Below are 143,033 nucleotides of genomic sequence, written 5' to 3'. Positions count from 1 at the left end.
TTATTCAGAATGAGGAAGCAGCTAATGGGAGTATTAGTTTTGAGTTGGTTACACAATCTGCTGAAGTTCATAAAGGCTCTTGCGATCCTAGCCCTACTGTCGAAGACGATAAAAATTTACGCAATAGTTCTATGACTCAGAAAAATGGTAAGACACCTAATGCAGAGCAGGCTGACCCGAAAGAAATGGAGGAAGGCGGACCGCGTAGAAAAAAGTAAGTTTAAAAAAACTCTAATTTATTTAAATCATTCATAAATGTTCTTACTAGGAAGACACGTACGTACTGAAAATAATGAAAACTACGAAAGCGCGACGGAAACTCTAAGAAAAATAGAAGATGAGAAATGCAGCATATTCAAAGGCATTCAGTCTGCGTTGGAGGAAAGAAATATAATTGAGCGGGGAAAAATTCAATTAAAAGGGAGAAGTTGCAGGCTCTAGAAAATTTAGCTGTTGCAATTTTGGAAATTAGCAAGAGTATTGGGAGTCACTCGAACAAATAATACTTGAAAGAAATGAGAATGCAAATATGCTGAAATATTTGTAACTTTTTTAATTAAAATTTGTTTTAACAATTATTATTGAATTCACACTATTTTAACATTGTTTAATTTTTTACCCACTTTAATGTTTCGTTTTTATACCCCCTTAAATTTCAACTTAATTATTCAAAACAACTAATTATGTGTTCCCGAACTCCCTGTCCTCCTCCAAGCCAATTTTCATTTGGCCCGGGTACATATTCTGGGGCATCAATTACTAACGCTCTTCGTTCGTGTCTCAATTTCCTTCGCCTATAGGCTCGTTTTCAATCAAGCAAATAGTTTACGCTTTTTGCTTACGATTGAGGTGGCAAAAAAGCGTTCTCAACCAGCGCGCTGCCGCGTGAGATAAAAGCAAACTGCAAAACTACTAACTGTTCTCAAACTGGTCGCGCAAAGCTTTTAATGCGTGTGATTACCGATATCACGTGATAGTGGGCGGGTACCAAAACATTTTCGCCTCTAAAACTATAAACAACAATGGCGGTCACCTCTAAAAGACTTCGTATGTTAAGCCTCGGTTCCATAACTTTGCTTTATGTCTCACCAATTTTTAACAGCGCCACCTTTTTTAGCTGCCTTTCTTTCTCTCCGTAGCATTTCTTTTATTATTATTATTATTATTTTTATTATTTTTTTTGCCATTTTCAATAATAGCATAATTGTTCCAAGTTATTCAATGTACAATATAACACTAAAAATCTCCGAGTCGAACGGTCAACACACACTCAGAGGCATGAAAAATGGAGAATTTCTATTGGACACAAAATTGTGACGTCAAGAGATTATATACCTCCATCGCGCTTGAAAGCAAAAGTTAACGCAAATATCTACGGAGGATAGATTTCTGCATGAAGAAACAATCAAGCAAAAGCGGCGCCTATGAAATCTTAAAGCTTTAGCCCAAGCGCGACTGAAAACGGCTAAATAGTTTGCTTTTGCGTTTTGCTGTGATTTTTCAAGCAAAAGCTTGCGTTTTTGATCAAAAAAGCTTGATTGAAAACGGGCCTTAACTTTCAGTCGTCTTCTCATTCTTCTCCTTGCATCTATATCTTCATCTTCTGTTTCACTTTCACTAGATGATTCTGTATCTGTGAAAACATCATCTTCCGGGCGATGCTCCGCATTTCTGCGTATGTTGTGCAATGTGCAACATGCATATACAATTCTGGCAGCTGCTGTTGGATGGTAATGGAGGGTACGATGCATAAGCAAGCAACGAAAAACTTGCTTTAAGGCGCGTTCACAAAGACGCGAGAAATAGCAGATCACGCTTAAAGATGACGCTGAAAGTCGAAACAATTTCTCGCGCGATGATTTTCAGCTTTCAGCTTCAGCTTCCTCTTCTCGCGCCACCGTTCACATAAAAGCGCGGAAATTTAAAAATCGCGGTTTCGCGGCGGAGGTGCGCATGCTCGTTGTTCATTAAAAATCAAAATGGCGTCGACTATTAAAACTCGTCGTGTCCATCTCTTGCTGTTATTGAAAATGAGATTACTTTTGCTGAAAAAGAAACGGGAAATCGAAAATAAAAGAATAAAACGTAAAAGACAAGCTCGCCGTTGGTGGGTTCATCCAATTTGGGAAGAGAGAAAACTTGAGGGATTCTTCTCTACTTTGGTAATCAAATTCAACTACTAATGTGTATCTAAAACCAGAGATAATGTAGCGTTTTTTAATTACAGCTTACAAAAATGAGAATGCATGACCATTCTTATTTTCATAATTTTTTGAGGATGACTCCGGAGGTTTTTGACAATTTAGTCGAATTACTGAGTCACTCCCTTCAAAAATGTCCACCTTCAAGGGAGCCACTTTCACCTGCCCATCGCTTGGCAATTACTTTAAGGTAATTAAAATCTAATTTAGATAGTTTTAGAAGATTAGTCCACACGTAATTAACATATTTACGTGTCTGACAGATTTTTAGCCACTGGAGACAGTTTAATGAGTATCGCGTATGGATTTCGCGTAGGAAAATCTACCGCGCATTCTGTAATTAAAGAGACATGTGAAGCATTATGGACTATTTTACAACCATTGTATCTTCCAGTAAGATTCTGGTAGTCTTTTAAATTTCTTAAAAATTAAGGTGATGAGCGTTTTTCTATTAAGACCCCAACTACGCTAATTTGGAAGGAAGCCTCGAAACAATTTGGTCGTCAATGGCAATATCCCAATTGTTGTGGGGCGGTTGACGGAAAACATGTTGTAATACAACAGCCTTCGAAATCTGGATCAATGTATTATAATTACAAAGTAGGTATAATGTAGAAACTGACAGAATATATGGTCGTTGAACTGAGATCATTTTTATTAATTAAAAACTGCTTATTCATGGAAGCAAATAAAGAAACAAGTGTCATCTCTTTAGGGTACAAATTCCATCATTCTTATGGCTGTTGTCGATGCAAACTACAAATTTTTAGCAGTAGATATTGGAGCTTATGGGTCAAACTCAGATGGAGGAGTCTTCAAATCGTCAGCTATTGGCCAAGCATTAGAAAAAAAAACTCTGGGATTGCCAGGCCCTTGTTTTTTGCCCAGAAGCAGCGTTCAAGCCCACCATGTATTATTGGGAGACGAAGCTTTCCAGCTCAGGCCGGACTTTCCTCGACCTTATCCAGGAAGGGATTTAAACCCAGAAAGAAGAGTTTTCAACTACAGGCTAAGCAGAGCTAGGTGTGATTTCTTTCAGGGATCTTTTTTCCCCAACTGAAACTCTGACAATTATTTCCAGGCGTTGTAGTGAAAATGCATTTGGACTACTAGGTGCCAGATGGAGGATTTATCAACGTACCATGACAATGGCACCAGATAATGTGGACCGGGTTGTCAAAGCCACAGTTGTCCTTCACAATTTCTTGATGACGATGGAAAAAGGACAGAAAAAAAACAAGCAGGTTTATTGCCCACCCGGATACGCTGACTTCATAGATTCAAATGTAGTGTACCATTATGGAACATGGAATGACGAGCCTGCAAACTGTTTTGGCAATATTTCGAACACACCCGCTCGTAACCCAACCTACGAAGCTACATTAACTCGTCAGAAATTTGCCAAATAATAAACAATAGAAACGACGGGTCTGAAAGCAGCTCGGATGAGGGGGAAAATAGAAAAGCATGCGGAAATAAAAGGCAACGTACGTTCAATATGGATGTGCTCCTGGAAACTCTAAATCAGTTTTACAACGCAGAAAGCTTAACCCGCGGCAAAGACTCTATTACAGACAAGATCTTAGACTCTGTTGTAGCCCTAACTGCCTCTCTCGCTGCCCTACAGTCAGAGGTTGTAGGCCTGCGGGAAGAAGTTAAACAGCTCAAAAATAAGAATCTTATCAAAGAGCCCGAACATTCTGGACAACTACCTCTGGCCATTAGCCAAGGCTCCTCCTTAACCTCCAAACTAGTGGAGAATATACCTCGGGGTTTCTTACCACCCCTAATCCCTAAGAACGATATCTTTCCGAGGATCAACACTCGTCCCCAGGGAAACCAGATAAATCGTAAAAGTGATAAAAAAATACTAACCGGAGGGAAAAAGTGTGATCTAATCAAGGCGATAGAAAGGCCCAAACGTAAACCAGCCATGTTTATTTCATGGCTCCCAACTAATACTACTAACGACGACCTAAAACGATACATTGAATCTGACACTAATCTAAAATCAATAATTTGCACTCGAATGAACACTAAGCGCAATTATGCCTGTTTCCATGTCTCCTCGGAAGAAGGCGAATTTGACATACTCAAAGACCCGTGTAACTTTCCAGCGGACTGTCTAGAAACAGAATTTAGAGGCAGACTCCACGATTCTCAAATATATAATATCTCCAACTCAACTTCAACCCAGGATGATTAACAAAGTCACTAATTTAGAAATATTTTATCAAAACACGAGAGGTCTACGAACAAAAGCTGAGCAATTTTATGCCAATATTATAAACCTAGATCTTCCCATAATATGCTTAACTGAAACCTGGCTCTCGCGTGAACAATTCACAGTAGCCCTAGTAGCACTGCCGACGTAGGGCCTACATGGTCGGCTTTGTGTGTTACCGTCGAGTTGGTAAAAAGTCACTAATAAGTCGGGAGAGTAATGGTTTGAAAGTAGAAATGTCCGCCTGGAGGGACGACGGCCCGTCGGTTTTCCTACTGTTTTGAGGCTACTATAAAACGACTGTTGGCCGACTATATGTCGGCGTCATTATGCCTACCTAAAGCCGCGCTCAATCCGACGATTTCGCGGCTTTTTAGTATAGGAACGGTAAATCGTCGGTAAAGGGCTGGTAGAGTAAGGGTTTGAGAGTCGAAATGTCCGCCCGGCGGGACGACGGCCCTCCGGTTTTCCGACTGTTATGAGGCGACTATAAAACGACTGTTGGCCGACTATATGTCGGCGTCATTATGCCTACCTAAAGCCGCGCTCAATCCGACGATTTCGCGGCTTTTTAGTATAGGAACGGTAAATCGTCGGAAAAGGGCAGGTTGAGTAAGTGTTTGAGAATCGAAATGTCCGCCCGGTGGGACGATGGCCCACTGGTTTACCGACTGTTACGACACGAATGAAATATGACCCTCATCCAACACGTTTGAGAGTCGACTTAACCGCCTGTCAGCAAGAGGTCCGACGCTTTTGCGACGATCAAACCTTAACTTGAGGCCCGACGGTTTTGCAACGATCAAGCCTTAAATCGAGGCTTCATTCGCTTATAGTAAAGGATACTGATACCCAGTATTGAAATTTCTTTAAAACATTTTCAACGAAAATCACTTTAGAATTTGTACTTTGAATATTTCAAGTAACATACAGGTTGAGCATCAATTATAACAATTTCAAATATTAAACAATGTATTCGATATTACACGACTAGTCTAATGGAAATATTAGCTGCCTAGCTAATTGGTTTCAACAAAAAGTAAAATTTTTCAGCGCGAGTATAATATTTACATCAATTAAAGCATTTATTATTATTCATTGTTAATATCTTCGATGTGGCCAGTTGCTATCTCTTAAATTACAAAAATCTTAATGAAAAATATTATACGCTTCCAGATTTTTTTAAGGAAAAAGAAAAACATACAATTCTAAAGGGTTTATTTCACACATTTTTCCTTTAAAATGTTTGAAACCGCATAAAAATTCTGTAACTAAAACAAATTGAGATCTATTTTGGAATTCAGTATTATTTTCACAACCAAAAATCTCTAAAATACTTAATATATAAGGTTTTTGAACTCCAAGCGCCCCAAAACACTTGCTTCTTTTATATTCAAACAAAGAAACTGAAGGTATACATAAACGTTTAAGTTTTGGTTCCCAGCAGATGAGAAGCTAGGTGAAAAGCAAAGGCTTATGCATAAAACTGGCTCTAAGAGGTAGATTAATTGATAATTCAATAACAAAATTCAAACCTACGGTGACAAACGAAGACGATTCTAGTTTATATAGTGTGACAAAGAACCTTAGCGATGAAATTGAAAGTTAGCAAGCCAAGAACTAATCATTTTCGACCACAAAAATCTCCTTTTAACATTCTAACGACTCAGCAGCGTCAGAGATACTGGAAAGGCTGACTTGCTTAAGCTTTCGCACTAGCAGCGCCCTCTTCGATGATGACGTGCAGGCCGTTACCTTAGTTACGCCAATAGAACAGAGGCGTGTCACCTGACCCGAGAAATTACAGGAGGGAAAATTCAAACTAGAAAATCAGATGTGTTTTCTTGCTTTGCAGTTTTTTGTAAGGTTAAGTTTCTAGTGTTGCCAAAAATATGGTATTATCAACTTCTGAATGTGGGTCGAAATATAGTATAAGTTAAATATATAACAAAAATATTTTGGTGGCATATGCGGAATAGTAAAACTCAAAAAAAACCGTCCCACGGAAAAAGAAGGCCTACCAACAACTTCATTTTTCATTTTACTCTTTTTAAACGTGACAATACCGACTAGTGGGAAGGAGTTGGTAATCAATTGGCAAAAATGGGTTACGGTAATCAATTGGCAAAAATGGGTTACGTGTTTAGGACGGTAGGCAAGCCTACTTCAAACCACCACAGTTCCAACTGTCGGATAAATGTCGGTTACTAAACGGCCTAAGCATAACTTTGCTTTTATTTTTACTCTTCTTAAACGTCACAATACCGACTAGCGCGAAAGAGTCGTTAATCAATTGGCAAAAAATAAGTTGGAATTTTCTAGACGGTAGGCAAGCCTACTTTAAACCATCTCAGTTCCAACTGTCAGATAGATGTCGGCATAGCCAACTAAAAGAAGTAGTCGGCTCCATGAGTCGGAAAAGTGTTGGAATAAGCACGGTACAGCCGACTGGACCGTAAACCGACTATTCGACCTTTAACCGACTATTATGCGGAAGGATTGTGCTACTGGGGAGACTATTTTCCCGATGATTATTTGGTCCATCGCACTGACAGAACACACACCCAGAGAGGTGGAGGTACACTTATAGCTGTTAAAAAATTTATTAAATGTATACGAAGACCCGATATAGAAGGGGACTTTGAAGCCACGTGGGTTGAATTATTTTTCACACAGAAGAAAAAGGTACTACTAGGAACCATTTACCTACCTCCAAACTCGGCAGTCAAAATGTACGAGGTTTTCACCAATCAACTAAACGATAAACTTAAAAACTACGACGCAGACATAATAATTCTTGGAGACTTTAACCTCCCAGGCGTAACATGGTCAAATTGGAACAACCTGAATTGCACTTACTACATTAAACACAAGGCGGAACACATTTTTGACATGTCCCACTTCTTGAACCTACAACAAATAAACAATATCAATAACAACTTCGGTACCATATTGGATCTATGCCTCGTAAACAATAACAGCTGCGCTACTGAGATCTCTCATTCTAGTCTAGTCAAGCTCGACAAATATCATCCAGCTCTCCTAATACATTACTCAGGAATCAGTACCCTTACTTCGGACACAAATACCCATTCTCGCTTTAGATACAAGGAAGGCAATTATCTCTCTATATACACTACCCTGCGGGACACAGATTGGAACCCCATTTTCTCCTCAAACAGTGTAAATAATTGCGTTAATTATTTGACCAAAACAATCTCAAATATCATTAACAGCAATATCCCTAAAAGCTCGGGGGATACAAAGCGGATCAAACCAAAACATCCAAAATGGTTCTCCCAAGAACTAACAAAAGCCCTTAAGAAAAAAGTATACCTCCACAAGAAATATAAAAGGACCAAAAATCCCGCGGACAATCTTGCCTATGCAAACCTTCGCAAAACCATAAAACAGTTATTAAAACGTGACAAGGCCAGTTATTGTGCCGAAATTAGAACTTCCGTAAAGAGTAATCCGAAAGCCTTCTGGAATTACGTAGGCCGAAATTTGAACGAGCCAAGACACAATATTGTTCTAAAGAAGAACCACGAAATCATTGTCTCAAACCAGGAAATAGCTAAAGAATTTAGCGTCGAATTTTCTCAAATAGCCGAAGATACATCCGATCCCAACTTTGAATTCAAACCAGAACTTAAATTTCCAATTGAATTGTCCAGTATCAACATATCAGAACAGGATGTCAAAGAAGCTATCAATAAAATGAAACCAAAATTATGTTCCGGTCAAGACGGAATACCAAACTTCATAATAAAAGGCTGCTCCGCGATCTTAACACCAATACTGAAGTATATCTTCAAGCTTTCTATAAAAAATGGGACGTACCCTGAAGCTTGGAAAACCGCACTGGTTACGCCGGTATTTAAAAAGGGAACCAAATCTAACCCTTAAAAACTACCGCCCAATATCGCTTCTCTGCTCTCTCAGCCTGGTACTTGATTACATAATCAACAAGAACCTATACTCCTGGTTTCAGCCTAATATACCCGAATGCCAGCACGGATTTGTTAAAGGCAGAACTGTCGAAACTAACCTCTTAGCCTTTCATAACTACATCAAGCCTGAGGTTGCAAAAGGCCAAGTTGATGTCACTTACGTAGACTTGTCGAAAGCCTTCGATCGCGTATCTCATCCAATTCTCCTGAAGAAACTCAAGTACTATGGCTTGTCTGGATCCTTTTATAAGTGGTTTCAAAATTATCTCCAAGGAAGGAAAAACATTATTAAATGTAACAACATCACCAACATTCAATATCCCGTAAACTGCGGGGTTCCACAGGGCTCCTCTATAGGACCTCTATTATTTAATATATACACCTCTGATCTACCTAACTGCATAAAACATTCTAAAATATTTCTCTTCGCCGATGATAATAAGTTAGCCAAAGTAATAAAAACCGTCCAGGATTGTGATCTATTACAAGCCGACATAGTCGCTTTGGATTCCTGGTGCAATAAGAATAACCTACAGATAAACAGATCAAAAACAGTGTTGGTGACATATACCAAAAAGAAAACCCCTATTGTCTACAACTACGAAATTGACAAAGAAACACTAGTACGCAATTCTGATATTAAGGATTTGGGCGTCATCTTTGACAAAGCCCTTCTTTTCAATAAACACGTCAGCAAGACTGTTCTAGACTGCAAAAGAACTTTATACTGCTCACTAAAAATTGCTACAACTCTCAATTCTCCCGCCTGTTTCTTGGCGTTATACAAATCTCTAGTAAAACCTAAACTTCTCTATGGATGTCTAAACTACAACGATGCATGTAAAACCACCCTTGCTACCCTTGAAAATGTACAAAAGAAATTTGCCCCCCTATATTTTAAGAACTTTAAACGCGAGGATAACTACGAATATCACTATGCCATTTCTAGCCTAAAATTAACACCAATCAATCAAGTATTACAGAGAAGCGACATAATATTTCCTAATAAAATTTTAATAGGCAAATTACTATGCCAAATACTTTTAGATAACATAAAATACTATCCAGTAAATGTTAACCCAAGAAAGACCCGTACGTTTTGTGTAACGAATATAAGTAATTCCCCGATAGATCGAATTCTAGACAATTTTAATAAAATAGATTTTAAAGTCACATTTCCTAACCTGGAGCTAAATCTTTAAACGTTTAGCTCCCAAACAATACCCTCCCCAATAATTTAATAACCCCCCATGACTGTGTTTGTCCATGTTGGACTCTCTTGTAAGATTCTGTTGACAAGCACAATAAATATTTTCTATTCTATTCTAAATTAATTTTCTGGAAAGATGAATCCTTTGGACAACGACACTTTGAACAGAAAAAGATGTTCACTTTTAGGCCTGAAACTTCTGATAATAGATGAAATATCTATGTGTGGAGCCAAAATCTTCAATTATATTAATATAAGAGCCCAACAAATCTTCGGATCTCCAAAGCATTTTGGTGGTATTTCAGTTGTTCTCGTGGGAGACTTCAACCAGTTACACCCTGGAGACACCTATTTCGTAGTAGTTGTTCATCTTAATCAAAAGCGAAAGATGTAAAGGCCTCAATTATACGTCGCTTGTAGTAGAGCCAAAACTTCAAACGGTTTGTTCATCGTGGGAAAGTTCACGGTGCCTAACCCAGTGGTTAAAAGTAAAGACTCTGTTGCCTTAGAGATGGAGCGACTTCGAAAAGATTGCCCGTTGATGCTACCTATTTTGGATCAAAAAATGCCTATTTATGTGCACAACGTACAGTCTTTAAATTGCCATTTACAAGATGTCACCTCGGATCTCAAGATAATGTAATCGGATATGATATTTCTTGTGGAAACCTTCGCCAAAGAAACTGACCATTTTAAAATTCCTGGATTTTCGGAGCTAAATGGTATATGCCTTCCTCGTCAGTCTCGACGAAAACCATATGGAGTATCAGCTTATATCAAAGAAACTGTAACTCACACCAGAATTCGTATGCACACTTCCGAACCAACAACAACCTCTCATATTGAATGCTTGTGGCTGGATGGATCGTTAAATGATTTACGCCTTTCTGTACTAGCAGTTTACTCTTCCCCAGCTTGCAACATTCGCGATATAATATATGGTATTGGGAAATGCGTGGCGGAATATTATGATGAAGATATTCCCAGCGTCACTTGAAGCAATCAACTGATGGTGGTACTCAACTGGATTTAGCATTTGGCGATGAGAAATTTTCCACCATTTTCAGCGCTGGTTATCGAGAATGTTACTATTCTTATCATAAAGGAATATGTTTACATTTTAAATAACCTAGAATCTAAGACATCATCTGACTTCTCAAACCAATTTTTCAAATTTTCAATGATCAGCATTGTTCCGGATGAAACTAGAAGATCAACCTTGATCTGGATGAAGCTACAAGATCAACAGTTGTCTGGATGAAACTACAGGTCAACAGTTGTCTGGATGAAACTACAGGTCAACAGTTGTCTGGATGAAACTACAGGTCAACAGTTGTCTGGATGAAACTACAGGTCAACAGTTGTCTGGATGAAACTATAGGTCAACAGTTGTCTGGATGAAACTATAGGTCAACAGTTGTCTGGATGAAACTACAGGTCAACAGTTGTCTGGATGAAACTACAGGTCAACCGTTGTCTGGATGAAACTACAGGTCAACAGTTGTCTGGATGAAACTACAGGTCAACAGTTGTCTGGATGAAACTACAGGTCAACAGTTGTCTGGATGAAACTACAGGTCAATGGTAGGCTTGGGAACCTAGTTAAAGAAACCCATATTAGGCTTGGCGCCCTAGAGAAAGATGCTCTCACTCGCAATAAAACATGATCTAATGTTATAATCATATTTTTTTAAGTAATTAACAGAATTCCAGATGAATCTACAAGTGCAACTTGAAACTTCAAGATCTGCAGTAACAAGATGAAACTTCAAGATCTACATTAACAAGATGAAACTTCAAGATCTACATTAACAAGATGAAACTTCAACTACAAGGTCAATGGTGGGCTTGGGAAACTAAAGTAAGAAACCCAAATAAGGCTTGGGATCCTCGAGAAAGACACCCATATTAGGTTTAGGATCCTAAAAAATTAAGCCCACATATATGCTACAAGATGAACGGTAGCCCAAATCGAAGTACTTGATCTACAATGTCCAGATTGAGCTACCAACAACTGTCAAGATCAACAGTGGGCTTGGGATCCCAGAAAAAGATACCCCTATTAGGCTTGGGAACCTAGAGTAAGAGACCCATATAAGGCTTGGGATCCTTGAGAAAGACACCCATATTAGGTTTAGGATCCTACAAAATGAAGTCCACATATATGCTACAAGTAGAACGGTACTATGGTAGCCCAAATAGAACTACTTGATCTACAATATCCAGATTGAGCTACCTACAACTGTCAAGATCAACAGTGGGCTTGAGAACCCAGAAAAAGAAACCCTATTAGGCTTAAGATCCTTGAGAGAGACACCCATATAAGGCTTGGGATCCTTGACAAAGACACCCATATAAGGCTTGAGACCCTTGGGAAAGACACCCATATAAGGCTTGGGACCCTTGAGAAAGACACCCATTTACGTTTCAGATAATAGGAAAAAGAGGCCCCCTATATAAGCTGCAACATCAACATTAATCCAGATAAAACTAAGAAATCAGCACTGTTCGAGATTGAAGTAAGTAAAACTACCAGGTCAAAAATACATTATACTTGTAATAGAGCCAACACTGCAAATTCATTTTTTTCAATAAGGGAATCAAGGCCCCCCAACGAGGGAAGCATTTCCAAACTGTACAACTACTAATTTTTCAATTTAATTTCAATTAGTAAGAAAGTAATCTAACAATTTTGATAAAGAAACCTATTAATGTATGATTCTTACTCATTAGACAGGCTATTAGTTTTCTCTGCTATCAAATTTCAGACAACATGACTGGGGGCTAATTCTAGGCAATGGTTGTATATTGGTATAATAGTACAAACATTGAATAATTTTAGCCATGAGTCATATATTATGCTACAAATGTTACTTTTGCATTAAGGAAAAAGTCAAGAATTTGTTTATTGGACAGAAATTTGTTACTAATTTCATTAAACTGTAAACCAAAATCATACTAGATTGATTTTCTCATAATCGGAATATTATTTTATATTCAAATTAACAAAACCGTTAAGTAAAAATAGCCGGCAAGAATAATTTTAGTACCCAAACACTACTATTATCCCACAAATATTAGGTTTGCAACAAAAATATCAACAAAATTGTTCCAATTCATAGGACAGAAGTTTGCTATTTACTTGTTTCATTAATCTATAACCCAAAATTATGCTAGATTATTTTTATTCATAATTGGAATGATATTTGATATTTAAAAGAAAAAAACCGGTTAAGTATATAGGCCGGGGTCTCCTTACAATAAATTTAGCTAGCCCAGGCAAACGTTAATATGGCCGGGGCCATCTTGTTTCCTCTTGAATTTTATCCTCCTCCTTTCTCTTGTTAGCCTTTAGCTTTGATTTTTCATTTTCATGGTCATTTGCAATTTCGTTTTTTATTTTTCTGGAGGTTTCAGTTGTAGGTGTTGCTTTTCTTCGTTCTATTGTGATCGAGCAACTGGGTTCTCCCAAACCTTCTTCTTTAAAAATATGTACTTGTTAGCGTTTCTCTAAATAATAGTAAGTAAATCACCAACCTTCGAAATTTCTTCCAGGAGTAGCTGGAATCGAAGAATCCTCACTTTCACTTTCTACAAGAATCAATATAATTAAAAGAATATAAAGATTAGAGACTATACAGGGTGTTTCTGATAAGTCTGCCAAAAATCAAGGGGCGTGTTCTTTGGGTCAAACTGAGTGGAAAGTGTCAAAGAACATGGGGTGTACAAGAATTTGCAACGAAGATATGGCCCCCCAAACATTGGCCCCTAAAACAAGAAAATATTCGAAAGTGTAGACTAAAACAAATTCAGCCATATCAACTTGTTTAGAAATATGAGACAATTTCAATAGTTTCCCTCTAACATCGTTATTGAACTTTCACCTGGCAGAAGTGTATTAAATGAGTAGAAGTATGCCTACTCTAGTAAAGTAAATTCAAAGTATCATGGTACCTTTCGGTTGGTATTACTTTTATTCTTAACAAGTTAACATGGACGTTACAGGTATTGTTCAAAATGTTCACCAACGGCGTTAAGACAAACATGAACCCGTCTTTCGAAAGATTCTTGGACATGTTGGAAGATTCCTGGCATGTTCCTGATTGTTTGACAACCTTCAATAATTCGTCTTCGCAAGTCTTCCTCATCACGGACTTCATTCTTGTACACGATGTCTTTGAGATGACCCCAAAGATAAAAATCGCACGGATTTAAATCCGGAGATCTGGCTGGCCACGCAACTGGTCCTCCACGCCCAATCCACCTCAAATTAAACGTAGCATTAAGATGTTCTCTAACTGCACGGCTGAAATGTGGGGGTGCCCCGTCGTGCATAAACCACATGTCACGAAGTAATGCTAACGGTATGTCCTCGAGTAGTTCAGGTAAAGTGTCTCTTAAGAACGTGAGATATGCTTCACCATTTAGTCTGGGTGGAAGACGGACTTCATTCTTGTACACGATGTCAAAAAAATCTTTGAGATGACCCCAAAGACTTTTAGCAAACCACCGTTTATTGTTTACGTTTGTGAATAAAAAACAATGCTGACAGTCATGACGCAAACGTAAAAACTAAACGGTGGTTTGCTATAAAGTAACGCGATGTTGTTGATAACGTCACAGTATCACTTCGAACGAACGTGTGGTAGTACAGTATGGCGTATACCAATGCAGAATATGCAGGCATGCATCTCATGTATGGACTGGCGCAGGGCAATTCAGTGGAAGCACAGCGGCGATACCAGGAACAATTTCCGCAACGACGCATACCAAATCGTCGTACGTTCGAGGCTGTTGACAGGCGCTTGAGGGACATCGGACAAGTACAACCCAACAACGTTCGAGAGCGAGACATTCCAGAAGACATGGAGGAAATCGAGGAAGATGTCCTTGCCATGTTCGATGAGGACCCCTCGACAAGTACCAGACAAGTTGGACGACAATTACATGTTAATCACGTTTTGGTCTGGCGAATTCTCCGCGGACATCAGTTTCACCCGTATCATATTCAAAAGGTGCAAGCTCTTAACCCGGCAGATTATCCAAGACGCATCGACTTTTGCGAGTGGTTTTTGGCCAGAGTAGAGGACAATCAATTTCCACGGGTCCTTTTAGTAACCGACGAGGCACATTTTTCCCGGGATGGAATTCTGAACTATCACAACCACCACGAATGGCGCCAATTAAACCCACACGCAACTAGTGTTAGAAGTCACCAACAGCAATTTTCTTTAAACGTATGGTGCGGCATTGTCGGTAATCATTTACTAGGTCCGCATTTTCTTCCACCCAGACTAAATGGTGAAGCATATCTCACGTTCTTAAGAGACACTTTACCTGAACTACTCGAGGACATACCGTTAGCATTACTTCGTGACATGTGGTTTATGCACGACGGGGCACCCCCACATTTCAGCCGTGCAGTTAGAGAACATCTTAATGCTACGTTTAATTTGAGGTGGATTGGGCGTGGAGGACCAGTTGCGTGGCCAGCCAGATCTCCGGATTTAAATCCGTGCGATTTCTATCTTTGGGGTCATCTCAAAGACATCGTGTACAAGAATGAAGTCCGTGATGAGGAAGACTTGCGAAGACGAATTATTGAAGGTTGTCAAACAATCAGGAACATGCCAGGAATCTTCCAACATGTCCAAGAATCTTTCGAAAGACGGGTTCATGTTTGTCTTAACGCCGTTGGTGGACATTTTGAACAATACCTGTAACGTCCATGTTAACTTGTTAAGAATAAAAGTAATACCAACCGAAAGGTACCATGATACTTTGAATTTACTTTACTAGAGTAGGCATACTTCTACTCATTTAATACACTTCTGCCAGGTGAAAGTTCAATAACGATGTTAGAGGGAAACTATTGAAATTGTCTCATTATTTCTAAACAAGTTGATAAGGCTGAATTTGTTTTAGTCTACATATTCGAATATTTTCTTGTTTTAGGGGCCAATGTTTGGGGGGCCATATCTTCGTTGCAAATTCTTGTACACCCCATGTTCTTTGACACTTTCCACTCAGTTTGACCCAAAGAACACGCCCCTTGATTTATGGCAGACTTATCAGAAACACCCTGTATGTATCCTCTAAACGCGTTCGTGTAGGTACATTCCACAGGGCATAAGACCAATGAACTGTCAAAGTTACACTTGCCATCACCTAAAGGCCTACATGTATCATTAAACATTGCATTGGTCCAATGCATTTTCGAATGTCTAACTAACCCGAATCAATTTACAGCAATTCTTTTTAAGGTTCGGCAAACATTTTCGTCGCCGAAATGAACTTTCATTCTGCCCAAAATGTCCAATACTTTCGGAAAATCAGAAGGAGTCATGGACTCTTTCACGAGAGCCCCCAACCTCTCGTTCTCTTTTTCTTGAGCAACTTTTTGCTTGAAACGTTTGATTTTATTTATATTTGATTCCATTTTTCCTCAATCATTTTAACTTCCATCAAATATTTCCTTTTATTTGCTTCTAAAAAAGCGTTTTCATTTTCCAATGCGTCTATTATGCTTGGAAGTTGGGAATAAGGGACGTCTAAATTTATCTCTGGCAATTTCGAGATTCCTCTTATTTGCATAAAATTATTTTTAACGAGATGAGATTTACCTGCTTTCGCAATGGCGCTGTGGCTGACAATTGAACCTGAAAGATCAGTCTCAAATGATGGTTTCTTCTCAGAGTTTCAACATTCGTAAAAAAACCTTATAGAATAAGGTCCATCTTTCAGCTTAAAATTCCACCGCCTTTGCGAACCCTGAAATTCATAAAGCATCTAACCTTGGACGCCAAAACGCGGTTCCAAATGAGTTGAATCTCCGCAATTTGGGAACATTTTTAAAAAATTTGAAGGCAGACACAAGGGCTTGGTCCATAATGGCTCTTTTTTGCAAGTGTTTTCGTAACACCGAACCACGCATTCGGGTAATTGGTCGTGAAGATTAAAACCAACTCCCTTGATCCCTTCTATAATTTTAGTGTAGTTAGCTATATACAGGGTGTTTCTGTAAAGTCTGGCACAAATTAACAGGCATGTTCCTTGGGTCAAAAGGAGTCCGAAAGGTCCTATGACGTTTTGGGGTAAAGCGCTCCGTTGCGACGTTATGGGCTCTCAAAAGTAGGCCGAAAAACAAGGAGATTTTGCAGAATTATAGCACTAATATTGTGGTTTTGACCCAATTGTTTTCGACTATTGAGCATAAGGCAATGATCGAAATAAGTTCAAACCTAGTGGAAGACCGTGAACGTGTTAAACGGCCAAAAGCGTTAATCCATTTGTTTTTATTAATGATCGAAATTAAAGGTAAGGAAAGTAGCTCAGATATCGGTTACTTGTTTGTTCAGATGTACTGGTAACTGACCAGTCTTTTATTCCAATTAGACACATTACTTTTACAATAATTCGAATGAACCCCTTAAATTTTACAATAAATCGAATCGATTCCTTTAATTTTACAATAATTTAAATCGAATCCATTACATTTACAATAATTCGAATCGAACCCCATTACTTTTACAATAATTCGAATCGAACCCCATTACTTTCACAATAATTCGAATCGAACCCCATTACTTTTACAATAATTCGAATGAAACCCAATTACATTGTTCTACAAAAGCTGTTCAAAATGGGCACCATCAACGTTTAAGCAAACTTGCGCGAGTCGTTTGAAAGATTCACGAACACGTTCGAAGATTCCTGGCGTGTTACGGATGCTATCACATCCATCAGTTATCCTTTGTCGTAAGTCTTCGACATCGCGAACTTCACTTCGGTATACCAAGTCCTTGAGATGGCCTCAAAGAAAAAAAATCGCATGGGTTGAGATGGGGAGATCTTGCTGGCCACGCAACAGTTCCGCCTCGACCTATCCACCTCCGGGGAAACGCGACATCAAGATATGCTCTAACTTGAAGACTAAAATGGGGCGGTGCGCCATCTTGCATGAACCACATTATTTGTCGCATAAATTGGCCTCGTTGGGAACTAGCAACGCGGAAAGTCTAAGCCATTTACCCGTGCCACAAACCACTGGCAGACATCGACCCGTCTCGGATAATCAGCTTCATTTAAAGCTTGTACCTTTGCAAATGGTATGGGTGGAACTGATGTCCTCGAAGGATTTTCCAGACGAGTACATGGTTAACGCGCAATTGCCGCCCGACGTTCCTGGTACTGGTTGTTGGATCATCTTCGAAAATTGTCAAAACGGTGTCCTCTACATCCTTGGGAACAATCCCCGCACGAGGTTCAGGTCCCGACGGTAGAAGTTTCCCGGTTTCTCTCAAGCGTCTGTCGACTGCCGTAAATGTTTGTCGATTGGGAACTTGTCGTTAAGGAAAGTGCTCCTGGTACAAGCGCCGAGCTTCCACAGCATTTCCCCGAGCCACTCCATACATAAGATGGATATCTGAGTACTTTTCATTTGTGAAGTAGACCATGATTAGTTCCTGATAAGCTTCCAAATGTGCACGCACGCCATGAAGCACGTTAAGGTACACACATTTAAGCCGTCTGTAAAAAAACCTACAACTTCTGACGTTGAAAACTACCCTAATGTTTAGACCAACACAGCATAATTTGTTTTTAACGGAGGTGGATACGTCGAGGCCAGCAAGATCTCCCGATCTCAACCCATGCGATTTTTATCTTTGGGGCCATCTCAAGGACTTGGTATACCGAAGTGAAGTTCGCGATGTCGAATACTTACGACAAAGGATAATTGATGGATGTGATAGCAACCGTAACACGCCACGAATCTTCGAACTTGTTCGTGAATCTTTCAAACGACGCACGAAAGTTTGCTTAAACGTTGATGATGCCCATTTTGAACACTTTTTGTAGAACAATGTAATTGGGTTTCAGTCGAATTATTGTAAAAGTAATGGAGTTCGATTCGAATTATTGTAAATGTAATGGGTTCGATTCAAATTATTGTAAAATTTGTGGAATCGATTCGATTTATTATAAAATTTAAAGGGTTCATTCGAATTATTGTAAAAGTAATGTGTCTAATTGAAATAAAGAATAAAATACTGGTCAGTTACTAGTACATCTGAACAAACAAGTAACCGATATCTGAGCTACTTTCCTTACCTTTAATTACAATCATTAAAAAAAAAACAAAGGGATTAACGCTTTTGGCCGTTTAACACGTTCACGGTCTTCCACTAGGTTTGAACTTATTTCGATTATTGCCTTATTTTCAATAATCGAAAACAATTGGGTCAAAACCACAATACTAGTGCTATAATTCTGCAAAATCTCCTTGTTTTTCGGCCTACTTTTGAGAGCCCATAACGTCGCAACGGCGCGCTTTACCCCAAAACGTCATAGGACCTTTCGGACTCCTTTTGACCCAAGGAACATGCCTGTTAATTTGTGCCAGACTTTCCAGAAACACCCTGTATATACTTGTTGCATTATTTTTTTAAAAAAACTTTAAATACTTACGAAGAAGCTTGACAATTAGGGCTACGATAGTGTAGACAAATGATTTCCGTTGTAGTTCTTGTTCTTCGTTTAAGTAAAATAGGATGGAAAAGTTCTTTGAGAAGTCGGAAATGGCTTTAAACCGCAACTTCCTTTGATAAAACATATATTAAATACTTTAAAATTTCATGAAAAAAGACAATAAATAGCACTAACTGATTTTCACTAAAAAAGTCCTTTTGTGGGGAAATGGTTCTCTGGAAAATATCTTTCCAAAAAATGCAATTTCTGTCTATTTTGCAATATTTCTTATCAACTTTATCTCTACTTAGAAATCACATTATGGAGCATTCGTTGCTTCCTTTAAACTTCTCCCCAAAAACATTGACTAAACCGTCAGTTATTTCTGAAGCTGTAAAATATTTCCTGACGGGTAAAGGCTTCTTATAGTTCTCAACCAAATTGCCCTTTACGGCCTCCATTGTTAAAAATGACATCTTGACCGACGTGTTGAGCCAAATTGTAAAATGAGCAGATAATGGAATTGGCAATCCTTTAGAAAAAAAAGTCACAATTCATCCGATACTGGGCGTGTCTACATCTAAAGCAATTGCTCAGCGCGTTACATTACCCGAAAAGTTTACTTAATTCCTTTATGTGGACTCTGCTTCCTACTGGATCAATCTCGCCATCAGTTTTGTCACTCTTTTGAAATCAGAGATCCGACTCTATTTTCCCCCACCCTATTTATTTAAAACTTATTTTCCTCGAAACATAGGTAATACTATTGCCAGCGTATTATCAAGACTCAAATGACATTAAGTTACTTCAAAGTCACTATGATACCTTTAACTTTCTTAAGACAACTAAAGAATTCTCTCGTTTTGGTGAAAAAGTAACTTGAAAGTAACTGGGTTACTATCCGCAAACAAGAGGCAAAATAGTTTCGATTTGTGTTTAAAGCTAGATAAAGGTAACATAGTTACTTAGATGATATTTTAGTTCGATAAGCGCTTCCTTAAAGAAATGCAAGACAAAAAGTAACGTCAATGTAACTATGAAACCTTCCACTGTATCTTAGGTTAGTTCTTAGATTGGTACCTAATTTGTTTGTTAGTACATATTAAAACAAGTTGGGAAACCAAAATAAACCTCTCCGAGCCGAGACGAATTTACTTTCCAAACACAGGTCCACCAGCCAATGAGACAAACCGGAAATACATAGTTCTAATCGGCGAGATATTGCCATGATCATTTGTAAAGTTTAAAGCGTTTAACAATTTCCTGCATATCCTCAATAATTCTAATGAGGACCTAATATCTATCACTTAATTGTGTATTTAACTTTCGGCTCACTCTGAACCGTTAAGACCTCCTTATAGGAGGACATGGACAAGGTCAATTCTGGTTAAAATCTAGGTTATCTTATCTCATAGACCCAGTCGATTCAACACGTATGGAGAGATGAAGTATTAACATCCTTATTATTTAATGAAGCTAAAAGTTACGTTTACACTATATATGAATGTAGCAAAGATGAATTAAAAAGTAAACACCGAATTTTAAATGTTAACATCAAAAGATGTTCTTGGAATATTGAGATGAAACAGAGCTTTATAGCTACACAACTACTAAAAGAATCGTAATGCCGAAAAATATTTAAGTATTTCCATTTAATATTCTGCAAAAAGAAAATGATATCGTTTTGTAAGAGATCTTATCATCCTACTCGCTTTATATTAACTTTGATATGCGTGTAGTGTTTCGATTCAGATGCAATCTTCATTACTCGTTCTATATTAATTCTCACTTGTGTCAGTACATAGAAATAAGTTTATCTTAAATAATTAATTAAATATAAATGATATTAATTATTTTAATCGCCAGTAAAAAATTTGAAAAATAGTTAAATCGTTTAAAATAAAGTTGTTCCTATTATCTTTTGAAACTTTGCTAATATTGACGTTTAAAGTGAAGGGTACCCCTCTTGCCCGCTTTCTTCAAATTTTGGGGTATATATACGATTCGTTTCCATTATAATAATAGATAAAAACGCATTCGCATGAACCGATGGTGGAAGCCCTGCCATTGGGAGGCTAGACGTTTCTCGTAACCCTAGCCGCTCGCCGCGTACATCTTAAGCCTAACGACGATGATGGAGTAGAAGCCAATATTACAGTTTGGTGTCTATGTGGTATAGACGAAAGACCAGTAAATGGTGGGGTTTGAAGCCAAATATTGCAGATTGGTGTCTATGTGGTATAGACGAAAGACCAGTAGATGGTGGTGTTAGAAGCCAATGTTGCAGATTGGTGTCTATGTGGTAAAGACGAAAGACCAGTAGATGGTGGTGTTAGAAGCCAATGTTGCAGATTGGTGTCTATGTGGTTTAGACGAAAGACGAAGAACAGAAGATGGTGGTGCTTGGAAGCCAGCAAGTACAAACTAGTGTCCATGTGGAGTGGACGAAATCAAAAACTGGTGGTGTGGGAACTCAAGTAGAATAGCCAGCGGAGACAATCACAATTTTCCAAATTTCCGTGAACTGTCAATGCAGTCCGGAAATTGGGAACACGTTTGCTCCGAAACGCAAACTGCGAACGCGGTCACGTGGGGTGTGACAGACCGACACAAACACAAACAGACAGACAACCCATACGTCCAGTGTAATACCTCTCCGTGACGTCATCGTCACTCGGAGAGGTAAAAATAGGTCGAGTATTGATGTTAATAGAGACGGAGCAGAGGAGTCGAATTATGATAAATAACAAATGCAGTTTGTTGTGTCACTGTCTCAGTTAGAGAGGTAACGGTTGGTTAGTGCGAAACTATCGTTTGTGTGATAGGTTGTGTTTCCCTTTTCTGGGCACATTCGCGTTGTTGGTACACAATAGAGTAATATCGGTTACGGGGAGGGTGACATTAAACTCCGCCCATTCGCCCTTTTGGCGGCAGAATTTAACATGAGCTCTGTAGCCACCAGAAGGTGACTCCATCTTGTGGCTTGTTAATTTCATTAGCAGAAAAACCAATGACGTCTCAACCCTCTCAGCAAATATAACACTATTAGAAAGATATTTTCAATCCGCGGCCATCTTTGAAATTTCCACACCTCTGTTCATACTCCTTGGGTGTTTTCAATTTCTTTTCTTAAAGAATTAAGAAGTTGAAACTATATATTTTATTGGCGGTGTATTTAAATATTTTTTACCGTCGCGAAACACCACAATGATAAGAAAAATATTTTTAAAACATAATCAGATGAATTTGAGTTATAAAGGACTAAAATCCTCTGCATAACTAGGAGTAATGGAGTGAATTTTTACCAATGTCCAGAAAAGATTAACTTAAGCGGGATTGTTTCATATTTGAATAAAAATACTGTTTCCACTAATGGGTTATACTCCTTGTTTGTGTAAGAGTAGTGTAGCTGTAGAGTATAATCATGATAAAAGCTTAAATTGAACTGACATTTTTCAATCCTCTTGATTTATTATTAATAAGAATATTACACATTTATTCTTTGTTAAAAATATTTTATGAGCTTTGATTCTAAAATTGCTTTAGAAAAATCCGAACTGTTGGGCAGGGTTAAAAATGACAATTTTAAGCAAATTGTAGAGATTAAAATTGATATTTATGTTTTGAATAAGACTAAAGCTTCCACTATTGTGTTTACACTCCTAGTTTGTTTGACTTAAAACCATCTAGCTTTTACAGTTCGAAAAAAAATCACAAAAATGATATTTTTTCAAATCTAATGAGATAACGCCCACCTAGTTGAAAATTGACCTTTTTAGTCCGCGGGAGCCATTCTTAATGCGAATTTCTATGCTAGTAGGTTGTCAATTAAACTACCGGTATATTATTGTTGTTGGAAGTTGGAGATTAAGTGAAATTAAGTGGTTGTAAAGAGCCAGCAGGTTTTTGCCGCTTCTTTTTGTGAGTATTAAACTTTTTGTATGCAAAATGGAGGAAGACAATGTTGAGAGTAAGGAGGAAATGCGAAAGCGTAAAGCTAGGGAAAGGATGAGGGCAAAAAGGTCGAATCCAGAGTTTAAAAAGAGAGAAAATGAAAGGAGACGAGTTTTAGCAGCTCAGAAAAAAAGCTAAGGGTGAAGGTAGCGGTGCTAGAACGTCCAGTCCTAATATGTTTGATAGTTACATGGCGTCGCCAGTTGGCCACGGTAGTTCAGGATCAGATCGCTCTTTTGTAAACCCAGAGCTGGTTACTGACGATGAACCTATGAATTTAGTTAGTAATAATGCTAATAGTTCGACAATGGTAGCGAACGATGAACAATTATCTTGTACGTCTCATGGTAATGTGTATACGTTAGAGAGAATGAGAATTTTGAGACAGAATGAAGAGTATAGAATGAAAGAGGCACGATCAAGGGCCAAAAAGCGGAAGAATGAGTCATATCGTGAAAGGGAACCCCAAGTTGGTATACTGACCAAGAGAGTTAATAGGCTGGATGAATGGTATAGAGCAAGCGAAAGAGTTAAGAACCAGTTAAGTATGGATAATAAACGGCAAGATTTAGAGTACGTTGAAACTGAACGTGTTAGAAATCAGTTTGCTATGGCTAATAAACGCCAAGATTTGGAGTACGTTGAAACTGAGCGTGTTAAAAATCAGTTGAGTAAGGCTGCCAGGCGTGAAAATTTAAATGTTAGAAACCCAGAGCGTTCTATAAATTGATTGTCTATGGCTGAAAGGAGGACAAATCCTTTGTTTATAGAGCAGATTTATTTTGGAAGTATTTAAGAAGGTCCAACGTGGCCATGTGAAGGGTGCTCAGGTCTTTTTTTAAAGCATTGGGTAGCTTTGTTAAGTCTACAGTGCTTTTGGCAGTTCCTGGGATTCACGGTCGTGAATTAAGTGACGAAGTATTTTTATGTAGTACTGGTAATAAAGCTTTGAAAAAGAACGAAATCCCCAAGTTTTCCAGAGAAAATCGATTTGAATTCCCTGAAATTCCGGCAGAACTAGTTAATTTATCTAATTTGGAGGAAAGAATGATTTCACCAAGAATACCTTTTATGCAAATAAGGTTAGGTTGTGATCAACAAAGAGGGATTAAGGGAAACGTGGTCAACGTTCCTATAAATGTAGAGTCTACAGTGTCAGTGTTACCACGGTTACCTCGTGAAACAGATACTATTCAAATTGTGTTTATGAGGAGAATGCAATATAATACATCCTATTTGTATGAAACTGTTAGGCCAAAAAAAATGCACGAAGCTCTTACGGTTTTGGTGGAAACACCGTTGTATATTAAGCATGGAATATCTGTAAGAGTCGATATATTGGATCCAATTCCAGAAGAACTTGAATTTATTGTTGACGAAAATGACCGTAAGTTAAACCAAGGTGATACATTAAGGGAAGACCCAGTAGGGCCAGTGAATTTAGAGAATGATAATGATAGCGATGATCTGTTGAATGAGCTTAACGAAGTTAATTCAGTCCCTGTTGGGAATCAAGACACGTTGTTAGTGTCACTGTCTGATTTTTTACCAACTAATACCATGCATGTTAAATTTGCATATTTTGACCACCGTTTTCGGGCCCTTCTTAAAGCTTTGCAAAAACTAGGTCCCCTTGGTGTTATTGAAGATTATTACTTTAGAGTTGATATACAGCAAAGGGGGTCTCCCCATCAACATGGGTTGATATGGATTAAAGATGCACCTAAGCTCAAAGATGATTTGTCGAACGTTAAAGAGGTAGAGGTCTTTATTGATAAAATTATTTCTGGGGATTTGTTGACGTCTTTGCAAATGCACAAGCACACGACAACGTGTAAGAAAAAGGTAAATAACAGTTCAGTTTGTCGTTTTGGAATTCCATTTCCTCCCATGCCTAGAACTATTGTTTATGATCCGAGTTTAAGAGAACCCTGTACTCTTGACGAAGAACTGAAATGTAAGAGGAATTCCAAAAAATTGAATGAACTTTTGCAATCGAAAGAAGAGGAATTTTGGGTAGATAGTTTCGAGGAGTTGTTGGCAAAGTTGCGAATGAGTGAAGAGGAATATATTAAGGCAGTTACGTATGACATAAAAAAGAAAGTTGTTTTATTGAAAAGACACCCTAAAGATACTAGGGTTAATCCGTACAACCCGTGCAATTTGCGCCTTTGGCAAGCGAATATGGACATTCAGTTTGTACTTGATCCTTACGCTCTGGTTATGTATATTGTGTCTTATAGGAAATCTCAGCGTGGCATGTCAATACTTTTGCGTGAAGCTGCTAAACGAGCACAGTCAGATAAATGTACGGTAAAGCAAAAGTTGAAAGTGATAGGAAATCAGTTTTTGAATGCGCACGAGGTAAGCGCGCAAGAAGCGGCATATAGTGTTTTACAAATTCCAGTCTCTAGATGTAGTCGGCCTATATTTACGTTAATACAAATTTGCCCGAAAATGGAGTCCATATTCTCAAAAGCAAAAGTGAGCTTGAATAGTTGTCAGAAGATAGTATGAACGTTTTCGCTTCTGGAATGTTCGATCATTATGTTCAAAGGCCAGATGATTTAGAGGCCTTAGCTCAATTTGCGACGTGGTACGAGTTTTCCAAAAGTCGTAGAGTTGCGAAAACCCAAAGTCATAATGACGACAGTGAAAATCTTGAAGTTGAATGTGATAAATGGTTGAAACTGAAAAATGATTCAGGTTTTATTAGAAAACTTGGTCATTCTAAAATTATGCGGTATCGGAGATTCAATTTAGTGAAAGAACCCGAATAGTATTATCGTGACCAAATAATGTTGTTCTTGCCTTGGCGCGATGAGAGTAGGGACATTTTGACAAAGGATCTGAAATCGGAGTATGAACTTAAACTTGAGATTATAAAGGAATGTAGAAAAGAATTTAATAACGAAATTGACGAAGCGGCCATTGAACAGGCTGTCCGAGATTTCGAAAGTGAAGCTATTGAAGCTGATCTTACTAATATTCAGGCTGAATTGGAACATCGAAATGAAATAGATAGATCTTTAATTGTTGAAGATTCTGAATTTCTAATTAATACAGTTCAGGAGTCTATAGGAAATATTACCCGTGATATTCTTGATGGTAATGCGAAAAGAAGTATTGCTCCGTCAGTGACGTTAGTCAATGATTCTGAGCACAATGTACTTGTTAGAATGCTGAATGTGAAACAAAAAGAAATATTTTATGAAGTTCTGCATCATTTAAAATGCAAGGAAACGCCTTTACGGCTATTTGTTACCGGTGGCGCTGGTGTTGGAAAAAGCGTTTTGATAAGTGCCATATTTGAATCTATTACTAGATTTTACAATAAGCAGCCAGGGTCTAATCCCTCGGAAGTTAAAGTTTTGCGATGCGCACCTACGGGCAAGGCTGCCTTTAATATAGGTGGCGCTACTTTGCATAGTACCTTTTGTCTACCCGTTAGTCAATTTGCCGGGAATATTTCCAGGCTAGAAAGTGAAACTCTTCACAATTGTAGATTGATGTATGGTCAAGTGAAATTGGTAATTATTGACGAAATATCAATGGTTGGAGCCAAGGCTTTTAATCGAGTTAACTCGAGATTGCAAGAGATAATGGGTTGTCCAGATTATTTCGGTGGTGTATCTGTACTGTTAGTTGGAGATTTTAACCAACTTAGACCAGTGCGCGATCATTTCGCTTTTAAAGGTCAAAGTGATACTGACAATCCCTATGCGGCTTTAATTGGTAACCCAATATGGGAAGAATTCCAGTTTGCAGAGCTTGAAGAAATTATGAGGCAAAAAGATGACAAAAGATTTGCGGAAGCTTTGAACAGAATGGCTGTGGGAAGTATGAATCAGGATGATATTGACTTTTTTGTAAGTTTAGAAATGAATAGAGAGCGTGTACCGCCAAAAGAAGCGATACAACTTTTCCCTACTAACGTTGAAGTGAACCAATTTAACGAAGACATGCTTTTAAACATGAATACGGAAAAGTCTATTTCCGTTTCAGTAGATGTTGAAAATGGTGATCTTACTAGCGAAGTTAGAAATAACATTCTTTCTCAAGTTCAAACGTTGGTAACGTCTGATACGTATGGTCTGCCTAAAGAATTAACGCTCGCTTGTGGCGCCAGATACATGATGACTAACAATTTTGATACGTCTGACGGACTTGCAAATGGGGCAACAGATTGGTTAAGAACAATAGGGTACTGCACAAATAGGCTCGGTGAACAAATTCCGTTTAGGATTTGGATTGAGTTTGCTGATGCTTATGTTGGAAAGTTGTTGAGACAAAAGAGTCATGGGTTATACGAGCAGAATAACTTTAACAGGATTTGGACTCCTGTCGAGAAAGTTACTAAGGCATTCAGTAGAAAATGGAGGCAAAATAATGTTTCGGTCTCTAGGAAACAGTTTCCTTTGGTCATTTCTGAGGCTATTACGATACACAAGAGACAAGGTGATACGTATTCGTCTGTAGTAGTGCATTGTAATCAAAGAAAGAAATAAGAGAGAGCTCATTTATACGTTGCTTGTAGTAGAGCGAGAAACGCCTCTGGTTTGTATATTGAGGGTAAATTTCAAGTATACAAATGGAACTTCAAAGATTACGAGCTACGAAGAGTATTGCGTTACCGTTCTTGAACGAACCGGTTTATATTTATGTTCACAATGTGCAGTCCTTAAACGCACATTTGGAAGATATTTTAGCCGACACCTTAATAAGAAATGCCCAGTTATTATGCTTTGTTGAAACGTGGAAGAAAGAAAATGATGAGTTTCATGTGCCATCCTTTATTGAAGTGGGTGGTATTTATCTGCCAAGAACGGCATGTAGAATTGCATTTGGTTCTTCCATTTATTTAAAAGATACACCAGAATAGGTAGTTAACGATTTGAATAATAGGGTTTTACGAACCGATAGACCTTTCAGAAATTCGCATGTGGAACGTTGCTGGTTGGATGTTTCCATTGAAAATGAACCGATGACTATTGTTTTGTTGTATAAAACGCCCGGAGCTAGTTTGAGATCAGTTTTTGAGGATTTTAATCCTTTATTCGATATTAGATATGATGCGTCTGTTCCAACAGTTGTAGTTGGAGCTTTTAATATAAATTTTTTAAAAAGTAAAACGGCACTGAAGATGTTCTTTGATTCCTTTAACATATCTCTTCTGCCGGGCCTTGAAGAGAAAGTTTCAACAGACTATCATTGCCAGTTAGATTTAGCGTTCGGAAACAAGCTTTTCCGAGACAGATATGAAGTCTGTTATATAGAAACGTACTATTCGTATCATAAAGGTATATGCTTTTTAAAAAATAATATTGGCTCGGCGACCACTTCCAGTAGTCATAATATTGGCTCGACGACCCCTTCCCGCAGTCATGACATTGGCTTGACGACCACTTCCCGCAGTCTTAATGATGGCTCGACGACCACTTCAGGTAGTCATAATATTGGCTCGACGACCACTTCCGGTAGTCATAATATTGGCTCGACGACCACTTCCGGTAGTCATAATATTAGCTCGACGACCCCTTCCCGCAGAGGACCACTTCCGGTGGTCATAATATTGGCTCGACGAACACTTCCGGTAGTCATAATATTGGCTCGACGACCCCTTCCCGCAGAGGACCACTTCCGGTGGTCATAATATTGGCTCGAGGACCACTTTCGGTAGTCATAATATTGGCTCGAGGACCACTTTCGGTAGTCATAATATTGGCTCGAGGACCACTTTCGGTAGTCATAATATTGGCTCGAGGACCACTTCCGGTAGTCATAATATTGGCTCGAGGACCACTGCCGGTAGTCATAATGTTGGCTCTAGGACCACTTCCCGTAGTCATAATGTTGGTTTTATGATAACTTCGATAATAACCCTGTACGGATGCAATTTTTAATGATGATATATTTACTATAGTCGTGGTCGTGAGAAGATTGCAAAACGATTCTCCCATGGGGGTTGAAAATCGGTTCTATTGACCTTTTGTAGGAAAAGCATTCTAATAGTAAATGAGATTTGCTTTAAATCATTATTCTGGAACTTTGCCTTCAATTTGTAACATGGTCATTCGACTTTCATTTGTTACGTCAATTTCAGAAGACCATACTCCGGCAAGGACTTGCCCGTACGAAATGTTTTATGGACTTGCATTTTCTTGAACATCTGAGATTAGCATTAGTAATCTGATGTAACTTATTATTGCAAAAAAACGTTCTACAAAAATGTCTTTAAAGAGTTTTATCGATTAATGTTTATCGTGGACGAAGGAATTCCACTGACAAGAACGTTTTTTATTAATATATAAAATATAATTATTATATTTAGACATGGTTGGGGTATATTTATATATCTATATATCCATATATAAACAGCTAGTTTAAAAGGGTCAAAAGGTAAAAGAATGAAAAATTAAAAAATAAACACTGCAGTTAAAAACCAAAAGATTTTCTAGTCCCGTAAGAATAGGAACGTCCATGACATAAAAATTTCATATAAAAGCGACGAAGATCAAAATAAAGTTTAGACAAAAAGTTGAAGTTCCGCAATTGCAGTCGCACGTATTTACGGCTCGGGATATAGTCATGTCGGAGTCAAAGAGTGTTTCGGATATAGAGAAGGAGTTACTTGCAAGTGAGAAGTTATAAAATATGTTTTTCGAGTGGCAGTGAACTTTCTTTTTAAATTAGCATTTGACTTAGCCCTTGTTACATTTATTTTTTTTTGCCAATATAGTAAAGTAAACTGCCCTTCGATATTTTCGGTATATTAAATAATTTAACATTGATTAAATTGTGTCCTAGTTGAAAAGATTTCTAGAGATACTGCAAGACTTATGTCTGATAACGTTGCCAACTCAAAAGACGATTTCGTCTTAGGGGTAAAAAACTACCTTTGAGCCTCTGAATAATTGCAATTTGTACATGTTGGAGCGAAGTGACTAGCTCATCGTCTTATTTGAATTTTTGTGTCTCTCATATAAGTTATTGTTTTGCAGAATTCAACAACGGTTGATCGTTCCGCCAGACACATTGCTCCTGTTATCAATGAAAGTATTATTGCTAGTGGAATAATGACCTCCTACACAATGCAAAGAGAAAAATATTTGTTTGAAATGGAAAAAAAGTTCAGTGCGGCCTTCACTTCGTCCATAAAGCGCAGACATGTCATAATGAGGTATTAAACGGTTATAGTGTACGTGGTAACCATGTTATAAGAGAGTTTTTCCTACTATGGCAGATTAAAATTTGATGGTTTTATGGGATTCTGGGGCCGTATTCTGCAGAAAAAGTATGCTCCTCCCCCGGACTTAAGCTCGCTGATTGGTCGGTCAGGATCGAACTTAGGGCTTTTCATTGGCGGTGGCGGTTTTGGGGCAAATCTCACTTAATACTTGTGATAGGTTGAAATTTTCGAGCAGACGACATCGACACGTGTTAAAATATACACCAAATTCAAAGTAGTAATTTTAGAACTCGGCAAACCGTTCAGCACCATGAATCGGTTAATTGACCGGTTTTTTTGCTTTCCTTTTTTTCACCGGAACTTAGCAGACTACACTTCGTCGTTGCTAATGGCGGTAATGGCAGGTAATGGATTATATTGTTCTTGGTGTTGTTGACTTTAGAAAGAAAGACGACTAAATTATTGTTTTAAATACTGTTAGTTTACAAAATATAAGGGTTTGCGTTGTTATAATTTAAAAAATATGCCTTTGTTTTGTGGGAAAATAAAGTCGAACTCTGCCCGAAGTCGAAAAGGATTTACACCGAGGCTTATGACGAAGAAAGTCCTCTGTAGACTGTAGTAAGTAGTAAAGAAAGATTTTATTGTTTCTGTTATTGACTTATTGTTTGGTTCTGTAAGATAAGTTTCAAGCAACAGAGGCACGCTAGTAAATTATTGGAACATGAAATGAGGCACCATCCCATAGCGAAGGTATTTCGTCATTCATTGGCCATGACCAAGATAATTGTGTTTTGATACAAATATGATTGCCTAATCCTTATGGGTCATGAAAGCCTGATTCGTTATACTTATAATATATATACCATGACTGTCACAGCCATCTTCCCTGGCACTTGGCACCATGAAGTGTACCTATTTTATAATCAAAGCACCAACAGCGAAAGAAATACTTCTACCTTTTATTTAGCAACTGTTGCATTAATGTTCAACTGGTAAATAATGTTGCACACATGTCTAACAAATAGAAATATTCATATGCTTTTCTTTTATTATAGATTTGTGGTAATGACATTTCTATCATTGACACTGGCAATGGCAATGGAGAATTATCTAGGGTGGGCACTTCCTCTAAGGATATCTGCCAACATTGAAGTGTTGTAATCAACTTGCATATTAAGGTATTAACACTTTTATTAGTTGAGCATGCTTTACTCTAAGGTTTCCCTTTAAAGAGAAGGCTGGCATAGTTGTTGCAAGTATAAACTACCAACGAATATGTGATTTGCGCCTATACAAATATGAGGTGAGCTCTTTAAAGGTTTGGATTAGATAAACAAATCAAACTTAACTAATTATTATTATGGTAATAAAGAATCAATTATAGGAAAATAAGTAATGGAGAGGAACCAATGTCGAGACTGAATGAGCTGTTACTAAAAACAGTTTAGCAACATTATTTAAATGAAACTTGAGTTTATTTTGACTTTATCACATAGGATTCTCGATGTAAATTAGTTTCGTATTTTCAATGTCTATAAGACCATTTTATTAGACGGCCACTAAATGCACATCTATGGTATTATTATCTGATGTAGGCAAATGTATGAGTCTGTTGGAATGGTATTTGGATGAAGGAACTGGCATTCATGTGCATATGTTCTTGAGCATTGTTGTTTATGAATTATCATTATAAGATTGTATTAATATAGGACCAATGGAAATCATGTATCAAACCTAAAATCCTATATATGGAAAAAAGGCTTTTATTGATCATCTTTGTAGTTTTCAATTGCACATTTCAACAAGTCACGAAGCATTACTGAAACAAAATATTTAAAATGACCTTCATTTTGCATATTCTATTCTTAAAACGTACGTGTCTCAATTTAAACTTTAGTTATTGATATATTCGCTACTACCCCTTTATTGTTAAATCACAATTAAAAAATGCGCCACTATAGGAACTAGTAAGCCTATTGGTGATTCTACGGTTATATTTTTATCTCAGTGATCCGTCTTTAATGTTTCGAGTACCCCTATGTATTTAAGGGAAGATGCCACGCAAAAATTAATTAAGACAATAAAACTGTAACATTTTAATGGGTAGGAAATAGGGGGTCAACATATTCTTGTGTTTCATTATTATTTCTCCAACAGTTCCATAATAGTTGGACATTTACCAACTACATATTTACATACATTGCTGGAGAATATCCGAATTCGAGTATAAGATAGCTAACAATTTACGGCATCCTGACAAATGTCAAGTTCAAAACTGGGAATAGAGGTACATTTTAGGAGTTCATGGACGTTTTACCGCTCTCCATTGTCGAAGCAGTCTTCTTTCATATATTGCCTTTCAAGATGCTCAACATCTTCTTGATCTCTTCCAACCAACAATCTTCCTCGTTGACATCATTTAACCTATCTGTGATCCCTGATGTTTTATCCAGCTGTGTGGTGTTTTGACAGTGAATGAAGTTATTAAAGTACATTGTCCCTGTATTTCTATCTTTAATTTGCTAAAATAAACCTGTTAGTAACAGAAGAAAATGAAGAGAAATTCCTACTATAGAGGTCAAAAGTAGTTCCCATTCGGGTTCATGTCAAACACGTCATTACCACAAATCTATAATAAAAGAAAAGCATATGAATATTTCTATTTGTTAGACATGTGTGCAACATTATTTACCAGTTGAACATTAATGCAATAGTTGCTTAATAAAAGGTAGAAGTATTTCTTTCGCTGTTGGTGCTTTGATTATAAAATAGGTATTATAAGTATAACGAATCAGGCTTTCATGACCCATAAGGATTAGGCAATCATATTTGTATCAAAACACAATTATCTTGGTCATGGCCAATGAATGACGAAATACCCTCGCTATGGTATGGTGCCTCATTTCATGTTCCAATCATTTACTAGCGTGCCTCTGTTGCTTGAAACTTATCTTACAGAACCAAACAATAAGTAAATAACAGAAACAATAAAATCTTTCTTTACTACTTACTACAGTCTACAGAGGACTTTCTTCGTTATAAGCCTCGGTGTAAATCCTTTTCGACTTCTAGCAGAGTTCGACTTTATTTTCCCACAAAACAAAGGCATATTTTTTAAATTATAACAACGCAAACCCTTATATTTTGTAAACTAACAGTATTTAAAACAATAATTTAGTCGTCTTTCTTTCTAAAGTCAACAACACCAAGAACAATATAATCCATTACCTGCCATTACCGCCATTAGCAACGACGAAGTGTAGTCTGCTAAGTTCCGGTGAAAAAAAGGAAAGCAAAAAAACCGGTCAATTAACCGATTCATGGTGCTGAACGGTTTGCCGAGTTCTAAAATTACTACTTTGAATTTGGTGTATATTTTAACACGTGTCGATGTCGTCTGCTCGAAAATTTCAACCTATCACAAGTATTAAGTGAGATTTGCCCCAAAACCGCCACCGCCAATGAAAAGCCCTAAGTTCGATCCTGACCGACCAATCAGCGAGCTTAAGTCCGGGGGAGGAGCATACTTTTTCTACAGAATACGGCCCCTGTTTCCTTAAGGTATGTTCGTAATCCGTAAGGTTGTCTTAAAGATTATATTACTTTCAAAATGGAAGGGCCTATCTTTAATTTAATTTTAAACTTAACTGGACATTTGCATCCTCTTTTTAGCCACAAGTCGTTGTAAAGCACTGGAAGATTGTAACAAGCATTTGCATGCATGCATGAAAGAACTTGAGGAGAAGAGGCGCGATAATATCGCTCGCGATTTTCCCGAAAATATCAGGAACGTCGTTGGTACGGTCCATTGGTACAAGGAACCTCGAAGTAGGAACCTTTTCTTGGACGAGAAGTTTGAAAACCTTCTTCAAATTAGTTCTTCCGCGTCAACAATTTTGGTAATTTTAGTATTATTTCATTTTATTACCCAAACATATTATGTTGGAACAGATAAATATTTTATGGTTTCAAGGTTTCCAAAAACAAAAGTATTTTAATATTAATTTAATAACGTTTTTTATTACACAGAAAATGGAAGGAGAACTAAAAAAAGGACAAAAACAACGTGGCCATCCATATAAACGCGCTTATTGATCTGACATTTAAAAAGTGAAATAATAAAAAAATATTCAAGCATATAGTGATTTTGACGTATCATTTTGCTCGGCATCTACTGGTAATCGTGGCGTTTTAATTTCTATTAGAAAATTGGTCTCCGTATTTAGCCTAGGTTGGTTATGTGCTATGAAGAGTTAAAAGTAGTCTATTTATTTACCTACTCGATGGCCTACCAACCATTGAGAGGGACTCTCCGACCCCCTCTTCTTTTTTACCCACTCTACAAAGACCAGGAGAATCTTCTTTTAAGTAGACTTACTCAAAAAGGGGTGAAAGCCGAAACCTATTTTCCTAGAAAATGGGTTTCAAAAGCTCAGTAGATCATTATCATAACCAAGTCAATAAAAAGATCTACAGAATTGTCACAGGGAGTAGAAGGTAGGGGCAGAAAATGTCGCTTTAAAAACCACGTGATCATCTCAGGGAGGAGGGGGCGGGTTTCCGGCTTAGCGTTACTGGAAGCTAGCTTTAGACCCAAAACGTGCCTGACCTGCTACGACCCCCTTAGCTTTAAGAGTAAATGCACCTCTTTTAAAACTGTTATAGGTTATAGCTTCCGCTCCGTTACTTAATTCTCTCTGGTGTTATCGCACCGAGCATATTTTTCACCGTGATCTATCGTTTAAAAAAAGCGTTCAAATAAATAATATTTTCTCTTGTTTAACCTTTAACCGCTTTGCCGTTCATTTTCGTAAAAAAACCAATATTTCGTCTAATTTCGTGAAAGATTGCCAGTGCGTGGTCGAATTTTATTGCTTCGAGACGCGTTAATGCCGAGTTTATTTGTGATTTGAATTAGTGTTGCGCCTTGACAACGACAGTATTTATAATACCTTGCTTCTTTCAGTCAAATTGTAAGTGCTTGATTATGTTTAATCACTTATTGGTATGGGAATCCCATACATTGATGTATTTATACCCGAGTCTGTCTTAAATGTTTTTAAGCTCTAGCTGGTGGAGAAGGGGGATGTTAAAAATAATTAATCAATGGTGACATGATCTAGGTATTTCGCTAATACAGCCCGAGATTTGTGATGCTCGCGCTCACCGTAGTATTAGGCTTATGCATGTAAAATAATTACGGGTCAGTGGGATACTTATTGTTTCTATTGTTGTCAGATCTTACCTTAACCGAATTTAATCTATTTAGAATATCTTAGTTTTCGTAACCATGTAAGATATTAGATAAATTCATTTCGTATAACGCTTTAGATGGCTCAAAGACCTTCAAAATTTTGTGCTAAATTTAATCCGTGGAATGTACTTCAACGAGTAGCTGGATCGCCTGCTTCATCATGGCCAAAACCAATTTCACGATTATTTTTTAAGACAAAAATAATACATCCAAATCAAATTTCAATGATCTCTGCTTTCGGTTATTTAAACGGCATTCCATCGAATGTGATTGTGGAATGTTTGGAGTACAATAAAGTTGCCGGCATCTACAATAACTTAGAAAAAACTATCAACCTTTTCTACGACTTATGGGAAGGGAGTCCGGATGCTTGTGGCGCATTTGGGAGCTACCCAACTCAAAAACAAAAATATTGCTTTCTTAACGGAAACAAGTACTTCTTTATGTCAATATTTCAATCATAAGTCTGTTCCTTACGATTAATGAATTAACTTAAAACATTTAGAATTTTCTCAACGTGATTTGATTGAGAAAGGAACCGTTTTTGGGATTGATTATGTTCCGACAGTTGGAGAGTAAGTGCATGTACATGCGGGAACACATGTCGTGGTTGTAACGAACTATTGCCATGTGTAACATATTTAGTGCACCAATGAATAAAACAACTGAAATAAGCCTAGTAAGTGATTCATCGGATGAAGTGGATGATGGTAATGATGAGGATCTCTCCCAATGTCTAATCTCTTATGAAATACACGAGTATTTTAAAGACCTCGTGGATGAAATAATTTAAGAACGTCTCCGTGTAATATCGTGTTACTACTAGATATTCAAAAATGGATTATATGTACTTTTAAACGTTCCAAGGCTTAGAAGAGTTCATATAAATACTTGTTTTAAATTTCAGGATTGCAGCTATTACAATGTGCGTCATGAATGAAGACATTTTTATGGAAAATTAATAAGAAATAAAGGAATTGCCCGGACTGAGAGTTATTATTTCGGTTATTCCAACTCCTTTGCGCAAATGTCAAGGGTTATTGATATTTTCCCTAACAAAAAGGGTTTACGTTATCTCAAATATATATATGTCTTCGAATATCCATACAATATAGTGAGCAATAATAAGAAAGCGTTGAAAATATCGCTAATATTTGCCAACAAGTCTAATTCTTCGATAATCGTTAATTTATTAATGGAGTTGAGAGTAGGCAAAAATGTATATTAAAGTTGAACCTATTGGGATCTAGATTAATGGCGGATGTTAGTCTCGACGTTTTCATTGGATACTTAAGGTTCTATAATTTTCTCGACTCGGAGAGGTAATATTTTGGTTTTCCCAACTTGTTATGTCTAATCACGGTGGTCAAAAGATGCATCTACCAGGGCTCGAACCTGGGACCTTCCGCGTGTAAAGCGGACTAGATAACCACTACACCATAGATGCTTGGTCATTCTAAGTTTTCCAAGAGATCTAGCTTATTATTATGTCCAATCACGATGGTCGAAACATGTATCTATCAGAACTCGAACCTAAGATCTTCCGCGTGTAAAGCAGACTAGATAACCACTACACCATAGATACTTGGTTATTCAGAGTTTTCCAAGAGATCTAGCTTATTATTATGTCCAATCACGATGGTCAAAACATGTATCTACCAGGGCTTGAACCTGGATCTTTCCGCGTGTGAAGCGGACGAGATAACCACTACACCATCTATACTTGGATATTCTGAGTTTTCGAAGAGATCTACCTTATTATTAAGTCTAATCACGATGGTCAAAACATGTATCAACCAGGGCGCGAACCTGGGACCGTTTGCGTGTTAGGCGGACGTGATAACCACTAAACCATAGATACGTTGTCAAACAGAGTTTTGCAAGAGATCTAGCTTATTATTATGTCCAATCACGATGGTCAAAACATGCATCTACCAGGGCTCGAACTTGGGACCTTCCGCGTGTAAAGCGGACTAGATAACCACTACACCATAGATGCTTGGTTATTCTGAGTTTTCCAAGAGATCTAGCTTATTATTATGTCCAATCACGATGGTCAAAACATGTATCTATCAGAACTCGAACCTGAGATCTTCCGCGTGTAAAGCGGACGTGATAACCACTACAACAAAGATACTTGGCTATTCTGAGTTTTCGAAGAGATCTATCCTATAATTATGTCTAATCACGGTGGTCAAAAGATGCATCTACCAGGGTTCGAACCTGGGACCTTCCGCGTGTTAGGCGGACGTGATAACCACTACACCATAGATACTTGGTTGTTCTAACTTTTCCAAGAGATCTAGCTTATTATTATATCAAATCACGATGGTCAAAACATGTATCTACCAGGGCGCGAACCTGGGACCGTTCGCGTGTTAGGCGGACGTGATAACCACTAAACCATAGATACGTTGTCAAACAGAGTTTTCCAAGAGATCTAGCTTATTATTAAGTCCAATCACGATGGTCAAAACATGTATCTATCAGAACTCGAACCTGAGATCTTCCGCGTGTTAGGCGGACGTGATACCCACTACACCATAGATACTTCGTTATTCTGAGTTTTCCAAGAGATCTAGCTTATTATTATATCAAATCACGATGGTCAAAACATGTATCTATCAGAACTCGAACCTGAGATCTTCCGCGTGTTAGGCGGACGTGATAAACACTACACCATAGATATTTGGTTATTCTTAGTTTTCCAAGAGATCTACTTTAATATTATGTCCAATCACGATGGTCAAAACATGTATCTACCAGGGCGTGAACCTGGGACCGTTTGCGTGTTAGGCGGACGTGATAACCACTAAACCATAGATACGTTGTCAAACAGAGTTTTCCAAGAGATCTAGCTTATTATTAAGTCCAATCACGATGGTCAAAACATGTATCTATCAGAACTCGAACCTGAGATCTTCCGCATGTTAGGCGGACGTGACAACCACTACAACAAAGATACTTGGCTATTCTGAGTTTTCGAAGAGATCTATCCTATTATTATGTCTAATCACGGTGGTCAAAAGATGCATCTACCAGGGCTCGAACCTGGGACCTTCCGCGTGTAAAGCGGACTAGATAACCACTACACCATAGATGCTTGGTCATTCTAAGTTTTCCAAGAGATCTAGCTTATTATTATGTCCAATCACGATGGTCGAAACATGTATCTATCAGAACTCGAACCTAAGATCTTCCGCGTGTAAAGCAGACTAGATAACCACTACACCATAGATACTTGGTTATTCAGAGTTTTCCAAGAGATCTAGCTTATTATTATGTCCAATCACGATGGTCAAAACATGTATCTACCAGGGCTTGAACCTGGATCTTTCCGCGTGTGAAGCGGACGAGATAACCACTACACCATCTATACTTGGATATTCTGAGTTTTCGAAGAGATCTACCTTATTATTAAGTCTAATCACGATGGTCAAAACATGTATCAACCAGGGCGCGAACCTGGGACCGTTTGCGTGTTAGGCGGACGTGATAACCACTAAACCATAGATACGTTGTCAAACAGAGTTTTGCAAGAGATCTAGCTTATTATTATGTCCAATCACGATGGTCAAAACATGCATCTACCAGGGCTCGAACCTGGGACCTTCCGCGTGTAAAGCGGACTAGATAACCACTACACCATAGATGCTTGGTTATTCTGAGTTTTCCAAGAGATCTAGCTTATTATTATGTCCAATCACGATGGTCAAAACATGTATCTATCAGAACTCGAACCTGAGATCTTCCGCGTGTAAAGCGGACGTGATAACCACTACAACAAAGATACTTGGCTATTCTGAGTTTTCGAAGAGATCTATCCTATAATTTTGTCTAATCACGGTGGTCAAAAGATGCATCTACCAGGGTTCGAACCTGGGACCTTCCGCGTGTTAGGCGGACGTGATAACCACTACACCATAGATACTTGGTTGTTCTAACTTTTCCAAGAGATCTAGCTTATTATTATATCAAATCACGATGGTCAAAACATGTATCTACCAGGGCGCGAACCTGGGACCGTTCGCGTGTTAGGCGGACGTGATAACCACTTAACCATAGATACGTTGTCAAACAGAGTTTTCCAAGAGATCTAGCTTATTATTAAGTCCAATCACGATGGTCAAAACATGTATCTATCAGAACTCGAACCTGAGATCTTCCGCGTGTTAGGCGGACGTGATACCCACTACACCATAGATACTTCGTTATTCTGAGTTTTCCAAGAGATCTAGCTTATTATTATGTCCAATCACGATGGTCAAAACATGTATTTACCAGCGCGCGAACCTGAGATCTTCCGCGTGTTAGGCGGACGTGATAAACACTACACCATAGATATTTGGTTATTCTTAGTTTTCCAAGAGATCTACTTTAATATTATGTCCAATCACGATGGTCAAAACATGTATCTACCAGGGCGTGAACCTGGGACCGTTTGCGTGTTAGGCGGACGTGATAACCACTAAACCATAGATACGTTGTCAAACAGAGTTTTCCAAGAGATCTAGCTTATTATTAAGTCCAATCACGATGGTCAAAACATGTATCTATCAGAACTCGAACCTGAGATCTTCCGCATGTTAGGCGGACGTGACAACCACTACAACAAAGATACTTGGCTATTCTGAGTTTTCGAAGAGATCTATCCTATTATTATGTCTAATCACGGTGGTCAAAATGCATCTACCAGGGCTCGAACCTGGGACCTTCCGCGTGTAAAGCGGACTAGATAACCACTACACCATAGATGCTTGGTTATTCTAAGTTTTCCAAGAGATCTATCTTATTATTTTGTCCAATCACGATGGTCGAAACACGTATCTATCAGAACTCGAACCTGATATCTTCCGCGTGTTAGGCGGACGTGATAACCACTACACCATAGATACTTCGTTATTCTGAGTTTTCCAAGAGATCTAGCTTATTATTATGTCCAATCACGATGGTCAAAACATGTATCTACCAGGGTGCGAACCTGGGACCGTTTGCGTGTTAGGCGGACGTGATAACCACTAAACCATAGATACGTTGTCAAACAGAGTTTTCCAAGAGATCTAGCTTATTATTAAGTCCAATCACGATGGTCAAAACATGTATCTATCAGAACTCGAACCTGAGATCTTCCGCGTGTTAGGCGGACGTGATAACCACTACACCATAGATACTTCGTTATTCTGAGTTTTCCAAGAGATCTAGCTTATTATTATGTCCAATCACGATGGTCAAAACATGTATTTACCAGCGCGCGAACCTGGGACCGTTTGCGTGTTAGGCGGACGTGACAACCACTAAACCATAGATACGTTGTCAAGCAGAGTTTTCCAAGAGATTAGCTTATTATTATGTCCAATCACGATGGTCAAAACATGTATCTATCAAGGCTCGAACCTGAGACCTTCCGCGTGTAACGCGGACTTGATAACCACTACACCATAGATACTAGGTTATTCTGAGTTCTCCAAGAGATCTCGCTTATTATTATTTCCAATCACGATGGTCAAAACATGTATCTACCAGGGCTCGAACCTGGGTCCTTCCGCGTGTGAAGCGGACGTGATAACCACTAAACCATAGATACTTTGTGCTACAGAGTTTTCGAAGAGACGTACCTTATTTTTATGTCTAATCACGATGGTCAAAACATGTATCTATCAGGGCTCGAACCTAGGACCTTCCGCGTGTTAGGCGGACGTGATAACCACTACACCATAGATACTTGGTTATTCTGAATTTTCCAAGAGATCTAGCTTATTATTATGTCCAATCACGATGGTCAAAACATGTATCTACCAGGGCTCGAACCTGGGTCCTTCCGCGTGTAAAGTGGACGTGATAACCACTACACAATAGCTATTTCGCTAATCTGAGTTTTCAAAGAGATCTAGCTTATTATTATGTCCAATCACGATGGTCAAAACATGTACCTACCAGGGCTCGAACCTGGGACCGTTTGCGTGTTAGGCGGACGTGATACACACTAAGCCATAGATACTTAGTTTCTGAGTTTTCAAAGAGATGTACCTTATTATTATGTCTAATCACGATGGTCAAAAGATGCATCTACCAGGGCGCGAACCTGGGACCGTTGCGTGTTAGGCGGACGTGATAACCACTAAACCATAGATACGTTGTCAAACAGAGTTTTCCAAGAGATCTAGCTTATTATTAAGTCCAATCACGATGGTCAAAACATGTATCTATCAGAACTCGAACCTGAGATCTTCCGCGCGTAAAGCGGACGTGATAACCACTACAACAAAGATACTTGGCTTTTTCTGAGTTTTCGAAGAGATCTAACCTTATTATTATACCTAATCACGATGGTCAAAACATGTATCTACCAGGGCGTGAACCTGGGACCGTTTGCGTGTTAGGCGGACGTGATAACCACTAAACCATAGATACGTTGTCAAACAGAGTTTTCCAAGAGATCTAGCTTATTATTAAGTCCAATCACGATGGTCAAAACATGTATCTATCAGAACTCGAACCTGAGATCTTCCGCATGTTAGGCGGACGTGACAACCACTACAACAATGATACTTGGCTATTCTGAGTTTTCGAAGAGATCTATCCTATTATTATGTCTAATCACGGTGGTCAAAAGATGCATCTACCAGGGCTCGAACCTGGGACCTTCCGCGTGTAAAGCGGACTAGATAACCACTACACCATAGATGCTTGGTTATTCTAAGTTTTCCAAGAGATCTAGCTTATTATTTTGTCCAATCACGATGGTTGAAACACGTATCTATCAGAACTCGAACCTGAGATCTTCCGCGTGTTAGGCGGACGTGATAACCACTACACCAAAGATACTTCGTTATTCTGAGTTTTCCAAGAGATCTAGCTTATTATTATGTCCAATCACGATGGTCAAAACATGTATCTACCAGGGTGCGAACCTGGGACCGTTTGCGTGTTAGGCGGACGTGATAACCACTAAACCATAGATACGTTGTCAAACAGAGTTTTCCAAGAGATCTAGCTTATTATTAAGTCCAATCACGATGGTCAAAACATGTATCTATCAGAACTCGAACCTGAGATCTTCCGCGTGTTAGGCGGACGTGATAACCACTACACCATAGATACTTTGTTATTCTGAGTTTTCCAAGAGATCTAGCTTATTATTATGTCCAATCACGATGGTCAAAACATGTATCTATCAGAACTCGAACCTGAGATCTTCCGCGTGTAAAGTGGACGTGATAACCACTACAACATAGATACTTCGTTATTCTGAGTTTTCCAAGAGATCTAGCTTATTATTATGTCCAATCACGATGGTCAAAACATGTATTTACCAGCGCGCGAACCTGGGACCGTTTGCGTGTTAGGCGGACGTGACAACCACTAAACCATAGATACGTTGTCAAGCAGAGTTTTCCAAGAGATCTAGCTTATTATTATGTCCAATCACGATGGTCAAAACATGTATCTATCAAGGCTCGAACCTGAGACCTTCCGCGTGTAAAGCGGACTAGATAACCACTACACCATAGATGCTTGGTTATTCTAAGTTTTCCAAGAGATCTAGCTTATTATTTTGTCCAATCACGATGGTTGAAACACGTATCTATCAGAACTCGAACCTGAGATCTTCCGCGTGTTAGGCGGACGTGATAACCACTACACCAATGATACTTGGCTATTCTGAGTTTTCGAAGAGATCTATCCTATTATTATGTCTAATCACGGTGGTCAAAAGATGCATCTACCAGGGCTCGAACCTGGGACCTTCCGCGTGTAAAGCGGACTAGATAACCACTACACCATAGATGCTTGGTTATTCTAAGTTTTCCAAGAGATCTAGCTTATTATTTTGTCCAATCACGATGGTTGAAACACGTATCTATCAGAACTCGAACCTGAGATCTTCCGCGTGTTAGGCGGACGTGATAACCACTACACCAAAGATACTTCGTTATTCTGAGTTTTCCAAGAGATCTAGCTTATTATTATGTCCAATCACGATGGTCAAAACATGTATCTACCAGGGTGCGAACCTGGGACCGTTTGCGTGTTAGGCGGACGTGATAACCACTAAACCATATATACGTTGTCAAACAGAGTTTTCCAAGAGATCTAGCTTATTATTAAGTCCAATCACGATGGTCAAAACATGTATCTATCAGAACTCGAACCTGAGATCTTCCGCGTGTTAGGCGGACGTGATAACCACTACACCATAGATACTTTGATATTCTGAGTTTTCCAAGAGATCTAGCTTATTATTATGTCCAATCACGATGGTCAAAACATGTATCTATCAGAACTCGAACCTGAGATCTTCCGCGTGTAAAGTGGACGTGATAACCACTACAACATAGATACTTCGTTATTCTGAGTTTTCCAAGAGATCTAGCTTATTATTATGTCCAATCACGATGGTCAAAACATGTATTTACCAGCGCGCGAACCTGGGACCGTTTGCGTGTTAGGCGGACGTGACAACCACTAAACCATAGATACGTTGTCAAGCAGAGTTTTCCAAGAGATCTAGCTTATTATTATGTCCAATCACGATGGTCAAAACATGTATCTATCAAGGCTCGAACCTGAGACCTTCCGCGTGTAACGCGGACTTGATAACCACTACACCATAGATACTAGGTTATTCTGAGTTCTCCAAGAGATCTCGCTTATTATTATTTCCAATCACGATGGTCAAAACATGTATCTACCAGGGCTCGAACCTGGGTCCTTCCGCGTGTGAAGCGGACGTGATAACCACTAAACCATAGATACTTTGTGCTACAGAGTTTTCGAAGAGACGTACCTTATTTTTATGTCTAATCACGATGGTCAAAACATGTATCTATCAGGGCTCGAACCTAGGACCTTCCGCGTGTTAGGCGGACGTGATAACCACTACACCATAGATACTTGGTTATTCTGAATTTTCCAAGAGATCTAGCTTATTATTATGTCCAATCACGATGGTCAAAACATGTATCTACCAGGGCTCGAACCTGGGTCCTTCCGCGTGTAAAGCGGACGTGATAACCACTAAGCCATAGATACTTAGTTTCTGAGTTTTCAAAGAGATGTACCTTATTATTATGTCTAATCACGATGGTCAAAAGATGCATCTACCAGGGCACGAACCTGGGACCGTTGCGTGTTAGGCGGACGTGATAACCACTAAACCATAGATACGTTGTCAGACAGAGTTTTCCAAGAGATCTAGCTTATTATTAAGTCCAATCACGATGGTCAAAACATGTATCTATCAGAACTCGAACCTGAGACCTTCCGCGTGTAACGCGGACTTGATAACCACTACACGATAGATACTAGGTTATTCTGAGTTCTCCAAGAGATCTCGCTTATTATTAGTTCCAATCACGATGGTCAAAACATGTATCTACCAGGGCTCGAACCTGGGTCCTTCCGCGTGTGAAGCGGACGTGATAACCACTAAACCATAGATACTTTGTGCTACAGAGTTTTCGAAGAGACGTACCTTATTTTTATGTCTAATCACGATGGTCAAAACATGTATCTATCAAGGCTCGAACCTGAGACCTTCCGCGTATAACGCGGACTTGATAACCACAACACCATAGATACTAGGTTGTTCTGAGTTCTCCAAGAGATCTAGCTTATTATTATGTCCAATCACGATGGTCGAAACATGTATCTATCAGAACTCGAACCTGAGATCTTCCGCGTGTTAGGCGGACGTGATAACCACTACACCATAGATACTTCGTTATTCTGAGTTTTCCAAGAGATCTAGCTTATTATTATGTCCAATCACGATGGTCAAAACATGTATCTACCAGGGCGCGAACCTGGGACCGTTGCGTGTTAGGCTCACGTGATAACCACTAAACCATAGATACGTTGTCAAACAGTGTTTTCCAAGAGATCTAGCTTATTATTAAGTCCAATCACGATGGTCAAAACATGTATCTATCAGAACTCGAACCTGAGATCTTCCGCGTGTTAGGCGGACGTGATAACCGCTACACCATAGATATTTGGTTATTTTTAGTTTTCCAAGAGATCTACTTTATTATTATGTCTAATCACGATGGTCAAAACATGTATGTATCAGGGCTCGAACCTGAGACCTTCCGCGTGTAAAGCGGAGGTGATAACCACTACACCATAGTTACTTCGCTAATCTGAGTTTTCCAAGAGATCTAGCTTATTATTATGTCCAATCACGATGGTCAAAACATGTATCTATCAAGGCTCGAACCTGAGACCTTCCGCGTGTAACGCGGACTTGATAACCACTACACCATAGATACTAGGTTGTTCTGAGTTCTCCAAGAGATCTAGCTTATTATTATGTCCAATCACGATGGTCGAAACATGTATCTGTCAGAACTCGAACCTGAGATCTTCCGCGTGTTACGCGGACGTGATACCCACTACACCATAGATACTTCGTTATTCTGAGTTTTCAAAGAGATCTAGCTTATTATTATGTCCAATCACGATGGTCAAAACATGTATGTACCAGGGCTCGAACCTGGGACCGTTTGCGTGTTAGGCGGACGTGATACCCACTAAACCATAGATACTTTGTTTCTGAGTTTTCGAAGAGATGTACCTTATTATTATGTCTAATCACGATGGTCAAAACATGTATCTCCCAGGGCTCGAACCTAGGACCGTTTGCGTGTCAGGCGGACGTGATAACCACTAAACCATAGATACTTAGTTTCTGAGTTTTCCAAGAGATCTAGCTTTTTATTATGTCCAATCACGATGGTCGAAACATGAATCTACCAGGGCGCGAACCTGGGACCGTTTGCGTGTTAGGCGGACGTGATAACCACTAAACCATAGATACGTTGTCAAACAGAGTTTTCCAAGAGATCTAGCTTATTATTAAGTCCAATCACGATGGTCAAAACATGTATCTATCAGAACTCGAACCTGAGATCTTCCGCGTGTTAGGCGGACGTGATAACCACTACACCATAGATACTTCGTTATTCTGAGTTTTCCAAGAGATCTAGCTTATTATTATGTTCAATCACGATGGTCAAAACATGTATTTATCAGAACTCGAACCTGGGACCGTTGCGTGTTAGGCGGACGTGATAACCACTAAACCATAGATACGTTGTCAAACAGAGTTTTCCAAGAGATCTAGCTTATTATTAAGTCCAATCACGATGGTCAAAACATGTATCTATCAGAACTCGAACCTGAGATCTTCCGCGCGTAAAGCGGACGTGATAACCACTACAACAATGATACTTGGCTTTTCTGAGTTTTCGAAGAGATCTAACCTTATTATTATGCCTAATCACGATGATCAAAACATGTATCTACCAGCGCGAACCTGGGACCGTTTGCGTGTTAGGCGGACGTGATAACCACTAAACCATTGATACGTTGTCAAACAGAGTTTTCCAAGAGATCTAGCTTATTATTAAGTCCAATTACGATGGTCCAAACATGTATCTATCAGAACTCGAACCTGAGATCTTCCGCGTGTTAGGCGGACGTGATAACCACTACACCATAGATATTTGGTTATTCTTAGTTTTCCAAGAGATCTACTTTATTATTATGTCTAATCACGATGGTCAAAACATGTATGTATCAGGGCTCGAACCTGAGACCTTCCGCGTGTAAAGCGGACGTGATAACCACTACACCATAGTTACTTCGCTAATCTGAGTTTTCAAAGAGATCTAGCTTATTATTATGTCCAATCACGATGGTCAAAACATGTATCTATCAAGGCTCGAACCTGAGCCCTTCCGCGTGTAACGCGGACTTGATAACCACTACACCATAGATACTAGCTTGTTCTGAGTTCTCCAAGAGATCTAGCTTATTATTATGTCCAATCACGATGGTCGAAACATGTATCTGTCAGAACTCGAACCTGAGATCTTCCGCGTGTTACGCGGACGTGATACCCACTACACCATAGATACTTCGTTATTCTGAGTTTTCCAAGAGATCTAGGTTATTATTTTGTCCAATCACGATGGTCAAAACATGTATCTATCAGAACTCGAACCTGAGATCTTCCGCGTGTAAAGCGGAGGTGATAACCACTACAACAAAGATACTTGGCTATTCTGAGTTTTCGAAGAGATCTAACCTTATTATTATGCCTAATCACGATGGTCAAAACATGTATCTAACAGGGCTCGAACCTGGGTGCTTCCGCGTGTAAAGCGGACGTGATAACCACTACACCATAGTTACTTCGCTAATCTGAGTTTTCAAAGAGATCTAGCTTATTATTATGTCCAATCACGATGGTAAAAACATGTATCTACCAGGGCTCGAACCTGGGACCGTTTGCGTGTTAGGCGGACGTGATACCCACTAAACCATAGATACTTTGCTTGTGAGTTTTCGAAGAGATGTACCTTATTATTATGTCTAATCACGATGGTCAAAACATGTATCTCCCAGGGCTCGAACCTGGGACCGTTTGCGTGTTAGGCGGACGTGATAACCACTAAACCATAGATACTTAGTTTCTGAGTTTTCCAAGAGATCTAGCTTTTTATTATGTCTAATCACGATGGTCAAAACATGTATCTCCCAGGGCTCGAACCTGGGACCGTTTGCGTGTTAGGCGGACGTGATAACCACTAAACCATAGATACTTAGTTTCTGAGTTTTCCAAGAGATCTAGCTTTTTATTAAGTCCAATCACGATGGTCAAAACATGTATCTATCAGAACTCGAACCTGAGATCTTCCGCGCGTAAAGCGGACGTGATAACCACTACAACAAAGATACTTGGCTTTTCTGAGTTTTCGAAGAGATCTAACCTTATTATTATGCCTAATCACGATGATCAAAACATGTATCTACCAGCGCGAACCTGGGACCGTTTGCGTGTTAGGCGGACGTGATAACCACTAAACCATTGATACGTTGTCAAACAGAGTTTTCCAAGAGATCTAGCTTATTATTAAGTCCAATCACGATGGTCCAAACATGTATCTATCAGAACTCGAACCTGAGATCTTCCGCGTGTTAGGCGGACGTGATAACCACTACACCATAGATATTTGGTTATTCTTAGTTTTCCAAGAGATCTACTTTATTATTATGTCTAATCACGATGGTCAAAACATGTATGTATCAGGGCTCGAACCTGAGACCTTCCGCGTGTAAAGCGGACGTGATAACCACTACATCATAGTTACTTCGCTAATCTGAGTTTTCAAAGAGATCTAGCTTATTATTATGTCCAATCACGATGGTCAAAACATGTATCTATCAAGGCTCGAACCTGAGACCTTCCGCGTGTAACGCGGACTTGATAACCACTACACCATAGATACTAGGTTGTTCTGAGTTCTCCAAGAGATCTAGCTTATTATTATGTCCAATCACGATGGTCGAAACATGTATCTGTCAGAACTCGAACCTGAGATCTTCCGCGTGTTACGCGGACGTGATACCCACTACACCATAGATACTTCGTTATTCTGAGTTTTCCAAGAGATCTAGGTTATTATTATGTCCAATCACGATGGTCAAAACATGTATCTATCAGAACTCGAACCTGAGATCTTCCGCGTGTAAAGCGGAGGTGATAACCACTACAACAAAGATACTTGGCTATTCTGAGTTTTCGAAGAGATCTAACCTTATTATTATGCCTAATCACGATGGTCAAAACATGTATCTACCAGGGCTCGAACCTGGGTGCTTCCGCGTGTAAAGCGGACGTGATAACCACTACACCATAGTTACTTCGCTAATCTGAGTTTTCAAAGAGATCTAGCTTATTATTATGTCCAATCACGATGGTAAAAACATGTATCTACCAGGGCTCGAACCTGGGACCGTTTGCGTGTTAGGCGGACGTGATACCCACTAAACCATAGATACTTTGCTTCTGAGTTTTCGAAGAGATGTACCTTATTATTATGTCTAATCACGATGGTCAAAACATGTATCTCCCAGGGCTCGAACCTGGGACCGTTTGCGTGTTAGGCGGACGTGATAACCACTACACCATAGATATTTCGTTATTCTGAGTTTTCCAAGAGGTCTAGCTTATTATTATGTCCAATCACGATGGTCAAAACATGTATTTATCAGAACTCGAACCTGAGATCTTCCGCATGTAAAGCGGACGTGATAACCACTACAACAAAGATACTTGGCTATTCTGAGTTTTCGAAGAGATCTATCCTATTATTATGTCTAATCACGGTGGTCAAAAGATGCATCTACCAGGGCTCGAACCTGGGACCTTCCGCGTGTAAAGCGGACTAGATAACCACTACACCATAGTTACTTGGTTATTCTAAGTTTTCCAAGAGATCTAGCTTATTATTATGTCCAATCACGATGGTCAAAACATGTATCTACCAGGGCTCGAACCTGGGACCGTTTGCGTGTTAGGCGGACGTGATAGCCACTAAACCATAGATACTTAGTTTCTGAGTTTTCGAAGAGATGTACCTTATTATTATGTCTAGTCACGATGGTCAAAACATGTATCTACCAGGGCTCAAACCTGGGACCGTTTGCGTCTTAGAAGGACGTGATAACCACTAAACCATAGATACTTAGTTTCTGAGTTTTCCAAGAGATCTATCTTATTATTATGCCCAATCACGATGGTCAAAACATGTATCTACCAGGGCTTGAACCTGGATCTTTCCGCGTGTGAAGCGGACGTGATAACCACTACACCATCGATACTTGGATTTTCTGAGTTTTCGAAGAGATCTACCTTATTATTATGTCAAATCACGTTGGTCAAACCATGTATCAACCAGGGCGCGAACCTGGGACCGTTTGCGTGTTAGGCGGACGTTTTTTTTTTTTTTTTTTTTTATTTTTTATTATAAAACAAAATTGATACAAACGTCAAAGATAATCAATGTTACTTTGTACACGTCAGGAAATATCGAACAATTACAACCAGTCTAAGAATTGTCTTATATGCTTTAAAAATTGTTCATCACGATTCAATAACAAAAAATGGGAGCTTAAGGTTAGACGTAGTTCGCGTTTTAAAATAGCGTAACAACGTTTTTCTAAAATAGCTAACGAGACTTTGCCAGTACTAATTAAAAACGAACGTGCATTTAAAACCAGCCATTTAAAGAGTGACGTTAAGAAATGAACGAATTTCACACGGGATTTCGGGCGAATGCCAGCCGAATAATGTTGAAAGATGATAAAAGAGTCCCTGCCGGGCGTACAACTGCCCAGCACACTGTCAAGGGCCAAGCCTAATTTAGTGACAAAGAGGGACTGCCAGAGCCGAATCGTAAAGGGGCAGCGCAAGAAAATGTGCTCTAAAGTTTCGACATTGTTGAAGCAAAACACGCACGTGGGGTTAGACGAAAGACCGATGGCGAAAAGACGCTCAGACGTAAAGATAGCCCCATGCACCACTTGAAGGTTGACGTCGCGATGAGAAGGACGAAGCAAAGACGAGTGTAACGTTGACCAGGCAGGGCGAGGCAGGGGACCCCCAAAGAACCGGCGCCAGGCATGCTCACCTGGGGACTCAGCAACGGTGGAGAGCGCAAAACGACCGTAGATGACCTTGCTGGTCAGGGCAGTCAAGTCGAAATCCGCACCCGTATTATCGACTAGTGTCACACTGACCGTACGGCAGAAGCGGCGCCGCGACCGAACGCGGGAAAGACAAGTCTCCGGGAGAACAGAATGTATATATTGAACCGCAGTTGTAAGCCACGGCGGGCAAGGGGCGTCCGAAGCTAGCCCACACAGGTCAGCAATCGCGGGACTGGGTAAAAAACCCGGAACCACTTCGTAAGTAAAATCCCGTAAGCGATACAGACCGTGAAAAAGAAAACACGCACGAGCACGCGGACTGAGACCGGACATGTCAATACGCGGGTTGAAAAATAAAACCGAATTTAATAAATCGGGCGGGTCTCTAAAATGCAGATTCTGAGTGGCACAGAATTCAGACCAAGCGAGCCAAAGCTCACGATACCGGGGTGAGAGCCTCGCGACATACGAGGCAGGGAGCGTGCACTGTAAAATGTCAAATCCCGGGTCCAAGGCATGCAAAGAAGGACACAACAAATACTGAGCCAGTTCGTACGTACGTTGCGCGTCGGCGCCCGTAATATACCGTAACAGTTCTTGCAAGCGAAAAGTAAGTTTCTTCGTGCGCAAGTCAACCAGACCGAAGCCGCCGACCTTCTTCGGACGCGTAAGCAAAGAATAAGCGACCGCATGGGCGCGTTCACCCCACAAAAACCCAGGGTTTCCCGGCGAAAGTCGTCCTCAAACCGATTAGGTAACGCGAGGGACCGCAGCGAATGCCCCAGTAATGACATGGCCAAAGTGTTGACCACCACGATCTTGCCCGACAAGGAAAGGCGCCGACCTTTCCAAATGCGAAGGACACGACGGAATTTAGCCAAACGCGGGGTCCAGTTAAGATCGTCCGATACCGCGCCATCCGTACTGAGAAAGATGCCCAAAATCTCGAGCGGGTCGGACGAGATAGTGAGGTCCGCAACGGTGGAAGGGGCTCGACCCCGGTCGCAATCCAACCACATACCTCGACACTTGGAGATGTTCAAGTCGGAACCCGACGCGAGGCCATACCGCTGATATTCCCGCACAACTTCCAAGACGGACGCTGTATCACGGACCACCAAGGCATTGTCATCGACATGAACCCGTAACAAGGGAGGAGGCTGAGAGGTCGGCCAAAAAATCCGGTCGATAGCGGGACGGCATTCCAAGGCGTAGCAAAGGGGTTCGGAAGAGAGAACGTAAAGCAAGGGACTAAGCGGACAGCCCTGGCGGACCGATCGACCGAGCTGAAAAAAGTCTGTTAAATATCCATTTATTTTCAGGCAAGACTTGCTGCCAACGAGAAATAATTGAATCCACTTGCGAAAAGGCTCGCCGAAGCCAAAAGCGCGAAGTACCGCAAAGAGGTAGTCCCACGAAACCTGATCAAACGCTTTCGCGAGATCTAATTTAACGAGGATACCCGGCCCGCGAGACCGCTGCAGATAGTCCATGATGTCGGAGAAAAGGGCGGGAGTACTGGTCGCGGAACGTGATCGAACGGCGCCCGTTTGCGAACCATGAATTAACGATGGAAAAATTGAAGATAGCCGTGAACCGAGTACTTTCGCGACGAGCTTATAGTCCGCGTTTAGCAACGTGATGGGGCGTCTGTTCTTGACGTCTCTTAAATCACCGGCTTTAGGCAGCAAGATAATGAGCCCTTCCTTCATAGAAGGAGGAAGGCGACCCTCCGAATGACAATGGGAAAAGAGTGCAACAAATTCTTCCTGAATATGTGGCAGCACGAATCGCCAGAACTCATTCGTGAAACCGTCAGTACCCGGGCTTTTGCCGGCGGGAGCGCAATTTAAGACCATTGAAATGTCCGCCCACCGTATCGGGGCATCACAAACCTGCGCGTCGGCCGCACAAAGTCTGTTAGTAACGAAAGACGCGTAAAAGTCAATTACAGCCCGGTCCGTAGGACGTCTACGAGACATCGCCGCGAAGTGTTCAAAATAGCGCTGCCGAACGGCCCCCGGTACCGTGAGGAGCTGCGCGTCAGGCGCGAAGACACATTTGATCGACTTAGAAGACTGCCGATGACGTTCCAGGCGGAGAAAAAAGGACGTAGGACGCTCACCGGCCGAGCGCCATTGCTGGTTAGCCCGAACTACTGCCCCCTGCAGCACCCCCCTGTCGAAGTCGTTTAAGGCCTCCTTCGCCACAAGAAAGTCCGCGAGACCAACCGAGGAATTAGATGCGGCCAGCTGAGTCTTGGACAAGGCTTCGCGTAAGCGAGTTCGTTCGGCGCGATCACGCGAGGCTTGAACCTTCCCGTACAACATGGCATGTTCGCGTAGGGACTGCTTTAAAGCTTCGTACCATGCAAATTTGTCCGGCGATTCGCGAAAGCGTTGGCGACTCCGGCGAAGAATGCGTAGGACCGCCTGGCGGTAGGCGTCGAACTGCAAGAGACGCGCATTAAAAGACCACGTACCTGGGCCCATCTTAACGCCGTCCAAGACGAGACGGAGTTCAAGGGCGCGATGGTCCGAAAGGGGACACGGTAAGATCTGACAGGTCGTAACATTCTGACGATCCTCCCCGGCAAGGAGAACATAGTCGATGCGCGATTGAAGATAAGAGCCATACACGGGACCGGACCAGGTCCAGTCAAAGTTGTCCGCATGTGTTGCGCGCCAAACGTCAATGAGGTGGGTATCACGTAGAAATCGGAATAAGGCAGTCGAGCCAAAACGCGAAGAGGAACCAGACAATGGTCGGCGATCCAGACCCGGCTGCGCTACGTCGTTAAAGTCCCCAACGACTAGGGGACGCGAACAGCGCGAGACCACCCCCCGCAAGCGGTCATAAAAGGGCAAACGATCGGGCGCGACATTCGGAAGATACACGTTCACGATATCCAGAGGTTCGCTGTCAATGGACAAAGACGCCAAAATAAACCGGCCCTCCCCACTACGTAGGACGCGGGAAGGCAAAACGTCAAGACCCGCCCGAATGCAAATGGCAACACCGCGAAAACCGGAAACAGGGTCATTATCAAAATAAATGGGACCGCGCCAAAGAGACCGAAAAACCGCGACATGGGAGCCCGACCAGTGAGTCTCTTGGAGACACAAAACGTCGAAACCCTTGCTCCATTCAACCAGTTCTTTCATCTTCGCCAGAGCCCGCAAACCGCGGACGTTAAGAGAAACGATTTTTATCATTGAAGGGCGAGAGCAGCGGAGGGGTTACCGGGTCAGCGATAAGACGTGGAGAAGGAGGCCGACCAAGCAAGGGGAGGTCTGACTTAGGTCGTTTCAGCCCCTGCTTACCACCGACAACACGCCAGTCGCCCTGGCCATCCTCGGGCGAAACAGAAGGTTCACTCTCACTACTAGAAACTGGACGTTTCTGAGCCGCAACCAGTACTTCAGAGTCTCCAGGCGCTGCAACTGGTGACCCGCCCTCCGGGATAACCTCGGCGGAAGAAACACCAACGGGCAAGTCGACAGAAGGTGCAGCAGGAGGCAAGCGACGAGGTATATCAACATTGGGGCAAACCCGCGCGATATGCCCCTGAGCGTCACACCGGCGGCAAACGAAGAGAGGACAGTCCTTGTAGAGGTGAGAGTTAGACAGACACTTATTACAAACTTTGCCCTGCCGATCATGCCGAACGCGGTAGGAGCTTTCGAGCCCCATGACGTCGACCAAACGCAAACTATAAGGTAAGCTAGAGACACCCTCGGGTAGCGAAACCTTTATCGATCGTTGCCCGTAATACTTGCCATGTGTACGCTCCCAAACCACCTCACTTTTTAACTCGCAATTATAACTCAGCAACTTTGCCTTTAAAACGTCATCCGATACAAACTCCGGGAGATCAAAAAAGGTAGCAATGATCTCGCGACTCCCGACTTTACGCACCACGCAGTCTTCCGCCTCGAGCCCAAGACCTAATTCTGCGCAATTATCCGCATCTTCCAACGACACAAATGTTATGAAAAATCCGCCTTTCGTACTCACCACCGACGAATAAGAATCCGCACCAAAAGTCAATGACAAAGCCTCTTCAATCTTCGAAACAACGCGCTCCTGACATTCTACAAAAACCGAACGTTTCAAAACTTCCATCGTGTAAGTAGATTAGTAATAATAATAGATTAGTTGAAAAAATAACGGGACTCTGCCCGAGGCAGAGCCCAAAACGCGAGAAACCCGACTCAAAATAGACAGCAAAAAAGAAACTCACGCAAGGAAACGAATAAAAAAGTCAAAAGGCCGAAAAAAAAACCCGCGAGCAAGAGGAGAAGCCGAGGACGGAGCGAGAGAAAAACGCGACCGCACTCGACGAAAACCAAAACGCGAATCCCCTTAGGCGGACGTGATAGCCACTAAACCATAGATACGTTGTCAAACAGAGTTTTCCAAGAGATCTAGCTTATTATTATGTCCAATCACGATGGTCAAAACATGTATCTACCAGGGCTTGAACCTGGATCTTTCCGCGTGTGAAGTGGACGTGATAACCACTACACCATAGATACTTCGTTATTCTGAGTTTTCCAAGAGATCTAGCTTATTATTATGTCCAATCACGATGGTCAAAACATGTATTTATCAGAACTCGAACCTGAGATCTTCCGCATGTAAAGCGGACGTGATAACCACTACAACAAAGAATCTTGGCTATTCTGAGTTTTCGAAGAGATCTATCCTATTATTATGTCTAATCACGGTGGTCAAAAGGTGCTTCTACCCGGGTTCGAACCTGGGACCTTCCGCGTGTAAAGCGGACTAGATAACCACTACACCATAGATACTTGGTTATCCTAAGTTTTCCAAGAGATCTAGCTTATTATTATGTCCAATCACGATGGTCAAAACATGGATCTACCAGGGCTCGAACCTGGGTCCTTCCGCGTGTGAAGCGGACGTGATAACCACTACACCATAGATACGTGTTAATATAAAGTTTTCCAAGAGATCTATCTTATTATTATATCTAATCACGATGGTCAAAACATGTATCTATCAGGGCTCGAACCTGGGACCTTCCGCGTGTTAGGCGGACGTGATAACCACTACACCATAGATACTTGGTTATTCTGAGTTTTCCAAGAGATCTAGCTTATTATTATGTCCAATCACGATGGTCGAAACATGTATCTATCAGAACTCGAACCTGAGATCTTCCGCGTGTTAGGCGGACGTGATAACCACTACACCATAGATACTTCGTTATTCTGAGTTTTCCAAGAGATCAAGCTTATTATTATGTCCAATCACGATGGTCAAAACATGTATCTACCAGGGCGCGAACCTGGGACCGTTTGCGTGTTAGGCGGACGTGATAACCACTACACCATAGATACTGGGTTATTCTGAGTTTTCCAAGAGATCTAGCTTATTATTATGTCCAATCACGATGGTCGAAACATGTATCTATCAGAACTCGAACCTGAGATCTTCCGCGTGTTAGGCGGACGTGATAACCACTACACCATAGATACTTGGTTATTCTGAGTTTTCCAAGAGATCTAGCTTATTATTATGTCCAATCACGATGGTCAAAACATGTATCTATCAAGGCTCGAACCTGAGACCTTCCGCGTGTAACGCGGACTTGATAACCACTACACCATAGATACTAGGTTGTTCTGAGTTCTCCAAGAGATATAGCTTATTATTATGTCCAATCACGATGGTCAAAACATGTATCTATCAGAACTCGAACCTGAGATCTTCCGCGTGTTAGACGGACGTGATAACCACTACACCATAGATACTTCGTTATTCTGAGTTTTCCAAGAGATCTAGGTTATTATTATGTCCAATCACGATGGTCAAAACATGTATCTATCAGAACTCGAACCTGAGATCTTCCGCGTGTAAAGCGGACGTGATAACCACTACAACAAAGATACTTGGCTATTCTGAGTTTTCGAAGAGATCTAACCTTATTATTATGCCTAATCACGATGGTCAAAACATGTATCTACCAGGGCTCGAACCTGGGTGCTTCCGCGTGTAAAGCGGACGTGATAACCACAACACAATAGTTACTTCGCTAATCTGAGTTTTCAAAGAGATCTAGCTTATTATTATGTCCAATCACGATGGTCAAAACATGTATCTACCAGGGCTCGAACCTGGGACCGTTTGCGTGTTAGGCGGACGTGATACCCACTAAACCATAGATACTTTGTTTCTGAGTTTTCGAAGGGATGTACCTTATTATTATGTCTAATCACGATGGTCAAAACATGTATCTCCCAGGGCTCGAACCTGGGACCGTTTGCGTGTTAGGCGGACGTGATAACCACTAAACCATAGATACTTAGTTTCTGAGTTTTCCAAGAGATCTAGCTTTTTATTATGTCCAATCACGATGGTCGAAACATGTATCTACGGGGGCGCGAACCTGGGACCGTTTGCGTGTTAGGCGGACGTGATAACCACTAAACCATAGATACGTTCTCAAACAGAGTTTTCCAAGAGATCTAGCTTATTATTAAGTCCAATCACGATGGTCAAAACATGTATCTATCAGAACTCGAACCTGAGATCTTCCGCGTGTTAGGCGGACGTGATAACCACTACACCATAGATACTTCGTTATTCTGAGTTTTCCAAGAGATCTAGCTTATTATTATGTCCAATCACGATGGTCAAAACATGTATTTATCAGAACTCGAACCTGAGATCTTCCGCATGTAAAGCGGACGTGATAACCACTACAACAAAGATACTTGGGTATTCTGAGTTTTCGAAGAGATCTATCCTATTATTATGTCTAATCACGGTGGTCAAAAGATGCATCTACCAGGGCTCGAACCTGGGACCTTCCGCGTGTAAAGCGGACTAGATAACCACTACACCATAGATGCTTGGTTATTCTAAGTTTTCCAAGAGATCTAGCTTATTATTTTGTCCAATCACGATGGTTGAAACACGTATCTATCAGAACTCGAACCTGAGATCTTCCGCGTGTTAGGCGGACGTGATAACCACTACACCAAAGATACTTCGTTATTCTGAGTTTTCCAAGAGATCTAGCTTATTATTATGTCCAATCACGATGGTCAAAACATGTATCTACCAGGGTGCGAACCTGGGACCGTTTGCGTGTTAGGCGGACGTGATAACCACTAAACCATAGATACGTTGTCAAACAGAGTTTTCCAAGAGATCTAGCTTATTATTAAGTCCAATCACGATGGTCAAAACATGTATCTATCAGAACTCGAACCTGAGATCTTCCGCGTGTTAGGCGGACGTGATAACCACTACACCATAGATACTTTGTTATTCTGAGTTTTCCAAGAGATCTAGCTTATTATTATGTCCAATCACGATGGTCAAAACATGTATTTATCAGAACTCGAACCTGAGATCTTCCGCATGTAAAGCGGACGTGATAACCACTACAACAAAGAATCTTGGCTATTCTGAGTTTTCGAAGAGATCTATCCTATTATTATGTCTAATCACGGTGGTCAAAAGGTGCTTCTACCCGGGTTCGAACCTGGGACCTTCCGCGTGTAAAGCGGACTAGATAACCACTACACCATAGATACTTGGTTATCCTAAGTTTTCCAAGAGATCTAGCTTATTATTATGTCCAATCACGATGGTCAAAACATGGATCTACCAGGGCTCGAACCTGGGTCCTTCCGCGTGTGAAGCGGACGTGATAACCACTACACCATAGATACGTGTTAATATAAAGTTTTCCAAGAGATCTATCTTATTATTATATCTAATCACGATGGTCAAAACATGTATCTATCAGGGCTCGAACCTGGGACCTTCCGCGTGTTAGGCGGACGTGATAACCACTACACCATAGATACTTGGTTATTCTGAGTTTTCCAAGAGATCTAGCTTATTATTATGTCCAATCACGATGGTCGAAACATGTATCTATCAGAACTCGAACCTGAGATCTTCCGCGTGTTAGGCGGACGTGATAACCACTACACCATAGATACTTCGTTATTCTGAGTTTTCCAAGAGATCAAGCTTATTATTATGTCCAATCACGATGGTCAAAACATGTATCTACCAGGGCGCGAACCTGGGACCGTTTGCGTGTTAGGCGGACGTGATAACCACTACACCATAGATACTGGGTTATTCTGAGTTTTCCAAGAGATCTAGCTTATTATTATGTCCAATCACGATGGTCGAAACATGTATCTATCAGAACTCGAACCTGAGATCTTCCGCGTGTTAGGCGGACGTGATAACCACTACACCATAGATACTTGGTTATTCTGAGTTTTCCAAGAGATCTAGCTTATTATTATGTCCAATCACGATGGTCAAAACATGTATCTATCAAGGCTCGAACCTGAGACCTTCCGCGTGTAACGCGGACTTGATAACCACTACACCATAGATACTAGGTTGTTCTGAGTTCTCCAAGAGATATAGCTTATTATTATGTCCAATCACGATGGTCAAAACATGTATCTATCAGAACTCGAACCTGAGATCTTCCGCGTGTTAGACGGACGTGATAACCACTACACCATAGATACTTCGTTATTCTGAGTTTTCCAAGAGATCTAGGTTATTATTATGTCCAATCACGATGGTCAAAACATGTATCTATCAGAACTCGAACCTGAGATCTTCCGCGTGTAAAGCGGACGTGATAACCACTACAACAAAGATACTTGGCTATTCTGAGTTTTCGAAGAGATCTAACCTTATTATTATGCCTAATCACGATGGTCAAAACATGTATCTACCAGGGCTCGAACCTGGGTGCTTCCGCGTGTAAAGCGGACGTGATAACCACAACACAATAGTTACTTCGCTAATCTGAGTTTTCAAAGAGATCTAGCTTATTATTATGTCCAATCACGATGGTCAAAACATGTATCTACCAGGGCTCGAACCTGGGACCGTTTGCGTGTTAGGCGGACGTGATACCCACTAAACCATAGATACTTTGTTTCTGAGTTTTCGAAGGGATGTACCTTATTATTATGTCTAATCACGATGGTCAAAACATGTATCTCCCAGGGCTCGAACCTGGGACCGTTTGCGTGTTAGGCGGACGTGATAACCACTAAACCATAGATACTTAGTTTCTGAGTTTTCCAAGAGATCTAGCTTTTTATTATGTCCAATCACGATGGTCGAAACATGTATCTACGGGGGCGCGAACCTGGGACCGTTTGCGTGTTAGGCGGACGTGATAACCACTAAACCATAGATACGTTCTCAAACAGAGTTTTCCAAGAGATCTAGCTTATTATTAAGTCCAATCACGATGGTCAAAACATGTATCTATCAGAACTCGAACCTGAGATCTTCCGCGTGTTAGGCGGACGTGATAACCACTACACCATAGATACTTCGTTATTCTGAGTTTTCCAAGAGATCTAGCTTATTATTATGTCCAATCACGATGGTCAAAACATGTATTTATCAGAACTCGAACCTGAGATCTTCCGCATGTAAAGCGGACGTGATAACCACTACAACAAAGATACTTGGGTATTCTGAGTTTTCGAAGAGATCTATCCTATTATTATGTCTAATCACGGTGGTCAAAAGATGCATCTACCAGGGCTCGAACCTGGGACCGTTTGCGTGTTAGGCGGACGTGATAACCACTAAACCATAGATACGTTGTTAAGTAGAGTTTTCCAAGAGATCTAGCTTATTATTATGTCCAATCACGATGGTCAAAACATGTATCTATCAAGGCTCGAACCTGAGACCTTCCGCGTGTAACGCGGACTTGATAACCACTACACCATAGATACTAGGTTGTTCTTAGTTCTCCAAGAGATATAGCTTATTATTATGTCCAATCACGATGGTCAAAACATGTATCTATCAGAACTCGAACCTGAGATCTTCCGCGTGTTAGACGGACGTGATAACCACTACACCATAGATACTTCGTTATTCTGAGTTTTCCAAGAGATCTAGGTTATTATTATGTCCAATCACGATGGTCAAAACATGTATCTATCAGAACTCGAACCTGAGATCTTCCGCGTGTAAAGCGGACGTGATAACCACTACAACAAAGATACTTGGCTATTCTGAGTTTTCGAAGAGATCTACCTTACTATTATGTCAAATCACGTTGGTCAAAACATGTATCAACCAGGGCGCGAACCTGGGACCGTTTGCGTGTTAGGCGGACGTGATAACCACTAAACCATAGATCCGTTGTCAAACAGAGTTTTCCAAGAGATCTAGCTTATTATTATGTCCAATCACGATGGTCAAAACATGTATCTACCAGGGCTTGAACCTGGATCTTTCCGCGTGTGAAGCGGACGTGATAAGCACTACACCATAGATACTTCGTTATTCTGAGTTTTCCAAGAGATCTAGCTTATTATTATGTCCAATTACGATGGTCAAAACATGTATTTATCAGAACTCGAACCTGAGATCTTCCGCATGTAAAGCGGACGTGACAACCACTACAACAAAGAATCTTGGCTATTCTGAGTTTTCGAAGAGATCTATCCTATTATTATGTCTAATCACGGTGGTCAAAAGGTGCTTCTACCCGGGCTCGAACCTGGGACCTTCTGCGTGTAAAGCGGACTAGATAACCACTACACCATAGATACTTGGTTATCCTAAGTTTTCCAAGAGATCTACCTTATTATTATGTCAAATCACGTTGGTCGAAACATGTATCAACCAGGGCGCGAACCTGGGACCGTTTGCGTGTTAGGCGGACGTGATAACCACTAAACCATAGATCCGTTGTCAAACAGAGTTTTCCAAGAGATCTAGCTTATTATTATGTCCAATCACGATGGTCAAAACATGTATCTACCAGGGCTTGAACCTGGATCTTTCCGCGTGTGAAGCGGACGTGATAAGCACTACACCATAGATACTTCGTTATTCTGAGTTTTCCAAGAGATCTAGCTTATTATTAAGTCCAATTACGATGGTCAAAACATGTATTTATCAGAACTCGAACCTGAGATCTTCCGCATGTAAAGCGGACGTGACAACCACTACAACAAAGAATCTTGGCTATTCTGAGTTTTCGAAGAGATCTATCCTATTATTATGTCTAATCACGGTGGTCAAAAGGTGCTTCTACCCAGGCTCGAACCTGGGACCTTCTGCGTGTAAAGCGGACTAGATAACCACTACACCATAGATACTTGGTTATCCTAAGTTTTCCAAGAGGCCTAGCTTATTATTATGTCCAATCACGATGGTCAAAACATGTATCTACCAGGGCTCGAACCTGGGACCGTTTGCGTGTTAGGCGGACGTGATAACCACTAAACCATAGATACGTTGTCAAGCAGACTTTTCCAAGAGATCTAGCTTATTATTATGTCCAATCACGATGGTCAAAACATGTATCTATCAAGGCTCGAACCTGAGACCTTCCGCGTGTAAGGCGGACTTGTTAACCACTACACCATAGATACAAGGTTATTCTGAGTTCTCCAAGAGATCTAGCTTATTATTATGTCCAATCACGATGGTCAAAACATGTATCTACCAGGGCTCGAACCTGGGTCCTTCCGCGTGTGAAGCGGACGTGATAACCACTACACCATAGATAAGTGTTAATATAAAGTTTTCCAAGAGATCTATCTTATTATTATATCTAATCACGATGGTCAAAATATGTATCTACCAGGGCTCGAACCTAGGACCTTCCTCGTGCGAGGCGGACGTGATAACCACTAAACCATAGATCCTTTGTCCTACAGAGTTTTCGAAGAGACGTACCTTATTTTTATGTCTAATCACGATGGTCAAAACATGTATCTATCAGGGCTCGAACCTGGGACCTTCCGCGTGTTAGGCGGACGTGATAACCACTACACCATAGATACTTGTTTATTCTGAGTTTTCCAAGAGATCTAGCTTATTATTATGTCCAATCACGATGGTCAAAACATGTATCTATCAAGGCTCGAACCTGAGACCTTCCGCGTGTAAGGCGGACTTGTTAACCACTACACCATAGATACAAGGTTATTCTGAGTTCTCCAAGAGATCTAGCTTATTATTATGTCCAATCACGATGGTCAAAACATGTATCTACCAGGGCTCGAACCTGGGTCCTTCCGCGTGTGAAGCGGACGTGATAACCACTACACCATAGATAAGTGTTAATATAAAGTTTTCCAAGATATCTATCTTATTATTATATCTAATCACGATGGTCAAAATATGCATCTTCCAGGGCTCGAACCTAGCACCTTCCGCGTATAAGCCGGACGTGATAACCACTAAACCATAGATACTTTAGCTTGCAGAGTTTTCGAAGAGAGGTACCTTTTTTATGTCTAATCACGATGGTCAAAACATGTATCTATCAGGGCTCGAACCTGGGACCTTCCGCGTGTTAGGCGGACGTGATAACCACTACACCATAGATACTTGGTTATTCTGAGTTTTCCAAGAGATCTAGCTTATTATTATGTCCAATCACGATGGTCAAAACATGTATCTACCAGGGCTCGAACCTGGGACCGTTTGCGTGTTAGGCGGACGTGATAACCACTAAACCATATATACTTTGTTTCTGAGTTTTCGAAGAGATGTACCTTATTATTATGTCTAATCACGATGGTCAAAACATGTATCTATCAGGGCTCGAACCTGGGACCTTCCGCGTGTTAGGCGGTCGTGATAACCACTACACCATAGATACTTGGTTATTCTGAGTTTTCCAAGAGATCTAGCTTATTATTATGTCCAATCACGATGGTCAAAACATGTATCTACCAGGGCTCGAACCTGGGACCGTTTGCGTGTTAGGCGGACGTGATAACCACTAAACCATATATACTTTGTTTCTGAGTTTTCGAAGAGATGTACCTTATTATTATGTCTAATCACGATGGTCAAAACATGTATCCATCAAGGCTCGAACTTGAGACCTTCCGCGTGTAACGCGGACTTGATAACCACTACACCATAGATACGAGATTATTCTGAATTCTCCAAGAGATCTAGCTTATTATTATGTCCAATCACGATGGTCAAAACATGTATCTACCAGGGCTCGAACCTGGGACCTTCCGCGTGTTAGGCGGACGTGATAACCACTACACCATAGATACTTGTTTATTCTGAGTTTTCCAAGAGATCTAGCTTATTATTATGTCCAATCACGATGGTCAAAACATGTATCTATCAAGGCTCGAACCTGAGACCTTCCGCGTGTAAGGCGGACTTGTTAACCACTACACCATAGATACAAGGTTATTCTGAGTTCTCCAAGAGATCTAGCTTATTATTATGTCCAATCACGATGGTCAAAACATGTATCTACCAGGGCTCGAACCTGGGTCCTTCCGCGTGTGAAGCGGACGTGATAACCACTACACCATAGATACGTGTTAATATAAAGTTTTCCAAGAGATCTATCTTATTATTATATCTAATCACGATGGTCAAAATATGTATCTTCCAGGGCTCGAACCTAGCACCTTCCGCGTATAAGGCGGACGTGATAACCACTAAACCATAGATACATTAGCTTACAGAGTTTTCGAAGAGAGGTACCTTTTTTATGTCTAATCACGATGGTCAAAACATGTATCTATCAGGGCTCGAACCTGGGACCTTCCGCGTGTTAGGCGGACGTGATAACCACTACACCATAGATACTTGGTTATTCTGAGTTTTCCAAGAGATCTAGCTTATTATTATGTCCAATCACGATGGTCAAAACATGTATCTACCAGGGCTCGAACCTGGGACCGTTTGCGTGTTAGGCGGACGTGATAACCACTAAACCATATATACTTTGTTTCTGAGTTTTCGAAGAGATGTACCTTATTATTATGTCTAATCACGATGGTCAGAACATGTATCTATCAAGGCTCGAACTTGAGACCTTCCGCGTGTAACGCGGACTTGATAACCACTACACCATAGATACAAGATTATTCTGAATTCTCCAAGAGATCTAGCTCATTATTATGTCCAATCACGATGGGCAAAACATGTATCTACCAGGGCTCGAACCTGGGTCCTTCCGCGTGTGAAGCGGACGTGATAACCACTACACCATAGATACGTGTTAATATAAAGTTTTCCAAGAGATCCATCTTATTATTATATCTAATCACGATGGTCAAAATATGTAGATACGTTGTCAAGCAGAGTTTTCCAAGAGATCTAACTTATTATTATGTCCAATCACGATGGCCAAAACATGTACCTATCAAGGCTCGAACCTGAGACCTTCCGCGTGTAACGCGGACTTGATAACCACTACACCATAGATACAAGGTTATTCAGAGTTCTCCAAGAGATCTAGCTTATTATTATGTCCAATCACGATGGTCAAAAATGTATCTACCAGGGCTCGAACGTGGGTCCTTCCGCGTGTGAAGCGGACGTGATAACCACTACACCATAGATAAGTGTTAATATAGAGTTTTCCAAGAGATCTATCTTATTATTATATCTAATCACGATGGTCAAAATATGTATCTACCAGGGCTCGAACCTAGGACCTTCCTCGTGTGAGGCGGACGTGATAACCACTAAACCATAGATCCTTTGTCCTACAGAGTTTTCGAAGAGACGTACCTTATTTTTATGTCTAATCACGATGGTCAAAACATGTATCTATCAGGGCTCGAACCTGGGACCTTCCGCCTGTTAGGCGGACGTGATAACCACTACACCATAGATACTTGGTTATTCTGAGTTTTCCAAGAGATCTAGCTTATTATTATGTCCAATCACGATGGTCAAAACATGTATCTACCAGGGCTCGAACCTGGGACCGTTTGCGTGTTAGGCGGACGTGATAACCACTAAACCATAGATACGTTGTCAAGCAGACTTTTCCAAGAGATCTAGCTTATTATTATGTCCAATCACGGTGGTCAAAACATGTATCTATCAAGGCTCGAACCTGAGACCTTCCGCGTGTAACGCGGACTTGATAACCACTACACCATAGATACAAGGTAATTCTGAGTTCTCCAAGAGATCTAGCTTATTATTATGTCCAATCACGATGGTCAAAACATGTATCTACCAGGGCTCGAACCTGGGTCCTTCCGCGTGTGAAGCGGACGTGATAACCACTACACCATAGATACGTGTTAATATAAAGTTTTCCAAGAGATCTATCTTATTATTATATCTAATCACGATGGTCAAAATATGTATCTTCCAGGGCTCGAACCTAGCACCTTCCGCGTATAAGGCGGACGTGATAACCACTAAACCATAGATACTTTAGCTTACAGAGTTTTCGAAGAGAGGTACCTTTTTTATGTCTAATCACGATGGTCAAAACATGTATCTATCAGGGCTCGAACCTGGGACCTTCCGCGTGTTAGGCGGACGTGATAACCACTACACCATAGATACTTGGTTATTCTGAGTTTTCCAAGAGATCTAGCTTATTATTATGTCCAATCACGATGGTCAAAACATGTATCTACCAGGGCTCGAACCTGGGACCTTCCGCCTGTTAGGCGGACGTGATAACCACTACACCATAGATACTTGGTTATTCTGAGTTTTCCAAGAGATCTAGCTTATTATTATGTCCAATCACGATGGTCAAAACATGTATCTACCAGGGCTCGAACCTGGGACCGTTTGCGTGTTAGGCGGACGTGATAACCACTAAACCATATATACTTAGTTTCTGAGTTTTCGAAGAGATGTACCTTATTATTATGTCTAATCACGATGGTCAAAACATGTATCTACCAGGGCTCGAACCTGGGACCGTTTGCGTGTTAGGCGGACGTGATAACCACTAAACCATAGATACTTAGTTTCTGAGTTTTCCAAGAGATCTAGCTTATTATTATGTAAAATCACGATGGTCAAAACATGTATCTATCAAGGCTCGAACTTGAGACCTTCCGCGTGTAACGCGGACTTGATAACCACTACACCATAGATACAAGGTTATTCTGAATTCTCCAAGAGATCTAGCTTATTATTATGTCCAATCACGATGGTCAAAACAAGTATCTACCAGGGCTCGAACCGGGGTCCTTCCGCGTGTGAAGCGGACCTGATAACCACTACACCATAGATAAGTGTTAATATAAAGTTTTCCAAGAGATCTATCTTATTATTATATCTAATCACGATGGTCAAAATATGTATCTACCAGGGCTCGAACCTAGGACCTTCCTCGTGTAAGGCGGACGGGATAACCACTAAACCATAGATCCTTTGCCTTACAGAGTTTTCGAAGAGACGTACCTTATTTTTATGTCTATTCACGATGGTTAAAACATGTATCTATCAGGGCTCGAACCTGGGACCTTCCGCGTGTTAGGCGGACGTGATAACCACTACACCATAGATACTTGGTTATTCTGAGTTTTCCAAGAGATCTAGCTTATTATTATGTCCAATCACGATGGTCAAAACATGTATCTACCAGGGCTCGAACCTGGGACCGTTTGCGTGTTAGGCGGACGTGATAACCACTAAACCATAGATACGTTGTCAAGCAGACTTTTCCAAGAGATCTAGCTTATTATTATGTCCAATCACGATGGTCAAAACATGTATCTATCAAGGCTCGAACCTGAGACCTTCCGCGTGTAACGCGGACTTGATAACCACTACACCATAGATACAAGGTTATTCTGAGTTCTCCAAGAGATCTAGCTTATTATTATGTCCAATCACGATGGTCAAAACATGTATCTACCAGGGCTCGAACCTGGGTCCTTCCGCGTGTGAAGCGGACGTGATAACCACTACACCATAGATACGTGTTAATATAAAGTTTTCCAAGAGATCTATCTTATTATTATATCTAATCACGATGGTCAAAATATGTATCTTCCAGGGCTCGAACCTAGAACCTTCCGCGTGTAAGGCGGACGTGATAACCACTAAACCATAGATACTTTATCCTACAGAGTTTTCGAAGAGAGGTACCTTTTTTATGTCTAATCACGATGGTCAAAACATGTAACTATCAGGGCTCGAACCTGGGACCTTCCGCGTGTTAGGCGGACGTGATAACCACTACACCATAGATACTTGGTTATTCTGAGTTTTCCAAGAGATCTAGCTTATTATTATGTCCAATCACGATGGTCAAAACATGTATCTACCAGGGCTCGAACCTGGGTCCTTTCGCGTGTGAAGCGGACGTGATAACCACTAAACCATAGATACGTTGTCAACCAGAGTTTTCCAAAAGAGATCTAGCTTATTATTATGTCCAATCACGATGGTCAAAACATGTATCTATCAGGGCTCGAACTTGAGACCTTCCGCGTGTAAAGCGGACGTGATAACCACTACACCATAGATATTTGGTTATTCTTAGTTTTCCAAGAGATCTAGATTATTATTATGTCCAATCACGATGGTCAAAACATTTATCTACCAGGTCTCGAACCTGGGACCGTTTGCGTGTTAGGCGGACGTGATAACCACTAAACCATATATACTTTGTTTTTGAGTTTTCGAAGAGATGTACCTTATTATTATGTCTAATCACGATGGTCAAAACATGTATCTATCAAGGCTCGAACTTGAGACCTTCCGCGTGTAACGCGGACTTGATAACCACTACACCATAGATACAAGATTATTCTGAATTCTCCAAGAGATCTAGCTCATTATTATGTCCAATCACGATGGGCAAAACATGTATCTACCAGGGCTCGAACCTGGGTCCTTCCGCGTGTGAAGCGGACGTGATAACCACTACACCATAGATAATTGGTTATTCTGAGTTTTCCAAGAGATCTAGCTTATTATTATGTCCAATCACGATGGTCAAAACATGTATCTACCAGGGCTCGAACCTGGGACCTTCCGCCTGTTAGGCGGACGTGATAACCACTACACCATAGATACTTGGTTATTCTGAGTTTTCCAAGAGATCTAGCTTATTATTATGTCCAATCACGATGGTCAAAACATGTATCTACCAGGGCTCGAACCTGGGACCGTTTGCGTGTTAGGCGGACGTGATAACCACTAAACCATATATACTTAGTTTCTGAGTTTTCGAAGAGATGTACCTTATTATTATGTCTAATCACGATGGTCAAAACATGTATCTACCAGGGCTCGAACCTGGGACCGTTTGCGTGTTAGGCGGACGTGATAACCACTAAACCATAGATACTTAGTTTCTGAGTTTTCCAAGAGATCTAGCTTATTATTATGTAAAATCACGATGGTCAAAACATGTATCTATCAAGGCTCGAACTTGAGACCTTCCGCGTGTAACGCGGACTTGATAACCACTACACCATAGATACAAGGTTATTCTGAATTCTCCAAGAGATCTAGCTTATTATTATGTCCAATCACGATGGTCAAAACAAGTATCTACCAGGGCTCGAACCGGGGTCCTTCCGCGTGTGAAGCGGACCTGATAACCACTACACCATAGATAAGTGTTAATATAAAGTTTTCCAAGAGATCTATCTTATTATTATATCTAATCACGATGGTCAAAATATGTATCTACCAGGGCTCGAACCTAGGACCTTCCTCGTGTAAGGCGGACGGGATAACCACTAAACCATAGATCCTTTGTCTTACAGAGTTTTCGAAGAGACGTACCTTATTTTTATGTCTATTCACGATGGTTAAAACATGTATCTATCAGGGCTCGAACCTGGGACCTTCCGCGTGTTAGGCGGACGTGATAACCACTACACCATAGATACTTGGTTATTCTGAGTTTTCCAAGAGATCTAGCTTATTATTATGTCCAATCACGATGGTCAAAACATGTATCTACCAGGGCTCGAACCTGGGACCGTTTGCGTGTTAGGCGGACGTGATAACCACTAAACCATAGATACGTTGTCAAGCAGACTTTTCCAAGAGATCTAGCTTATTATTATGTCCAATCACGATGGTCAAAACATGTATCTATCAAGGCTCGAACCTGAGACCTTCCGCGTGTAACGCGGACTTGATAACCACTACACCATAGATACAAGGTTATTCTGAGTTCTCCAAGAGATCTAGCTTATTATTATGTCCAATCACGATGGTCAAAACATGTATCTACCAGGGCTCGAACCTGGGTCCTTCCGCGTGTGAAGCGGACGTGATAACCACTACACCATAGATACGTGTTAATATAAAGTTTTCCAAGAGATCTATCTTATTATTATATCTAATCACGATGGTCAAAATATGTATCTTCCAGGGCTCGAACCTAGAACCTTCCGCGTGTAAGGCGGACGTGATAACCACTAAACCATAGATACTTTATCCTACAGAGTTTTCGAAGAGAGGTACCTTTTTTATGTCTAATCACGATGGTCAAAACATGTAACTATCAGGGCTCGAACCTGGGACCTTCCGCGTGTTAGGCGGACGTGATAACCACTACACCATAGATACTTGGTTATTCTGAGTTTTCCAAGAGATCTAGCTTATTATTATGTCCAATCACGATGGTCAAAACATGTATCTACCAGGGCTCGAACCTGGGTCCTTTCGCGTGTGAAGCGGACGTGATAACCACTAAACCATAGATACGTTGTCAACCAGAGTTTTCCAAAAGAGATCTAGCTTATTATTATGTCCAATCACGATGGTCAAAACATGTATCTATCAGGGCTCGAACTTGAGACCTTCCGCGTGTAAAGCGGACGTGATAACCACTACACCATAGATATTTGGTTATTCTTAGTTTTCCAAGAGATCTAGATTATTATTATGTCCAATCACGATGGTCAAAACATTTATCTACCAGGTCTCGAACCTGGGACCGTTTGCGTGTTAGGCGGACGTGATAACCACTAAACCATATATACTTTGTTTTTGAGTTTTCGAAGAGATGTACCTTATTATTATGTCTAATCACGATGGTCAAAACATGTATCTATCAAGGCTCGAACTTGAGACCTTCCGCGTGTAACGCGGACTTGATAACCACTACACCATAGATACAAGATTATTCTGAATTCTCCAAGAGATCTAGCTCATTATTATGTCCAATCACGATGGGCAAAACATGTATCTACCAGGGCTCGAACCTGGGTCCTTCCGCGTGTGAAGCGGACGTGATAACCACTACACCATAGATAATTGGTTATTCTGAGTTTTCCAAGAGATCTAGCTTATTATTATGTCCAATCACGATGGTCAAAACATGTATCTACCAGGGCTCGAACCTGGGACCGTTTGCGTGTTAGGCGGACGTGATAACCACTAAACCATAGATACGTTGTCAAGCAGACTTTTCCAAGAGATCTAGCTTATTATTATGTCCAATCACGGTGGTCAAAACATGTATCTATCAAGGCTCGAACCTGAGACCTTCCGCGTGTAACGCGGACTTGATAACCACTACACCATAGATACAAGGTTATTCAGAGTTCTCCAAGAGATCTAGCTTATTATTATGTCCAATCACGATGGTCAAAACATGTATCTACCAGGGCTCGAACCTGGGTCCTTCCGCGTGTGAAGCGGAGGTGATAACCACTACACCATAGATACGTGTTAATATAAAGTTTTCCAAGAGATCTATCTTATTATTATATCTAATCACGATGGTCAAAATATGTATCTACCAGGGCTCGAACCTAGGACCTTCCTCGTGTGAGGCGGACGTGATAACCACTAAACCATAGATCCTTTGTCCTACAGAGTTTTCGAAGAGACGTACCTTATTTTTATGTCTAATCACGATGGTCAAAACATGTATCTATCAGGGCTCGAACCTGGGACCTTCCGCCTGTTAGGCGGACGTGATAACCACTACACCATAGATACTTGGTTGTTCTGAGTTTTCCAAGAGATCTAGCTTATTATTATGTCCAATCACGATGGTCAAAACATGTATCTACCAGGGCTCGAACCTGGGACCGTTTGCGTGTTAGGCGGACGTGATAACCACTAAACCATATATACTTAGTTTCTGAGTTTTCGAAGAGATGTACCTTATTATTATGTCTAATCACGATGGTCAAAACATGTATCTACCAGGGCTCGAACCTGGGACCGTTTGCGTGTTAGGCGGACGTGATAACCACTAAACCATAGATACTTAGTTTCTGAGTTTTCCAAGAGATCTAGCTTATTATTATGTAAAATCACGATGGTCAAAACATGTATCTATCAAGGCTCGAACTTGAGACCTTCCGCGTGTAACGCGGACTTGATAACCACTACACCATAGATACAAGGTTATTCTGAATTCTCCAAGAGATCTAGCTTATTATTATGTCCAATCACGATGGTCAAAACAAGTATCTACCAGGGCTCGAACCGGGGTCCTTCCGCGTGTGAAGCGGACCTGATAACCACTACACCATAGATAAGTGTTAATATAAAGTTTTCCAAGAGATCTATCTTATTATTATATCTAATCACGATGGTCAAAATATGTATCTACCAGGGCTCGAACCTAGGACCTTCCTCGTGTAAGGCGGACGGGATAACCACTAAACCATAGATCCTTTGTCTTACAGAGTTTTCGAAGAGACGTACCTTATTTTTATGTCTATTCACGATGGTCAAAACATGTATCTATCAGGGCTCGAACCTGGGACCTTCCGCGTGTTAGGCGGACGTGATAACCACTACACCATAGATACTTGGTTATTCTGAGTTTTCCAAGAGATCTAGCTTATTATTATGTCCAATCACGATGGTCAAAACATGTATCTACCAGGGCTCGAACCTGGGACCGTTTGCGTGTTAGGCGGACGTGATAACCACTAAACCATAGATACGTTGTCAAGCAGACTTTTCCAAGAGATCTAGCTTATTATTATGTCCAATCACGATGGTCAAAACATGTATCTATCAAGGCTCGAACCTGAGACCTTCCGCGTGTAACGCGGACTTGATAACCACTACACCATAGATACAAGGTTATTCTGAGTTCTCCAAGAGATCTAGCTTATTATTATGTCCAATCACGATGGTCAAAACATGTATCTACCAGGGCTCGAACCTGGGTCCTTCCGCGTGTGAAGCGGACGTGATAACCACTACACCATAGATACGTGTTAATATAAAGTTTTCCAAGAGATCTATCTTATTATTATATCTAATCACGATGGTCAAAATATGTATCTTCCAGGGCTCGAACCTAGCACCTTCCGCGTGTAAGGCGGACGTGATAACCACTAAACCATAGATACTTTATCTTACAGAGTTTTCGAAGAGAGGTACCTTTTTTATGTCTAATCACGATGGTCAAAACATGTAACTATCAGGGCTCGAACCTGGGACCTTCCGCGTGTTAGGCGGACGTGATAACCACTACACCATAGATACTTGGTTATTCTGAGTTTTCCAAGAGATCTAGCTTATTATTATGTCCAATCACGATGGTCAAAACATGTATCTACCAGGGCTCGAACCTGGGTCCTTTCGCGTGTGAAGCGGACGTGATAACCACTAAACCATAGATACGTTGTCAACCAGAGTTTTCCAAAAGAGATCTAGCTTATTATTATGTCCAATCACGATGGTCAAAACATGTATCTATCAGGGCTCGAACTTGAGACCTTCCGCGTGTAAAGCGGACGTGATAACCACTACACCATAGATATTTGGTTATTCTTAGTTTTCCAAGAGATCTAGATTATTATTATGTCCAATCACGATGGTCAAAACATTTATCTACCAGGTCTCGAACCTGGGACCTTCCGCGTGTTAGGCGGACGTGATAACCACTACACCATAGATACTTGGTTATTCTAAGTTTTCCAAGAGATCTAGCTTATTATTATGTCCAATCACGAAGGTCAAAACATGTATCTACCAGGGCTCGAACCTGGGACCGTTTGCGTGTTAGGCGGACGTGATAACCACTAAACCATAGATACTTAGTTTCTGAGTTTTCGAAGAGATGTACCTTATTATTATGTCTAATCACGATGGTCAAAACATGTATCTACCAGGGCTTGAACCTGGGACCGTTTGCGTGTTAGGCGGACGTGGTAACCACTAAACCATAGATACGTTGTCTACCAGAGTTTTCCAAAAGAGATTTAGCTTGTTATTATGTCCAATCACGATGGTCAAAACATGTATCTATCAGGGGTCGAACCTGAGACCTTCCGCGTGTAAAGCGGACGTGATAACCACTACACCATAGATATTTGGTTATTCTTAGTTTTCCAAGAGATCTACTTTATTATTATGTCTAATCACGATGGTCAAAACATGTATGTATCAGGGCTCGAACCTGAGACCTTCCGCGTGTAAAGCGGACGTGATAACCACTACACCATAGTTACTTCGTTACTCTGAGTTTTCAAAGAGATCTAGCTTATTATTATGTCCAATCACGATGGTCAAAACATGTATCTACCAGAGCTCGAACCTGGGACCGTTTGCGTGTTAGGCGGACGTGATAACCACTAAACCATAGATACGTTGTCAAGCAGAGTTTTCCAAGAGATCTAGCTTATTATTATGTCCAATCACGATGGTCAAAACATGTATCTACCAGGGCTCGAACCTGAGACCATCCGCGTGTAAAGCGGACGTGATAACCACTACACCATAGACACGTGTTAATATAAAGTTTTCCAAGAGATCTAGCTTATTATTATGTCTAATCACGATGGTCAGTAGTATCTAAGTGTTACTCCCCAAACAGCGGCGTGGGAAATTGGCGTGACGTAGGACTTGGCGTGGGCTGGTGGGGGAAATTGGCCTGAAAGACGTGATGTCGGAGTTGGCGTGAACTGAAAGGGGAGATTGGCGTGTAATCTCATGAAGACGTGTAATCTCATTTCGAACACTTGAGATAGGGTTATCTATTCACGTTGGCGTGTCTTATCTTAATTTTTGAAGAAAATAATAAATGCATGACATCACTGATAAGGAATCCACTTTTGAATTATGGCGGTTAAAATCCATGTCACGTGCTCGGGAAGTTAGGCTTAAGTTAGGTATCGACTTTCAACAACGTGACCATCAGCGTCATGGTAAAACCCCGCCAAGTGTTAGGCTTAAGACGATGTCACATTGTCTTTCGACAACGTGACCGTCAACGTCATGGTAAACCCCCGCCAAGTGTTAGGCTCAAGACCATGTGCCATATTGACTTTTGACGATGTGCCTCGAACGTATAAAACACGTGGTGGGTTTGAGGATAAGGCATTTTACGAGTCTTCAAGCACTCATCGAAATGTAAGTATACTCTCTCCTTTAGTGTTATGTTTAAATTTAAGTTCGCGTCTTAATTCTATGTGATTATTTATTGATAACTCCGACGTTTTCGAGATTTGCTCAACTAAATCGGTCAGCGTAACAGCGGACTGCAATATTAGACTAGGAATGACGGATGGTTCTACTGGGATTATATTAAGTGAGGACGAGTACATGCAACTTTATGAGATGAGGGATACCATAAATGAATTTTTCGAGAAGGATGAGGCTCAACCTACCACGAGCTTTTTCGAAGGGTCGGTGGACAAGCGAATTCAGCTTGTAACTTACCAGGATAGGAAAACGTTAAATATTCGTCAAGTAATCCCGGGTAAAGGAGCCAACTATGGGATTCACTACCCGACTAGGAATGGATTCGCTATAGGGTCATACCTATGGGGAAACTTACTGGAAAAACACATTCAGGTGGTTACATTCCTTACTGAATCAAAACGTGTAGAGAGCGCGATTAAGGAGATAGTTATACAGCAACTGACTGAGGGAATCAAGAACACCTGCAATGGATGCTTTATAGACCACCCATCGCAGATGCAACATGATTGCATAATGACGGAATGGAGTGAACGTGTAGATGAACATTATTCTAATGCCGTGTCAAATTTAAATAAAGAGATGATAATTAACATTTTTAATAACTCCTTCTTAAGTTTTCAACTCTGTAAGCAAATGGTTTCTAAAAGTGAATGTAACTCAAAAACATTCTTGTAAAATATTGTATTGACGTAAATTTAAATAATAAATATTGAAATTTAACATATTCTCATTATTCTAAGTATAAGCATATTTCCAATTTTTAATTAAAGTTAATAAATATTCAAATTTTATAGTTCATATTTATTCATGATATAGACATATATTTTTTAGAACAATCATTGCAGAGATAGGAAACTGAAATGTAAATAACTGCAACGGGTGTAGGAAATGTTTTTTGGTTAGGAAACGCTTATTGATGAAGCGGAAACAACTAGATATGTTTTCGAAAACATGATAGGCGCGTGTGAAAACATGGAAACCTCCGACTACGAGTAAATAAAAGGTCGATACCATCAAGAATTTGAAATATAAGCCATGATAGAGGTCTTTCATGGTAAGCCAAGTAAACAGTTACAGTCGGCAATATTTGGGGGAATAATCTATGTTCACGATAGGAGACTTGCGAAAAATCAACTATATTGAAGTTTAAAATCCCGTCTCAAAGCAAGACGCAGATTGTCACGTGATACAAGTGTGAAATTCCCTGATCCACGATAGTTGAACATCTTATCACGCCAAGAGTATAGAAGCCCCGGCGTGTACATCAGCTATTCATTTTCTGTTCTGGACAACTTCCTGACTGTTCCCAAGTTTCTATTAGCCATTCTTTGAAGAAGGTAAGTGAAACTTTTACGGTCTAGCACCGAAAATACTTGTAATTATCTGTGGGATTAAGATAGATTTTTTTATTGTCTTTAAAAGACATAGTTATTTCCGATCCCAGATTAAGATAGATTTTTTACTGTCTTTAAGACATAGTTAATTCTGTCCCGAGATTAAGATAGATATTTTTTTACCGCCTTTAAAGAGAGTTAATCTTTAGAATGTTTAAGTGCAGCGCTTGTGAGCGCGAATATGTTAGATCATGGGACCTTACGAGGCATATAAGGGAAAAGCATGAGGGGATTTTGTTTAAGTGTCTGCAATGCCTAAAGAGTTTTACGAGACGCGCCACTTTAGCTGCCCATGTGGCTGGCAACCACTCGAAAGGTAGAAAGCGTGCTGTGTTCAACCTATCTAGCTCTAGTTCGGACTCTGACTCCACCCTTAGCCCCGTTTCTCACACCCTTAAGGACGTTCCAACTTCCGGTTCTCCTTCCCTCGCAAACATTCCAATTTCCATTTCTCCTCCCCTCACGAACATTTCAGTTCCACCAACCCCTGTCTCTATCATCCCGGTCCCACACTTTACCGAACACCCTAGCAGGTTATCACTTAATTTCTCGGGACATTCCATAAGCTCGGTGGAGCTAGATAGCGTGGAGGTTCAAATTATGCGCGACCTCATCAAGAGTAGGGAAAGTAGTTTGTCCCCTCCCTCGCCATCTCTTTATTTCTCTGAGGCTCCTTTAAGCAAGGAAGTGTTAAATGCCCAGAAAGCCCGAGCTATGTGTGAGCTTATCATGAGTAGGGGTAATCGTTTAACCCCTCCCGAGGCCAAGCGGCCGAAACTTAGCCATTCCACCCCAAAACCTATTCTCCCAACTCCTCCCTCTGTTTTTGGTTCACTTTCTGAAGTCGCCACCCACTCCTCTCCCGATTCCGTTCCCCCACCTCTCCCCACGTTTTTGGTTCCCCTTCCGGCGACACCCCCCCTTCCGGACCTATCATCCCAAAATCTAGATGAACTACCTGACGATTTGAATCGTGCACTGCATGAGTTCATGGAGCGGGAAGAGGATGGCATCGAAGTCGTCACACTGGACGACACTCCCTCTTCACCTCGGATCGCATGTTATATTTGCGACAAGTGGGTCGACGGCCAAAACGAGACCGATATGCACATGCGCGAGCACGTCCGAGGTGTTGAAGAGTCCACAGCAGATGAAACTAGTCAGGAGGGAGACTTTCCGGAGCTTTCGAGCCAGGAGGCCCGTGACCTTAACCTTTTCATGAGCTGGGAGGAGGAGGAGGGCTTTGCGGAACTTTCGAGTCAAGAGGCCCGTGACATTCAGCACTTCATAGATCAACAGGAGGGTGGAGGGCAACCGCCGGAGGACCCTGAACCTATCGTCGCCTCGCCAGAAGCCCCCCTTCACGACCAGCTAGAGGAGTCGGAGGTTCCTGGTAACGCTATTTTTTGTGCACGATTCACACCTGTAGCGGTCGAGACTGACGTAGATCAGTATATAGCTAGACATAGGGTAGCGATAAAAAATTATTTACGTGATAAATTGTCGATGGATCGGGGTATTAAGTGGTATTTAACTATCAGGGCTCGCTACACCGACTGATGAGGAAGCGGAATGTTTGATCTATCACAGGACCCGAAACTTAGCAGTTTTAACGCCTGACGTTATCCCCGGACAGATGGACTTATGAATTTTGACCCTGAAACGTTTAATGGAAGAGTATGAGGAGACTGGTAGCGGGTGGGTACTAGATAGGATCTTATTTATTCAAATTAATATTATAACGTACCTTCCGCTTCACGGAGGCACGTACTTCGAAACCCCTAAGAAACTCGCTTTGAAAAAAGCGCTTATCATTGTGCAAAACACAGGCAATAAGTGTTTCCTATGGTCAATTTTGGCTCATTTACACCCTAAAAATGAAAACCCCCGTCGTGTAACAAAGTATCTAGAGTATAGCGGTGAATTAGACATGGTCGGCATTACATTCCCCGTGGAAGTAAATGCCGCAAAATTAGAAAAATTTGAGCGTGTAAATAACTTTTCGCTTAATATATTCGGTTATGAGAATGAGGTTTTCCCTCTTTACGTGAGTTCCAATAGAGTTGAGGAACCGCGACAAGTTGATCTGTTGCTATTAACCCAGGGCGAGAAGAAGCACTTTTGTTTAATTCGCAGCATGACCCGACTTCTTGCAAGAACGTTCACCGCACAAAAGAACAGGAACTATTTCTGCCGTTATTGCCTACATCGTTTCTGCGGTGTGAACTCGGAGGCAAACTACAAGGACCACATCAAGGAGTGCAGCCTACACGGACCCCAGAAAATCGAGATGCCGGTGAAGGAACCCATTCTGGAATTCAAAAACGTTGCCTGGCAACAAAAGCTAGGCTAAAACTATTATTATTTATCAGGGGGAGGGGGAAAGGGGACAACGCTAAGATTAGATACATGAGAGAGGGGGAGATAGTTCGGTTATCATTATAGAGTAAATTATCACTGATAACATGTTTTGTCTATTCCCACAGGTTAAATACGTCATCTACGCTGACTTCGAGTCGATTCTTCGCAAAGTTCACCGATGTGACCCCGACAGTGAACTCTCTTCAACCACGAAAACTTCGCAGCATATCTCCTGTGGATTCAGCTATGTGATTGTTGGTCACGATGGTTCAGTGTCCAAACCGGTTACTTATCGTGGGGTAGATGCCACGGAAAGGTTTTTAGAAAACCTTTTGCGTGAAGATGCAATTATTCAGGGTAAAATTAAAGTTAACACCCCCATGAATTTACCAAACTTAGATAAGGCGCAGTTTGCCTCGGCCCAAGACTGCTACCTATGTAACGAACCCTTTACCGTAAATGATTGTAAAGTACGTAACCACGATCATACTACCGGAGCCTACAGGGGAGCCGCTCATAATTCGTGTAACCTGAAGCTGAGGAGCAGGAATTTCGTTCCGGTCGTTATGCACAATCTCTCTCGTTACGACGCCCATCTTATAATGAATAAGATAGGGCTGGTTAAAGATCAGGAGATTAAGTGCATTCCTACAAATTCGGAAACTAATATTTCATTTTCTCTTGGTAATCTAAGGTTTTTAGACTCAATTAGGTTCATGCCTGCATCGCTGGAGACACTCGTGGCAAATCTGGCCAGAGGAGGAGCTGACAAGTTTAAATGTTTAAGCTCTGTGTTCAACGCCGAGGAAGTACCACATCTACTGAGGAAACAGGTCTACCCATACGACTACTTTGACTGCCAGACGAAATTCGACGAGACGGAGCTACCACCCAAGGTTGGCTTTTTCAATACCCTGACGGACGAGGAGATTAGTGATGCGGATTACTCCCAGGCTCAAACAGTTTGGGAGAAATTCCAAATCGCTAATCTGGGCGAGTATCATGACTTATATGTTACGACCGACGTTTTGCTCCTAGCGGATGTTTTCGAGAGTTTCAGGACCATGTGTTTAGAATATTATAAGTTAGATTGTGCGCACGCATATACAGGCCCCGGCTTTGCTTGGCAAAGTGCGCTATGCATGACCCGAGTAAGATTGGAACTTTTATTAGACCCTGATATGCATCTTTTTATTGAGAAGGGGATAAGAGTGGGTGTTTCTTTAATTACACATAGGTTGGCAATAGCTAATAATAAGGATCTTCCCGAAACATTCGACCCAGCAAAACGTAGCTCTTACATTACCTACCTAGACTGTAATAACCTTTACGGTACTGTAATGTGTCACCACCTACCGATGAGTGGTTTTCGATGGATTCAACCCTGTCAGGATTTCACCCGTGAAATTATTTTGAATCACCCAGATGATGATTCCCAGGGGTTTATTCTAGAGGTAGATCTTGAGTACCCGGAAAGTTTGCACGAGGAACATAACTGCCTTCCCCTAGCCCCCGAAGCACGTGTTATTAGCGTGGACGAGCTTTCCCCGTTTTCGGTGGAACAATTGCATAAGCTCAAAATTAAAGTCAAGGATAGTCTCCCAAAATTATTACCCTCGCTTTATAACAGGGAGAAATATGTTCTTCACTACCGAAACCTCAAGTTTTACCTAGCTAAGGGGATGAAATTAGGAAAAATCTATAGCATCCTCACATTCGAGCAGGGCGCATGGTTAAAACCTTTTATTGAATTTAATACAGAAAAGAGGAAGCAGGCGACCAACGACTTTGAAAAGGATTTCTTCAAGCTAGCTAATAATAGGTATGAACCCGCCTAACCCTCAAGTTATTATTGTACACGTAAATTAATTATTATCTTTTAACAGCGTTTTCGGCAAGACGATGGAGAACCTCCGCAACCGAATCAACTTCGACCTTGTACAGACCCGGGAGCAGGCCATCAAGAAGTCCAGTTCCCCTACATTCCAGAGATTCACCATCTTCAGGAACAAGCTGGTTGGAATCCATCGGCTGAAGAAATCTCTCAAGTTGGACCGCCCCATCTACACTGGCTTTGCAATATTGGACTTGTCAAAGTTAGTAATGTATGACTTCCATTACAACACCATGCAGGCTAGATATGGCGGCGATGTCAAACTTCTTTTCACGGATACAGGTATTTTAATCGTTTACAATAGATTTATATATATATATAAAAAACCTTTACTTGATTTTAAAACTAATCCAATGTTATTTTTTCTATGTATAATTACAGACAGTCTCACCTATCAAATTTTCACGGAAGACCTTCCCAGCGACTTTGCCCAAAACAAGGAGATTAGATGTATGACTTTTCCGGCTACCCTAAGGATCATCCACTCTTCAGTGATGAAAACAAGAAGGTGCTTGGGAAGTTCAAAGATGAACTCAATGGCATTTTGATCCAGGAGTTCTGCGGCTTGCGGCCGAAAATGTACAGTATCCTGTCGGCAAAGGGTGAAAAGAAGACGGCGAAGGGTGTCTGTCGTCGCGTTGTCCAAAAGAAGATCCGACATGCCCAATACAAGGAATGTCTCCTAGAGCGGGAGCTTACCATCGAGGAGATGAAGCGGATCGTAAGCGTAAAACATCAACTCTATTCCGTTACGCAGTGGAAATTAGCGCTGAACCCTTGCGATGATAAGAGGTTCATCATCGATGGAATATCGACGTACTCGCACGGTCATTTTAAAATTAAAGATGTTTAATAATTGTTAGTTAATGAATAGTTTTTAGGTTTATATAATTTAATGTTTAGTTTTTTTTATAATTTAAATAATTTAATGTATAGTTTTTTAGTTTCAATAATGTATAGTTTTTTAGTTTCAATAAGGTATAGTTTTTTAGTTTCAATAATGTATAGTTTTAAGTTTAAATAATTTTATGTTCAAGTAGAATGTATAGTTTTAAGTTTTGTTTTTACCCTCTCCCGCAAATGAGTTTTAGGCCTCAAGTTTAAGGTTTCTCATTCTCAATAAAAATTTATTTTTAAATACCAATTCTCTCTTTCACTTACTTCATACAACTTAGGCAACATTAATTCATTCTAGGAGGGAGGGCAGACCCCCAGCCCGAGGACCGGCCGCGCATGCGCGTGTGTAAGAAAATTCCCGCGCACGTGAGTAGGAATAAATTCGCGCGCGATTTGAACAAGAAAAACACACATTTAAATTTAAAAAAACTTTATTGAAAATCTCTTGTACATAAATTCCGATATCATTTTATCATTCAAATTCTTATCTTTTACAAATTTTAAGCAAATATCATACATTTTAATACCTCTACATCTATACAAAGAAAAATAAATACAGTACCCGCCGCATGTCCTACTGGTATTTCCTTGAAATTGTTTTGAATTAAAAGTTACGGTAACACTATTTCTTTCTACGAAATCGTTGAATTGAAACATGTCCGGTGGGTTTCCAAAACTATCAAAGAACTCTGTATTTTTGTTACTAGAAAAGTAGATAACAGTCCAATGTTCTCCGTTGGTATCCGACATTCCCGTATTCACGATATATAGGGAAGGGAAAGATTTCACAGTTTTAAGTAACATATCCGCGGCGAAAAAGATCCTTGGTGAATTTATCCCTTTCCTTAATTCTAGTTATTTGTATAGTGTCCATAATCTTCTAGTTGTAATCGTATATGACAGTTCTATTCTTATCAATCTTAACCAAATTCTGAAACTCAGAGTAATATAAAACTGTGATAGTCTGGGGCAAGTCTTTGGCGAATTTTAATTCCAATCGTAGATTACCATTCCTTATCAACTGAAATTGAGAGGTCGAACTTTTAAGGTCGGGGCTTAAATCAAAAGCGAATATGCAATTCCCATTGGGGAATTCCTCTCGTGAAATAAAGTTCCCCTCGTCCAATAACCATTGAGAGGTTTGGGTAAAGAGATTGGTATAAGATCTCATATACTGACCACCTGAAAAGTTTGGGGTAAGGGGCTTATGCGGAACACTCGCTCCGTCGAGGTACAGCGCAATATGATTTAAATCAAAAGGTTGAAAATTGAAAGGAGACTTTCCACAATCACCCAAATACGCATTTTGATCTACAAGAGCGAAAAGAACTCTTTTGGGTAGTTGACCCTTGAATAAATTATCTCTAACGCATATTTTTGTACCACTGTTAATTGAGAAAGTGTTGCATTCCGTACGAATAATCGGGCATTTCATAGTTTAGTACAGTCATTTTAGCCCAAAAATAGAGGGAACCCGCAACAAATTGAAACAAAGCTGAAAATTTCAGATCTTATAGATTTTTGGGCGCTCTTTAACGTGGTGTGGTCTCCCACACTCTCTCATTGGAGGAATTTCCGCCATATTGGAAAATGGCGGACAAAATCGAGAAAACGTTTAATAACTCCGGTTCTACTTAACCGATTAACACATAATTGGGCTTCAATTGTAGATCACCTTCAAACACATAATTCACCTCTTAAGATATTTTGTCTTACAACTAACCGGAAGTTCACAATCTGACTCTGAAGATTAGCCTCATATAAAAATGGGAATTTAAAGCATTTTATGGTTTCTATATTCCGAATACATTTCCAAAATCGAGAAAACGTTTAATAACTCCGGTTCTACTTAACCGATTAACACGTAATTAGGCTTCAATTGTATATCACCTTCAAACACATAATTCATCTCTTAAGATATTTTGCACTACAACTAACCGGAAGTTCACAATCTGACCCTGAAGATTAACCTCACATAAAAAATGGGTATTTTAAGCATTTATGGTTTCTATTTTCAAAATACGTTTCCAAAATAAAACATATAGTTCCTATTACTGACAATTTTGCTTCTTTTCTGACAAGAGCTATAATGTATAGTACGGGAGAGGGTAAAACAGCCTTTGTACCATCATAAAACTTAATGTTTTAATATATACCATTGTTCGCCCAGACTTGTCAATACGGCTAAAGTTGAGTTAAAGCGTGTGAAACAAAGTTAACATAACCAAGTGTATACTTTAAATGAAGATTATAGAACTGAGCTTTTGAATTAGCTTCTCTTCCACCAACAAGTGCGGCAGCAAAGCAGCATTCAAATAGAGTTTATCACGAAGTTCAAACGTGGCTTGGAAGCAGCATAAATGCTAGAGAATGGGGTTGGAGACAGGTAGGATTTGAACTCAAACCAATCGTTACCACTCTACAACCTGCTCCAGCTGAGCTTCTGCAGATGATCCCTCGTAAATGCAAGGAAGTCTGTGACTTGAAATGTGAATGCGGTAAAACTGGTCCAGTCTGTTCTTCAATTTGTAGACGTTGCAAGGGAGTATCTTGTTCAAATGAACATAGAGATTTTGAGGCTCAACCTCAAGTAGAGGACTATGATTAAACTTAAGCTTAACCAATATTGATAAATATACTAATATACAAGTTGGTAAACCAAAATAACCTCTCCGATACGAGACGCAATTAAGAAAATAATTATGAAAATATAATTGATATTACTTACTTTAGTCGTCAGTAGTTTAACGTAATTCTATTGAAGTCGTTTTAAGAAACTTAATTCCTAAAATAATTTTATACATAGCTATTGTTGACGTTTGAATTCTAGCGTATGCCTCTTTAACAATTTTTTGGAAATTTAGGGTATATAAGGCGATTGATTCACAATAAATGATAAGAAATCCGCAATTGCATGAATCTTTGGTTGAAGCCCTGCAATTGGGAGGCTAGACGTTTCTCGTAACCCCAGCCGATCGCCACGCACTTCTTGATCCTAACGTTGGGAGTAGAAGCCAAAAATTACTGCGAACACGTTTGCTCCGATTTGCCAACTGCGGACGCGGTGACCGACACACAGACAGACAGACATCCCCGCACACACACATACGTCCAGTATAATACCTCTCCGTGACGTCATCGTCACTTAGAGGTAAAAATATAATGGGAATATTATATTTTAGGTTTAAAACCCTCTTGGCATTTATTTCGCTTGAAACCTTTTCGAAATACTCAAAAATTAGATTTGCCTTACCTTCCGGGCTGGATTGTGAACTTCCGGTTAGTTGAAGGACAACATGTCTTTAGGATGAATTATGTGTTTGGTAGTAATCTACAATTGAAGCCTAATAACTTGTTAATCGGGTTAGTAGAACCAGAGTTATTAAACTTTTTCTCGATTTTGGAAATGTATTCTGAATATAGAAACCATAAAATGCTTTAAATTCCCATTTTTATATGAGGCTAATCTTCAGAGTCAGATTGTGAACTTCCGGTTAGTTGTAAGACAAAATATCTTAAGAGGTGAATTATGTGTTTGAAGGTGATCTACAATTGAAGCCCAATTATGTGTTAATCGGTTAAGTAGAACCGAAGTTATTAAACGTTTTCTCGATTTTGTCCGCCATTTTCCAATATGGCGCAAATTCCTCCAATGGGAGAGTGTGGGAGACCACACCACGTTAAAGAGCACCCAAAAATCTATAAGATCTGAAATTTTCAGCTTTGTTTCAATTTGTTACGGGTTAAAACCTATTTTTCCTGTACTAGTTGTCAGTTCCAGACATTTAGCGTGAGCGATTAACACTTCCGATGGTAATTTTACTTTACGAACATACAAGGATGCTACCTCGTAAACTACTTTCCATTTAACTGCACCGGCTGCCTGCACGCAAAATTCGTTTGGACTTTTAACAAACCTGAATTTGAGATCCGTTAAATTTGGGAAGTATCGGGGTTGTTGACAATGATCCAAGTGTACAGTTCTTACCATATCTATTGTCCCTTTTCTAGCGAAAGCCGCCCTTGTTTTAAACCCTTCGTTATCGACCAACACGTCAAATTTCCCAGCAGTGTCTTTGCAAAACATGGAACTAGTAAGAAAACTGGTTTTGGCAGGTCCTCCGAACGTCACCGCCGTTTGAAACATGGCCTTGTAAGGGTAGTTTTTCGGTGATGGTGTAACGGATCTCTCTTGAGCCGAAAGGTGTACTTCACTGAAAAGACTATGCAGGAAGTTATTTACTGGTCCAGCTTTGTCCGCAGCTGCTGGGATTGTTTTTCCATCTGACGGGTCTACAATCCTAACTTGAATATGTAGTAAAGTCTTGGACAAGTCCAAATACGCGTCGGAACTGCCAGCCACGGTAAACGTGATTGTCGAATTTTCGTTAATGTTAGAGAAGGGACTGTATTCGACCCATTCTCCACTCAGAATGCTGGTATTGGTAAGGGGTACGTCGAAAAGTTCAACTTCGGTGCTGACCGACCCATGCGAACCGAGATGGATTCGCGTCATTATTATATATATTTTATGAACAAATGCCAGGTCGTTTAAAGGACGTTGCTTTCCTCTTTCTTGCCGAGACTGAACTGACGAGTGATCTAGACTTCCGTATCGTTTTAATCCCATTCGCCGTCATTTTTCGGATTTCTTCCGCCGCACTAAGGGCTACGATTGGGAATGAAAGTGCTTATTGTAATCAACTCCTCTACCATGTCCGATCTGGTTTAAAAAGTGATAATCGTAGTCTGATTGGTTTAAGGACATATTTGATTTGGCGACGTTCTTCGTCTAACACTTCAAGTGTAAATGATGAGCGAATCTATCTTACCTTCTAATTTATATTGACGACCACATTCTACGGGGTCTAAAGTGTAGCGTAACGTGAACTCTCCCTCTCACGAAATCAATGGGTGTACCAAGCTCACTCATAGTGTTAACTTCAATTGACTGGAAAGAATTGCAGGCGAGGGGGAGGTAGTGGGGTTAAGGAAAATCCCTGTCCACCGTTTCTCCGTTATTGCCCTGCACGCTAACGATTCTTAGTAGAGGTATATGTACATCTCCCACGGGTCTAGACTCGACTACGTCGCTATAAACAAAGAGTGAATGAAGTCCTGCGTCGAGGTAAACGGGTTACGCGGCTATCGAGGACTTGGAAAAAGTCGAGGATTCTGCGGAATCTTTGGAGAATCCAAGAATTACAGCTAGCTCCCCCGGTATAGTTAAAAAATAATCCTCTTTGATTGAAATTTGTACTCGTCGTATGCGTTTTATGTAACTAAAGGAATACTTGACATGGGTGGAAGGTTCGCGTGTAGTTTCGTTTGACACACCTTCCTCGACGTAGTTAAGTTGCTCGATAGGTTCTGGATATTCCCGTAATATCCAGCGGGTAACTCTATAATTGTAGTATACACCAAATTACCATTACTCATGAGTATAAGAGGACATGTTTTACTCAAATTATCCCAAGTGTGCGGGTAGCTAATTTCCGCTATGCCTACTTCGTAAAATCCCTCCAATTTTACGGGTTCAGGGAGGTATGTCCTCAATGTACTTCTCGTATTGCCAGGAAAATAATTCATCGAAGAGTCGGAAGGTAAAGTGATGTAAAAGCTCATACTAAATCTATTTCCTGAACCCAACTGTCAAAAGACGGAGAGTATCCTATCCAACGTACTAGCTTCTCTAGCGTCCCGTCGGGTCTGCGGCGTTTCCTCAATATCTTTTCTATTTTAAACACGCTAGAATTTAGGTCTTTACCCACTTTCTGTAATTGTTCCTTGTAAAAAATACCAGTAATCGGTTCCGAATTAAAATCTTGGATCCTATACACCGCTGGACTACGGGGTAATCTCTCCACCACTTTGAAAAGTTCTTCCGACCACGTGGGCAAGTAACCCTTCTCGAAAATATTCTTATGTTTGCTTATCCGGACTACGTCACCAATAACGAAATGATACCATAATGGTGGAGAGAAGTCTATATCGCCGTAAAGGTTTTCCCATACCCGTCTCGATGTTTCGGGTGTGACTTCAACAGGTTTACACTTTATGGATCGATGATAATTGTTATTATAAGCCTGAACCATGTCTTAAGGAGCGTCAATGTACTTATAGGTATTGTTTTCCGTGAAATACCGGTACATGCGACTTTTTAGAGTTCTGTTGAACCTTTCAACTATCGTAGCTTTCTGTTCGGAATCCGGGGCAAAGAACTCAATTCCCCTCCTTTTCAACTCTCTCTGAACATCCCTGCATATGAACTCATTACCGTGGTCACTTTGCACTCTTTTTGGCGAGCGACCAGACTTAAGAATAGCCTTAAAAGCCCTTTGGTCCTTTCTTGTTCTTGGTAGCCGCTACAATTGCGTATTTACTGAAAACGTCAATGCAGCGTAGGAGGTATCTGAACCCTTTATTGTGACGAGTTAGGCTCTTCAAATCAGCTAAATCAATCTGCCACTGCTCATCGACCCCATAAACTATTCTCCTATTTCTCTTAAAGTTTTTTCTAGCATTCCTGTGTAATTATCTTGAGATTTGAAAAAATGTCTCCACGTCTTTTATCGTAACCCTTAAGCCAACCTCTTTAGCCGCTTGATATAATCCGAGAACACCTCCATATGAACCCGGGTCAGAAACATTAGAATAAATCTCTTTTAGTCTATCCATTAAGGGTGCAGTTGGTTACACTATGATAATGCCTCAAGAGAAAATCGCTAACCTCTATAATTATGAATATGGCAATTACTAAAACCACAGTTAAAATTTTAGGAGATTTATAAAATGTGTCTACTTGGTTGGCTAACACCACAAAAGTACCCACCTGATTATCACAACCTTCCATATCGGGATACTTAAAATGAATGAAACGTGGAATGTAATTGAAACGTATTTTATTAAAAACAAGTGCTACAAGTTTATCCAATTTCCGAAACCTTCACCAGTCTGAGCGGGGAAATAATAATCCTCCTTCACTTCTTCTTTCTCCACTTTTTCTTTCTTCGCTTCACTTTTTACAGGCGGGGGTAGGTCTGTTTTTCTAATTTTAATTTATGTTCTTTTTACATTAACCGTAAACAAAAGTTGGTAAAACTGTGGGGCGCCAATGACGGACGACCGTTTTTTAGAACTCGTCGCAGTATAAGCTAATAAATCAATTATATTTGAACCGATGATTTTACGCTTCTCATATATTAACTCTCCGGCGTGTGTCAATATTATTTTTGATATATGGTCAATCCATTTGTGCAAGTTCAAACAATCAACTGCGCTATAGGAAGGAGCCGAAGAGGCGATTTCAGGACTCCAATTCCGGTTTTTCGCTGGTTTTACTTTAGCTCTTTTCACCATTTTACTAATTTCCCTCGAAAGCACGTGGTTATATCTTAATAATTTATCAGTATCGTTTAATTTAGCATCGTTTGTGATGGATTTCAACTTATCCTCCTTATCCAACTCCATTAAAGTGTCGACTTTTAAACTACTATTTGAATTAAACGTATTATACGTTTCTTCGGAAATTAAAAATATTTTCGCGCCATTTTTACTTTATAGCTCGACTTATAGCCGCACCTGCTACTGAACTAATGATAGATAGTAACGGTCCGAGAAGTAAAGGGATAAAACCTCCGCTTTGAATTAATAGTTTCCTTTTCTTTGAAGGGTGGATGTTAGACGTAACTTTTCTTACAACGTGTCGATGTTTCTTCAACCGCTCCTTCTCTTCCTCTGAAAGAGGGACATTGCACCGTAGGATATTTATACAATACTCGACAATAGATTTAATCGCTTCTTTATTGGCAAATTTTAATGCAGCATTTCTTTGGCAAGAGTTACAATTAGCAATATATTTAAAAAAATTTAAATTATCGCCGACTCGTTTTGATGGAGCCATTTCGCTAGCTTGGACGCCTTCACCAAGGTACAGTTGTTGCTGTCCCTATGGAATGTATAAGCCCTGGGGGTTTCGCAGTCGATACTTGATAGTCTTGGGCAACCGTAGTCTTCGGCGTTGGTAACTTCGCACCCCAAGAACTTTGATAGGGTTTCAGCCTTCTCCGCTCCTTTCGTCACGTATGACGATGCTCTAGCTCGAATGTAGTGCCATCTCGTATGGGTAATCTCCTTCCTCGAATGCTAGATCGCAAGTGTTCCGTGAGAGCCACCTGCCCTGTCTTTTATCATTGACGGATAACTCCGAGAACTTGCATGGAAATTGGAAGATCCAGACCTCGTACGCGTCGGTCTCCTTCAAGTACCTAGTCAGCTCCTTGATTATCCATCGTCCTTTAATCCGGAAAAAATTCGCTTCCAGGATGGCCGTCATTTCGGTATGAATACTGCTGCTTGTTGACCTGGAAGTATACCTGTTCTTAGACGGTGGTTATCTAGGGTGTTAGCCTTAAGGTCTACAAAAAGATAGCCGTAAGATTCCAACGTCGCCTGTCTAAAGGAGTCTACCACGTATTTACTATTTCCTGGCGTAATTTGTTTCGTTGTTTCGCAAGATGGATAATGGCAGACTGATCACGTGGTGTTTTAAATATAACCAAGTAATGGGCATTTAAGTTTAAGGTGCGAATTTCCTTCCCGGGATAATAAAGATTCTGCATTAAAATTAAAACTGAGGTATTCCTATGGTGCGAACCCCTAATGAAAAGATTCGTCACGTCCTTATTATTCGCTATTTCACATAGTAAGTCGTCTAATATAACGAAGTTCCTCACATTAGCATCTAGGGTGCTAACATCTAAAAAACCCTCGTGAAATTCTACACTCGGAGTATGGGATAGTATAGCGCCGTATAGTTTCGACTGATACTTCGTGTAACACCAAATTATTCTTTCGGGGGTGGGCGAAATACATATATCCTTATGCTTAATTAATTCTCCTACGAAAACACTTTTCCCACAGCCGGTGACTCCAGCCACTAGTCCGGTAAAGGGGTGTTGCATACTTGAATCCATATCGATAAATGCGGGAGGAATTAACTACCGTAAACTTATATTTAAAGAAATTTATACTTACATTTTTCGGATCTGGCTCGGTACTTCAAGGAAGGATGTAGAATGTCTTATCTTTAAACCGTCCTCGTCTTCTATACTTTAATGTCACGTGACTTTCTGACCATGTAAACATGGCGCACTTTTTAGACCAATCACATTCTTATAGTCGACATGACGTTTAAACCGCGTGTACTACAAGGGTTATTTACCACGTTGCCGGATATGACGCTTAAGCCTAACATTGACGCCATGATTGATTCACTGACGCTATGTACGTTTCACTGACGTTACAACAAGATTGGGTGAAAATGTTTGATTCACTGGCGCCATAAGAAGAAAATGCTGTGGGCGTCCATTGACGGCATATTTGCAGGTGCCATCTGGCACTGTCTGACGCCAGTGGGCCAGAAGTGACACTTTCTATCTACTTACACCTCGGGCAGAAAGGTTCTGGACATGCATGGAAAATGCTTAAACCCTATCTCAAAGAAAAAGGCCACAAAATAAATCTGATTGAACTTAACGGAAAAATCCTATCAATTCCGAGTGACGTTGCCAGTGAATTTAATACCCACTTTACTCTCGACCGTACCCATCAGCTTACCCTGCGGATGCGGGTAGCCTAACTGAGTATATCTCTGAACCATTTCATTTCCAAAACGTTACTGAAAGCGCTGTGTTTAATTGCCTAAGAAAAACTCAACCTAAGAAAGCAACCGGATCGGATAATATTCCAGCAAAGATCGTTCATTCATTGGCAGGCGTAATAACCCCATATATCACCAAAATAATAAACAAATCCTTCAATGAAGCTAAATTTCCAACTGCATGGAAAACCGTTAAAGTCGTCTTAGTTCATAAAAAGGGTAAAAAGTCTGACATGGGAAACTACAGACCAGTCTCTGTTTTGCCCTGTATGTCAAAATCCTTAGAACATTTTGCTCATCAACAACTGCATGCTCATCTTGCTAAAAATAGCCACTTATACAAACTACAATCCGGATTCCGCCCGGGCTACTCGACCTGTACAAGTATCTTCTATTTATTAGAATCAATAATAAATTGCCTAGGCAAAGGATATTACGTCGGAGTAATATTTGCTGATTTAACCAAGGCCTTTGACACTGTCGACCATTCTATCTAACTCTCAAACGTAAGAAACTCTCTAAAAAGGCATTAAAATGGATCCAGTCCTACATTCTTAAGCGAAAGCAAGTAGTAGCTGTCAACGGCTGCATCTCATCGACCATGGACATAACCAGAGGCGTTCCTCATGGAAGCATTCTGGGCCCAACTTTATTCAACGCATACACTAGCGATGTAAATAAACAGTTGAAGTCTAGTATTTCCAATGAATACGCGGATGACAGCGCGTTGATTCTTTCATCATCCACCACTGAACAACTACTGGAAGAAATGAGTTATGAAGTGGACCTACTTAAGACAGCACTAAGATCCAGGAACTTAATACTTAGTGAATACAAAACCGAATTTATGATACTATGCCAAAATGGGACGCCTCTCACCTCTGGGGTGGCAAGCAAGTTGAAGGGATCATCTATAAAAAGAGTATCCCGCTACAAATATCTCGGTGTAATTAAAGATGACACGCTCAAATGGAGAGATCAGATGGACTACATCATAAATAAAACAAATCGTTCAAAGGGAATTCTACGACCTCTACATCCGTCGTTAAGCACAAAAACGTTAAACCACTTATATAAACATTAATACTTCCAATCTTCGCATACGGTGATATATTCTACAAATCTGCACGCAACTCTGGCCTTGAAGAACTACAGGTTAACCATAATAACGCAGCCCGTTTTGTCTCAAAAAAGAAAAAACGTACTTCTGCCTCCGACACACTCAAGAATCTACAATGGACAACGCTAAAGGAAATGTATAAATATAATCTATTAGTCTTCATGTTCCAAATCGCAATGGAAATCTGCCCGACTACCTATTGGAACATTTCTCTAAATCAAATGATAAACATAGTATTAGCACTCGTGGCAGTGACTCGAACTTTTGGGTCAAACACTTACAAACATCCTTACGAAATAAGAGTACGAAACAAAGAGGAATAGCCCTATGGAACTCTCTAAGCAGTGACCTGAAACACCTGAATTCTAAGCAAATATTTAAAAATGAAATTATCAAAATTTTAAAAGATCTCAAATGAATGTGTATTAAGAATACAAATTTAATTTAATTGTTTTATTGTATCGACACTGGGACCACTTTGTAAATCAGATTTTTCTGAAAGTGTACTCCTAATAAAAGCCTTTATTATTATTATTATTATTATTAGTCGGGAAACTCTCGTCCGACGATTTACGTACCGAGATCTCCTGAATCATCGTCGAACGCCAACAACCGGCAGCAGTCTATCTCCAGCTGCCATGATGTTAAGCTATCCCTTGCTTTGGGCTTGATCGTACCGCCCTTAAAGACCCCAACCGAACTAATCGACAAGGACAGCACTTTCCGACTATCGGTGGGCCAGACAGTTTACGCACGAAACTTCGGTCACGGTCAACCGTGGTTCCACGGCACAGTATCGGCAACACTTGGTAACGCGATGTTTGATATACAAACACCTTATGGTAGAATCAGGCGTCATCGCGATCAGCTTCGACCGCGGACCACTACAGAACCCCTGCGGAACACGAGCGATAACCTTCAGCCAGAAGTGCCAGCAACACCGCGGAACACTAGTATTAACCCTCAGACAGAAGCGTCAACACCACCAACCGAAGAGCCGCTTGGATCAGTGGAGCCGACGATCGCTTCCCCTGACGCTCCAATCAACGTGAGCCCGCAGTTACGTCGATCAAGAAGAACCACGAAACCCCGTCTAATATTGGACTTATAAACCATTTCTACGAAAGAGGTGGTTTTATAGCGTTGGCTAGATGTCACCACAAACGTTCTTAATCAATAATCAATCCCAAGCGATATTCCCTCTCGTCACTCTCTCGAGCTTGTAACGATGTAGAAATATCGCAGTAAAAACCTAACCATGTAAAAAAATGTATCATTCTTTGTAAACAGTATTAAATAATGATTAACGTTTACTAGTTAGTAAATTTTTAGTACAAGTCTATAACAAAAACATACGCCAAAAGGACAAAATATGGCGAGATATAGGCGTTACGTTAAATGAAAGTGGTAAGTAGTATATTTTGTATTGTAAGCAAGCACCAAAGTAGAATTGACATATCCTTTGGGATTACTGGTAATTTAATGTAGCTTACTAGGAGTAGGCCTAGATGTTGGAAGTGGATAAGTCCACTGGTTAAACGTCAAACAAATTCACTGTCTAATCCATATTATTCCCTATCACCAGAAGTGCGGCTAATCTCGTGATTCATGGAGCAGATGGGACGGGAATAACGGGAAGATTCAATCTGTCGTCTGCTACAAAGGCAGACGACAGACTTTTTCTCGTTACTCGCCGCCATCAGAGAGAATTTACAAATTGTAAATTTGTAAATTCACTCTGCCCGGGTCTGCCGCCATGAATCCCAAGGTAAGCCTAACTTCCGGATTAGCCTAAGGTGGATGTATGGAAATATATTGGGGAATGAGACTGAAGTTAGCGTATCAAGACTCTTTTATTCAGGCATAGTTAGAAGTTAATGAGTAAGCATAATTACAGTTGGTGGTTACAAAAGCACGCGATATCCTTTTTCAAGTGTGAAATATGTTGTCGGTTTACTACAGTAAGTTCGTAATAACACACCATGTGGCATTTGGGTCTGTGACCGTGGCATTGAAATAGGTCACAAATGCGTCTCGAACGGCAAATGCAATGGTAGTGGCACGTCTGGGATCATTTTCAACAGCACCAAAAGCGCGATGTCCTGCCTCAGGAGGATCCAAAGGTGTTAGCAAGGCACTATTGCAGTCCTTAGTACGTAAATAATTGTGCATGACGCATGCGGCCTTTACAATTAGAATTGAAGTCGCCACCTTTGTTTCTATGGGTCGGTAAAAAATGCGCCATTTTTGAGCCAGTATGCCAAAGGCATTTTCTACCACCCTTCTTGCCCTGCATAGTCGTGCATTATATGTCTCTTTCTCAGGATCGGACCTACTTTGTCGATATGGGAAGGGTCTCATTAAATACGGTTTCAATGCAAATGCTTCATCCCCAATGACAACATATAGGGTGGGTGCAGTTTGCCCTGGAAATGGTGTGGGTTCCGGAACATTCATCATATTGGTTTCAAATCTTTGTCCCATGTTTGAGGCCTCAAATATACCGCCATCGCTGTTTTTGCCATACCCACCAATGTCGACACGTATAAATTTATAGTCTGGGCCTACAATTGCCATCAGCACCAGTGAAAACTTATTCAAATAACACCAATAGTTAGAACCTGTTTTTTCTGGGCACTTTAATGTAATGTGTTTGCCGTCCACGCTGCCAATGCAGTTCGGAAAGTTCCAGGATGTTTGAAACCCTGCAGCTGATCGTCTCCACATATCAGCTGTGGGTTCCGGTAAATATATAGGCTCTAAAACTGCATATATTGCTTCAAATACTTCTCTCACTATTCCAGCCACTGTTGTGAATCCCACCCGAAAGCTATGACTAATGGTGTAAAAGGTATCACCAGTGGCGAGATATCTGTAAAATGTAATGTACTTTGAGGAAAAGACGTTAAGAAGAGGTGGAAGAATCTTAGGGATTCCTATGGGAAATACATAAGGTCCACCAAAACGAAGACTGGCCAGGCTGCAAACATCAAGAAATGGATCTGGTCTGAGCAGAAGGAGTTCTTTCGTCCATTCATGTCGTTTGCATCTACGTCTTCAAATGTCAGCGATGTCAACTGTGACGATAGTGTACTGACACTATAACTACATCTGAAGCAAGCTTAGACAGTGCACATTCATCGCGTCCTGACATTTGCGCTAGTTTACCAAAGAACAGCATCGGGAGCAATGATGTTGAATGTACCACTGAAATAAGTAACGCCACACCGAAAAAAAACCAATTGGCAAGAGCTCTGCACCCTCTGCCGTCAACGACATGATCAGCTATTTCGAGTCAAAAGGAAAGGCTGTATTTGATGCGACTGACACCCTTTTTCTGGCTCATGCCAAAACTGTAAAAGGGTTTACGGCGAAACGACAGGCAATCGCTAAACTTGAAATAGCAGAGGTCATTATGGAGCAGGAATTGCTGGATTTAGAGGACTGTTGTGACCAAGTTCCGTCCGAATACAGACATCCATCGCCATGCGACTCACGTGATTATACCATCAGTGAGGCCCATGGTTCAGACGACCCTTCCGCAGCATCATTTATTAAAAACTTTAATCCATATGCATAAATAGTCGCATATTTAAATAATTAACACAAACTTAAATGATAATTAAACGCGCACTCTATGATGTCTTGTTCATTATATAAATGCGCACTCTGATGTCTTGTTCATTATGTGAAATAAAATAAATACATTGCAGTGCATAAAGGCCTTACTTTACACGCAGATAATAAATATGACAAATATATTTACCGTAATGTAATTGCGAGGCGTTCTTCGGGTGAGATAGCTTCTCGATAATATGTATCCTGTTTCCTAATTCTATTGTCGATCAGACCCATTAATTCGCTAAAAGACGTGATACTCATTAGGAAGTAAATGTGAAAGCGCTGTTCGTCCTTCCGAAGGTGTGGCATCAGCGTGTGGTATTCTCCATATTTGTGGCGCTCTAGGTTAATATCGTGGACCCAATACCTTCGTTTCCTACCCAATACCTTCGTTTCCTACCCAATATCCATAATGGTAGAGTAGACATTAGTAATTTACGCAATAAGTACAAATAGGGTCGTTTCGTGCAGTGTAGACCAATAACTTAAACGTGGGTCGAAGTGTGTCATAAGCATTAAATATGCGCGCCTCGTTAAGTACTGAATCGTAAAGAAGTACACTGTAAAGAAACATCCCAGGGATGGTTTATGTCTATAGCTATAAGTAGCCAGAGGAACATGTAGAGGAGTCATTAGCGTCCCCTGAACAATAGGTTCAACAACAACGTATCGTTCTAGGCCAAAGATGCAGTCATTAGGAGACCTTTGTCCGTGAAAGGGACAAAATTAGACGCAAGTAATCGACCCTCGTCGGCTTGACACTTTATCTAGATGATGCTTCTCATCCCTCTACCATCCCTAATGACTAGTTACAGATCGGAGTAGATTGTGCACCCCTCAGTCTGGTCCCGCGTTTGTAAGAGGGATTATTGTACACGACCGGTAGGATTATGACACTCAGCTAATAGCTAGGAAGGTATCGCGCTGACATACATAACACTGGCATTCTTCTATTGCTACCTGTGGCACGCCTTTCAAATACCCACATCTAATTGTGTTCTACCTTTTAGTGTCTTCATTTACTGCAAGTAATAGGAGAGCTTCTTCCTCGTCCGATGTCGAATACATTTAAAACGATATGATAACTTAAACGCGGCGGTGTGAGTAGCACGTCACAACGCGAAACGTTCGCGGCCGCTGCGAATTTGCCGCGTTCGTGTGATGTACACCGCGAAACGTTCGCCGCCGCTGCGAATTTGCCGCGTTCGTTTGTGTGATGCACACCGCGAAACGTTCGCCGCCGCTGCGAATTTGCCGCGTTCGTGTGATGCACACCGCGAAACGTTCGCCGCCGCTGCGAATTTGCCGCGTTCGTGTGATGCACACGATATTCGCAGCAGACGCGAAACAAATTTAACGCAGTACAAACGCTGTAAAACAGCGCGGTTTGCCGCCCAGGTGTGGGGTTGTACTCTAGCCGCTTCATATGTGCACTGCCGCGTCGATCGCGATTTTTACACTCGCCGCCACCGCTGCGACACTTTCGTCTTGGTGTGGGGGAACCTTAAAATGGAGAAAAACTCCCATGTTATTTCTATGGGAAAATTTGAAGAGTTTCACCAAAAACACTGTTTAATTTTATGCAAATGAAAATCGCCCTTAGCAACTTTATTTTTTATACAATAAACTAATTGGTGGATCTTTTTGAAATTTTAACCAAATATTGAGGGCCCAAATTGTAGTTTTGTGGAAGTTTTTCAAAACAATCAATACAATTCAAAAAAACTGCATTCAAACAAAAAACTCTCCTTATACATTAAGAGCAGTATGAAGTCTTATCTAAGAGAGCTACCGCTCTCCTAGAATAGATTTTGTTTTTATTTCAACTGCTTAATTGCGATAGCTAAAAAAAGTCGTTTTTTTAACATAGCCTATAATAATATTAGCGGGTTTATCTGCCATTAGGCCTGCATTTTTAAAATATTTTCAATTACACATTTCAAATTATATTTTTGATTATCTATTAAAACTCTTTTTCTAGGAATTCACAAAGGGAAAAGAGGTATGTTCGACACGTGAACTTGTGATTCATGTTTTTTTCTGGGAAATTTTAGAATATCATGTTATATTTAGGATCTTCAAACATTTCACTCCCATTATTGTGATTTCTGTTTCGAGAGAAGTAAAAGTTAGTTTAGTGCCGATTGGATTTTCTGCCAACTTACCCATGGCCAAATTTGTTTTAGTTAAAGATAGTTCTTTAAGTGTAAAAGAAAAGGAAAAACCAGTTAACTGGTATATATATTTCTTATGTCAAAAAGTGACAGTTGAAAATTTGTGTTCCCCAGGGAATTATTCCGATCGTTTCAAGGGAGCTGGTTATAAAACTATTTCCGAAAACTTGCTGGCGTTCCGAGATACCGCAAACTAATGGGGACATATTCCGATGACGAGATGGAATGTCTTGTCTCCCAACTTGAGGCAGTGCCCTCGTTACTGAATAATCAGTACGGGAAATCCCAAAAGGAGAGGCGCAAAATGTGGCAAACGATTGCTGATCGTGTGAACCACATCAGAGGGCAACAGTGCACTGGCGATGAGATAAGAAAGAAGTGGGCTACTTTAAAGAGTTATTTAAGAAATAAAGTGGCTACAATAGCCTCGGAAACGAAAAAGACTGGGGGAGGAAGCAATCGTGACCTCGAGCTCACACCCATTGAGTCTCGTTTGGCTGCATTGATTCCTAGGGCCTCCATTTTTGGGATAGCCGGAGGCACCCTCTCTTCTAGGACCTTCGTCAGCGCCACAATTTAATGAAACGTAAGTAACTTATAGTAATCCAAAGATATATGGTAAGAATAGTAACCACATTATGCCGGTAAGTCCATATTTGGTGCAAGTATACATTAAGGTACTCCTTCAACTTGATAAGGTTGGAAGATAGTGAGTTAAAATGGTTTCACTAACCCATAAATGAGAGCATTTAAATTAGGAACTACCTTTTTCAGAATTGTCGTCATCCTATTGTTATTGCTTGTACAAACAGTCCCATCTAATGACAGGTGTCACCTAACGTGTTATGTACGAATTTGCATCACTGTTTAAGAAACTATTCCAGTTAATTTCCCTATTTCAAAAGCATCAGAAGTGAACCTGTGTGAAGTGGTCTTTCTCGCTGTTAATCGTACAATTTTTTTCCCTATTACAAATTGCTGTTAATGGTACCTATTGCGTAATTGTATCTATTTGTAAATCAAGGCCCTAAAATGTAATACTTGCCACATAAATATTTCAAGCCCTACGTCCCGGTGCATTTTACCTAAATGATTAGAGCCTAAACTGCAAGAATTGGTCTCTCCATGAACATTGGCTTCTTAAGAAAAGAGTTCCTGATTTGTTAATGTTCAAGGACTGGCACAATATTTGTGTACTCCATCTATAAAGTTAGTGTCAGCTCTAAGCGGTGGATTTGCACCAAAAGAGGGCTTGAAATCTTATAATTTGTTTTACCTGTTTAATACAAGGCCAACCGGCTCTCAGATGTAAAAGCAAGCACCTTGAGGAATTATGTTATGTTGTTTGTGACCTAACCCTTCTTCAGAGGGTTCCTGGACAATTGTAGAATGCTACTTGTTGGTCCAGTAACTATTAACAGAGTTATTGTTACAATTACAGCGAGACTGGCAGCTCTTCCTCAGAAGCTATACCTTGCTAAGTCGTGTAAGTAACCTAAACATACTGTAGCAAATGGCCTAGTTGTCAAATACTTGTCACCTTACCAACGTTCACTGATAGTTTCATAAACAATCCTAAAAATGCCAATAGTTGTGACATTGTAATATACTTTAGTTTATCTTGTCGTATAAACATAATAATCATACGCTTTCAAAGACTTTTCCCAGTAGAAATGCAAGTGTACGACCGGGTAGTTTACCTTTAGTTGCCAAATGTCCAGTTGAACGAACATGAAGGCCATAGGCTTCGTGTGGATGTCCCTTCATGAACAAAAGCTTAAGATTATTATTATACAATACAACATTATGAACTAGACACATTGAAACCGCTTTTAATCATTTTGCAAAGGTCTAAACGCAACAATGTTATGATAAGTTTTGAGATAATTCATGGCCAAATTAAATGTTTAATTCAAACAATGGAATAGACATATCAAAAACGATCAAAGCAGCTTCTTATTGTATAGTGTTTATATATACAATTCTTTCCTACATGTCCTATAACACAGTTCAATATTTGGCTGTGATTCGGCTCCCTCTCATATTTCAATTACCATGTCAACATTGAACTCCTACACATATTACATTACTAACACGATTCAATACATTAAAATATCACCAAGTTCTTTTTTTGTCCGTTAAATAGTCGCCATGACGACGTTTAGGATGTCAGTTGCGTTGAGGGATTTGGAAGCTTCAATGATTTCAGTATGTGTGAAAGCTTTCCGTATATAGTGATATCATGAAAATTTGTTTGAAGAGACCAAAGAATTACTGATTTTCAGGACCTAAAATCACGAGGTTTCAGTTGCTGAAAATCAGTATTTCTTCGTCTTTTGTCAGCACGCACAAAGCTACGTCACATAGGTATGTGCGTGCTGACAACCTAAGCCGGAACAGAGCATGTATCTATTAAGCTGCCGTCGGAAAAAGGGAGTTGCCTATCCTTTAGCGTGAAAACAAATTTCCTCTTTCACATACTTTATTCATGCGATGCGAATATAATTTATTTCTTTTAACAAGCGCTCGAATTAATATTCTTCTTACCTTTCAAGATCAATCTGACTCTCTTTCGCAAGATGTTGCAACCTTTTTTACGAGTTTTGGTAAGATGACATTTTACACAGATGGTAAATAATATTAATTAATTCCGTATTATCCAAGATCCCGAGGCAAGCTGCTCAACAACTGTGAGAAGAACCACCAGTGATGGCCAACCGCCACAGTCTCATAGCAATTGTAAGTCGTATTCTATACATACTGTCAGTTTTTTATGAATTGGGTAATTTACTCACGTGCCCAGGCGTTTATCATGACGTTACCTGTGAATAGTTATTTCCTCATATGTTTGGTACCGCCTGCTGCGGTAACAAACATAATCCTCGACACAGTTATTTGGCATCATCTAAAAAATGGGGAAATAATGGCCTTGTTTTGTTCGTAAACATTTGAACCTCACGGGATGACATTACCTTTTGTCGCAACATTCGTTAAAAACAGTTGTCATCTTGCGAGAACTATTAGTAAAAGACATTGCAAATGAAATTGTTTCATTAACACAACAGCGAATAAATGACGTACATCTAACACTTACAGTGTGATTGTCCGCTGCTTAGTTTATAGGCTTCTTAGTATTTGGTATCATAACTGAACATAGTTCTTTTTACAGCTGAATTGCCTAACGTTCGAAAGAGACCTTTGTCCTTCAAAGAAGAGCTTCTTGTGCCTGCCAATGAAGCATGAGGAACATCTTCACTCCGTAATGGGAGTACTGGCGGAAAATGAACGGGTGAGGCTGGAGCAAGAAGGGGCCAGGCTAGAATATAAGAAAATTAAGATGGAGCGCAAAGCAGAAATTAAGAAGCATGCAAATGAAACGAAAAGATTGAAGGCCGAGGCTGCTATGATTCAAGCCGAGGCTTCTAAGCTTCAGGCTGAGGCTGCAATGGTCCAGGCTGAAGCTTTAAAAACCTTAGTTACACGCATGTTTCCTTGAAGACCTCTTTTTTGGTTCTTTTTTTATTTATTGCATGCAAAATGTGATATGCAAATTGTTTGTTATCATTTATTTAGCGCTTAATTAATGACGCGCCTTTTTCTGATTAATTTATTTCTTATTTTCATTGTAAATATTTTTTGTACATTTATATTGCACATTTTCATTGGATATTTTCATTACTGTATTGCTTATTTTCATGTATTATTTATTTTGCGCTTAATTTGGCATGCGCTTTTCTCAATCATTTGCTTCATTTCATTTATTATTTATAACACGCAAGATTTGGCGTGCGCTTTTATCTTAATTTAATGTTTTTACATGCTTAGTCTGGCAAGCGCTTTTATTGTAAATTAATTTAATTTCATGTTTTACATACTTAGTCTGGCATGCGCTTTTATTGTAATTTAATTTCATTTAATGTTTTACATGCTTAGTCTGGTATGCGCTTTTATTGTAAATTAATTTGATGTTTTACATGCATAGTCTGGCATGCGCTTTTATTGTAAATAAATTTAATTTAATGTTTTACATGCTTAGTCTGGCATGCGCTTTTATTGTAAATTAATGTAATTTAATGGTTTACATGCTGAGTCTAGCATGCGCTTTCATCAATCTGTTTAATTTAACGTTTTAAATTAAGCATGCTCATGCTTTATTCAAACACGATTATTCTCGTTATTTCCTATTGCATGTTCTTGATTTCATGGTGTGTCTCGCAACTTTATAGCCTGTAGGAGGGTCATGTTTGTCACTTTATTGAGATGTGTAATTGTTAATAAAGATCTTTTCACCATTGCAAGATCAGCCTGGTCCTAAATATACGGTGAGGGTAATAATTACTCTCTTACTTCACAGGTTCAGTTTACATCACTTTGACCATCGTCCAATCACATGGGTTCATGGAAGACACGCTTTACGTCATCAGCTAAGAGCAGCACTCATTTAACAGATATCTATATTATTTGGTCGTAAACGTTAATATATGTATGTCCATTAATTAATCCATTTCCTTTTCAGCGTTACCAGGCTCTACAGCAAAAGCTTGATCGATATGGGAAGCACACATTTTTGGCGCCATCAAGGGCTTGAACTGAACCCTAGTCTGAAGAGTGATATGCCTGGGAATTTGACGTGGCGAGTCGCATTGGGTTTCATTAGGATGATGACGTCTTATTTGGTAAAGAGACGCATTAGACGCCTTTGGGTTACATTCGCCTCAATGTATAGTCTCAAACTTGAAATGGGTAAGATGTATGGTTTTGCTCGGCTCAAGGCGGGATGGAAACTGAGCTGTGAGTGATAAGTTTACCATTTGTGTGAGATGAATCATCCATTGTAATGTGATATTCTACATATCAAAATATGATTATCATTATATCTTTAGTTTATATTTGACATGGACCTACTGATAATGTGCTTACGTTATTGAAGACAAAGGCATTGTGTTGATGCGTTCTTCAACTATGTCCTCACGAAGGGTAGTAATGGAGTTTATTAACTCAATTAGCCGTAACGTCTGCTGTGATTCGCCATAATCGCTGTAGGGCAACAGACAATTTCTTTTGGCAAACCTGTACCGTGAGAGTTGTTATGGCGATGGCTTCGACGCTGTAGAGGCTGCCATCGAACGTGATATGGACATTGCTAGAAGATAAGTCGTCTCTGAGGTAAGTAGTGTTGGGTTCATGTAGTTATTCAACTTGCGTAGAGTTTGCAAGTTCTCTCCCCACTTGTTAAAAGGAGTTTTCCTCTGCGGTCTAACCCGGTTTCTCCTTTCCATCAAAACTTGCAGAGGTTAACGGTAATAGTTAGTATAGGGCGCTGTAGGTTAGCTGTGGCATAGGGGCTAGCCACCACCCCTCTATGCATTGTAATGGGGCCCACCTGTAAATAAGTCGCGAGTTGACTTAGTGTGGACATCCCTTCCTAGACCAAGCTTAGAAAAAAAAACTTAGAACACATTGAGGGCTCGTATTGTAATGTGTCAAATGCGAGTAGACAGACCTTCACTGTACAATATATCTGTTGATGCAGTTCATTGGCGTGCCACTGTCATCACTACCTGGACGGAAGGTTGCTTTAGTTTGATGCAAGTGATGTAGATTTGTCAGTCTTTGTGTGGAGAGTTCTAGAACGTTGTTTGTCAAAGCTTGACGTTCTATATATATAATAATTGGGAAAAGGCCAAAGTGTGGTTTCCGGTGCAGTACATCATGGAATTGTTCATGATCATTAACAAACTTAGTCAAGACTGTTTGTGATGCATAAAAAGTGGTCTCGCTAGTTCGGCACTTCCGTCTAAATTCAACCATTGTGATGCCTGTTGATCAGTGTTGACGCAAACGACTTCTTTGAATGTTCTCTAAATCATTCTCTTCAAGCAAGCTCGGGTAAATGGCGGAAGCAACTGTGACGCTCTACTGCACTGTGAGCCACGTCTCATTATCTAATTAGTGACGCGCAATACGGAAATAATGAGACTCCGGAGTTCTTCATTAATGAACCCGAATATAATTAGTTGAGATGTTAAAACGTTTAGCGTAGCTTTCAATTGAGCACACTATTCAACCTTGAACGAATGATGGGTCTGTGTGACTGACACCAAAATATTTCGGTTTAAAGTGTCGTGAAATGTCAAGGTCAAATTGTTAAGGGTTAATGTACACGCATTTCGTTGCGGAGTAGAAGCTTTATCTACCAACACAACTAACTGACAGTGCCCTATACCAACTATTACCTTAAACCGCAGCACGTTTTGATGGAAAGGATGTAACCGCGCGCTTTCACTGATAACCCGAAAACACACGACTACGTACTACTACGGGCTCACCGTTACAAGGAGAAACGGGGTGAGACCACGGAGGAAAACACCTTTAACAAGTGTATGGGGAGAGAACTTGCAAAGTCCACGCAGAGGTAGACTAGTTTCACAGTTCAGGATCGAAATTTCCCTCTTGGTGCGAGGCAAAAGTGATAACTGCAACCGTACCCCACCTTCATGATGTCAAATTCTGTGGTTCCACCCAACGTCAGAATTTACAGCTCTATCAAAGTTTGCCGAATCTGCCGTCCAGCTTGAAGCAGTTCGTTGTAGTCATGGGCTTGCTCTGCTTCAAGTTCATCATCGGTATCAACGTTATGTGGTTGCGGATTTAATGCAACTGGTCCAGCTATAAACAAAAATACTTAGATTACAACTGGTTTTAATCAAATGTAGTCCCAATGGAGGTGAGAATGCTGTTCTAACTCATTTGGATTCGTACACACTCTTTACTGACCATGGGGTTAAAAGTTAGATTGCAGGATGATGCGTAATCTGAGAGAAACCGGAACGCTTACTGTGGCACAGCTCAGGTCGGATGCGACGCCAAAAACGGGGGAGGAATAGCCGGACTCAATGATAAGGGCTACAAATGAAGCAGTTACCATTGAATCCTATTCTTTCTTCCCCATTTTTGGCGACCCATCCGACAGAGCTGTGGCACATTAAGCGTGCCGGTTTGTCTCAGATTATGCATCCCTCCCCATCATTCTTTCCATAAACATGTACGTATATCCATGCACATATATTCATAAATTCAACATTCAACATACATGACTATAATTTACCTTGGTCCCTAGGCATTGGCTCATCCAAACAGAAATTGTGCAAGATGCAGCAAGCATAATTTATAGTGCTGACCTTTCACAGTGCTGACATGTCCAGGCATCGGAAACGCATCTTCAAAATCCCATTAACGCGTTCAATAGCATTCCGACCTAAATGTTCATAAGATTAATTAACTAAGTTACTACAGCAACACTACCTTTGTATCAACGTGACCAATAGTTTAAAACATTTTTGAAAATATCACAAGTGACAACTATCACTGAAACGGTTAATGTCAGTCGATAGGTATCACTTGCATAATTGGTCAGAAAATTGGCCTGAATTGTCTATGTTATTTATCAATTACAGAACTAATCAAAATGCAATTACCTGACATATGACGTTGATTATAGCGTTGTTCATTTGGTGTTTCAGGGTGAAGTAAAGGTGTCATTAGGAATGGCTGTAATGGGTAACCACTATACCCTTGTGGCATTTTTCTAGCCTTAAAACGCCCAAATATGTCGCTGAAACACCAAATAAATGAGTCATGCGTCCCACCAGCATGTTTTGCCACAACATCGGTGATACGCGTTTCATTATTGCAAATCTGGTACAGAAAAAGGACTGTCAGTATGCACATTGTCATTCAGGGAGGACACCATTTACCAATTGAACATTAAGGGAGTAATTTCCTTTCCTATCCATGTGGGCATTTAGTTCAACAACTGGTGCTTTGATTAGCACATGAGTACAATCAATTGCACCTAAAAAATTTGGGAAAAGAGCACCTGGCTCTAAATGATGCCTGTTAAAACCATAGGACATACTTAATTTTCAATATTGTCTCTATGTTCAAGAAAAATGGAACTCTGACTTGAAGTTAAAATTTTTGGTTCCATAAAAACTTTCTTGCAAATTTAACTTGACATGATGAATGTAACGCTAAAACCCCATTTTAAATGCCTGAAAGTACTAACGCAAATCTCACCAAAACAAAACCAAATCACATTTCGGAAAAAACATTTTGATTGCTTCTGGCCAATTCGCGGTTGTTGAACATGAATATCAATGTACTTTTCAAACATGTGTCTAATAAAGTAATCATATACCAGATATTCAGAGCTTGATGCTGGGGAGAAGCTACGATCGAAGAATAGTTTAAACGGCTATACTTCTGATTTTAATACAAAAGTAAAGTTGAAGCCCCACATGCCCGCCAAAACCGTGCGAACACTTTGCAGGGTTTCTCGTATCACTTAATACCAACCTTTACCGCAGCCACTTCAGCTTCACCAGTAGGAATGTTTACCAGCTCCTTCATGGAAACAATGATTGCCTCGGTAACATTCTTTATGGCTCGGCTCTTTGATGGCTGGCACATGCCGTGCTCGTAGTAACAGGCGAGCGCATGCTGAAAGCAACCGGAACCATAAAATAGAAGGGCCACATGAACTTGGTGCTCCACATATTCCTGATTGGGTTTATTTCCAAGTTCGGGTCTTAATCGGTCACACAAGGCACGAACTTTGTCTTTACTGATTCTATATTGACTTAAATACTCCACATCTGGCAAAAGATATGGATCGCCTCTATTTCTACGATAAATATCACCATTATCTCGTTCATCAAGATAGGCAGCAGCAGCTAAATAAACACAGCCACGAACCGCCATTGTAGAATAAGGAATGAAAAATCGAGCAGGCTGTAGTCTTTTTTTTGTTCCAGGTTTATTTATTTAAGGGCTAAGGCTTAGTAGCCTTACAGCTCCAAAACACACTCAAAAAGAAAAATTGATATTGTACAATTTTAAAAATTTCATATTTACAGTATATCATAAACATTGACGAGATTTATCACTAGTTTGCTTATAATAGGAATTTATAACACTGAAATTTTAAGAATAGTTGAAATAAAAAAAATTATAAGTTTAAATGAGTACGTAGTCTCCTCTTAAAAATATTAATAGAGCGAACAGATATTAGCTCATCAGGAAGAGCATTCCATAGGGGAATGACTCTTCGGTAAAAAGAAAACTTAAGACAATCTTTTTTAAAGTATTTGAGGAACAGTTTACGACTGTGTCCACGAGTATTTACTGATTGATGAACATAGGTGAAAAATTCTTGAGTAGGATTGACTAAAATTTTAAATAAACTAATTAGATCCAGGAATGAGCGACGTAGTGATAGAGGGGCCCTACCCAAACCTTCTAAGCGGCTCTCGCGTGAAAGGTGGGACAGCGAACGTGGGAGACGTGATGCTCGGGGATGAACACCATCAAGGAGGGAAGTGGAATGGACGGAATGAGGGTTCCATATCTGACTACCAAATTCAAGAATGGGACGCAAAAAGCAACCGTAAAGGCGAGTTAAAAGGGAGAGGGATAAATTTGGAAAATTTGCATGGCCACATGTTCCCGATATATGATACTTAAATTTCAGGTTATGTGTAACCTGCACCCCCAAGTCTCTACATTCATTTACGTGCCGGATTACACGGCCATTTAAATGATAGGGGTAAGGGTAAGCGGTGTTGGATGCTTGGGCTGTATGGTAAGGACCACAGATTTATTGGCGTTAACTGTAAGACCATTAGCGGCTTCCCAAACTTCAATAGCAGAAAGATCTTTTTGGAGTAGTGCAACATCTTCAAAAGAATGGATAACGCGGTAGAGTTTAATATCGTTGGCAAAAAGGCGAAGTGGGAAGGAAACTACAAGGGGAAATCATTAATAAATGAAACAAAGAGAAGGGGGCCAAGAACACTTCCCTGTGGGACTCTGCTCAAGACAGGGAGGACGTCACTCAGGGAGGTTCCGACGCGCACAGCTTGAGATCTGTTAAGGAGGTAACTCTTAATCCAGAGGAAGATGTTGTAGGAGATCCCGAATGATTGTAATTTAGCCAATAGGCGTGCATGGGGCACGGAATCAAACGCCTTCGGAACGTCAAGATAGATGACATCAACCCGTCCACCAACATCTAGAGCCTCCAGCCAACATTGTAGTGCAGAGAGTAAATTTTGTCTCCACCGAACTATTGTGTTGGAAGCCATGCTAAGAAACGGGTCAACATGGGCCAGAAGGGCGGAGCAAAGGCATCTCTCCACGACCTTGCATATGGAAGATGTGAGACTGATAGGTCTATTATTTTTAGCGTCACATTTTTACCCTTATCCTTGTAAATTGGTGTAACATGGGCCAATCGCCAAGCAGTGGGGACCAAACCGGACGTCAGAGAGTTGAGAAAAAGTAGGTGAAGTGGGAGGGCTAATGAGGTAGAGCAATTTTTTAGAACGCGATTTGGTATCCTATCTGGGCCCGAAGCGCTTATAATGTCAAGAGCTTTAAGGATGGATGTTATTTCGCTAACAGTGGGGAAATAGTCAGGCATCGTAGTAGTGATTCGATTTGGGGGTAGGTCAGACGAGGATAATTGGGACGAATTAAAGTTCATTGCTAGGGTAACTTTGAGAAATGTAGCCATATCTAAGTCAGATGCCGTGGTGGTACCATTGGCCAACTTTATGTTGAAACGCGAGGGGAGAGACCTTACTTGGGTCCGTACAAAGCGGTAGAAGGTCCTGGGGTTAGTTTTGATTGTCTTAAATTTCCTTTCATACATTTTAGATTTAAAAATTAAATTGAACTTTCAAACTCGTTTCTTCTCAGGCCAAGGCTTAGTGATTTCTTTTAATTTTATAACCTTGCAACCACTGCTATGCCTCGAAGACGCTCTCTATCCTCTTCAGTTATCTCCACTATCGCAGATTCTGACCTCGATTGCACCATTATGACCCGGGGTCGGTCGGTTCGCAAGGCGTTGTCGTCCGTTAATTCCAAGTCATGTACTACCACAAGCGACCATCGAGTGTGCTCAATGTGTTCTTCGAATGTTGGCGAAAGACAAACTGCGTTTACTTGCGATTTGTGTCGTTCTCTTTGCCATTCTGGATGCGTTATCTTGCCTGACAGCCTTTGCAAGGGCCAATGCAGTCTGGATGCCACTCAGGCTAAGCATTTACCGTTTCTTTGCCCGAGTTGTGTTCTCCTGGTTCCAGATCTGCATAAGATTGTGAATGACAATATGTCCGCCATACGATGAGTCGAAGAATCTCTTGCTGCGCTTTAAACTTTGTGTGCCGGACTTTCACCCGGAGGTTCTTGGCCTCCTGAAATGGTGAAGCTACCAGAGGAACGCTCCAGCCTTTCTTAGGAGTTTCACAATCATTCTCGTTCGATTACCAACTCATTGACTTCCCTGAGAGGTGACCTTAACTCTGTCAGAGTCCTTTGCGAGAATACTTCTCGTTCGTTGCAACTACACTGTCAGTCTTGTAAAACCTCGACTGCTGTATCTGACCTGGATGAGTTTCGCCGTGAAATGAAGTCACTGAGAAATGAGCTACACTCGGTGGGTGCTAAAAGTGAATCAATCTCGCATGGCCTACAAGAATTGTCGGCAAACTTCAAGGCTTCTTTTCGTTCGACTCCATCTACTGGCGCAGAGGGTCTACTTCCTCGGGTTGATGGGGGCTCCATCGTCAATGGATCCCCTACCACTGATCGTTTTGATGTTGAGCGGCCCAAGCATAACATTTTGATCTATTACGTAGCCGATAATGGTTCACTTGATGACGACGAGAACTTCTGCAAGACTCTTCTGCGCGACAGCGGTTATACTATCTAAGACATCAAGCAGGTTCACGTTTCTCGTTTGGGGCGTTTTTCAAAGGATTCTCAAAGGCCGCGTCCATTGGCTTTTCGTTTTCTGACGGTTCAAGACCGTCGATATTTTTTTCGCGCCTACATGCCTTACGCAAGGATGGTCATTACGGTTTCAATTATTCTTATTCCCTGGATAGACCACCGCACGAACAACGAAGATTTTTTGAACTCGCCAGGAGCTTAAACGTCACCGTGCAGGGGGCGAAATCGATCTTGTAATACATCAGGGATCCATCGTTCATTCGCCTCGTGCTACTTTAACTTCGTCCGCTACCGCTACAACTACTGTTACGCAACTTCTACCAGGGTGATTATGATTCCTTCTCCGGCTACCTTTGGAAGACTGACTGGGATAAAGTCTTATCCGCTGACATCATCGATGACTTGTGGACTCCTTTCCATTCGGTATTACAGGCTGGGATAAACGCTTTTATCCCATTTCGCAAGGAATTGCCAAAGCCATTAACAGCTGCTCGGACTGTTCGTTCCCGTCAACTTAAGCAATCAGCTTGGAAGAAACTTTCTAAACTAAAGCGTCAGCATGCCAGTGAGTGCGTTGTGAATGCCCAGTACGATTAATATAACAAATTTCGAAACTCCAACACTAATCATTTTCGCAAACTACGACGGAAGGAAGAAAACATATTGGCTTCCCGTATAAAGGATAATCCAAAAAGTTTCTAAAATTACATAAAACGATTTAGAAAATGCCGTCGCAAAATTACGCAGATAACTCGTTCTGATGGGTCTCAAACCACTTCTATTCGGGACGCGGCTGATGCTTTAAATGAGTTTTTCGTATCGTTGGTTTCGGATTCTGGTCACCGTTCTTGTCCTTCGTTTGTCGACCGCACTATGCTTCCTTCTACTGCTACCCTTACTCTTGCCCATTTTTATTGTCTACCTGAAGCTATTTTCGTCAAACTCCTTCAATTACCTACGAATAAGTCTCCTGGTTCAGACGGTATTCACCCTCTTCTACTACGACGTCTCGCACTTGAATTACTGGCACCAGTTAAACCAAGCTACTCAATTATTCTTTCTCTACGTGCACTCGCCCGGACCAGTGGAAAGAGGCCAACATCACGCCTTTACAAAAGAATGGATCGCGTACAGATCCTTCTAACTACAGACCGATTAGTGTGCTGAATCACATTCCTAAAATTGCCGAACGACTTGTCCACATTCAGTTGCGTGCTCATCTCGACACCATCAATTTCTTCAGCCCGGCTCAGCATGGGTTCTTTCCTCGGAAGTCGTGCATCACCAATTTGCTCGTTGCCACCACAACGTGGGCGAAAGGGTTAGATGATGGTTCAGGTGTTGATATTATATATTTGGACTTTTCAAAGGCTTTCGACACCGTCTCTCACTCTGGTTTGCTGCATACATTGGAATTAGCGGGCGTCACTGGCGACGCTTTGGAATGGTTGAGTACGAGTATGCATTCGTACACAGAGAGTGGTTCTCCACGGTGAAATGTCTTCTTTTGGTGCTGCGATGTGTGGGGTACCCCAAGGTTCCATTCTAGGGCCTCTATTATTTAACGTCTATATTAACTCGCTTCCATCTATCGTGCGACATGATCTTGTCCTTTTATTCGCGGACGACACTAAGTTGTCCTATCGCATTTGAAATATGGCTGATTGTTGCCTCCTTCAAGACGATTTGGAATTGGGCACTTGACCATGATATGCGGTTCAATGCGAATAAGTGTGCGGTTCTTCATCTTGGTCGTCATAACCCGATCAACGTTTACCTCATTAATGGTATCCCAATACGTTCGCTCGTGACGGAAGAGGATCTCAGGGTTCTTGTTGACACTAAGTTGAAATTTTCAAGCCAATCCAACAAAGTCTGCAAGCGTCTAAATTCCACCAGTGGACTGGTTCGGCGAAATATTCATCATCGATCGGAGAAACTTATTCGTGGGTTGTATAACTCTCTAGTTCTGCCGATAATTGACTATGCATCGCCGATATGATCTTAGGTGATGCCAAGATCCTGCAAAAGGCTCAAAATGCTTTTTCAAAGCTTCTGCAACGCCTATCAAGACTTTCTGCACCTGATCGAGCTGCATTGCGGATTAAGTCAGTGTCAGTATGGCATCGCGTTAACAACATCTGCCTTGTGCACGACTTTTTCCACGGCCGCCTCGATTTGGAAACTAGTGACTTTTTTGTTGTTGTCCTCCCACTCCCCTTTTTTGCATAATTGAATACATGTTTTTAAACTCATAATGATTTTTCTATTTGCATAGAAGCCTACACATTAAAGGCTTAGCGAATATGTATAATACTTAACTAAATAAATAAATGGACTTGTTGTTTTTAGAGACGTTGTGGTCTATTATGTACAGAATGGTAGCCGCACAGCGAGGTACTACGTTGTTGTTTCCATAGTTTTTCCTTCTTCCTCGTGGCACGTTTCGTGTAAATTGTGATCTTGGGGCGAGTTCGGTGGTGATTAGTAGCATTATAAAGTGGAACTACGTCCTCGATACAGCGAAAATGTTGCAAGAAAAAATATTTTAAGGTTCATCAAGGGGAAGAGTGGAGATTGAATCCCACTGCACGTTTGTCTAGGCACCATTAAGTGCCACCAAATCCGCGCGAGAGTATTCGTAGTTCTTAGCAAAGAAACGGTAGTGCAATTGGTCTTGTAGGGGAAAAAGAATGGAGAGTAAGAGATGGTCACTACCTCCCAGAGGGAGGAGAGTCTCCATCGAAGGAAGTACTGTGCTGGCGGTAATGGATAGATCTAGAACATTGCTGTTGATATTGCGGGCTTGGCTAAAACGGGTGGGAAACGAGACGCGTTGCGTCAGCGAGGAAGAACAAATGAGATGAAGGAGGTGGCCATGTTCATGAGTGGGACCAGTTTTTAACGTGAGAGTGGTCCAATCTATATGTGGTAGATTTAGATCTCAAACAATTAGTATCTCATGAAAGCGTGAAGCGACATCACGTATATTGTCAATTATAACCAAAGTTTGGTCATGAAGTTGATGGGGGGCGGTAGAGGCAACCGATAGTCACCCACGTGGAGGACGTAGCGGGTTTCAATTCTAACCAAATAGATTTTTCAAATTGATTTGGGATAGACAATTCGTGAAATAGAATGTCATTTTTCAGATATATGAGGACACCCCGTCCAGGACGATGCTGACGATCTTTTCGAATAAGCGTGTAACCCGCTAGATTGTAGTTAGCGTCCGCTTGGACAGGCTTAGCCCAAGTTTCACATAAGCAAATACCAGCGTTGCCAGACTTACCATAATTATGGTACTTTACAATAATTTCGGGTTAAATTTATCGCTGCACCATAATTCCGTTAGCGTACTATATGGTACTTTGTCACCATAATTTCACCGAGGTGTACCATATTTGACAATAATTTCAAAATAATTTTTGGGACTTCTCAAAAATCATCATTGCTATCTTGGTTTCATCTTTTCGGTTTTTGCGATGAAGAAAGCTGAACGAGCTCTTACGTACAGCTCACTGCCTTAATCAAACGTATATACCGGCGCGCGCCTTGGGGTAGTTTTCGTCTTTGCGTGATCGAGTGAGTGGGTGTGGACTCTGTGGAGGGAATATTGGCGCTGCCGCGGCGCCTGGGTAGGCACATCGTTAGTCGTTACTATTGTCCGGTACGGGTTTACGGCCGCAATGGCGGGAAAAGGGGATCTACCTAATGCGTCCAACATTGCCTGTCACGGTAAACCTAGGTCATAGGATCAAGTTTACATTATTATCATTTACAATTTTATGTTTTATATGACGTTTATATTTAATTAATTTGATTTAAAATAGATGAAAATATATCTGACAAAAATGAAGCAGAAGAGGAATACTCGAGTTCGGAACAAGGCTATGAAACAACAACACGAACTACATACAAAAGCAAGGAAACTAAGAAAGGAAAAGGGTACAGAAGTTCCGAAAAGAATGGGAATCAAAACCTGAATTTACACCTTGGCTTAAAGCTGATACTTCTCGTATCGCAAAAGCTAAATTCTCAGTACGTAACATAAGTATTTTGGCCCAAATTCATGTTATTTAAAGCCACATGATAAGTAAGACGCATACACGGAAAATTAAGGATATGAGGTCTGCAAGCCAAACTGTGGTCACTCTTTTTAAACCAAAAAATTAACCAAATATGTCTGATGCGGTGAAACGAGCAGAATTAAAAGTCTGTGAGTTTTTGGTAGAGCATAAGATAGCATTTCTCTCAGTGGATCATCTTGTGGAAGTTCTGAAATCTTCTTTCCCTGATTCAAAAATAGCCCAACAGGTGAAATTAAGACGCACCAAGGCAACTTGTCTCTCTACAACTGTTATTGGAATGTCTCATAAACAAGAACAAGTTTAGGTTTTGAAAACTACCAAATTCAGCTTCATGATAAATGAAAGTACTGACATTTCTGCCACAAAAACTTCTTGCATAGCTGTAAGACTTTATGATAAACAAAAAGGAATGATAGTTAGCCGTTATTGGAAACCTATCGAAATAGTTAATGAAAAGGAATGGGACCGTCCTTAAACTACGTCACACTCTTATGGGGGGAGGGGGTTTCTAAATTTGTGACGGTCCGTGACAAGGGGGAGGGAGGGGTTCTTCTATGCGTGACGTCACATTTAGCATTGATTTTGTTACGAAGTCAGTTAAGAGGCCGATTGGCTCTCTTATGTTAAAGAAGAGGGAAAGACAACATTCCATAGTCCACCGTTACAACAATTTACCAAAATTGTTATTCCATCATCGCTTAAATAGTAGAAAATTTAAGCAATTTTCTACTATTTACACCTTTTTATAGCCAATTTAAATAGCGCATTAAAAATAAACAGCGTAAACTCTCTTATGTCTCTGTTTATTCGCCCCTATTATTTTTGAGGATGAATCAAATCCCCCTGCCGATTGAAATGGTTTAGTTTCTTTGGAAAATTTTCTAAATCTCAAGCGCGATTAGTCTGTTTTCGGTGACAGTGTCGAAACCAAAAAGTGTGCCCCTTTAACTAAACTTTATGGAACTTTTTTGAATATTATAAAAAGCACACCCAGACATTAAAATTCTAAATGTCAATCAGAGGGAAAAAGCTTAAAACGGAAGAGAACTTGAATTTTCAGCCGAGCAAAATATTTCAGAGGGGGCGGCATATCACTCAAGAAATTAATCAAATTAAATTTGTAAATTAAGACAAATCATAGTGCGGTGGGAGGGTTAAAGAAATGTGACGTGGTTTTTAGGGGAGGGGTCTGAGAAAAGCGTGACGAAGCGTGATCTGGGGGGACGGGGGGGCCAGAAAATTATTTTTTTCGCGTGACGTAGTTTATGGACGGTCCCCAAGCTTGGCAAAGCGAAACGGCGAGTTATACCTTCTTGAGTAGTATGGAAAGTAAGAATAAGGTATCCCAAACAAAAAAAGCATTTATACAGGATATAAACAGAACCGTTATCTTTAGTGGGGTTTATTGTTGGTGGTTTACCCAAATTTTGCTTTCACTCATCTTGGAAAATTAAAACATTTGATTTGGAGGTTCTTTTTATTTGATTTTTTTTAATTTCGGCAAACATTTGATTTTGGCTCACTGTAAACTTTCACAAAATCCAAATTTCCAGGACTTACATACGATAAACCCGCACACAGATCGTATTCTCTTAGGTCAGAACTAAGCGAATCAATGATTTTCAGCACCCTAACTGGAAGTCAGCGACACGGCGGGTAGCAGTGTCTCCACTTTGCGGCGAAAAGTTCCGTTTTCGGCCTAAATTGTGACTCTGACCACCAAAATAACCAAAATATGGAAAAGCGGGTAAAAGGCGAAAATTCGGCGTAAACCTTAAAAAAAACGGCGAAAAAAGCGGCGAAAACTTTATTTATTTTATCACACATTTTTCATCCGTTTTTGTAAAATCAAGTAGGCTTTGTGGCTGACTAGGCTCAGTGCTCACTAACGCGGTAGTTCTTGGTGCCAATGCCAGGTGGGTGGCGGTGTTAAATTATAATAGGCAACAACCAGCGAGATCGAGTTGGCTCAACCTAAGACCATTAGCAACCCCCGGGACTCGGTATATTGAGGAAATTTTTAAGGGGTACCAAATTTCCGGTTTACAGGTTCCTCTTTACTATTTAAAAACGGCGGATCACGACGATGAAGACGAGAATGAAAATGTTAACGTGTACATATTTTATTAACTACCATATTGCAGATATCAAGCTAATTTAGCGACATATTATTTTGCTATTTTATCATAATTGTACATTAAACCGTTGCGGCCTTGGCCTCCGAATTTAGAAGAAGACGATCTTATTTCTTTTTTCAAGCGATATACGGAACCGGAAGTTCTGTACACCCTATAAGTTTCTATCCGTTGCCGCTTGGTGGCACTCTTGTCGCGAAAACAGCCGTAACTCCAAGAGGCGGAAATTTCAATACGAGGATCTTATTGTGTTGCGAGTCCCGGGGGTTGTTAATGGGTTTAGGCTCAGCTTAGCTTTTGCTTTGTGTTTGCCACAAGTCACATGCGTAAATCAAGAGAATCGACAAGTTTGAAGTTTCACTTTCACAGCTAGTCGAGACGAGAGAGAGGACTCCGGAGGGTGGGAACTGGTAAGTTAACTGCGTAGAGTGACTGAACACTCTGGTACCATTCATAAAATCTCTCCCACATAAGTCAATACTAAACTAAGTGCATTTAGGAAAGAAAGGCTACTAACATTATTCGTCAAGGATTTGGGCCATATTTCAATGACCAACTGGTTGAAGAATTAAAGAAGACTTCATTTTCGCTATTTATTGATGAATCCACCGATAATGGTGTAGTGAATCAATTGGCTGCATTGGTTGTTTATTCTAATGACATTTAGAGTTGAAAGTTGATTTTGTTGGAATGGTACGTTGTTTACAAGAAGATGCTGTTGGAATCTATAATACATTTAAGTCTGTTGTGGAGAAAGGAAATGTACCTCTTTGTAATTGGGCTGGATTTTGTACGGACACAACGAACACAATGCTGAGATGTAATAAATCAGTTGCTCAATTAATTAAGAAAAACCACCCAAAAGTAATCATAGTTAAATGTGTGTGTCATTTGATTCATTTGGTGGCCGAAAATTCTTGCAAGAAGGTGTCAAATACTCTTGAAGACTTATGTAGAACAGTTTCCAATCATTTTAAAAGAAGTTCTAAAAGTACAAATGCCTTAAAAGAGTTTCAGGGATTTTGCAAACTTAAACCTCATAAAATTCTTCAACCAAGCTTGACAAGATGGCTAGCCTTACTGACTGGGTGAAACGACTTATACAGCAGTGGCCAGCATTATCACTCTACTGGACAGAGCTGACATTTAAGGATCCAACCAATGCCAACCAGTTGACTTTGGACACTCTTCGAAACCCCCTAATGAAATGTTTAATGGAGTTCATCGAATACGCGCTTTGACTTTTAACATCATTTAATGTTTTATTTCAAAGCATCACACCACTGTTTTCAAGACTCGAGCCAGAGGTTTGTGAGCTAATGCCTTAATTTCATGAGGACTGAATATGTGAAGAAAACTTGTCCATTTCAAATCAACCCAAATCTACAAAGTCAATATGTCAAAACCTGTGATATATATTTGGGAATAAAGGCAACTGACACACTTCAACAAGTAAAAGAGGCAGATCCTAGAGAAGTTGAAAAGATTTACATAAATGCCAGAAACTTTTATGTTGAAGCAGTTACCCAAATTAAAAACCGTTTCACTTTCCAAGATGACATCTACAAAGATATTACAATAATAAATCCAAGTGTGGCTTCAAGTTTGCAAGTAAAATCTCTTAGGTTAATTGCTGAAAAATATATGCAACCAAGTTGGAATTTGGACTTACAAAATTTGGACGACGAATGGAAAAAAACAAAGTTTAAAAAATATCAGTGAAACGGAAATAATTCCTGTTTTCACAGAGCTTCCTAAACTAGTCAAATTATTTCTTTCCCTTCCTTACGCCAACGCAATAACTGAAAGATATTTTAGTGACTTTAGTAAAGTTAAAACCTCCAAAAGAAATCAACTGTCCTCAGAAACCCTTAGTGGCATTATGCAAGTAAAATATGGCTTAAGGCGTTGAGTTATGAAAGCACAAAATTTTCAAGTAAATGAGAAAATGATTACTAGGCTGAAAAAGGTTCAGTCAAATTCAACATGTTGTCAAAGACAAAAAAATTTAAATGTATAATATAGTGAAGATAATTAATTATAGCACAATGGGAATGGGTCATGCATGTATTTTCAGTTCCTAAATTTTCTATGGGTAAACATTAGCCAAATAACTGGAATTTTGAGTTTCAAACCTCAAATTATTTTCTGATAAAAGTATTTCCTGTTCCCAGATTATCTATGGGTGAACAATAGTCAAATAATTGCAATTTTAAGTTTCAAAACTCAAATAATTTTGTGATAAAAGTATTTCGTTTTCCCACATTTTCTATTGGTTAACATTAGAAAAATAAGTGCAATTTTAACTTTCAAAAGTCAAATAATTATATGTTATAAAAGTATTTCGTGTACCCAGATTTTCTATGGGTTAACATTAGAAAAAAAAGTGCAATTTAAGTTTCAAAACTCAAATAATTTTGTGAAAAAAGTATTTCGTGTTCCCACATTTTCTATGGGTTAACATTAGAAAAATAATTGCAATTTTAACTTTCAAAACTCAAATAATTTTATGTTATAAAAGTATTTCGTATACCCAGATTTTCTATGGGTAAACATAAACAAATCTCAAATAATTTTGCGATGAAAGTGTATAGGGTTACTATTCTTTTAAAGATATCCAAAGTGAGATTTTAGTGACAAATGTTGAAATGATATGAAAAAATATGAATAAAAATATTTGTTAAAATAAAATGTTAAAATTTATTCCTTTTAAGTTTATTTAAGTGAAAAATTAAGATGTTTACGGTGTTACGCATAAATAAATAACTTAACAAGAAATACGCAAAAAATAGACGTCATAGAATTGTTGATATTGGTTAGACCAAGAAAAATGAGGGGGATTTTTTGCGGCGAAAATCTACCATAGATGGGGCGAAAAACAGCTTTTTTGCACCTAAAATGGGCGAAAAACCTGACCTTGGAGTGGAAACACTGGGCTAGACGTTTCTCGTAATCCTAGCCGATCGCCGCGTATGTCTTATCGTTAAGGATGGTGGAGTAGAAGCCAGATGTACAGACTGGTGTGCATGTGGGATGGACAATGACCAGAAGATGGTGGTGTTTAGAAGGCAGTGTGTACAGACTGGTGTCCATGTGGGATGGACAAAGACTAGAAGATGGTGGTGTTTACAAGCCAGTGTGTACAGACTGGTGTCCATGTGGGATGGACAATGACTCGAAGATGGTGGTGTTTAGAAGCCAGTGTGTACAGACTGGTGTCCATGTGGGATGGACAAAGACCAGAGGTTGGTGGTGTTTGACAGGCAATGGAGTAATAGCCTGTAAGTGGAATACAATTTTCAAAATTTCCGGGAACTGTAACTGCGGTCCGGAAATTGAGAATTCCTTTGCTCCGATTTGCAAACTGCGAACGCGGTCACGTGGGTGTAACAACAGACAGACAGACACAGAGATACGTCGAAATTAGAACCTCTCCGTGACATACGTCACTCGGAGAGGTAAAAACGCGGTAGAACAGCCAAACTTTTTCTCTCCAAACATATTTTCTCCGCCCCAACTAAGCTGGGTCCCCTATAAAAAATTTCGCCTCTCTAACATCTGGGATTTGATCACCTGCCGTTGGTGGCTTCTAATATCTGGGATTTTATCACCTGCCGTTTGTGGTTTTCAATATCTGGGATTTGATCACCTGCTTTTGGTGGCTTCTTATATCTGGGACTTGAAACCTGCCGTTGGTGGCTTCTAATGTCTGGGATTTGATCACTTGCCGTTGGGGGCTACTAATATCTGGGATTTGATCACCTGCCGTTGGGGGCTACTAATTTCTGGGATTTGATCACCTGCCGTTGGTGCCTTCTAATATCTGGGATTTGATCACCTGCCGTTGGGGGCTACTAATATCTGGGATTTGATCACCTGCCGTTGGGGGCTACTAATTGCTGGGATTTGATCACCTGCCGTTGGTGCCTTCTAATATCTGGGATTTGATCACCTGCCGTTGGTGGCTTCTAATATCTGGGATTTTATCACCTCCCGTTGGTGGCTTCTAATATCTGGGATTTGAAACCTGTCGTTGGGGCTGGGAATATCTAAAATTTGAAACCTGCCGTTGGGGGCTGAGATTATCTTGGATTTGATACCTGCCTTTGGGGCTAGGAATATTTGAGACTTGAAACGAGCCAATGGGGACTGCTTATATCTTCGATTTGAAACCTGCCGTTGGGGGCTGCTAATATCTTATACGTTATATCTTAGATTTGAAACGTGCTGTTGGGGGCTGCATATATCCTCGATTTGATACCTGCCGTTGAGGTCTGCTAATATCTTGGATATGAAACTTGCCGTTGGGGACTTTTTAATCGTGGAAATGATCACCCGTTGTTGGGGGCTTCTAATATCTGGGATTTGATCACCTGCCGTTGGGGGCTCTAATATCTGGGATTTGATCACCTGCCGTTGGGGGCTTCTAATATCTGGGATTTGATCACCTGCCGTTGGGGGCTTCTAACATCTGGGATTTGATCACCTGCCGTTGGGGGCTTCTAATATCTGGGATTTGATTAGTGCTTTAAACCGAATACAGTTATCTGATTTGTAATCCGAACAGATCATATATGTTTGCTTGACTTCAGCTATCAGTTAAACAGTTCAGGACCGTTTTCTGTTCAGATCAGATGCCTTTTTCAGATACACATTCGGATCAAATCATATCTGAGATAAAAACCAGATTGTAGACATTTGAAACAGATATCTGTGGCATCGGTCGTAGTTTCGGATTAATACCTTTTAAGAATTTATACGTTTCAAATGTATTTATAACGCATATACTTAAAAAAATCCAGGCAAATTGGATATTTGTTGTAGGTTGGATGTCGAGGGAAGCAGTTCAGTTTATTTTCCCAAACAATTGACTTGGTACTAGTAGAGTTGTGAGTAAGTAATTTACCGTCCGTAAACTACCGGTGGTAATTTACCAAATTTTCGTAATTTTATAATGGTAAGAATTATGAAACATTTTTGAAATTTTTTTGTTCTGGGAGTGAAACCAAGTGTACTAGCCTTCCTGAGACTAAAACAATGTCCTCTCTTACTTCGTAGTCCCGTTTTCCTCTATACCCCTTTCGTTCATGCGGCTGTTCTAGCTTAAAATAGTGGTTGACACATCCTCATATTGCTAGTCACTGAAGTGGTGTTTACTTGAAAGCCGGACCAAGTAGTCACACGCACATGCTAATGCTCTTTTATTTGGGTCAAGGGCTCATTACGCGTTAAAAGTTCATTTTATATTTAAATGATTAACTATTACTGTATTTACTTCCAAATGGAGTCGCCAGGCGCCAGCCAGAACTAAAAATCGTTAGTTAAAGATCTGTTTAGAAAGGCCACGGCTGCCGCAAAATCATGTAAAGAACTTTATAAAATTCTCACAATTCAACGTTGATGAAATTTAATTTACTGTAAGCACGTAAAATTTAAATTACCAAATTTGGTGATGAACTGTAATTTTGGTTTTCGCAAAATTTGAATCAGTAATTTACGGAGTAAATTACCGTTTTTAAAATATATGTTAATTTCACATCACTAGGTACGAGGTAAGACTTGTCCTTAGAAGAGGGCAATTATTTGTGTGGCACCAGTATATTCAATATCACAACAATGGTTGCCGTTGTAATTTGTTCCACCTATTTAATAAAGATAGAAAGAACTTATCGCGTCAGAGGGGGGGGCTATGATTTATCAAAACACAGTGACTAGTCTTGACCAGGGATCCGTGTAATTTTATTAGCGGTTAGTATTTACTTCAGTGCGACTCATAGATCCAATCCATTCAATTCGTAACGAAAATTTTAAATTATCTAACAGGCTAACTTAAACTACATTTTGATGACGTTGCTGGCGGTGACGGCCAAAAATACATCGTTGCTTTTTATCTCCGTCACAATGACCAGCCTCTTCTTTCATACCCCCCCCCCATCTCGAGGAAGGGTGTCGTGGACTTTGACGCACGCAAAAAGTACCCTGTTCTCTATTCCCGCTTCAAAAATTACATGAATCTCTGTATCTTTGTCTTGACTAGATAATTGAAGGTTTTCATGTGTACTGGAAAGGTTGTATGTATAATCAGTGTATAAAGTTAAACACGGATATCTGTAAAATTATAAATATATCTGAACAGATATAAGATTAGAAATCGTTCAGATAGCGCTAGGTCTATTGAAAATTATCACCTTATCGGATCAGATTTAATAACTGAAAGTAAATATGACATTCAACGAACTGTTGACGATTTTGCGGGAAAGATATCGCAATCAGATGTCATAAAAGAAGAAACAGTTCATAATTTTAAGCACTAGCAGGGATATCCCTAGACAGAGCATCCGCAACGACATTCTCTACTCCCTTTCTGTAATCGATTTTAAACTTGTATGATTGTAAGCACATTATCCAACGCAATACTCTAGCTGAAGGTTCATTACGATTGTAGAGCCATTGTAATGCCTTGTGATCGGTGATCACAGTAAATTCCTTACCATCAAGGAAATGGCGAAAACGATTGATGGCCCAATATATGCCTAAACATTCTTGCTCGTAGGCTGAATAATTTTTCTAGGCAGCGTTTAACAAGGTGGATGCGTAAACAATCGGGTATTCCAGTTTTCCTTCTTTTTGACTAATCATAGCGCCTAATCCTATTTTACTGGCATCCGTCGTTAGAAATATAGCCTAATCAGGGTCGAAGTGTTAAACAGGGTTTTCATTAGCTAATATGATGGCTTGTTTAAGCTTAACATAGGCATCCTCACATTTTCCTGACCAATACCATTCTACATTTTTACGTTTAAGTCTATATAAAGGGGCGGCTAGTTCTGCATACTTGGCTATAAATCGGTTATGCCAGCCAGTGAAGCTTAAAAACCTAGATAAGGATTTGACATCCGTTGGTCGAGGAAAGTGTTTAATTACCAGAGTTTTGTCAGGGTCAATGTGTATTCTCCTGCTTTCAACTATATGACCCAAGATACGAGTAGACGATTTGGCAAAATGACATTTTGTTAGGTTCAAGATTAATTCTGCTTGTTTAAGTTTCCGGCAAACATACTCTAAAGCCCTTGCATGTTCCTTCCATGTAAGCGAGGCAGGTCATCTAAGTTCACAAATAAGGTAAAGTGATACCATTCCCTAAATAGTTCGTCCATGAGCTTCTGGAATGTCGTGGGCGCATTACATAATCCGAAGGGCATCACGAAAAATTCAAATTTACCAAAGGGAGAAGAGAAAGCAGTTTTAGGAATACTGTCTGTCTCCATTGGGACCTGAAAATACCCGCTCTTTAGATCTAGCGTAATTATAAATTTCGGTTTATTTAATTCTAATAGTATTTCTTCTATCTGATGTAAAGGATAGGGGTCCGGTTTGGTGACCTTATTAAAGGGTTGGTAGTCAACACAAAACCGCCATCCTCCTTCCCGTTTCGAAACCAAACAAATTCCAGAAGACCAGGAACTTCGTGACGAGCGAACTATTACTGCTTGTAGCATCTTATCAATATGTTCCTTAATGATTGCGCGCTTAGAATCCGAGCAACGATAGGCGAAAGTTCGAATAGGTTTCGCATCTCCCGTATCTATTAAGTGTTCTGTGATGTAGGTACGTCCCACAATGGTAGAGGTGATGGAAGAAAATTTTGCTAGTGATTGGCTTAACTCTTGTAATTGACAAAGGGTCATAGTGCTTTCCTCTACAGATTGACTCAATTCTTGCTGTGACCCTTCCAAATCGGTGGTATCAATAATTACTTTTTGAAATGATGGCATACACGAGAAGCAATCACGGAGTGTTATTAAAGTCATTTTAGAGTCCACTTTGTTTTGCACGCACATTTGCGATATCGAAACTCAACAGTGTTTCGACGCCATGAAGTTAAAATGTTCACTTTTAAAGGCCTATTTTCAATCAAGATTATCATGAACAAAATATAAGCCTTTGCGTCAAATGTAATGTTCAGTCGAAAACGGAAACGCAAATTGTAGATGGTTTTCGAACAAGTTTCAAATTCAACTTTTCGTCTTCTCAGGTTTTAAACTTTCGAGAGTTTGATATTTGTTTCTCATTTTCTTTCAATTTTAGCGGCTCAAAGTAAGAGCAATTGCGTTAATACGCCTTCTATAGTCAATTTTATTCATTTGATGCTTGTTTGAAAACGGCCCGAGTTGCGGCTATTCTATTTTGGATATTCATTTTTGTCTTAGGAAGCGCGACAAAATTTCGAAAAATAAAAAAACGAAAGCCAAATTCTTGGAAAACGTTGATTGAAAATGGCCCTTAACTTAAAGTCGGGAATAATATCTCATTTTACAGGCGAATAGTTGCAACAGTGGCTTCAGTAATGATTGTTCAATATTGTAAAAATAGCTATCATACCGTTAATTAAGGTTTCGATTCCTCCTGAGCTCCGGGTTTGGCTTGGCTTGGCAAAGGCTAGTGGGCGGGATTTATACATGCACGTATAAATCCCGCCCACAAATGCCTCTAGCTTCGCCAAGCCAAAATTGGAGTTCGTAAGGAAAGTCAACTTTTAGGGATCCACAGGAGCCGTGCTATGCTTTAAGCAAATAATGGTACAGTCCCGGACAAAGGTTTCTGGACATTTTCATTTGGCTGCCATTTTGTTCCTATTTCAGCTAGAGTAACAAAATAGGACTTTCTAAATAGGTTTACTTCTCAAAATTATTTTAAAATTACAAATGACAGTGTGGCGCTAATAGGGCGTTAGCCATAGCGGAAATAGTAAAGCCCCCCGATAATGACGTTACGAAATAATGCTTCAAATGAATCAATAATTCTATCGTTGCACGCGTCTTGTCACGTAGAATCCGAAACTCTTTTCAAATTGTAAATCGGTTCAGAAAATCAAAAGTTATGACAAAAAACGTGACGTTCAAAACAATAGCAAATAAGCCTAACAATTATTAATTTTATCTATATCAACTTAGCTCCGTATTAAATATTACGATCAGAAAAACAAGATGTTCCAACCCGAGAATTTTTAGTTCCACACTGACATATGAGAAATGAGAACTTATGAATTAGACTCAGTCTTCAGAATTGGAGGGTTGTTGGTGGCGGTTTGAAAACGTCTAAATATTTAGAGATATGGATATGTTTAATGATTTTTTATAATTTCCTAGTTGCTAATACAGTGGCTGGATATTTGGGAATAATTCTTTTGACGGATATTTTACGGCAGACGGCGTTACCTGTTGAATCGCTATTAAAAGTTGGACGAGCCGCGGTATTGAATGATGAACAGTGTTTCAAGAATATACTTTGAGAAAGTTTAAGGAGTAAAATAGGTGGCATGACTAAAATACAGGTGTAACAGAGATAGTTTATGGAGCAAAATAGGTGGCATGACTAAAAAACAGGTGTAACAGAGACAGTTTATGGAGCAAAATAGGTGGCATGACTAAAATACAGGTGTAACAGAACTTATTTGACGTTCGGTAATTAATGTTTGGACGCTTGAGAATTGGATGTTGAGAAGTGCTCTGAAAATAATATTGTGAAAATAATAATATTTCGACGGCAAATTCATGAGGATGGTTGAGAAGACATTGTTCAATTCAAAGTGGATGAGAATGGTTTGAATTATAATAATATATATATATACAGGTTAAATTATACGCAAGTTCTTATGACATGAAAATATTTTACGACGTGGATAATTTTAACGTATTTCCTGCTTTCTCGGCTTTATTCTGCATGTTTTCTTATTCCCAGCACATTTTAAACGTGATAACTATCCCTTTAAACTTTACTTAAGAATTTGGTTTTTTGAAAATTATGGCTGTTTTTGGAACATAGAGCAAAAACGAGAGAGAGGCCCTACAAACGATAAAAATCACAGCGTTTGCAATTGTGTCGTGTTTCAGCGTATGAAGGTTGCTCTATATATTTTTTAGCTTAGAGTAGAGCAGTTTCAATGATCATCGGAAAACAATCAGACTCAATAGCCTATACTTTTCCTGCTATAATATAGTCGGTAAGCGCCTTGGTTTGTGACATTGAGAATTTAGTATCTCAATTTTTCTATCGTTAATTTGGCAAAAAAATAAATTGAGTCTGCTTCCATTATTAAACTTGACTATTTCCCCTAAAATAATTTGATATTATTCTTTTGTAGTTTAAAGTTTACGTTTCATAATCTATATGGATAGAGGGACACTTAGATTTACACAATAATCTAAGACGCCTTGGATTTTTTACTTGAAATGAGAAATTTAACGGGCGCCCATGTATAGAGTTAAATACCATTTTCTTGCCCTGTCAAAGGTTGAAGCTTCTCCAAGGTTGTTCGGATAGAAATTTTATTTTATTTATGTATTTTTTCGCAGATGAAGTTTTACTGAAATTATATCATGAATATTTAGAAAAGAATTCATCTTGAATATTTAGGAGAATTCCAACTTGAATATTTAGAATAAAAAATCCATCTTGAATCTTTAGTATTAACAGAGTAGCAAAAAAAAAACAACCGGCGTTGCCCATCGAGATATATCATTACATTTCAGGCCGCCATTTTTAACGAAGGTGGCAAATCGAGCTTCAAAAGACATGAAGTCAGTCTTACGGATATTGGGAACCAGTGTTTTAAATGTTATAGATTCGGTTGAAACACGTAGACGCCGCCATTTTTCAAGATGATGAGGAATAGAAGAAACCAAAGAGCTCGCCTACTGCATTTGAGTACCGTTCCTGCAAAATTTCATACCTCTGATAAAGGAGTTTGGACTCGGAGTAGATTACCAGTCAAATTGGCGCTGTATATGTTAAGCATACAAGCTACTGAGCTTTACGTAGGCGTCCTTGTTGATTTAAATTAAAAATTCGAGTTTAAAATTGAACTTGTTGTCTTAGATTAGTGGTGTCTTTCAAGTTTGAGTAATAAATGGTTTAGAGAACACTTTAGGACACGGGTTTGATTTGTTGGTTTTCGAGTATTGTTTCCGGTTGTATTATACTTTTGACGGTTTATTTACTTTTGCTAAATACGCGATAGAGGTTTGCGTGCAATTCAACGTCGCCATTTCGGTTATTGGAAGTAATTAGGTTTAAAATAAGATCACAGGACAACTTGTGTAATGAATTTTAAAAGAACTATACGATCATATTTAATGCTTTTTTTATTACAACTTGATCAATGAAAAAACAGTTGACATCGCCTGTTACTATTTCAGTATTTACATGTGTTGACACCTTTCCACTAAAACCAATAATTAGCCGTTAGAAATAGTTCCTACGACATTTATAATACAAGATTTTAAGAAAATTTTAATCAAATCTAATATTGGATCTAAACATACTCTAAAAAAATTACACAAAACCAGTTAAAGTTTTTACATGTCGAAGTTAACGGTCTAATAATGTGACCAATATCCCTGGTTTTCGTAAACCTCCCGAACTCTACCAAGCATTGAATGATGATACGCCTGGAATAGTTCCACGTTCAACTTGAGATCGCGCCAAGCATTTCTGTACCGCTTCCAACAACTCAGTAGCGTTCCTAACGTTGACGTGGTCAATTTTCCGAACCATCTCTCCCCACAGGTTTTCGATTGGGTTCAGGTCACAGCCTTTTGAAGGCCAATTCATCACCTTCATGAGATATTAACGGTTGCAACGCATAAAATAGAGATTAAATCAGTCTAATGAATTACATTGTTAACTACAGTGACAAGATATTTACCGTAAAACCATGAACCGCACTAAGCCTTTCCAGAGCTTGAGTAGTCACTCTTGCCGTGTGGATCGGAGCTCGGTCGTGCATAAACGTGAAGTTCCCGTCGGGGAACCTTTCCAATATGCTAGGAAAGCAATCGTTCTCCAGGAGTTGGACATATCGTTGGGCATTGTTCCGTCCTTCGATATGAACCAAACACCCGGAATTCGTTGCCGATAGCCAGCCCCAAACGTTGATCGAGAAACGGCCGCTGCGTTGGACCTCGGCGATGTAAGGCTCATTGTAGCGCGTGCAGGCAGGTCTCCTCACCCATATCTTTATAACATCAAAGAAATATAAATATTTGAATACTCAAGTTCACTGATAATTATATTAATAGACTATGTTGATCTTATCCTGTCATTCATTTCATTGCTTCCTCTCAATAAATGAAATTACCTGCCCATTATGTCCGACGACGAAACTTTTCTCGTCCGTGAAAACTACTCTTTGCCACTGCACTAGTGTCCAAATTAAATGTAAACGAGAAAATTCCAGCCTCCCTCGTCGGTTCATGGCGCTCAACTTTTCTTTATTACACGCGATCCTTCCATGAAGGCCTTGACTTGCCAAGGCTCTTCGTACGGTCCTCACACTTGTCTGCAGCGCAAGTTCCGTTCTAACGAGCCGCGCTGTTAGAAATGGCTGTGCCCTGCTTGTCCTAGCAATTAGTCGAACTTCTCTATTGGTTAAAGCCCTTGGTCGTCCTCCTCTTTGCCTATCAGCTCCACCGTTAAACTCGTTATTTCTGTCACGGTCAATCCGAGTAGCCACTGTCGTAGGTGAAACATTTAACTGCCGAGCGATTTCGCGATTACAAAAACCTTGCTCATGAAGTTCAACAATTTGACGACGAATTAATACTCTATCAGCCATTTTACTTGTTCGGAGAATATAAAAATTAAGTGATAAAAAGAGTGGTTTGCGGTCTCTTTTATATAGTAAGCGTGAATAGGTGAAAATATTTTCTCGTCGTGTGGAAGGTAAAAATATTTTTTCGTCGAGTGGAAGGTAAAAATTAGTTTTTGGTTGAAAATAGACATTCTTAAAAACTTAATTTAACGATGGAGGTGATAGGCAAAGAATAGGACGACCAAAGATTTGACCTACCGAGAAGTTTTTTAAGCGTGATACTTGTGAACAACTTCAAATAAGTTTAAAACCGTAAGATGAACTTTGGTGAGACAGGGTCTTTTTGAACGCTTCGCGTGGCACTTAAGAAACGTGAAGTTTCTTTCTCTAAAAGTCTAAAGAGGCTTCAATTTGGAACAGAGCAGGGTTGTTGACTTTTTTTGATTTTTTTCAAAATAACAAAAAAATCGATTTTTTTTATTTAAATCGGATTTTTTTATTTTAATTGTTTTATTGTATTTTTATTGAAATACTAGATAGTAAATTACCAACATGAAAAGTCTTGAGTCAAAACTAACCAAAAGGAAAATAATCATGACATTTAAGCAGCTATTGGATATGGTTACTATTCAAATGCTTGTATAAAAAGACTTGCTTGACCGCTATTTAATTTCTTAGCCTATCCAGCAAGACAAACTGAAGTTCTGGGAAAAACTTAAAACTTAAATATAACAACACTATGACTGTTTTTAATTATAGGTCTTTTCTAGTTAAGTTTCTTCTCGAGTTTCTTAACCTACTTCTTGGAATCTTAGAAAAAAGTTTTTAAAAATAAAAATATATTCTTGATTTTAATCAAATGATTTTTTTAAAAAAATCGCTTGATTTAAATCAAACTTATTTAAATCAAACAACCCTGGAACAGAGCACAAAAATTAGACACTCGAGCAGTTAGAATGTGTAGTCTTTATCAATGATAAACGTTTCGTCGTCGGACACGATGGCCAGGTAATTTTTTAGAGGATGGATGTGCACCAATTTATGCCCATCCACTCCAGCACTCGAAAGGCTTAATGTGGTTTAGTAGGGTAAAAGTCTTAAAATGGAAATTAAAAAAAGCCATTTTTTTACAACTCAAATAATAGAATTTATATGTTGTCTTTCATAATTTCTCTATTAGGTGATGAAATGATCTTCAAAAAGCTGCGATATCAAATTATGAATGGTTTTAGCATTTTCAAATATTATAATTTTTATTAAGCGCTAATATTGCTATTTTAGAGGAAAATTTTCAAATATTTCTATGTAAATATTGTAATAATATTGTAAAATATGTTTACCAAAAGTTCTACCGCTAAAAATGTTAAAAATCAGTTTATATTTATGTAAAAAGGCGGATCTCAGTCTCTTTTTCTTTCCAAGGGTTTTTATCCTACTTCCGGGTACCATAGGAGCATGGATAAAGAATTCGCGTGAGGAAATTTGTTTTGACGCTATAGGATAGGCAACTCCCCTATTTCTGACGACAGCTTATTCTGTATAATCTGATTCAGCTTGGGTTGTCAGCACGCGCAAAGCTGGGTCTCTATGTAACGTAGCTTTGTGCGTGATGACAACAGACGATGAAAATAATAATTCTCTGGAGTTAAAATATACGCGAGTTTTAGCTCAAATGTATGGGCGGAAATTCTAGTAGGCTTCAATAAGTTGAAGTGCCTCGACTGTTGTGGAAGCGGTTACTGAAATCTAAAGGTTTTTGGTAGGCTGGTTCGTAAATTAGTGGACGCGTTATGGGTTTCGTTAAAGCGATAAAAAAGCGAAGCGATTTAAATCAATAAAAAATAACTTGAGTTTTATTAAACAAAAACTGATAAATGCAAAAACAAACGACTAAGTTAACGGACACGAGGGTCGGGGGAATTTAACTAAAAAAACTAAAGACGCGAGGGTCTGAAACTTTCGAAGGCCGTAGCCTGGTTAGGACTGTTTTGAATTTCAAGTCCTAACGCAGAGCGTAGCCAAAGCGAAAGAGAGGTTAGCCTATAAGCGAGGCTTAACCTAGAGCGAGAGTATGGTGTCTTAGCGAGAGTGACCAAAAAGTTCTGCTACCGAAATAATGGGAGAGGCGCGTTTTTATAGATTTTACAGGTGAGGTCAAAGGTGAAAAAAGTTAAGGTACTTGAACTTGTTTTGCACGTGTGTTTGTAAAATGTCAGAGGTCGAAAGGGATTATAAGGGATGGTTATTTACGTAGCTAGATATGCTTTTTAATTTATACAAAGGGGAAGGGGTTGTATAGAAATGTTTAAGAATGGCACTTGTAAATTTAGTATTGTATGGCAGAAGTTTATAATCTGAAGTAAGGAGCATTTTTTAAATATAAAGTTAAGTTTAGAATCTTAGATTTGACATGCTCCCCCCGATTGAACTAAGAGTTCAATTAAAATGTTCATTAAAGCGATTCGCGTTTCACTTAGAGTTCAAGATTGTACAGAAGTTGTATAGGTCTTCGTAGTTTTGTGCCGTCAGGCATTCTCACCATACAGGATCGTATGTGGCCGTCGCGGCCCATGAAGGTTTCGTCCACGACTCCTAATTTCCAAGAGAGGCGAGGCATTTTGTCCTCTCCAATTAGAACGACGTCTCCAGCTTTAAGCGGTGTAGTGGGCTGATTGTTCGTTCTATGGTGTGCTGTCCTTAGTTGTAAGAGATACTCGGACCTCCATCTCTTCCAGAAGCCATTTGCTATCGTTTGGCGATATTTTAAGCGGCGTGTCAGGTCTTTCCTGTTGACTGGGGTATCGGCCATCTTGGGGTAGGTTCTGGACGGTAGACCGACCATCCGGTCTCCGAGTAGGAGGTGATTTGGCGTCAGAGGTGCTGGCTTTTGCGGATCCTCCGAAACGAAAGTGATGGGTCGAGAATTGATTGCGGCCTCGGCTTCTGTTAGTGTCGTTGCTATCTCTTCAAAAGATAGCTTAGCGCGACCGATAGTTTTGCGAAGCGCGTTTTTAACCGATCCGACAAGTCTTTCCCAAAAGCCGCCCCACCACGCGGCGCGGTCGGCAATGAAGGTCCAAGCGATTTGGTGGTTTCCGAAATAGCGAGCGACTTCCGGACTGTCCACGTTTTTCCACAGATCACTGAGATCAGTTTTGGCGCGTTTAAAAGTTTTAGCGTTGTCTGAGTAGACATGTTTTACTATTCCGCGACGCGAGACGAATCTCCTGAAAGCGAGGAGAAAGGTATCTGTGGACTGGTCAGATACAAGTTCGAGGTGCACCGCTCTTGTAACGGCACAAGTGAATAGAGCGACGTAGCATTTTACATTGTCTCGCGTGTAGAGAGGACCGGCGAAGTCCAATCCACAGTTCTCGAAAGCGGGCGTTTGGGTCGTACGAAACTCTGGCAAGGGGGCCATTACTGCGTCCGAGGGTTTTACGCGAAAATATTTGCAGACGTTGCAATTTTTAAGAATGGAACTCACGAAACTGCGCGACTTGATGATCCAAAACTTTTCGCGTAGCGACACTGTTGTTATGACAACGCCGGCGTGCATGACTTTCTCATGGGCGTTTTTGACAAGAAGTTCCGTAAATGGGTGGTTATGAGCGAGAAGCCATGGCTGACGTTCAGCGTGTGAGAGCTCGCTGCCTTTTAGTCGACCTCCAATGCGTAGGAGACCGTGATTATCCAGGTGTGGATGTAGAGTCAGGACCTTAGAGTCCTTAGCGATAGATTGTCCGTTGACGAGGCATTGTACTTCTTCCGGGAACTGCTCCTTTTGGGTAGTGCGGACCCAATAGATTTCGGCAAGGCGAATTTCGTCGGCGGTTAGCTCTCCCGTACGTCGTTGATCCTTGAAGCGAAGGTTATGAGGAAAACGTAGAAGCCATGCAGTGAGACGGTATAGGTTTTTCAGCGAATTGAAAGCGTTGATGTTGATAAGGGACTCTTTAGGCGGGGTCGTTATCGTCATTGTAAGCGAAGTACTTCTTAATTCTTCTTGAACGTCCTCGAAATTGACTTCGGTGGACAGGTTTTCGTTCTGATTCGGCGCGTTTTCTCGAAGCCAGATAGGGCCATGCCACCAGAAAGGGTCTTTCGCGAGGTCAATTACTTTCCGTCCGCGTGTAGGAAGGTCGGCAGGGTTGTCCGTGCCTTTGCAATGATTCCAATTCATAGGGTTAGAAATAGTTTGTATCTCACTCACGCGGTTAGCTATGAACGGCTTCCATCTGTCAGCGGATCCTTTGATCCAGCCTAGGGTTATCTTTGAGTCGCTCCACATGTGAATTTTCTTCGGCTTGATTTTCAGAACGGTCAGCAAGTGATTGACTAGTTTGGCGGCGAGAAGAGCTCCCATCAGCTCGAGTCGGGGAAGCGTTAGTCTTTTTAGCGGGGCTACTCGAGATTTTGCCGTGATTAAGGTTGACGCGAATTGTCCTTCCTTGCTCCGGTAGCTGAAGTATGCTACGGCGGCGTACGCTTTAGGGCTTGCGTCCGAAAAGCAGTGAAGTTCGATACTGTCGGCGGCGATTTCGGCGGTTCCCTGGTAGTAGTGGCGGGGTATTTTAATAGCGGTGAGATCTTTAAGTTCGCAGCACCAGGCTTCAAATGATTCAGCTACGTCGTCAGGCAGGGGGTCGTCCCAGGACAAACCTTGTTCCCAGAGTTGTTGGAAGATAAGTTTGGCTCGTACTGCGAAGGGAGCGAGGAAGCCAAGTGGGTCGAAGATTTTAGCGACTGACTTCAGTACCCATCTTTTAGTGTTATCTCGGCTCTGGATAAACTTCAAAAGGTCTTTAATCTCGAAGGTTAGAACGTCTTCTGAGCTGTCCCATGTAAGCCCAAGGACTTTGGATGGTGCGAAGGACGTTTGATGATTGGCTGGTTTAGCTGCGGGATTTTTCTTGGCCAGTACCTCTCTTAGCTTAGTTGAGTTAGTTTGCCACTTGGTTAGCTTCATGCCAGCGTCTAGCATGATTTTCTCCACTTCTGAAGTTAAGCGCAGGGCTTCTCGGTCAGTGTCAGCGTTTGAAGCCAAGTCATCGACGTACATAGAGTCGTCTAAAATTGAGCTTGCTTCCGGGTAGACTTCGAGATATTTTTTAGCGTGCAGGCGTAGGGTGGCTGCCAAGAGAAACGGACTAGAAGTAGCGCCGAAGGGGACGCGTGTCATTCTGTATGTTTGTAGCGCGTGGCTTCCGAATGGGCTGTCGACGTCAACCCATAAGAATCGTAGGGCATCTCTGTCTTGTTCTTGAATTTCGATTTGCAGGAATGCCTTGGTTACGTCAGCGGTGAAGGCTATTCTTTTCTCACGAAAGCGAATAAGAATATCGTATAGCTCCGGATTGAGACTGGGGCCAGCTTCGAGGCAAGCGTTGAGGCTCGAAACATTTGGCGCGTGCGAAGATGCATCATATACGATACGGGTTCTGGTGGTCGTACTGGCTTCTCTGACTACGGAGCGGTGCGGTAGATAATATAGCGGCCCGATTGTTTTCGCGAACGGATCGACTTTCTCGACAACGCCGGTGGAGATTTGATCTTTTATAATTTGATTATATTCGATAAAATCAACGGGATTTTTGCGAAGCTTTAAAATTAGGTTCGAGGTGCGTTTAGCGGCAATAGCGTAGTTGTCACCTAATTTTAGGTTGCTCGGTTTGAAGGGTAACGCGACAGCGTAGCGGCCGTTTTCGAAAACCGTGGATTTAGCGAACCTTTCAAGCGTTTTGCTTCCCAAATCTTTATCTTCGTCGTTTTCGCGTATACCGAAAGATTCCAGTTCCCAAAAGGCGCGAAGTTGGGTTGAGATGGCTTCTTCCTCTTGAGGCGCGATCGTGTTGACAAGCATGATAGAGATCGCGTTTACTCCTATGTCACGTGCGGCTACCGTAGCTGGGCCTTGGAGTGTCCAACCAAAGATGGTTTCTAGCGCGGTAAGAGTAGGCCCGAACCGTTGGCTTCTTCCGCTTGCGACAGCCCATAAATAATCCGCGCCTATAAGTACGTCGATCGAATGTTGGTTATTATGTCCAACTTCTACCGTGGTCAGGTCTGCCATGAGGAGATTTCGCTTCTGGAATTCGGTAGCGAGCTCGGCACCAGGTACGGCGAAAACTGACCCACAGATCGTCGGTGTTTCGTAGGCTTGAATGAGAACGCTTTTCTCGGGATTGTGGCGGCTTCTCAGTTCTAGTTGCACCTTTCGTCTCAGGGCTCTCTCTGACGTCTGGCTTCCGAAACTGTTGGTTTCTAGGAATTCTTCGGATAGAATCTGTAGTCCAAGTTCTCGAGATACGGATTCTTTGATAAATGTCACGTGGCTACCGGTGTCGAGTAGGCATCTGACTGATTTATGGTCGGTTTCACCTGGGCGGCTGGCTTCTGCTAAAGCGGTTTGCAGGAACACGGCTTCAGTCTTTTTTTTAGTGACAACGGCTGTCATCTGCGATACTCCACTTTCGATTGGCGGGTTTTGGGGAGGGTTATTCGCGATACGCGTCTCGGTTCGATCACAGATACTTGAGTGATGACGTCCTCCACATTTCTTACACGTGCGAAATCTGGAGGTGCACTCGCGAGCTTGATGTTGGTCCCGAAGACAAATAAAGCAGCGCTTTTTTTGGCTAAGTAGGGCTTTTTTGTCTTGAATCGATAGTTCGGTACACTGCGTAGTGGTGTGATCACTTTTTCCGCAGTAGAGGCAGGATTTATTTCCGGTATTCACGGTTAGCGCGGCAGCCCCGAACGGAGGCCTTGGCCTTCGGCTATCGTATCGACTAAAGTCCCGCGGTTGCGACGGTCTTTCGGGGGGTCTGCGATCAGGTTCGGCGGATCTCCGATTTAAGTTTTGAGCGGTCGAACGCGTTAAGACGGAGGCGCTTTCCCTGCTTGAGATTTCTTTTTGTAGAAAGTTCATTAAGTCGGCAATTCGTAATTGGCCAACTGCGTCGTGTTCTCGGCTGAATGCTAGCGTAATGTCTTCCGGGAGTCGTTGTGTAATGATTGGACAAAGCAGGCTCCCGTAAGTTTGGTCAATGACCTGTACGTTTTCCAGGCTTCTTATCTGCAACATACACGTGTCGTAGAGTTTCCGTAGACCAGCCAAGTCGCTGGACTTTTTTACAGCTGGTAGGCAGAGTAGGTTGTGCATGTACTCTGAAACTAGCATTTGTTTACGGCCAAATCTTCTTATTAGTTCGGAGATTGCGTAATCGTAGTTTGCGTCTGATAGCGATAAACCGTTTACTGCGTCTAGAGCGAGGCCTTCTAAATACGAAATGAGGTAACTGAATTTCTCCGGTTTTGAGAGAGTCGGGTTATTATGAATAGAGCATCCATAATGCGCCCAGAAGTTCTGCCAATCGTTGATTTCTCCCGAGAATCGTCGGATTTCTAATTTTGGCAGTCTTATGGCTGGAGCGGTATTCGGTGGCGCGGCAGTCATCTGGCCGGCACTCGGTTGGCTTGGGGTTCCGCTCCCGGTGAGCGTTAGAATTCCGGGCGGCGGTATCGGCGTGCCGCTACCGGTAGGCGATGGAGGTCCGGTCAACGGGGTCTGCTGCCCGTTGCCGGCTGGTGTTTGCGACCCGGTCGGCGTGGTGATTAGGGTGCTGTTCGTCGGGGAGCTCGCGGCGAGGCTAGCGGCAGCTGCTATAGCGGTAGCGGCTTGATTGTGGACCTCGAGAGCGCGTCGTCCTCGTGATTGGGTTATAATGAGGTCATCGATATAGTCCTGTGATGTTTGCTGGTCTTTTTCCATCTCAAGCGCGGTGGTAAAAAGAGGCTCCATTGCCTCATTTATGTTAACGAGGCTAATTTCTTTTGTTTTAAGGATAGCGAGGTACCCTTCTATAGCGGCGTAATCGGGATTAGGCTTTCCTAACTCGGTTTCTAAACTGTTTTTAGCGCGAGACGCGGATTGCTTGGTTTCCGTACGTTTGGATTTTAGGCGCGTAAATTCATCCATTGTTTTTAAGTTTTAAAGTTTTTACTCACGAAATAAGTTAGAGTTCGGTTCACGAAAGCGTAATTTAAGCGATTACAGCGTAGTTATTTTAAAGTTTTTACTCATACTCACGAAAGCGTATTTTCAGCGATTAAAGCGGAGTGGCGAACGCGTTACTAATTATCCCGGGTTGGTCGGTACCAAAATGTGGAAGCGGTTACTGAAATCTAAAGGTTTTTGGTAGGCTGGTTCGTAAATTAGTGGACGCGTTATGGGTTTCGTTAAAGCGATAAAAAAGCGAAGCGATTTAAATCAATAAAAATTAACTTGAGTTTTATTAAACAAAAACTGATAAATGCAAAAACAAACGACTAAGTTAACGGACACGAGGGTCGGGGGAATTTAACTAAAAAAACTAAAGACGCGAGGGTCTGAAACTTTCGAAGGCCGTAGCCTGGTTAGGACTGTTTTGAATTTCAAGTCCTAACGCAGAGCGTAGCCAAAGCGAAAGAGAGGTTAGCCTATAAGCGAGGCTTAACCTAGAGCGAGAGTATGGTGTCTTAGCGAGAGTGACCAAAAAGTTCTGCTACCGAAATAATGGGAGAGGCGCGTTTTTATAGATTTTACAGGTGAGGTCAAAGGTGAAAAAAGTTAAGGTACTTGAACTTGTTTTGCACGTGTGTTTGTAAAATGTCAGAGGTCGAAAGGGATTATAAGGGATGGTTATTTACGTAGCTAGATATGCTTTTTACCTCTCCGTGTGACGTAGTCCAGGAGAGGTTCTGTAATGGCCGTGTCTGTGTGTGTGTCTGTGTGTCTGTCTGTCTGTCTGTCCGTTGTTACACCCACGTGACCGCGTTCGCAGTTTGCGTATCGGAGCAAACGTGTTCGCCATTTCCGAACTGCTTTCACAGTCACGGAAATGGCTCCTCTACTTGAGTTCTCACACCACCATCTTTTGGTCTTTGTCCATCCCACACGGACACCAGTCTGTTCTTACTGGCTTCTAATCACCACCATCTTTTGTTGTTTGTCAATCCCACATTGACAACAGTCTGCACTTACACTGGCTTCTAACACCACCATCCACTGGTCTTCCGTCTATTCCACATAGACACCAATCTGTATCATTGGCTTCTACTCCATTATCATCGTTTGGTTTTAGGATATACACGGCGATCAGCTAGGGTTACGAGAAACGTCTAGCCTCCCTAAGGTGGGATCGCCACCAAAGGTTTTCGCAATTGCGCTTTTTCCTTACTATTATAATGGAAACGAATCGTATATATACCCCAAATTTGAAAAAAGCGGGCAAGAGGGGTACCCTTCACTTTAAACGTCAATATTAGCAAAGTTTGAGAAGATAATAGGTATAACTTTATTTTAAACGATTTAAATATTATTAATGTTAATTATTGAAGATTAAAATAATTAAAAATAATTATATTTATTTAAATATTAAAGATAAACCTCTCGTGCAAAGAGGGATTATCATTGCCTCCTATATCTACCAAGGCCCGTGCATGCGATATATTTCCTTCATTGCCTCCTATATCCATCAAGGCCCGTGCATTGTGATATATTTCATTCATTGCCTCCTATATCTATCAAGGCCCGTGCATTGTGATATATTTCATTCATTGCCTCCTATATCTATCAAGGCCCGTGCATTGCGATATATTTTTCAAAACAACAACAAAAATGGGAAACCCCAACTCAGAAACATAATAACGTTTTCATTGGATACTTAAGTTTACATAATCTTCTTGACACGGAGAGGTAATATTTTGGTTTTCCCAACTTGTTAATTTATACAAAGGGGAAGGGGTTGTATAGAAATGTTTAAGAATGGCACTTGTAAATTTAGTATTGTATGGCAGAAGTTTATAATCTGAAGTAAGGAGCATTTTTTAAATATAAAGTTAAGTTTAGAATCTTAGATTTGACAACTGTCGAGTGTCGACTTCATAGTCGAGCCAGTGACTTATAAAATTTCAAGTAATACTAATTTAGACTATTAGAGAAGGATGTTAGAGTTAGTATTATAAATATTTATTACGTTTCTAAATCTTTTGGGAATCTCAAGAAATAATTTTCGCTATTTTTAATAGCACAACGTTCCTTGTTAATGTTTGAAGGACCCACCAATTGATTACATACGACTATGCACGTATTTGAAACTAAAGCCTAGAGGTCTGTGCATTTGAGATAAAAATCTGGCGGATATTTATAATCCTTTTTTTTCTTCGTCTCTTGTCAGCACGCACAAACCTACATAACATAGAGACCTAGCTTTGCGCGTGCTGACAACCGAAGCTGAAAATAGAGTATATACAGAATAAGCTGCTGTCGGAGATAGGAGAGTTGCCTATCCTAGAGCGTGAAAACAAATTTCCTCGCGCGCATTCTTTATCCAAAACAGAAGGTTCAAATTTGGCAAAGAGTTTCCAGAGACCCCGTGAATGGTATGAGTAATTCTAAAACTCCCACAAGTGTTCTTTCAGTGGTTGAACTTATTTTTTCCCTTGAAATGAATAAAAGTCAACGAATTAATTAGAAATAGTCCAACGCCTGATCTATTGCACTACCGGATTGCTGAAGTGTTTCGGATTATATTTATATTGTATTTTTTCTATGATGGGTGTAATTATCGGGGTTTTTTCACTTTTCTCGGATAGGGTTAACAACCGAGGATTTTGTACAATTTCAGTAATGGGAGATTATGCCTGGGGTTTTTTGTCTTCGAAGTGTTTAGTCCCTATACCCATGTGAATCGATAAAACCTAAAAGCTATTTTTCAGTTCTAATATGTAAATCGAGATATTGAACAAGTTTTGAACACACTACCAGCTGTTTATACGTCAATCAATCCTATATCGCGTTTTTGTATAAGTAAATAAACCGTCGTAAGTATACCAATACAGAAATTAGTACTGGAAGACCAATAATTCAAACCCATGGTCTATGCCCTATACAGTGTGGAAAAGATCAGAGTAACACCTACCTTTGTGGAAAACCCTCAAAACCCCTGACGGACTACTTCACTGCAGTACACTTTCGAGCTCGTATACAGGGTGTGACACGTGTCATTGTATGCAAATGAGAACGTGCAACTGGTATCATAGTGAATATCGTTTAATGATACGCACTTTGAAACGTTAAAGACCTACGATTAAGCTTAGGAACTAAGGCGTCACAATACAAATTAAAAGGCTGTTTGGTAAACCCATCAGCGTAAATGTTTTCGATGTACCTACCGTCGTGGTGTAGGCACTCTTCAAGACGATTGTCCATTCTCTGCGTTTTCTAGCATAAGGGTTCACCTTATGCTTTGGCCTACTTAGATAAGGAATCCATACGAGGTTACGAAGGTCAGAATTATCCGCGGCACTGAGAATTCGGCACAATATTCAATCAAACGTACTCGTCGTTACTAGCAGCTTAGTTCGTATAAACGTTGTAAGTCCTGTGTCGTAGACGAATGGCAGCCTACTCCAACCGAGAAAAATTGGACATGATGTTTATTTTGGATGAATGTCCCGGTAACGTTCAACAAACGGCATTGCTTTATGCCGAACGCTTCCCACACCGACGAAGGCCGGTTCGAAGAACCTTCACGAACATTAGAGACAACCTACGAGATTTCGGGAGTTTCGTCGTGCAAGACCGTCAACGTAGAAGAGACCGTATAATTGGTAATCATGATAGGGAAGTCGATATTCTAGCACGTTTTGAAGCCAATCCTCATACTAGTAGTAGAGCGGTCGGAGAAGAGGTTGGTCTAAGCCATTCAACCGTTCTTGCCATTTTACATCGGCATCACTACCGGCCCTATCATATCCACCTCCATCAAGCCTTAACGGACGACGACTGCCTAAGACGTCAAGACTTCTGTCTTACCATGCGCAAGCTAATTGAAGCCGATCCATTGTTCTTAAGAAAGGTTCTTTTTTCTGATGAGGCGACATTTCACATCGAACATTTACGCTGATGGGTTTGTAGTGTGATGCCTTTGTTCCTAAGCTTAATCGTAGGTCTTTAACGTTTCAAAGTGCGTCTCATTAAACGATATTCACTATGATACTTGTAGCACGTTCTCATTTGCATACAATGACACATGTCACACCCTGTATACGAGCTCGAAAATGTACTACAGTGAAGTAGTCCGTCAGGGCTTTAGGGGGTTTTCCACAAAGGTAGGTGTTACTCTGATCTTTCCCACACTGTATACCATTTGTTACTCAAATTTCAAAGACACCACTAATCTAAGACATCGAGTTTTTATTACATTGGGAATTTCAATTGAAGTCTTAAGGACATCTAGGAAAGTCAGACACTTTTAGGCTTAACATCTATAAAACCATTCGTTATAATTTGAAAATATTCATGATGTATTTTTTCTCTATATATTCATGAAGAATGTTTTTTCAAATATTCAAGATGGATTTTTCGAAATATTCATGATAGATTTTTTCTTAGTTATCATGATTGATTTTTTTAAATTTTCATGATTAAATTCTTGAAAATATTCACGATGAGATTCTTAAAAATATTAATGATCAAATTTTCAAAAATATTCATGATTAAATTTTTGCAAACATTCATGATAAAATTCCTGAATATTTTCATTAGTGAATAAACGTAAATCGTAATATCATCTCCAACGTAGGCAGGTACTTGTTTACCGTGATTATACACTTTGGCGTGGCTGATGAATTAAGTGATTGCCATGCTGCAAGCTTAAAAAACAAGGCAGCCTACCTACTCGGAAATAAAATACAATTTAAGGTACTTTTTTCTCGTTTCATGAAGCCCAGCCCCTATTATTATTCTGATGATGATGATGACTGTGTAAATTCCAATGAACTCCTTCTATAGTTTTTTATATACACATTAAAAATCCATTTCATTCATTATTTGAAGACTACTTTTTTAAATACAACATTCTATAATTAACGTTAGATTCAACAAAAAATATATGGCATTCTAAAATTTAAAGAGATAGTTGTCTAATTTCAAAAGTGGTGGAAAAATTAAACTTTCAGGAAAAAGAAGTATTCGAATATAATTATTTTCGTGTCATTAGAACTAGTGAATAGTCTTTTTAATTTAAATACTATAATTCAAACCATCATCTTCGGAGATTAACATCCATTACACAATGAGAATTAACATTCGCATCCTTCTTGAAGAATTTGTCCTTGTAACATTTTTCTCTTATGCATGTCATGTTGAATCTTCATTCTCGATTCTCCGCTACATTTCCATGGTAGACACGTCACCTATTCTGCAAACTGAAGTTCTGCCTCGATATTTATTCTCCGAGCACTCAAAACATTTCCTAACAAAATCCAACCAAGCATTTTTATACCGAAAAGACACCCAAACATTATTTACCGAAAAGACACAAAAACATTAATCATCGAAAACCTACCCACCCGGAAGCTACACAAAATGTTTTTTCTTAAAGAGCTTAAAACATTTACTTTAGAAAGAATTCAACCCAAAACGCAAACTTCGCGCATTATGGAATATTTGCAAAATTTTTAATGTCGAAAATTTTCCACTTTAGGAATCAAAACTTGCTTATTATTCCAAATTCACAGACTTAACACTATCCTGCACACAAATCCAAAATTTCTACTTTCCAAAGCGCCTTCCAAAAATTTTATTTCTAAGTTGGAACCCTATTGTCCTTTTAATCTCGAGACCCTACTGGCAATTAACTAATAAATCGCCACATTACTGAACGTAATTCTTAAAACCTCATTTCTATAATTTCAGAGTAAAACTATGCTATGGCTTGAACATCCTGTTTTTCTGATCGTAATGTTTTACTACTGAGCTAAGTTGATATAGATGAAATAAATATTAATTAGGCTTATTTCCCAATGTTTTTAACGTCACGTTTTTTGTCATAACTTTTGATTGTCTGAACCGATTGACAATTTGAAAACCGTTTTGGATTCTACATGACAAGACGCGTGCAACGATAGCATTGCTGATCCATTTGAAGCATTATATCGTAACGTCATTATCGGGGGGCTTTACTATTTCAGCTATGGCTAATGCCCTATTAGCGCCACAGTGCCATTTGTAATTTTAAAATAATTTTGAGAAGTAAACCTATTTAGAAAGTCCTATTTTGTTACTCTAGCTCAATTATGAACAAAATGGCAGCCAAATGAAAATGTCCAGAA

At 40.4% G+C, this 143,033-nt stretch overlaps 4 protein-coding genes, 2 long non-coding RNA genes and 39 other non-coding genes across 48 annotated transcripts; 2 read left to right on the top strand and 43 right to left on the bottom strand.

The window, feature by feature from the left end:
- Positions 1 to 4,385: 4,385 nt before the first annotated feature.
- Positions 4,386 to 9,255, bottom strand: LOC149613137 (uncharacterized). Its single transcript, XR_016376266.1, has 3 exons — positions 8,540 to 9,255; positions 6,943 to 7,335; positions 4,386 to 4,555 (listed from the first exon to the last, which is right to left on the bottom strand). It is a non-coding gene; the product is annotated as an uncharacterized LOC149613137 (long non-coding RNA).
- A 21,359-nt stretch (positions 9,256 to 30,614) lies between these two features.
- Positions 30,615 to 31,619, top strand: LOC149613136 (uncharacterized). 4 transcript variants are annotated; one of them, XR_016376252.1, is made up of 4 exons: positions 30,615 to 30,820; positions 30,881 to 31,194; positions 31,258 to 31,380; positions 31,575 to 31,619. It is a non-coding gene; the product is annotated as an uncharacterized LOC149613136 (long non-coding RNA). The 4 variants fall into 4 exon arrangements; XR_016376255.1 differs by lacking the exon at positions 31,575 to 31,619 and adding an exon at positions 31,440 to 31,474; XR_016376253.1 differs by lacking the exon at positions 31,575 to 31,619 and adding an exon at positions 31,435 to 31,459.
- A 6,039-nt stretch (positions 31,620 to 37,658) lies between these two features.
- Positions 37,659 to 37,731, bottom strand: TRNAV-AAC (transfer RNA valine (anticodon AAC)). The gene has a single exon. It is a non-coding gene; the product is annotated as a tRNA-Val (tRNA).
- Positions 37,732 to 39,314: 1,583 nt separating this feature from the next.
- On the bottom strand, positions 39,315 to 39,387 carry TRNAV-AAC (transfer RNA valine (anticodon AAC)). The gene has a single exon. It is a non-coding gene; the product is annotated as a tRNA-Val (tRNA).
- Positions 39,388 to 40,967: 1,580 nt separating this feature from the next.
- Positions 40,968 to 41,040, bottom strand: TRNAV-CAC (transfer RNA valine (anticodon CAC)). The gene has a single exon. It is a non-coding gene; the product is annotated as a tRNA-Val (tRNA).
- Positions 41,041 to 44,140: 3,100 nt separating this feature from the next.
- TRNAV-CAC (transfer RNA valine (anticodon CAC)) lies at positions 44,141 to 44,213 on the bottom strand. The gene has a single exon. It is a non-coding gene; the product is annotated as a tRNA-Val (tRNA).
- Positions 44,214 to 44,827: 614 nt separating this feature from the next.
- Positions 44,828 to 44,900, bottom strand: TRNAV-CAC (transfer RNA valine (anticodon CAC)). The gene has a single exon. It is a non-coding gene; the product is annotated as a tRNA-Val (tRNA).
- A 5,153-nt stretch (positions 44,901 to 50,053) lies between these two features.
- TRNAV-CAC (transfer RNA valine (anticodon CAC)) lies at positions 50,054 to 50,126 on the bottom strand. Its single transcript has one exon. It is a non-coding gene; the product is annotated as a tRNA-Val (tRNA).
- A 5,293-nt stretch (positions 50,127 to 55,419) lies between these two features.
- On the bottom strand, positions 55,420 to 55,492 carry TRNAV-CAC (transfer RNA valine (anticodon CAC)). Its single transcript has one exon. It is a non-coding gene; the product is annotated as a tRNA-Val (tRNA).
- Positions 55,493 to 55,833: 341 nt separating this feature from the next.
- Positions 55,834 to 55,906, bottom strand: TRNAV-CAC (transfer RNA valine (anticodon CAC)). The gene has a single exon. It is a non-coding gene; the product is annotated as a tRNA-Val (tRNA).
- A 65-nt stretch (positions 55,907 to 55,971) lies between these two features.
- TRNAV-AAC (transfer RNA valine (anticodon AAC)) lies at positions 55,972 to 56,044 on the bottom strand. The gene has a single exon. It is a non-coding gene; the product is annotated as a tRNA-Val (tRNA).
- A 2,546-nt stretch (positions 56,045 to 58,590) lies between these two features.
- TRNAV-CAC (transfer RNA valine (anticodon CAC)) lies at positions 58,591 to 58,663 on the bottom strand. Its single transcript has one exon. It is a non-coding gene; the product is annotated as a tRNA-Val (tRNA).
- A 65-nt stretch (positions 58,664 to 58,728) lies between these two features.
- TRNAV-AAC (transfer RNA valine (anticodon AAC)) lies at positions 58,729 to 58,801 on the bottom strand. The gene has a single exon. It is a non-coding gene; the product is annotated as a tRNA-Val (tRNA).
- A 2,408-nt stretch (positions 58,802 to 61,209) lies between these two features.
- On the bottom strand, positions 61,210 to 61,282 carry TRNAV-CAC (transfer RNA valine (anticodon CAC)). The gene has a single exon. It is a non-coding gene; the product is annotated as a tRNA-Val (tRNA).
- Positions 61,283 to 61,761: 479 nt separating this feature from the next.
- Positions 61,762 to 61,834, bottom strand: TRNAV-CAC (transfer RNA valine (anticodon CAC)). Its single transcript has one exon. It is a non-coding gene; the product is annotated as a tRNA-Val (tRNA).
- Positions 61,835 to 62,451: 617 nt separating this feature from the next.
- Positions 62,452 to 62,524, bottom strand: TRNAV-CAC (transfer RNA valine (anticodon CAC)). The gene has a single exon. It is a non-coding gene; the product is annotated as a tRNA-Val (tRNA).
- Positions 62,525 to 62,727: 203 nt separating this feature from the next.
- On the bottom strand, positions 62,728 to 62,800 carry TRNAV-AAC (transfer RNA valine (anticodon AAC)). Its single transcript has one exon. It is a non-coding gene; the product is annotated as a tRNA-Val (tRNA).
- A 203-nt stretch (positions 62,801 to 63,003) lies between these two features.
- Positions 63,004 to 63,076, bottom strand: TRNAV-CAC (transfer RNA valine (anticodon CAC)). The gene has a single exon. It is a non-coding gene; the product is annotated as a tRNA-Val (tRNA).
- A 201-nt stretch (positions 63,077 to 63,277) lies between these two features.
- TRNAV-AAC (transfer RNA valine (anticodon AAC)) lies at positions 63,278 to 63,350 on the bottom strand. Its single transcript has one exon. It is a non-coding gene; the product is annotated as a tRNA-Val (tRNA).
- Positions 63,351 to 63,963: 613 nt separating this feature from the next.
- Positions 63,964 to 64,036, bottom strand: TRNAV-AAC (transfer RNA valine (anticodon AAC)). Its single transcript has one exon. It is a non-coding gene; the product is annotated as a tRNA-Val (tRNA).
- Positions 64,037 to 64,239: 203 nt separating this feature from the next.
- TRNAV-CAC (transfer RNA valine (anticodon CAC)) lies at positions 64,240 to 64,312 on the bottom strand. Its single transcript has one exon. It is a non-coding gene; the product is annotated as a tRNA-Val (tRNA).
- A 201-nt stretch (positions 64,313 to 64,513) lies between these two features.
- TRNAV-AAC (transfer RNA valine (anticodon AAC)) lies at positions 64,514 to 64,586 on the bottom strand. Its single transcript has one exon. It is a non-coding gene; the product is annotated as a tRNA-Val (tRNA).
- A 339-nt stretch (positions 64,587 to 64,925) lies between these two features.
- TRNAV-CAC (transfer RNA valine (anticodon CAC)) lies at positions 64,926 to 64,998 on the bottom strand. The gene has a single exon. It is a non-coding gene; the product is annotated as a tRNA-Val (tRNA).
- A 276-nt stretch (positions 64,999 to 65,274) lies between these two features.
- Positions 65,275 to 65,347, bottom strand: TRNAV-CAC (transfer RNA valine (anticodon CAC)). Its single transcript has one exon. It is a non-coding gene; the product is annotated as a tRNA-Val (tRNA).
- Positions 65,348 to 65,964: 617 nt separating this feature from the next.
- TRNAV-CAC (transfer RNA valine (anticodon CAC)) lies at positions 65,965 to 66,037 on the bottom strand. Its single transcript has one exon. It is a non-coding gene; the product is annotated as a tRNA-Val (tRNA).
- A 201-nt stretch (positions 66,038 to 66,238) lies between these two features.
- Positions 66,239 to 66,311, bottom strand: TRNAV-AAC (transfer RNA valine (anticodon AAC)). The gene has a single exon. It is a non-coding gene; the product is annotated as a tRNA-Val (tRNA).
- Positions 66,312 to 66,376: 65 nt separating this feature from the next.
- TRNAV-AAC (transfer RNA valine (anticodon AAC)) lies at positions 66,377 to 66,449 on the bottom strand. Its single transcript has one exon. It is a non-coding gene; the product is annotated as a tRNA-Val (tRNA).
- A 751-nt stretch (positions 66,450 to 67,200) lies between these two features.
- Positions 67,201 to 67,273, bottom strand: TRNAV-AAC (transfer RNA valine (anticodon AAC)). Its single transcript has one exon. It is a non-coding gene; the product is annotated as a tRNA-Val (tRNA).
- A 341-nt stretch (positions 67,274 to 67,614) lies between these two features.
- TRNAV-CAC (transfer RNA valine (anticodon CAC)) lies at positions 67,615 to 67,687 on the bottom strand. The gene has a single exon. It is a non-coding gene; the product is annotated as a tRNA-Val (tRNA).
- A 339-nt stretch (positions 67,688 to 68,026) lies between these two features.
- On the bottom strand, positions 68,027 to 68,099 carry TRNAV-CAC (transfer RNA valine (anticodon CAC)). The gene has a single exon. It is a non-coding gene; the product is annotated as a tRNA-Val (tRNA).
- A 479-nt stretch (positions 68,100 to 68,578) lies between these two features.
- On the bottom strand, positions 68,579 to 68,651 carry TRNAV-CAC (transfer RNA valine (anticodon CAC)). Its single transcript has one exon. It is a non-coding gene; the product is annotated as a tRNA-Val (tRNA).
- Positions 68,652 to 68,716: 65 nt separating this feature from the next.
- Positions 68,717 to 68,789, bottom strand: TRNAV-AAC (transfer RNA valine (anticodon AAC)). Its single transcript has one exon. It is a non-coding gene; the product is annotated as a tRNA-Val (tRNA).
- A 751-nt stretch (positions 68,790 to 69,540) lies between these two features.
- On the bottom strand, positions 69,541 to 69,613 carry TRNAV-AAC (transfer RNA valine (anticodon AAC)). The gene has a single exon. It is a non-coding gene; the product is annotated as a tRNA-Val (tRNA).
- Positions 69,614 to 69,954: 341 nt separating this feature from the next.
- Positions 69,955 to 70,027, bottom strand: TRNAV-CAC (transfer RNA valine (anticodon CAC)). Its single transcript has one exon. It is a non-coding gene; the product is annotated as a tRNA-Val (tRNA).
- Positions 70,028 to 70,366: 339 nt separating this feature from the next.
- On the bottom strand, positions 70,367 to 70,439 carry TRNAV-CAC (transfer RNA valine (anticodon CAC)). Its single transcript has one exon. It is a non-coding gene; the product is annotated as a tRNA-Val (tRNA).
- Positions 70,440 to 70,918: 479 nt separating this feature from the next.
- On the bottom strand, positions 70,919 to 70,991 carry TRNAV-CAC (transfer RNA valine (anticodon CAC)). Its single transcript has one exon. It is a non-coding gene; the product is annotated as a tRNA-Val (tRNA).
- Positions 70,992 to 71,332: 341 nt separating this feature from the next.
- On the bottom strand, positions 71,333 to 71,405 carry TRNAV-CAC (transfer RNA valine (anticodon CAC)). Its single transcript has one exon. It is a non-coding gene; the product is annotated as a tRNA-Val (tRNA).
- Positions 71,406 to 72,432: 1,027 nt separating this feature from the next.
- TRNAV-AAC (transfer RNA valine (anticodon AAC)) lies at positions 72,433 to 72,505 on the bottom strand. Its single transcript has one exon. It is a non-coding gene; the product is annotated as a tRNA-Val (tRNA).
- A 341-nt stretch (positions 72,506 to 72,846) lies between these two features.
- On the bottom strand, positions 72,847 to 72,919 carry TRNAV-CAC (transfer RNA valine (anticodon CAC)). Its single transcript has one exon. It is a non-coding gene; the product is annotated as a tRNA-Val (tRNA).
- Positions 72,920 to 73,258: 339 nt separating this feature from the next.
- Positions 73,259 to 73,331, bottom strand: TRNAV-CAC (transfer RNA valine (anticodon CAC)). Its single transcript has one exon. It is a non-coding gene; the product is annotated as a tRNA-Val (tRNA).
- Positions 73,332 to 74,364: 1,033 nt separating this feature from the next.
- TRNAV-UAC (transfer RNA valine (anticodon UAC)) lies at positions 74,365 to 74,437 on the bottom strand. The gene has a single exon. It is a non-coding gene; the product is annotated as a tRNA-Val (tRNA).
- An 8,123-nt stretch (positions 74,438 to 82,560) lies between these two features.
- Positions 82,561 to 86,196, bottom strand: LOC149613096 (uncharacterized protein F54H12.2-like). The gene is made up of 2 exons (XM_089858054.1): positions 85,446 to 86,196; positions 82,561 to 82,862 (listed from the first exon to the last, which is right to left on the bottom strand). The coding sequence occupies exons 1-2, from the start codon at positions 86,194 to 86,196 to the stop codon at positions 82,561 to 82,563; spliced, it is 1,053 nt and encodes a 350-aa protein (XP_089714180.1).
- An 8,221-nt stretch (positions 86,197 to 94,417) lies between these two features.
- LOC149613095 (uncharacterized) lies at positions 94,418 to 95,499 on the bottom strand. Its single transcript, XM_089858053.1, has 2 exons — positions 95,411 to 95,499; positions 94,418 to 95,333 (listed from the first exon to the last, which is right to left on the bottom strand). The coding sequence occupies exons 1-2, from the start codon at positions 95,497 to 95,499 to the stop codon at positions 94,418 to 94,420; spliced, it is 1,005 nt and encodes a 334-aa protein (XP_089714179.1).
- Positions 95,500 to 98,452: 2,953 nt separating this feature from the next.
- LOC149613094 (nuclear apoptosis-inducing factor 1-like) lies at positions 98,453 to 98,836 on the top strand. Its single transcript, XM_089858052.1, has one exon. It carries the CDS (start codon positions 98,453 to 98,455, stop codon positions 98,834 to 98,836), a length of 384 nt encoding a protein of 127 aa, XP_089714178.1.
- Positions 98,837 to 131,346: 32,510 nt separating this feature from the next.
- Positions 131,347 to 136,854, bottom strand: LOC149613093 (uncharacterized). Its single transcript, XM_089858050.1, has one exon. The coding sequence runs from the start codon at positions 136,852 to 136,854 to the stop codon at positions 131,347 to 131,349; it is 5,508 nt and encodes a 1,835-aa protein (XP_089714176.1).
- Between the last annotated feature and the right edge of the window lie 6,179 nt (positions 136,855 to 143,033).

This window comes from Phalangium opilio, unplaced genomic scaffold, assembly GCF_054372755.1.
Source record: "Phalangium opilio isolate 3A_F unplaced genomic scaffold, DU_Popi_V2 ptg000230l_1, whole genome shotgun sequence".
NCBI classification, from domain to species: domain Eukaryota; kingdom Metazoa; phylum Arthropoda; class Arachnida; order Opiliones; family Phalangiidae; genus Phalangium; species Phalangium opilio.
This window is presented reverse-complemented; position numbering and strand designations above follow the sequence as displayed.

Bases quoted from the DNA above. Each gene is read 5' to 3' on its own strand.
- LOC149613096 (XM_089858054.1), bottom strand. From the start codon at position 86,196: ATGACGCGAATCCATCTCGGTTCGCATGGGTCGGTCAGCACCGAAGTT. The intron at 82,863-85,445 runs GTACAGGAAAAA...CAAACTTTTCAG, and splicing joins ATGTCTGGAACTGACAACTA to GTGGTCAGTATATGAGATCT.
- LOC149613095 (XM_089858053.1), bottom strand. From the start codon at position 95,499: ATGAATGGACGAAAGAACTCCTTCTGCTCAGACCAGATCCATTTCTTG. The intron at 95,334-95,410 runs GTATTTCCCATA...TACATTTTACAG, and splicing joins TTCGTTTTGGTGGACCTTAT to ATATCTCGCCACTGGTGATA.
- LOC149613094 (XM_089858052.1), top strand. From the start codon at position 98,453: ATGGGGACATATTCCGATGACGAGATGGAATGTCTTGTCTCCCAACTT.
- LOC149613093 (XM_089858050.1), bottom strand. From the start codon at position 136,854: ATGGATGAATTTACGCGCCTAAAATCCAAACGTACGGAAACCAAGCAA.